Source organism: Carettochelys insculpta, chromosome 2, assembly GCF_033958435.1.
Source record: "Carettochelys insculpta isolate YL-2023 chromosome 2, ASM3395843v1, whole genome shotgun sequence".
NCBI classification, from domain to species: domain Eukaryota; kingdom Metazoa; phylum Chordata; order Testudines; family Carettochelyidae; genus Carettochelys; species Carettochelys insculpta.
Window position 1 is genome coordinate 92,512,716 of NC_134138.1, and position 144,179 is coordinate 92,656,894.

General features: G+C 44.3%; 2 protein-coding genes across 9 annotated transcripts in view; one reads left to right on the forward strand and one right to left on the reverse strand.

Moving 5' to 3' along the window:
• Positions 1-1,546: 1,546 nt before the first annotated feature.
• Positions 1,547-69,393, forward strand: EMILIN2 (elastin microfibril interfacer 2). 3 transcript variants are annotated; one of them, XM_074987363.1, is made up of 8 exons: positions 1,547-1,804; positions 2,129-2,251; positions 29,075-29,250; positions 33,726-35,645; positions 52,884-53,273; positions 54,674-54,712; positions 67,880-68,014; positions 68,993-69,393. In XM_074987363.1, exons 1-8 carry the CDS (start codon positions 1,683-1,685, stop codon positions 69,328-69,330), a joined length of 3,243 nt encoding a protein of 1,080 aa, XP_074843464.1. In that variant the 5' UTR covers positions 1,547-1,682; the 3' UTR covers positions 69,331-69,393. The 3 variants fall into 3 exon arrangements, with proteins under 3 accessions (XP_074843464.1, XP_074843465.1, XP_074843466.1); XM_074987364.1 differs by having other exon boundaries at positions 33,729-35,645; XM_074987365.1 differs by lacking the exons at positions 67,880-68,014; positions 68,993-69,393 and adding an exon at positions 55,546-56,444.
• Positions 69,394-74,573: 5,180 nt separating this feature from the next.
• LPIN2 (lipin 2) overlaps positions 74,574-144,179 on the reverse strand; it is an 86,492-nt gene continuing 16,886 nt past the window's right edge. For 2 of the 6 annotated variants that reach the window (XM_074987368.1, XM_074987367.1), the window contains exons 2-20: positions 135,353-135,553; positions 131,223-131,318; positions 127,003-127,298; positions 109,485-109,592; positions 103,234-103,357; positions 99,359-99,686; positions 98,973-99,072; positions 92,396-92,583; positions 90,949-91,042; positions 90,598-90,667; positions 90,394-90,483; positions 88,956-89,038; positions 87,203-87,347; positions 85,132-85,280; positions 84,521-84,607; positions 81,645-81,797; positions 80,264-80,378; positions 78,872-78,975; positions 74,574-78,574 (exon numbers count right to left, since the gene is read on the reverse strand). In XM_074987368.1, coding sequence (XP_074843469.1) covers positions 78,430-78,574; positions 78,872-78,975; positions 80,264-80,378; positions 81,645-81,797; positions 84,521-84,607; positions 85,132-85,280; positions 87,203-87,347; positions 88,956-89,038; positions 90,394-90,483; positions 90,598-90,667; positions 90,949-91,042; positions 92,396-92,583; positions 98,973-99,072; positions 99,359-99,686; positions 103,234-103,357; positions 109,485-109,592; positions 127,003-127,298; positions 131,223-131,318; positions 135,353-135,544 — 2,667 coding nt within the window. In that variant the 5' untranslated portion in view covers positions 135,545-135,553 and the 3' untranslated portion in view covers positions 74,574-78,429. Of the gene's footprint in view, positions 78,575-78,871; positions 78,976-80,263; positions 80,379-81,644; positions 81,798-81,833; positions 84,287-84,520; positions 84,608-85,131; positions 85,281-87,202; positions 87,348-88,955; positions 89,039-90,393; positions 90,484-90,597; positions 90,668-90,948; positions 91,043-92,395; positions 92,584-98,972; positions 99,073-99,358; positions 99,687-103,233; positions 103,358-109,484; positions 109,593-127,002; positions 127,299-131,222; positions 131,319-135,352; positions 135,554-144,179 lie in introns of those variants that run through there. The other 4 variants (XM_074987369.1, XM_074987372.1, XM_074987371.1 and 1 more) reach the window with 4 other exon arrangements.

Sequence of the window (144,179 nt, forward strand, 5' to 3'; positions counted from 1 at the left end):
CCCTGGATTGTCCTTCTTTCCTTTTTTAAAGGCGGGCACTACGTTTGCCTTCTTCCAGTCACCCGATATCTCCCCCAATCTCCAAGAGTCTTCAAGAATAATGGCCAAAGGTTGAGCAATGACCTCTGCCAATTCCCTCAGTACCGTGGGGTGCATTAAATCCAGACCCATGGACTTGTGCACATCTTGTTTTTCTAGACAGCTCAGAACTTGTTTCTTCCCCACAGATGGCTGCCCTCCACCATCAGTATCAATACTTGGGAAAACCTTGCTCAAGACCGTCTTCTGTGGAGAACAGTAGTCCGTGATGAGGTGGTGCAAGTTGACAGGTCCCCCTGCAGTGCAGATGAGGACAGTCAGAGAAGAAGAAAAGAGCCTCAGAAACTGCCTTGTGTTCCTCCAACAGCTACCAACACCTGCTTCTTCTGTGATAAGATCTGTGGCTCCAGAATTGGGCTGGTCAGCCACCCACAGACTCACAAATAGGATGGCGACATGAAAGCCTCCTACTCGTTATTAAGTGACTGCCAAGGAGGAAAAATAATCATTTTGCATGGAGCAGTTTCTTTATTATTTATTGGTATGTGATGCCGACAGACCCAAGTTGCCAGCCCCAGCAATAGAACCTGAAAGAATAGGGGCTAAAGCCCTGCACTCTACCACATGAGCTAAAGGCCAGCTGGATGTCGGCCAAGTCTGTAGAGCAGAGACTTCACTCACCCCAGATGAGGTCTCAGTGCCTCTGGGTACTACAGTTACTATTTTAAAAGCAGTGATTGCAAAAGCCTTCACTCTTGCTGTTTGCATAACTGTGGAGGTGAAGGTAGGCCTGAGTGAAGGGGAGGTGGGAGTGGGCATGTGCCTGATGCGAGGCCCATGTTAGCAAATATCTGAAATTGCACCCCTGTGCCTCCTCTAGGGGATTAGAAGACAGAGGTCTCCTGCCAAAGGCTCAGGTCAACAGAGGGTGGCCTGGCTCCAAGGGTCTGGCCCTGGCCATCTATGGCAGGGGTACACAAAGTGGGGTGTCAGAACCCCTCTGGGGGCATGATATTTCTTGAGGGGGTGCAGCAGGATTGGCTGCTGGGTCTCAGGCTCATCCATCTTATTAAAAATGTCAGAATCTGTTACCGTTTTCATGTCCGTGTATTCACATGGCTATACCTTTAATAGCAGTTACAGGCCCCAGCCTCATTTTCTTACACACCCTGAAAGGCTTTTTTCCCACTGGGTTGGACTACACTAGCCAGGTTAGGGCTCTGCTACTTGTAGGGAGGAAAAGTGAGCCCTGATGTAAAAAGTTTGCTCCCCCTGTCTATGGGCCGGTGTGTGTGTGGATACAAAGGGAAGTAATCAACCCCCGCCCTTCTCGCGCCGGCTGGGGAGAGAAGGGGTTGCCTCGCCTGGGTTTGGGCAGAGGGGGTGAAGGAAGCGCGGGGTGGGAGGCTGGGGGGCCGCTTGCGTGGGTGAGGGCTCTGAGGAGCAGAGGGCAGGGGCGGGAGGAGACCAAAGGCAGCCGGCCAGAGAGGGAAGGGCGGGACACAGCAGGGCTAGGGCGGGGGCGGCTTCTCTGCACGGCGCTTTCAGCTCCGCTCCAGGGTGTTCCTAGCAGCCCGGGCTGCTCCGCGCAGCTGGGCCCTTCAGCCCCAGTCTCGCCTGCGTCGTCGTCGTCGGTGGCGGCAATGGGGCAGCCGAGACCCTTCGCGCCCCTGCGCTGGGCACTGGCGCTGCTCTTGGCGCTGGGCGCCTGGCTCAGCGGGGCCACCCCGCACTTGCGGTACAACCGTCCGGGCACCAGGAGCAAGTAAGTGCCTCTCCCGGGCTGCTGGTGGCCCCCTGCTGGCCCGGGGGCTGCCCCGAGCGGGTCTGGCCGGGAAGCCCCGCTAGGGGTGGGCGAGGCAGAGCGCGGCGCTGGAAATGGCTGCGCGCACTTTGCTGAGGGCGCAGGGTCAGTGGCTCGCAGAACTGCCCCGAGGCTGGTGCGTGCCCGGGGCCGCGGAGGGGTTTCATGCGCCGCCCCCTCCCCAGCGGGCTTGGCCCCTGCCTGGGGCTTTTGCTCTGCCCTGGACGTGCCACGGGCGTAATCACCGGCTTTAGCGTTTGTCCCGCGTCTTGTCCCCCCGCGCAGGAACTGGTGCGCCCACATCGTGACCAAGAACGTGAGCTGCTCCGTGCTGGATGGAACCGAGCGCTTCGTCCAGGCGCAGTACAGATGTGCCTGGAACCAGTTTCCCTGCCCGCCGACCCCCGTGTAAGTAAAGCTTCTGGGTGGGGAAACCCCTAGGTCATCGCCAAGGCATTCCCACAGCCCTTCTCAGGCTGTCCCCTCCCGCGCGCCCCAGAGCTCGGGCTGTCCCCGGGACCGGACAAGGCAGGGATGTCTTTTGAAAGTGTGAGCGTGGGCAGCGGGGGGAGGAGGGGCTGGTATGGTAGGACAACATGTATAATTCTCTAGCCTCTGAGAGCTGGGCCATAGTGAATCAGGAACAAAGCCTTTTTTATTACAAACATAAGGCAGCTGAAACAAATTAGAGCCACTGGGGTTTTTTTGCTGTGAGGATCACGCAATATGTTAGTTGTAGGTTGCTAGAAACAAATCAAGGAAATTATCTGCATGACTCAACTGTCCATTGGTAATGGATTTGGTGCTGCTGACATTCTGGTGTTATCTACTTGGGGCAAATACGCATTTTGTATTTCTACTTTGGTGGAAACTGAGTGCAAGCGTCTGCTGAGAGGAGAGAAATACACCTGGGTCAAGAATCGTGGACGCACTCCAGCTGCTTCATTGCACTCCAGTGGGACAAAGCAATCCCTGACTTTATGTCTGTTTTGCATTGCTGGAACAGTGTACTGGTGAACGTGGGCCAATGTGTTTACAACGTGTAGATTCTTCAATTGTTCAGCATAGGGAGGAGTCGGTGCAAAATTGGGAGTGGGGTGGTGTTGTCGCTTTTTCTTATTTTAATAAACCTGACACATGATACACTAGGACATGTTTCTGTAGTACACATTTTACATTAGTTAAAGCATTGTGGTCCCACGGACAAGGCATGGGAGTAGGACTTGAGAGGCTACAGTTCTATTCATAGAGCTGCCACTGACATGTTTTGTGACTGTGGAGAATCACTTTACAGTACTTCAATTTCCATATCTGTTAAAATGGTGATAATGGTACTTGTCGTTCTCTGCAAAGGCATTTGAGGTCCACAGACAGTAAGCTCTGTTAGGTCTGATCCAACTCCTGAAGTCAATAGACTCCCACTGACTGTAATGGATGTTGGGTCAGATGCTGAATGAGCTGAATTTTATTGTGATAAATAGAACAGCAGCAGCAGTACAGATTTCTGAGCAGACATAGGCAAGTGAGGTAGGTGTCTAATAGTGCAAGGCAGCAGTGCTGGCATAGTTTTTATGGTGGAAACCATTTCAAGTTGATTAATAACAAAGAGGAAGCCATGCTAGTCTATACACTATCAAAACAAAAAGCAGTCAAGTAGCACTTTAAAGACTAGCAAAATGGCTTATTAGGTGAGCTTTCGTGGGACAGAAAGCTCACCTAATAAACCATTTTGCTAGTCTTTAAAGTGCTACTTGACTGCTTTTTATTTCAAGTTGATGTGTGTGCTGCACCATCCCCTGCACTCCTGCGGTGCAGGGTCCTGAGCAGCTCATACAATTGGCACAGTTTGCACTGCTTTGGTTTACAGCAATGGGATATGCATGTATATGGATATTTACGTATCTTATAGAACTGGAAGGGACCTTGAGAAGTCAAGTCCAGTCAGCTTCACTCACAGCAGGACCTATCACCATTGCTGACAGATTTTTGATTTAATTTAACCTGCCCCAGACCCTTGATATGCCCTCTCAAGGATTGAGCTCAGAACCCTGATTACAAATAGCAATACTCTAACCACTGCATCAGCCCTTCCCAAGCTGAGGGCATTCCTTTATCTCACTGGCTCTTGTGAAAATTAATGTTGCATATTTGGCATTTGTAAGGTCTTTTTGGCACCAAAAAGTTTTTTTTCCCCTGTAACATACTAGCCAATTGAGAGACATAATGGGAGTCTCTCCAAACACAAAGCTGAGTAACCCTTTCTGAGTCAAAACAAAAAATTGGTCCTGTAGCACTTTAAAGACTAACAAATTAGGTTTAGATTTATTAGGTGATGAGCTTTCTTGGGACAGACCCACTTCAGACCTAGAAATTCTGTTAAAGGTAAACTGGCACAATGAGAAAAAAATGAAAACTGATGAATCAGCTACATAGGACAGAGGGGAGGAGGGGCTAAATTACTTACTGCGAGTGTATATTAAGAGAATTGCCTGAGGTCACTATGAATATCAAAGATGGGGAAACTGTCCTTGTAATGTGTAGGGTAATAGCTATCTTGATTGATACCCAGGTATAAAGTACCAGATTTGAGAATTAACTCCAATTCAGATGTCTCCTTTTGTAATCTGGTGTTAGTCTCTTTGTTTTAGGATGCAGGTTTTCAGGTCTTGGATGCTATGGGCTGCTCCACTGAAATGCTTATTGACAGGTTTGTGTGTATTCAGATACCAAATGTCTGATTTGTGTCCATTCGTTCTTTGGAAAAGTGATTGTCCAACTTGTCCAATAGTAGTGCCTCAGGTTATGTGGAGGTTGGGGTACCATGCACCCTCGCATAACTTGAGTTTCACGTAAGTTGGGGGGTGCTTTTCCCCCAGTGGAACACACATTCTTCAGCCAGGGAAGAAGCAGGAGCAGCTGGAGCTCCTTTCGAATGTCAAGTCCTAGGGTGTGGGGGGTGGGGGAACTGGGGAGGGTTAAGCCTCGTGGTGGGTTGGGGCTGTGGGAGGGGGACAGAGGGGTTAAGTCTGGGGTGGGTTGGGGGGCAGCGGGTGGAATTGATCTGGAGCCACCTGGGGGGGAGGTTGAACCAGGGCAGGGGGGGTGTTGAGCCAAAGACATGTGGGAGTAGTGAGCCAGGATATGAGGGTTTGAACCGGGGCTGGGGGGTGGGGGTTGAACCAGGGCTGTACATCAGAGGGGAGTGTTGAACTGGGGCTGAGGGAGGTTTGAGCTGGAGCTGGGCATAGGGCTAGGGGTGAGCCGGAGCCAGGCCGTGGGCGGTGGGGTTTGAACCAGGGGGAGCAGGATATTTACTTGAGCTTAACTCACGTTAATGTGAGTTGAGTGCAACTTGAAATCGTGCAGTTTGAGGGTTTACTGTACGTAGCAGAGGGGCATTGCTGGCACGTGATGCCATATATAACACTGGTTGAGGTACAGGAGTATGAGCCTCTGATCCTGTAACTAACATGGTTAGGTCCAGTGATGCTGTCTCCAGAATAAATATGTGGGCAAAGTTGACAACGGGGTTTGTTTCAAGGAAAAGTTCCAGGATTAGTATTTCTGTGGTATGGCCTGTGGTTGCTAGTGAGAATTTTCCTGAAGTTAGGTAGTTGTCTGTAGGAAATGGCAGGCCTCTCACCCAGAGCTTCTCTGAGTGTAGCATCATGTTCCAGTATAGGTTGTAGATTGTCGATAATATGCTGAAGCGGTTTGAGTTGGGGGCGATAGGTAAGGAGAAGTGTGTTCTGTTATTAACCTTCTTGGGCCTATCTAGAAGTACAATAGACCCCCGACTTACACAGAGGTTGTGTTCTTGTGCAATCCTGCATAAGTAAAATTTTACATAACTTGGTAGCCAGGAAACTGCTGCGCTTGTCTCCTGTGAATGGCAGGCGGCTGAGGGCTTGCCTGAGGGCTTGGCTCTGGGCTGCCTGCTGCTCACAAGAGAGGTGAAGCTGACCTGCACAGCTATCCTGGTCAGTTTCCGAGCTCTCCTGAGTGGTGGGCAGCCCAGAGCCAGGCACCAGCTCCTTGCCACTCAGTCGTGTTAACCCAAGATCCATACAACTTGAGCGCTTGTATCTTGGGGTTCTACTGTAGGTGGTTTCTGGGTATTTGTCTGGCCCTGCCAATCTTTTTTTAACTTCTTCCAGTGAGTAATTGTTTTACAAATGACTGGTAGAAATCTTGCAGTTTTTTTGTCAGTTGGATTGGAGCAGATATGATTCTGTCTAAGGGCTTGACTATAAATGATGGATCGTGATGTGTGTCTGGAATGGAAGCTGGAGGCATGTAGGTAAGTGTAGCAGTCAGTGGGTTTCTGGTATAGAGTGGTATTGCTTTGGCTGTCAGTGATGTGTACAGTGGTTTCCAGGAAGTGGATCTCTCATGTGGAGTGACCAAGGCTGAGATTGATGGTGGGGTGCAGGTTGTTAAAATCTCTCTGGAATTTTTCAAGAGTCTCTTTACCATGGGTCCAAATGATGATATAATTGATGTAGCATAAGTAAAAGAGGGGCAATAGGGGCTGGGAGCTGAGGAAGTGCTGTTCTAAGTCAGCCATAAAATGGTAGCATACTCTGGGGCCATGCAGGTGTCCATAGGAGTGCTGCTAATCTGAAAGTATAAATTGTCCCCAAATCAGAAATAGTTGTGTGTGAGGACAAAGGTACATAGCTCATCAACCAGATTTGCCATAGTAACATCGGGGATTGTGTTCCTAATCACTTGTAGTCCATCTTCATGTGGAATATTGGTGTAGAAAGCATCCACATCCATGGTGGCAAGGGTGGTATTTTCAGAAGAGTTTCAGATGTTATGTAATTTCCTCAGGAAGTCAGAGATAGCTAGGAGTTCTGGTAGTGTAGGGTTTGAGGAGGGAGTCTACACAGCTGGCAGCCAGATAATCCCATAATAAGGGTGCCAATACCTGGAATGATAGGGTGTCCAGGGTTTCCAGGTTTATGGATTTCTGGAATCAAATAGAATAATCCTGGCTGGGGCTCTGAAGGCGTGTCTGTCATATGAATTTGGTCCCAAGTAGAGGCAGGGAGTTCCTTAAGAAGATGATGTAGTTTCTTTTGGTATTCTTCAGTGGGAATAGAGGAAAGAGGTCTTTTCAATGTGTTGGAGAGTTGCCTTGACACCTCTTGTATATAGTCTGACTTACTCAGACCCTTTGTCATCCAGCTTGATTATAATGTCTGAACAATGACAGGCTCCATTGTTCCTGAGTGACAAACCTACTTGAACTTATGCATGGTAAGACAGGTTCCAAAATACTGACTGTGACCTTCTGATAACATTTACTGGAGGTGTCTATTTTTTAGGAAATGAGAGAGATCTTCCTAATTGCAAATCTTTTATTTGAATCTCATCTGACTAGAGTAGATACACAACTTCTGCATAACTAGAGTTGGAACTAAGTTTTAATATCAGGTATCTACCTTGTTTTTCTATACATTCTGATGTATGTTAGTAGGACATCAGTGTGGCTATAAAAACTGTGTTAATATTTATAAATAACTCAAAAGGTAAGTTCTGTAGTATTGGAAGCTTGCTGTGTTCCTGGAATTCCAGAAGGCCTGTTTATTGTTTATGCTGGTCTATTGCTCAGTGTGTGCTTGTTTCCTTAAGGACCTAGAAAAGGAAAGGAACCTACACTGAAGAGTTTGCCATCTATGTCCTTGATCCTGCAAACAGTTAACTTTACCTTTACTCATGTGAGCAATCTCATGGAAACTCAGTGGAACGATCCACGCAAATGTGTTTTCAGGACGTTAACACAGATGAGATAATAGGAAAATAGGAAGAAAGGTTATAACAAATAAGTAAAATCATTGAGGCAAAGTTCAGTGAAATTAGTCTGCATATTTCCTTTATAAATTTACAGACAAGAGGACTAAATAGTGAAGTATATGGGAGATTCCCACAGGTCCAAATTCTGGTCAGGTAGAGTGACTGAGATCTAAATCAGGCATACAGTTTGTTACCCATGTCATAGATATGTGCCTTTTTGTTGTTAATGTTGATCTGTGACAATCACTGGTGACAGAGGACTAGCCGTGTTAGTCTGTTTCAGCAAAAACAAAGAGGAGTCTTGTGGCATCTTGAAGACGAACACATTAGTTCACTTCCATTTGTAATTAATATCCACAATACGTATATTCTCCAACTAGAAGCCTTATCTGGTGTTGCTCGGGTCTTTAGGACAGGGGGCTGATAGGAATAAGAGGATTTCGAAATCTACAGGGTCCTTTCAAGAAGAACCCTCGTGTAGCTGAGCTGCACACAATTGAAATGCAGCACTTTCGAAGTGCCAGGGCCTGCAGCATGCTAATGAGGTGCTGAATATTCATTTCAGCGCCTCATTAGTATCCTCCCATTTGGCCATTAGCATGGCCATTTCGAAGTTTTGGTCAAGTGTGGCCACAGCCATAGTATGTTTAATAAAAGACATTCCAGCTAAACCTCATTCGTATTTTATTTCATTGGGGGTATGCGGGGCAGGGAGACATTCAGGTGTTCCCTTTAGAAAGAAAACAATAGACCAGAGCCTTGATGTAAATTGATATCGCTGGTTGTTACTGACCTTTTTTTTCTGGTATCCATGCTGCTATTTCAGTGGCAGTTTCTTACATATTGGGTACTGTAATGGGATTCAGTCCTGCCTAGAGGGGAGCACTCTGGTTCCAGACCAGCATAGCACTTAAGCACATGATTAAACTTTCAGGTGTTGACAGTCTCATGATAGTCAATAGGACTATAGGTTGCAACTCTCTAATCCTGCACCCTCGGCACCTGACTGGTGCTGAACTAGAGAATTTTCCAGACCATGGGAGGTCGATAGTCTAGTACTTTTCCATCATTATCACTGCTTATTGGTCTCTTAGAAGACATTATGGGGTAAATTACAGCTGAGTGATATCACAGAACACTGAGAGCCAGGGCTGGGGGCTATGGCTGTAAACAAACTTTATGGGACCATGGGAAAATTTGCCACACCCAGGATACTTGGTCATCTGACTAACTGCACTCATGCTGGATTAGGGATGTTGCTGGACAAGAGTGTTCCGGATTAGAGAGGCTCATACTGCACTTGAGTCAAAAGTTTAGTGTATGCTGAAGTGCTATGCTGGATCGCAACCAGAGTACTGTTCTCTGGGCAGGAGCAAGCCAATGGTACAAAACAGTAGGGCCAACAGCCACGACAGGCCCTGGGGCAAGATGTGGGTGGGGGAGGGGGCCGACTCCACACTGTGGAAAAGATGAGGCCTTGGGCAGAAGAGGTGGGGCCAGGGACAGGCAGTCCTTAGTGCTACCAGACCGTGGCATACACCCCTCTCCCCGTGCTCTCAGAGCTGCGCAAGGCACCTGGCACTCCTGTGGGAATTCAAAGGGGCTCATGGCTCCCGGCTGCCACCAGTGTGGCAGTGCTCAGAGCCCCAGACCCCTCTGAGCCATCAGGGTCCAGGGCAATTGTCCCCTTTACCCCTTCTTCCCCCATCAGTCTGCCTGGTGCAATAGTCCTTGAAGGATCAGGGTCTAAGTTTGTCTCTGGCTTTCAGAAATTAACATCACATAAGAAAATATCCTGAAAACCCAGTCATTGTGTTACATACAGTAGGGGGAAAACAGCATTATTTTACATTTCTCCCTAAGTATCAAAAATGGGGTTTTTGTTTTTAAAGGGAGAGTATCTTGGGGGACAGAAATGTCAGTACAGGCTCTTGCTTGCTGACTACATGGACGGTTTAGCATGAGGATGGGAAATTGAAGGCAGTAAGAGAACTTTTAATAACATAATTCAGTTTCTTGGAGGGTTTGTTTAATAATCTTTGCAAGATGGCTGGGTGTGGTGGACTTCCCTTGCTCTGTCTCTCTGAGCCTTATACTATGTATCTGTCTATTCACTAAAACGCTGTCATGGGACAGCCAACACCTGAAAGTTAAGCAGATTGTCTTTTTTTTTCTCTCTGTAAAACTTGGAAAGCAATTTTCATTTGATACATCATTTATAGTTTGTTGCAATAATTCCAGAAACATCATAAATTACCCCTCAATTCACATTTATACAAATATTGCAGTTGTTACTTATGTATGTATTTTGATTATTAGAAAATTGCACTGATTGAAGGCTTGGGACTTCTTGTAGTAAATGCTGGGTCAGTTCCAAAGTAACAATTCTGGTCCAAAGGACCATTGACCAATTTAAGGGCTCATAGGTAATAAATCATGACAACAATAGATGCACATTCTGCACATCAGAAAGGTTGGATATGCCAGGTTTCCTGTAATGTTGAACATTCCTCCATTCCACTTGTGGTCCTCAAGGTATGAGACTTTGTATAATGTTGTGATCACAAATTACCTTTTTTCCTCTTTCTCCCCTTCCCTACCCCCGTCCTACAGTTCTGACTCTGACCTGATTCAAGTATGTGCTGCCTTAAGAAATGTTATCTCCAGAAACAATGCTGTAGTGCATGCTGAAATCTTAGAATCCTCGCTTTTAAAGAGTGCGAAGTATAAGATCTTTCAACACTAGTGCTTCAAGAGAATATTGGTTGTGTTTATGAATTCCACATTCCTCTCCCATATATATATTCTTTACCATTCTGTAGAAGTGTTTTTGTGAGCATTCTTGCCAGAGTATTTATTCATGGTGAGCAAAAACAAAAGAGCTGCAAACACAGATTAAGCAAATTTTTTTTTTTATTTAAGTAAATGTGTTTAGGAAAAAAAAAAGTTAAACTATTTGCACAGTTCTCCTGATATCACGTCAGTTGCAGTGGAAATTATTCACTATCACTAGAATCCTTTCCAGTAAAGATAATCTTCTGATATAATATCATAGCAGCAGTGAGGAAAAACTTCAGTCCTAAATAGCAAGACTAAGTGGCTCTCATCCTCCATGCTTGTGTGCACAAACTTAAAAAAATATGAGATACTATGGACCAAAATGAAATCTTACTGAAGAAGTTATGTGGGGAAGCAGTGAGCAATACAGGACATTCTGTGCCATCCTAACACTAACCTGAGCTATTGGTTTCTCAGCTCTAGAGAAAGGTAGATAATGATAATGACCTAGTCCAGGCAAAGAAAGAGCAATAATTTGGGTTTATGCACTGAGCATTTTGTAGAGAAAAATGCATGCAGCAGCCAGTGGGGATCTACTCTTGCCCAGTGTCTCCTTCCCCAAAATGACTCTGCTGCTGGTAATAGCAGAAATTAAAAATCAAGCAACTTTCGCAGGCCTGGCACACATTCCGGTTCCAGCCCATCTGTAGAACCATCACATGCTCATGCTTTACCTCACCTAAGTTGGCAGGGGTACTCTATCTGGAAGGCATTTCAGTATGGAATTAAATTTATGTCCTTTCTGTTCATTGCTCTGCTTTATCCTCTTTTCTTACATTTCCTTTTTGATTTGTCAGACAGTCACTCCCACTGATGCTTTTCACCTGTTTTCCTGCTGATCAGAATTCTCTGTTCACATGGCTGTCTTGCTCCTATGCTTTGCATCCCTTCCACAACAGTCTTTCTCCTCTCACTTCTTCTGATTTTTCTCTTGCCCTTTTCAGTGTATCTGTCATGAGTACACAACTCCTATCTCCCCATGTTGTAATTGCTCCCCATAGTTCCAGTTCCCAGGAAATTATAAAATGGGCTCTGATTTTTCTCTCATGAAACTTTTACACCACTGACCAACTGAAGGAAGCAGCCATAGCGGAAGCATGTGACTGGAAGTCATGAGATCCAGGTTCTATTCTGAGCTTTTCAATGAACTAGCCGTGTGATTAGGGACATATAATTGACCTATGCTCTGTGAGTTTGTCCTCACTTCAGGTGTAATTCCCAGCTCAAGGGGTGTGTCTACACGGGCACAAATCTTCGAAACGGCCATGCTAATGGCCGTTTCGAAGATTACTAACGAGGCCTCATTAGCATTAGGACACTTTCGAAAGCACGCGGCTCACCGTGGCTACATGGGGGTCCTTTTCAGAAGGACCCTGCACCTTTCGAAATCCCCTTGTCCTGCTCACTGATCGGAATAAGGGGATTTTCGAAAGGACCCCCGTGTAGCTGCGCACTTTCGAAAGCGGCGCTTTTGAAGCGCCATGGCCAGAAGCATCCTAATGCTAATGACGCACTGAATGTTCAGTTCAGCACCTCATTAGTAATCTTCGAAATATGGCTATTTTGAGGATTTGTGCCCACGTAGACACAGCCAGGTTATCTGCACTAACTGTGACTGAGCTAGTGTACTGACATTGAATGAAGCCCCAGTGGTGAGAGGGGCTAGCCACCTTGAGTATGACTCTGTCTGAGATGCTAGAAGAATGTGTGATAATTGCTGGGTAATGAAAATGCTGGTGGGGCTGCACGTACAATATTTTAGGCAGTATAGTACTTTGACTTATTTGCCCCTGTTCTGCCTTATTGCACAGCTCAGAGAAATGGATGAGTTAAATTCCATTGGTGAAATCCTATCCCCATTAAAGTCAATGGCAAAATTCCCACAGGCTTCGAGAAAGCCAGGATTTCAGACAACAAATGATTTCATGGTACTGGTCATTTTCTAAATGCTGTGGATTCTGCAACTAAAAGTGGAATTTAAATGTGTGGTGCTGAGAAAAAGTAAATGTTTTTCTTTTATAGCAGTGCATCATAATCCACCTGCCCTTCCAGGTGAAAAAACCAAAACGTTCTGAAGTGGTATCAGGCTAGCTTCTCAGCTTCAGCTCTGTGTTGTATGCAGGGGCTAGGAGCGGGACTAAAGTAAGTGGGATTCTGTCCTGCCTGTAGCATAGCTGAGGGCGTTCAGAGGTTTCTCTAATTTATGCTAGTTAACCACGCCTCTGTACTGGGCACAGAGTGGGAGGGAGATATGTTAGTCAGCTATGTGTCTTCAAAGGATTCTTCCATGCCAGGGATATCCCCAGCAGGGGATTTATGGGTAGGTTCCACTTCCATTCTGCTGTTCTGGTTGTGCAAAGGGGTCAGAGCAGGCCTGTGAATCGGGACCATGCTGGTAGATTTTGGAGAAGTGCGAATGCTTTTGCTCTCATCCCTGTTTGTGGAACCTTTCCAAGATTACAACCGTCTATTTAGCTTACATTGCAGTGTAATTGTACTGCCTGTGCTGATGGGAGAAGCCTATAGGGGAATGCTTTAACCTCCCTGGACTGTCAATAAAGGATTTAAAAATAGACATCCTTATGTAAAAGGATATTACCATAAGATTACAGAGGGAGACATGTGAGTTGGAATTCGTTTGCAAATTTGACACTTTTAAATCTTATATCAGAGAGGTAGCCATGTTCATCTCTAGCCTCGAGAACAACAAGAAATCTTGTGGCACCTTATAGACTAACATATTTTGGAGCATAAGCTTTTGTGGGCAAAGACTCACTTCATCAGATGCATGAGCGGGGTGCGGGTTTAATTATCTGACACATTGCAAAGGCAATTTCCCCACCTTTTGGCATTTGCAGGAATGGCACACCTCTCACTTAACTTAATTTGCTTCTTCTACTGGTCCTGTTAGTGACAGGTAATTCCCCCATTTTCTTTTCCCTCCCTGACCCCCACTATATAAACCCTGGAATCTAATTGTCTACTCCAAATCTGAGGAAATGGATCTTACCCACGAAAGCTCGTTACCTCATAAATACATTAGTCTTTAAGGTGCTACAGGACTGCTTGTTACTTTTGACCTCCTCTTTCTTCCTTTTGTCTCACCGTGCCAAGTGTTCATAGAAGTACCTGATCATAGCCATAAGATTCAGATACTGGAATTTTGTTTCCGAGGACTTTGCAAGTCCCAGGCCTTGATCTAGTGTTTAAAATTAATGACGCACTTAATTCCAATGTATAGTCTTCTGTTTTTCAGTTTGTTTTCACTTGCTAGAGGGAGATTACTTTAGTTAGCAAGTAACTCCCTCCCATTCCTTCTCACCTCCCTGCCCAGCACACATTCTCTCTTCTGATATATAGATTGAACTTCTCTTGTCTGGCACCCTTGGGACCTGACTGATGCTGAACGAGAGATTATTGTGTAGCACGTTACTAACGCGTTGACTGCTTATTGCGCTCTCAGAAGACATTTGGGGTAAATTACAGCTAAATAATAGCACAGAACACTGAGAGCCAGCACTGGCGTCTATAAACAAACCTTATGGGACTGCAGGACACATGGCCACACACGTGATAAGTGGTTGTCCAGCTAATTAAAGTTGTGCCAGATTGCGGATGTCGTTGTACGAGAGTTCTGGATTAGAGAGGTTCAGCCTGTAGTAATAAGCCTAATAAATAAGTCCAACAATTAGAAGAACAATTCCTTCTGGAATGCATTTAGTTAAAAAATCTTGTTTTTTCTAATATCTGCCAAAACCTGATTATTTTTAAATTGTTTGGTTATTTTTCCTAGTTAATGGCATTATAACACACTGTAGTCTAGATTTACTCCTGATTTTACAGCTTTCTCTTCTTAAACATATATGTTTTCAGCAAGTTATTTTATCTGCCTCTTCACTTGCCCTCAAAAATATTTTTCTGTCTTTGAACTATCTTTGGATTATATGCATGCTTATTTACCAGCATATAGAACAATAAAAAGGTGTATTTTTAGTTTTTAAAAACAAAAATAAACTTGGAATTCTTAGGGAATTTGCGAAGGCGAGGAGAGCTGAAGTGATGGAAGTCACCAAAACTGACATTGGTTGCTCCAAAACTTTAAATCCAACCATCCTAGGAATTCACAAAAGAATTTAAACTGCTTGTAATAAATGCCTTTAGAATAAATTCCTCTTTATTAACACGCTTTAATTTTTTCTAAAATCAAGCTACAAATGCTGTAGAATGATTGAGTTGAATCAAAAGTCATCTTGTCTGGGTGAAATTTTGACTCCATGAAATCAATGGAAAACTTTCATTGACATTGGTGGATCCGAGGTATCTTCTGCCATTTGTAGGTGACACAATCAGGTCTGAATTCTTTGAAAAAGTAATACAAATGTTATACTAGAGTCTGCTCAGAAAGCATGCAAGATGCATCATCCCTGCTGAGCATATTTTCAGTGTTAACATCTGTAACATAGAGAACAAAAAATATTCTGTAGTGTATCAATGAAAATACATGCTTTTAATATTACAGACACTGTTGGGCTCTTGTGCACATTCAAAACTCCCCTTGCTTTATTATTACATGCTCATGGAATGCAAGATAAGTTTTCATATCAATTAGAGAAGATGGACTTATACCTGGTGAGATCATTTATCTATGGAAGATCAGCTAGTACCTATGTACAGTGGGGCCATGACTGAATGCTTTTCAAAATTAATAGGAACTTTTCCAGTTTCCTAGAGTCCTTGGAATAAACAGTCCATAGAAGTTGATGTAAAATATTTGCTGACTCTGCAGCCTCTTCCTCATGATGTAGTGCCGTTTATATTTCCCTAAATGTTGAATGTTAATATGTAGCTATAAACATTTAGTCATATCTTTTCCACCAGTTTGATCTAAATGTTTGACTTATTTTCCTTTAAATATCAGAACTAACTACTTTCTAAGGTGACTAGAAGCACAGTGATGTTCTAATCTCTTATCTGCAACATTAACAAACTAGGAAAGTACAGCTTAGGTGGAGCTATTATTAGGTGGGTACATAACTGGTTGGTTATCCATTCCCAGAGAATAGTTATCAGTGGTTCACTGTCATGATTGAAGAGCATAATGAGTGGCATTTTGCAGGGTCCAGTTCTGGAACTGGTTCTTTTCAGCTTCCCCATCGAAGATTCAGATAGTGGTGAAGAGAGTACGCTTATAAACTTTGCCGATGATACCAACACGGGGGTGGGCAGGGGTAAGGGTGGTTTCAAGTGCTTTGGAGGATAGAATGAAAATTCAAAATGATCTGACCAAATTAGAGAAATGGTCTGCGGTAAATAGGATGAAATTCAATAAGGTCAAATGCAAAACACTCCACTGTGGAAGAAACAACCATTGCACACATACAAAATGGGAAATGGCTTCCTAGGCAGGAATATTGTGGTAAGGGACTTAGGGGGTCATAGTGGACCATAAGCTACTCTGAGATGCATTAGAAGGAGCATTATAAGACCGGATAAGTAATTTTTCTGGTCTGCTTTTCACCAGTTAGGCCTTGTGTCCAGTTCTGAGTGCCACTTTTGGAAAAAGGCCAGAGAAGAGCAACAAAACAATTAATGGTCTTGAAAATGTGACTGACATGAAAGAAGACTGGGAAAAAAGGGGTGGGGGTTGTTACGTCTGAAAAAGAGAAGACTGAGTGGGGACATAACAGTTTTCAAGTATTTAAATGAGGAAGAAAAATTACTCGCCTTAACCTATGAGATTACGACAAGAAGTGATGGGTTTAAATTGCAGCAAAGGGAGATTTAGTTGGACATAAGTAAAAACTTTCTAACTGGCAGGGTGGTTAAACACTGGAATAAATTGTGTGTTGAGGTTGTGTGATCTCCATCACTGGAGATTTTAAAGAACAGTTTAGAGAAACATGTCAGGGGTGGTCTGGATTGCAATTGGTCCTGCAATTGCTACTGGGGACTGGACTTGATGACCTCTAGAGGTCCTTTCCAGTTCTGATTCTGTGAACATCTGGAACTTACAACAAAGATGTATTTTCAGTTTAACATTTTAATAAAAAATTCCCTCGCATCTTTCATAAAGAAGGAGGATGTTTAATAATTACTGCACTTTGCTTTGTGAGGTTTATTTTATTTTGTTCTAAAATGTTTAGATATTAAAACTAGAAGACTGGTGTTTCCATCTTAAATTATTTCTATTCATTTGATGAGACAATAGGGTGATTTGAATCAACAAGTAAAGACGGTAAATGTTAGTTAGCTATATTCATGAGGTAGAAAGGCTCGTTTAAAAAATAATTTGTTGTCCGTGGTATTGGAAAAGATTAAAAAGTGCCTTGAGATCAGTCTTATATTCTTGCTTTTTAGATGAATGTGTCTGTTTGTATTATATAGGTCTCACTTGGCAAAATATGTGACCGTTTTAAGGAGGTTGAAGTCTGCATAAGGTTGTGTAAATCCAGCATATTAACAGATAATAGGTTTTAATTACTACAGAAGAGTTAATTCTTCTCCAGCCTTTGAAACATTTTTGAAAATGTGTGATTATTAACAATTGTTCAAGTACTTGCACATGTTCATTTTACTTACAGCACATGTGCATCCATCTGCTGCAGCCAGAGAACTTTTTCCCATGGCAGCACATGAACTGTCTGCACCTTTTGTGTTGCCAGATGAAGGTATTAAGGGGTGGCTGCTCCAAACTCCCTCCATTCCTGCATACTGACTGTGGTTGGTAGTTGGGGAATGTGTGAACTGCACATTCTGCTCTCTGTGCCCCTCTAGAAAGCTTGCTAGGGAGAATTTGTTGTAAATAGTTTTTATTCAGCAGTAGTTAGCCTCAGAAAACCAGGTATCTATGTCTACACTATGAGATAAATTCAAATTTAAGGCAGTTAGCTTAGTATTACCATGTGACTGTCTTTACTGTGAATACCATATCTCGATTTAGGGGGCATTAATATCGATATCATAATATCGCCAAAACTGGCTGAGTGTAGTGTCAAGTTTGAATGAAAGCTAGTGTGGAAGCGCCACATCTTCAAATCAAATTTATTAGCCTCCAGAGGTGTCCTGTATGTACCCCACAATAACCCGCAGTGCTCCACTCTGGCCTCTTCCCTCTTTGCTGCTCTGCAGGTGCGCAGGAATTAGGTAACAGGAAGAATGTGAATTTCAATTTGGGACCAGGAAGACAGTGGCTGTGGGATTGTGGTAGTACAAGAGCCTGAGAAGTGTCTGTCTTTCTTTGCAATTAGCACTGTGAGCAACTGTACCCATTATGAATAGCCCCAACACAGAAGTCATGTTTCTGTCTCTACCTCTGCAAGCTGAATACTTGGTGGTTTTTTCTGTGCTGCTCGATGCCAGCTGCTGCCCCCCGCACCATGTGAGAACAAGGCAGTTGGCAGGGGTCGTGCTTGTATAAGAGGCCGAGAAACTTCTTTTCAGAAGGTTACATTTGTGCAGGGGCCCCCTTCTTCCTCCCCCACAGGTGCCATGCATTCAGGGTCTTTCCCGTGCCCAGTCACATCATGTGGGTAGCCCCTGACCTAATGAAAGTACATGCCTGTCATCCAGTGCTGACCATACTGCCAGACAGCACCATGTCCTAGCTTGCACGCGATGAGGGCTCCAAGTGTGGGAAAGATTTTCAGGGTCTGGCTGCCACTGGGGAGAACTCCTCAACTGCCCTTCCACCCAATCCCTCCTGACACCCCGCCACAACAAGGAAACTGAGGGGCTGGTTGTTGCTGAGGAGAAGTCTCCCCACAGCAGTTACAAATTGCGGGGCCTGGCTGCCGCCTGGGGGGAATGTTTTAAGTGGCCCTTGAGCCGTGGACCCCACCCCTCACAGCCAAATAAGATTTTTCAGGGACCATGTCAACTGGCCATTCAACCTCCCAAATACCAACCCCCCCACACAATGGCAATGAAATTTGGTGAACCCCATCCCCCATGTAGGCAATGTCTGTGTAGTGAAGAGGGAAGCCAATAATCTTTTTTCATAGACTTTTCTATCGTCTTTGTTCTAACTTTGGATCTCTTCACACAGGGAAGAGTGGGTGGAGGGCCAGTTGAGAAGACACAGATTGCTGGGAGATCCCAGGGCAAAGAAGTTGTATAATGACTTGGGAAGCCAAAAAACGTTTTTCACCAAATCTCTTGTTTTCAAAACCTTTACTATCTACTCTTCAAACTTTTCATTGTCGCAGTATTATTTTCACGGATCAGATGTAATCATGGGAGGGGATGGGACCGTGAGTGAAGAGCCGGTTAAGAAGACACATCCCTTCTGCTTTTTATAAAATCTTTGATAATTCAGTACAGCTACAGTTTTAAAAAGCAAATCAGTTATAGAAGCAAGAGATTTCTGTTAATTTGGTATTTTTGTTGATGCCCTGCTTTTCCTTCCTTCTACATGAAAAATGGATGTTTGCTTACCACGGGAGGGGAATGGGGGCAATGCAACATGGGAACGTGATATCAAATACTGACAATCACTTGTGGGGCACTTTTTTTCCATGCTGCACCAGTGAAAATACACAGAATGCTACAGGGATGAGGGAACTGTGACAGAGGTTCCCACAGTGCAGTGCTGCTGTAGTCGATGTTTGCTGATTGAGTGTGACAGCAGTAAGTCGACTTGTGAGGTACACGTGGGGAGGCAAGGATACGCAAATTCAAATTTATAAAATCCAGCATTACAAAATTGATTTAATAAATTTGAATTTCTCGTAGTGTAGACATAGCTTAAGAAATTTCCTTGCTTTTATGGTGTGTTCTTTCAGATTTTGGGTACAATGCCTAAGGCCGTGAAATTTAAACACTGTACTGGTGCTAACACGTCCGTGCCAATCGGCAGTCCACATCCCAGCTGCTTAAAGTGTTTGACAGAAAGTGCCCTATTTGTAGGGGATTTGAGACTGGGACTAGGAAGTTGAGGGAAGTTTGTGTTTTATTGCTATGGAAGCAGCTTTGAAACTCCCTATTTGTTGCTCCCCATTTTAGGCAGCAGAAAGCATCTTTTTTGAGAGCCAGATTCCCTGTAGATTCTCACAAGAAAACTTCTGGTAGGAGCTCACTGTTATTTCATTCTAGCAATACAGAGTCATTGACTCTGGATCCTTACGTGGTATCTTGTAGACCAGTTTCCATTACTGGAATCTCCAACAGCACTGAGTTAATCTGCAATGCACTATATTGGTACTGATAAAGGCTGAGGCGTATGGTATGCACAGGAATCTTTTTTTCAGTGCTGAACTCGCATGTTATAGGATGCAATCAAGGTACTGATCATTTCTTCCATGCAATTGCTGGTACTGATTTTTTGGCCTCTGTAGATCTAGTATTTTTGGGAACGGAGCCTTTGGTCCCCTCAGGATTTCCTACTCTCTGGATTGTCACCTTGTAGTGGTGAGTGGGCTGGCTTGTTCCAGTGAACCTGAGAGCAATGCCGTAGAGACTCTTTTACTCCCAGCAGGGTGGCCCACGGCAGCAAGGGCAATGGGGAAAATCCAGGTGAAGAACTATCCTAAAAGTCCTCAATGGCAGAACAGGTAGAGGATCTCAAGGGTGATGATACAACGGCTGTGAAGGTGGATGAAGGCTGCAGCAGACAGGAGACTCCCTAGTCATGGATCCCATGCCATTGGATCTGGGCCTTCTGTTCATCAAAGATCGTGTGGTGGCTTCAGTGCAACAGTCCCCCCCACGTTAAAAGAAGTCGCATATAGTTGCCTTCCTCTGCATGCTACTCTCCTAAAGTTAAGTCCGACTGGCAAAAGGCAATGGGAGCAGGACGTGAAATCGGGAAACTTTTAGTCATGGACCAGCACGTAGACAGTGGATGTATGTATCAGTCATTCTGTATCAAGGACCAAGGTGGTAGAAAACTTCTGTGTCAAATTGGGCACAGTCTTGAAAGACACCCAAAGAAGTCAAGATTATTCTCTTGTGGGATTTCAGCGGGAGGGTCGGAAGAGATGTGGACCTGTGGCAGACTATCATGGGGAAAGAAGGCGTTAGCAACAGCAATTCCAGTGACATGCTCCTCTTTACCAAATGTCCAGAACATGAGCTTGTCATCACAAACACCCTCTTCCACTGGAAAAACAAATTTAAGACCTCATGGCAACATCCTCAACTGAAGCGCTGGTTTCAATGTATGTTATTGTCCACACTCCAGATCTACTTGATGTCCTTTTCACATGTGCAGTGACTAGCATCAATGACTGCCGGACCAATCACCACCTTATTTGATCCACAATGGTGATTAGGATTGTCACCAAATGGAGAAGTCAGAGGAAACTGATCTGATGAAAGATCAACATACAAGGCTTGAAGGATCCCGTCAGACTAAGTAACTTCTGTGTAGCGCTTCAAAGGAAGCTGCTGACAGTACACATTGAAGATGTGGAAGAACATTGTTGTCAATTGAAAAATGCCATCACTGGAACTCATGGAGATTTTTTTTTTCTTTCTGGACATATTTGGAAAGGCTCTTTCATTCCAGTAAGGAACTAATACCATCTTGGATTCTGCACATACTTCTCTGTTTTATTTGGTCTCTATTTAAATTTATAGCTACAGTAGAACCTCAGGCTTCTGAAAAGCAGAGTTACATACTGACCATCAATCATGCATCTCATTTAGGACTGGAAGTGCACGGTCAGGCAGTAGCCGAGAGGGGGGAAAAATGTAAATAGACACAGCATAATACTGTATTATACATGAACTTTCTCAAGTTCTTGATGCTCTCTCCAATGGAAAAGCCCCAGGAAATGACAGAATTCCAGCTGAAGTCAAACAAGGCTGTGCTCTGCCCCTTCGTCTCTGATTTACTCCTAAAATGTTGGAGGGCAGGTGAAGTCCCACATGACATGAAGGATGTAAACGTCATCACTCTCTATTAAAACAAAGCCAACAAGGGTGACTGCAACAGCTGCAGAGGCATCTTGTTATTGAGCATCACAGGCAAAGCATTTGTTCATGCTGTTCTCAAATTCTTGCAAAAACTCTCAAATCAAGTCTATCCAGAAATGCAATGTGGCTTCAGGGCTGGCAGGGCGACAATAGACATGATTTTCTCACTTTGACAACTACAGGAAAAATGCAGAGAACAAGAAAAGCCGTTATTCGTAGCATTTGTGGACTTAACAAAGGCATTTGTCACAATTAGTAGATCAGGACTATACAGAGTGTTAACCAAGATTGGCTGCCCACCAACCCTACTCAACCTCATAACATCCTTTTATGAAAACATGAAAGCAGCAGTGCAATATGATGAATCTACATTGGAACTATTTGCAATGAACAGCGGAGTCAAACAAGGGTGTGTTCTTGCCCCTACCCTCTGTGGCATATTCTTCTCAGTTCTACTAAATTGCGCATTTCAAAACTGACGCAGTGATGTATTTCTCCACACAAGATTAGATGGCTCCCTCTCTACAGCCAAAACTAAGGTCAGGAAAGTCCTCATCAGGGAACTCCTCTTCACAGATGATGCAGCTCTCATCACTCATAATGAAGACACACTACAGTCACTGATGAATTCTCTATCCAAAGCCTGCAAGTTGTTTTCCCTTGACATAAGCATGAAGAAAACTGTTGTATTCACTCAAGGTATACCTCAGCGACCCAATGTCATTCTGGATAACAGACCATTAGATGTGGTTCAACAATTCTGCTGACTTGGATCTACTGTCAGCACAAACCTATCCATGGATGAAGAACTGAACAGCAGAATAGGGAAGGTGTCTACGATTTTTTGGCAGACTTACAAAATGAGCATGGGACAGTCCTAAGTTGACAGTGAAAACAAAGATACTAATCTACCAGCCGTGTATATTGAGTATCCTGATACATGGTTCTGAGGCATGGACCACCTACTCAAACCAGGAGAAAAAACTGAACAGCTTCCATCTTCACTTCCTCCACAGAAATAAGAATATCAACTGACAAGATAAAGTTTCAAATGCAGATGTCCTGTCAAGATCTGGCATACCCAGCCTCATAGCGATAGTGGCAGACTGCTGCTGGTAGGCTGCAGGGACCTGATAGATGGCAGATATTCTGGATGGTGGGCTAATGCTTTTCTGTTCCCTGAGTAAGCCCAATTAGGGCAGGCAGCTGGGGCCTCGTCAGGAGTCAGCCACAGGTGAGTCTAATCAGCACCCATGGCCAGCTGAGGCCTCTGGACTTCCTGTGAAAAGCTTCCCCCCAGGTAGCATGTGGGAAGGAGTTGGAAGGTGCACAGGGAGGAAGCCTGGAACAGAGCAGAGCAGGAAGGTACCACAGGGAAGTGGTGGGCAAAATGGCCCCAGGTGAGGTCGCTACATTGGGGCAGGGGCAAGAGCCCCACCAGCTGCCTCTTGTCCTCTCAGGGACCCTCGGCCCAAGTCCAGGGTAGAGGGCGGGTCTGGACTGCCCCCACTCTGCCCCGGATGGCTACCGCCCTGGAGCAGGCAAAGGCCTGCAAGGGGCCTGTTCTACACCCTCATTCTGGACTTGCCCATGGTGAGCATGGCTCGGTAAGTGGAGACCCCTGTCTCTGGGAAGACCTGGGCAGTTAAGGCGCCACCAGGTGTCTCTGAGGCACAACAGGGAACCGCCAGGAAGCGCAGTGACCCCCTGGGGGTCTGACAGGGGAATCTGTCACATGATCCTCAACAACAGAAGACTACGATGGTTTGGTCATGGGAGATGAAAGGGGGTGATGAACCTCTTCCCAAAGAGATGCTCTTTGGTGAACTGTCATGTGGGTTGAGAAAAAGAGGAAGACCAAAGCTAAGATTCAAGAATACATGCAAAAATGCCATGAAAAAATTCAACATCGATCCAAAATCCTGGGAATCTACATCATCAAATCGAAATACTTGGTGACGATTGCTAGGACGGCACATCATCCTTCAATAGTATATGTGCAAGCCACGCAAAAGAACTGTGTCTTAGAAGGAAGAACTCTCAGACTGAAGAGCTGGCAAATAGAATGATGTGGTTATTGCAGTTGACCGTGCAAATCCAATATTGGATGGATGAGCCAGGAGAGAAGCTGCAGACTCAAACACTGCCCATAGATCCTCACCGCTGCTGCTAACAACGTCTCTTGAGAGGAAGAGGGGCCATACACATAAACTACTAAAATGAAAGGATAGCATCATTTTTCTTCTGCATGGTAAATTTTCAAACTGTATTCATGGGCCACAGGTAAATAGGCCAGTTGAGGCACCAAACCCCAGTTGTGAGGTTGGTGTGTGTTTTGAGGGGAGGCAGGGGGCAGCATGTCCCATGCAGATGCCAGGGTGGTGGAGGAGACAGCGTGTGCTATTCAGTTTTTTGGGATCAGCAGTAATCAATCTCTCTGGACTCCCCAGAGTGTAATGTCCCTGGCCATGGGAGGGGAAGGAGCCCAATGCCCATGTTTTTAGAGTCTCTTTCACCTTTCAGTGATGCTATGGCCACCAGGAAAGCTTACTTCAGCTAGAATAGAGGAACTCCAGGCTTTAAGCGTTGGTTCTTCTTGTACAATATTTTACAAAGTTAGAGTTAGTTTGTGTCTGCACACGTCTCACGGAAGTGATGTTGGATTTTTGAATCAGGCTATATATTGAACCATCTTCTTTCCAAAACCTCGCTTTCACATAGATGAGACATTTGTAGGGTGTTGTCCTATTCCCTGGACAGGACTACAGTGTGTAGGGTACCTCCACAATTATTCATCTCCTTCACTGGTAGAGTGGAAGAACAACCTGTCACTTTGCAGAGGAGCTATTCCTGAATGTCTTCCTGCATTGCTCTGTGCTGTGATATTGCTAACAATCCACTATCTCTACAAAAGCACAGGCAGCATTGGCTGCTTTCTTGGGTCACGTAGCCACCAGTGACATTTGCAGTGATCTTTGTTGTCTGTTCATACTTCCATTGCTCATTGTGCTGTCTCAGACTTGAAGAGACAATGCTGAATTTTGGAGATACTGCTGCAGTCAGTGTTCCCTGTAAGCTGAGCGTTTGGGCATCTGCCCAAGAGAAAATCGGGTGCTGCCGAGCTGATTAGCAGAGTGCCCACAACACCCATAGCCAGCAGTGTGTTTTTTTTCCGGTGAGGTGCATCTCCACGTGCCTTGGTGCACATAACAAAGTTTATTTTGCTCATGGATGGAAAAAATGAGTGAATCCTGACTGCAGGACTTGTTTAGGTAGATGCTGATACCCTTCTCCATCTCCAGTTGTTTGTGAATTATATGCAAAGGAATGGATATGTGCAAGCACTTGAAGGAAGAATGGTTATATGTCTATTCAGAAACTTGTTTAAAAAAGATGTGTTGCACGTGTCCGTTCTGTGACCCGCTCCCCTTCTTCTCTATATTAGAGTTTACAGCAAAATTGGCTTTGTGTGAAAGAATTGGGCAGGGTGGAATGCCTCTACTTAAGGCTACGTGGCCAAATGTAACCCTCATGTCTCCTGGGCATGGTGTGCTGTCCCACTGAGACCACTTAGAGAGAAAACAAGGAGTCTGCCCTACAGCCTTAACTAGTAGCCAGCTGTGCGTTACCTCATGCACTAAGCTCCATAGATGCTTGGTTTGATTCTGCCTACAGACTGGGGTCTGTTGACTTTACACCAGGGGTGGGCAAGATACTTTCTGCAGGTTGTAAGCGCCCTGCTTGGGTCTGGCCTGCAGCTATTTATGTCCTGCTGTTGCTGGGATAGTTGGGGCCGGGAGCTGCAGGCTTCTGATACAGCCACAGGAACCCAGGAGATGGGCAAACAGCATGGTACCCATGGAGGCTGGGAGCTGCCAGTTGAGAGCCCTTTAAATCAGCGGTATATACATGGCTCATAGCACACACCCGCCCCCCCAGCTACTGCGCCACTGCCAGGGGTTCCTGCGCCTGTTTCAAGCGGAATGATGGTGAGGTAAGAAATGTGTGGTCCCTGACAGCCTATCAAAATTCTTGGAGTGAAATTCTTCTGACAAAAACTATCGCCCACCTCTGCATTACACACATAGCAATCAATTTAAGGCTTTGCATCTTAAATGTCAAAATAAAAATTGTAAATTGTGGCATACGCTGTTTTTCTGTATATAACCATGTATGTATCAAGTCATGGTATGCATACAGTAATCAATGATTTTCTTATTTGTAGTACAAACGGAGCAGTAAAATCATATGTAAATGCCTGCCTGAATAGGATTTATCTGATTGATTTAATTTTTTTTTTGCACTCCTTTTAAAACTTGTGCTTTTGTCATGTTTTGTTTGTACCTTTTATTTGAGGTGATCTCTTGTTTCGTTCTGAAGGAGGTCACAGGGAAAGTGTGCACAGTGTAAAGTGTCATAGATCTATTAAGAATTGCCAAAGTGCCTGCTAAAAATTCATTACATGTTTTTCTAAGTGAGAGAGATTCTGTGTATGAGAGTTTTTTTTTCCCTTGTATGCCTTTAAATCTGTTTTCCTGAAAGTTTGTTACAAAATCATAACTGGTGGTATTTGGAGTAGATTAACAAAATATCTTAATTTTCAGAAGTGAATTTAGTCCCACAGGGATGGAATAGAACACACATCAAGCTTAGAGTAGTTGAATGTATCAGAGAGGATATGTATTTACTGCCATCTCCTTCACCCAAAATTGAACTAAAGGTCAGAGTTTGCATTCCAACAGGAGATTGTAATGTCCCTCAGTCACTTCCCTAACTCCATCAAAAGGTTCAAAGTAAAAGCACTCTGATACAATGGCATATATAATTGGTTTAATGTTAAAAACAAGTGCAGAGGAACAGGAAAATTGTGGGTGGTCAGGAAGTTGTCTTTTTCATTGTTCCACTTTCCACTACACTAATCTATTAAATGTTTAGATATTTGACCCAGGATGTCTGTACTTTGCATTTGCAAACATAATTTGTTAGGTCTGTTGATGGAAATCGTAACAGAAACGGTGGACTTTTTTGCACCCTGTAGTTTCTGAGTTTGTATTTTCAAGAATCTAAAAATTATTGGAAACTGACTCTGACTCAGTGTGCCCTTAGTTAGAATTTGAAACCTTGATACCCTGACTGATTATTTCATTAACATTTGCTCAGCGGCACATGAAAAATCCTGTGGACTCCTGCATTTTAGATAAAATGACCACAAGTATCAGAGATTCCAGAAGGTGATATTACTCAATATTTTAATTAGCTTGCCTAAAATAATAAGTCCATTAAGGGTTATCTTCACTGTCCCAATAATTGTCACTGTTTCAAGCTAGGGATTGCAGTGAAAGTAATGGGAAAAATTCTTCTTGGTTAGATCTAAGATAAGTGCAAAGGTTAAAATATAGTGTAGTGGAATGTAGAAAGAAATTTGATTAGAAGAGAAGGATTCTTAAATAATCGTTATTTTCCCCATAAGTTTTCTGAGCAGCGTACTAAATTAGAGGGGGAAAGTAAATGGATAACAGATGAAGAATATATGTAAATTATGCCTGTGAAAAAGACACACTTTTAATGAATAGAAGATGTTGGATAAAAATATCTAATTACTAAAGAAAATATTTTTGCAAATGATATGAAAAGCCAGCAAGCATAACAGTTAAAATATTATTTATTTGTGTTAAGGAAATGTTTCCCAACCACCACAAGGTTTAATCTTTTCAGTCTGATGATTGATTTGTCTCATTTAAACATTAACACTCATCCCAGTTTAATGTTAACAATTATTAATAACGTCATACGTATATAGCTTTGCATCAGTTTTGTCTTTGAGGTGCTTGTTCTGTGGTATATTACTTGCTTCCACGTGGTTCTCTTGAGTCCTGTGTCATTATCCTCTCTTCCCTTCAAAAGCATTACTACTCCAGCAGCATCAAAGATGTGAAGTGTGTGTGTATTCTAAGTGTAATAACTTATGGTGGTGCAGCTAAAGGAAGTAGTCACAGACTTTGGTTTTTTTTCCTGATCTCTTACTCTGAAATGGGGGGGGTGTCTGTTGTCCTGCTTTGTTGCTTTAAATACTGTGCAACATAAGCCTGTAAGAAGATAGTCGGGTGTCTGTCAATGTAGTATGGAAAAAAAAGGCAAGATGCCAGGTGTGCTCAAAGGAGTAGGGAAAAACTTGATATTTAGAAATAGCTGGAGACTATCTGATTAAAAATCATAAACGCAGGGTGCTTATGGAATGGACTGGAAATGTAAACATATATATATAAAACAATATAATTTTTTGCATTTAATTTGTTTTCTGGATTTTTCTAAAAAGAAAAGACCTGGTGGGAGGTGGGTAATTAAACTTATAAAAGGAAGATGCTTCATTCTCTGGGGTTTCAAAGCTTTGCTCTCTTGTAAGAGTAATGTGTACAAAACAAGGTAATTACGTAATTTTGAACTATTTGGCTAGAGTACCCTTGAACGTTACCACCAAGGGCACCAGAACCTAGTCAGATTGTGTGAAAATTATCAGGTCAGGTTTTAGGGCATGGTGGGAGCTGAAGGGCTTCATAATGCAGGTAACTTCTGACCTACACATACTACATGTGTGCATTGAAAAAACTGTGTTGTGCATATTCAGTGTGCAGTTTTCATATATTCTTAAGATGGTCCAATAAAACTAATAGTGACTAGAAACAAGGCCCGGCAATACTTCTAAATGAGTAATCTTTCTAGGTCAAGTTGCAACTTTCAAACTTCAGCCACCTTGAGAACAGAAATCAGTCTCTCTTGTGGCTCCCTGACTGGCACATTTACTTAGGTTTTGTTTTGTCTTCAAGATCTTCTACAATTGAACTCCTTCCTACTTCTCTCATCTCCCCCATCCCCAAAATCATTCGAAGCCTTTCGTCTATGTCTTTCATATTTATATTCTATGCCCCCCTTCCAAACTTTTTTTCTTAAGCCACTCACAATGAAAGAAACTCTGACAAGGGTTGTTACAACACAAAATGTTTCTCAGAATTGGCATGTACAGCCAACATACTGCAGAAAAATAACTGTATTATTAGACAAAATAGGGAGCAAAAGTTTTGTGATGAGATTCAGGATGACTCTGATTCAGCAGCCACTCAGTGTTGAAGGATGCAAAAAAAAAAGGCAGGGGGGGAGAAAAGATGTAGTGCAGTGTTAGCATTGGTACTCACCAGCACTCTCAGTACCTTTCCATTCTACTGTACATCAGGTAGTTCATAGTGTAAAAACTTGGATTATACCAGCAGCACATCATGTGAACTCTTAACAGCTGTGTGGGGTGTGCCACTGTATGTATAACTAGTGTCACGTTCCATTGATGAGAAAAATAAATCTTTCTAGCAGTGTTCCCTCTAGTTTTACCTGTCCATGGGCAGAATAAATTTCGTTACGCACACTATAAGGCACATGTGGATGTGTAGCACCAGTAGAAACACGCACTGATGTCTGTGATCATTGTAGGTGCTCTGCCGATTAGCTGGGCAGCACCTGAATTACTCCTGGGAGGCTGCCCAAGTGCTCAGCTTACAGAGAACATTACTTTCTAGGTATTTCTTTTATTAATCATCATTGATTACTGTCCTTTTTGATTCTAGGCCTGTTATAAATGGCTGAATGATTACAGTGACTTTCAAGTACTCTCTCTCTCTGTTTTGGCAGCTACCGTCTGAGTTTCAGACCTCGGTATACAATTGCTTATAAGACAGTAACAGAACTGGAGTGGAGATGTTGTCCGGGTTATAAAGGTGAAGATTGTAGAGAAGGTCCAGCAGAACAACCAAGAACCATTCTCTTTCCCACCGCACCACCACGAACTGCCATGAAGAAAGCCTTGGGTAACTTTTTGTGTGAATATTGGCATTCCTGGTCATGTCTAGTTCTTTCATTTCGTCCTTTGAACTAGAAAAAAAGTGGTTTCTTTTGCACACCAGTGAATGGTTCAGGAACAATATGCAAGATGTGCTGTAGCAGGGGTGAAAGAGCAAAGCAATAACAATGTAGATGCCCAGTGTTTCCTGGGAAATGATGAATGCTTGGGTTAGTGGGCTGATCATAAACCCTTGCTGGTCTTAAACTTGTTTCATGTAACACTTCAAAGATTTGCAGTAGGTTTTCCCTTCTCCCCCCTCCCCACCCCCGAGTGTTGCAGTGAAGATGAGAGTTTGATTAGCACTGCCGTGGAACAAAAAAAGAATAATAGTAATACATGGTCATTTAAAAGTATATACTACTAATGCATAATGCAGACTGAAACTCTCTGGCACGGCACTCTTGTCCGGTAACATCCCTGGTCTGGCAGGACCTCAGATGCTGCTGGACTAGAGAGCACTGGAGAGAGAGCGCTCCAGCTGCGCAGCTGCAGTGGAGCCCAGCCTGATCTGAGGAGCCCCAGGATCAGACCCGAAGCAGGGAGCCGGGACTGGGAACCCCATTGTGGGGAGCTGGCTAAGGCACAGAACCCCATCTGCAGCACCTCAGCAGTGGGGTGCCTGGCCAGGGTGGGGAATCCCTGCTGCTGCAGAGCTGGCCTGGAAGCCTGGCTGGGGCACAGACCCCACTGGCAGCCCCGGAGCAGGGAGCCCATTGCTGGAAGCTCCAGGGTGGAAAGTTGACAAGGGAGCCCAGCTAGGGCACAGAACCTGGCAGCAGCCACGTGGCAGTAGGGAGCCTGGCTGAGGCAGGGAAGCCCTGTAGGCCTGTGGTGGGGAGCCTGGTCGGGGTATGGAGCCCTGCAGGCAGCTCTGCAGCAAGACACTGGATCAGGGAGCTCAGCTGGGACACGGAGGCTTGCTGGCAGCCCCATAGCTAGGAGTCTTGTGAGGAGCCCTGCCTGGCAGCCTGGTGGCAGGAAGCTGGAGTGGAACCCTCCAAGTAGTCTTGAGGGTAGGGAGCTGGCAGTGGCCAGACAGGAGTCAGGACAGCATGCTGGAATGTGCCCCTCCCAAGGCAGTCAGCAAATCCTCCCATTCAGGACCACTCTGGTCCCGAGGGTGCAGGATGAGGGAAATACAACCTGTACCTGCACAGCATTTTACTTGTAAAAGGGCATCCAAACATCACTAATCCTAAAGGGTATATAAATAGTAAACCTCAATTGTTGAGATGAAACCTGTAAGAGTAAATTATATTTTCATAAGACACGGTTCCAGCAGGGTAAATGAAGTTCAGTAACTACAAGTTTGTGACTATCGTCTCGGTTAAGTAGAAGACAGTGAAACAAAAAGCTTCTGCTGGAGGAATTTATTAGAACATTTATCAGCAATTAATACCATGTACAACACTTAATTAGCATTTGTTACGTAGAATGGGTTGGCAGTGAACAGACTGTTATGATTTTAAGTAGTAAATAGATTTATTTTCAGCAGAACACTGCAGATTAGATAACAAGTGATTTTTTTGTGAAAAAGGGCAACAGATGCTGTCAAGTATTTCAGATAGCTAAAGCAATAGTTATCCCCATAGAGTCTTTCTTCACTGACTGATAAAAATGTAATAGTGATCTTGAGTTCCCACATAAAAATAGATCAGTGCATTAGTCACAGTTCTGGTGCATATACAGCTATGGTTTATGGAGAATTAACATTACCCTCTCTGCCAGTCTCAGCTGTGTAAACTCATGGCTTCTTTTCAACATCCTTCAGCTAAATGCCAATTTTAAAACAAACAAGCCTTCCAGCACACTAAAATTCATTTGCCGGCAAATCTGCTTATAACCACCACCATAACATTGCCTCTATACAACTGCTTCATGTCTACCACTGCTGAAATCCTTCCCTTTCACACTTCCCTCTGATCTCACTCTTACAATTAGACCTCCTTTTCCACAGGCTTGCCAAGCCTCCCCTTTCAGGACCCCAGCACATGCAGAATGATGGTGTTAGCATCTTCCCACTCACAAACAAGCACAAACACATCACTCCCATTCTCAGAGATGTTAACTGGCTCTGTTTGTGCCAGGATCTCTTTAAAAATTCTCCTCATTTTTCTTAAGATCTTTTGTGGATTTGTTCCAGGATATCTGACTGATTTGTCTCATTGTGCTTCCCTCCTCACTGCATCACCTATCATTGACGTAGCTCCAGTCTGGTCAGTAGCTGAGCAAAAACCATTTCTTACTCCTCTGACATGTTCCATCCCATTTACTTGTCATATGAAGCATCCTTTTCAGTTCCAAAAGATGCCTTATCTCTTTTCAAATCGCAGTGGAAGGTGCATTTTTTCTCCTTTACCCGTACGTCTTGACTTTTTTTCTTCCTTTTATTTATTTCTGCAATGGTATGATTTAATTCTGTAAAGCGCTTTTCGTATGAAAGAGCCCATGTAACATAAAATACTATATGCTCCCCCTGTTTGCAGTGGTGGTGGTATATCTAGGTTAGTTCTAGGATCTAGGTGAGGTAATCCGTAACCATTGACCTCACCGAGCCTTTAAATTTTTTTGGCCCTCAGACTGCAGAGGTGTTAACAGGCCACTTCAACTTGAATGGTCACTTACAATATCACCGTTACCTGATGGGTATAGCGTCAAGCTTGGATTCAAAAGTTCGATTAAAAGCCACTGTGGAAGTGCCACATATTAAAATCGACTTTATTATCCTCCAGAGGGGTCCTGTATGTAACCCACAATGCCCCTATCAGTGGTCTGCTCTGGCTGCTGCGCTCCAGGTGCGAAGGAATTAGGTAACAGGAAGACTGTGGATTTCAAAGCGGGAGCAGTAAGCCTGTGGCTGTGGGCTCACATTTTGTATGAGAGCCTGAGAAGCGTCTTTCTTTCGTTGCCATTGGCGCTGTGAGCGCATCTACCCATTACAAATAGCCCCATGCAGGGCGTTTGTGGTTCTGTCTCTACACTTGTTTTCTTCTGCGCTGCCTGCCACCAGCCAGTGCCCTGCTGTGCCACCTGGCAACCAGGCTGTTGTGGGGGTTGTGCTTGCATAAGATGCCGAGAAACTTCTTCTCAGGGGTTTACATTTGTGCACGAATACCCCTCCCTCCCCCACAGGCACCACACAGTCGGGTTCTTTCCTGAACTCAGCCACATCACCTGCCTAGCCCCCAACCCAATAAAAGGACATTCCTGCTGTTCAGTGCTGACCAGGCTGCCAGGCAGCACCATGTCCTGGCTTGTGCACATTTAGGGCTCCAAGGGCAGGCAAGATAATCAGGGGCTTGCGGCCGCTGGGGGGGAAGTGTCCCACGTGGCTAATGTACTTGGGGGTGACCACTTCAACTGGCCCCCCATGGCCCTAGCGAGAGACCACTGGGGCTTGCAGCTGGGGGGGGGAAGGTCTGCCCTGGTGGCTAATATAGTCGGAGCGGGGAACCATGTCAACTGTCTCCCCACTTACCCCCCCGTCACAGCCGTAGCGAGGGACTAGTGGTGCTTGCTGCTGCCAGGGGGAAGCCCCCCACTGAACCACGCTCTCCACACCTCTAGAAATAGGCCTCCCCCCACCAACAATATTTTCAGTGCCTTTATGACGCTGGGGTAAGTCTCCCCCAGTAGAAAATAGTGTTGGGTGCTAGCTGCCCCCAGGGGGCAATTGTCTCCATGGCTGATAAGATACTCGGGGCTTTCTGCTGCCCGGGGGGAAGTTCCCCTATGAACCCCTGCCATGCCCCTAGCAGGTAGCCTCTCACCAAGAATCCCTGTGTGCTCAATGTCTGTGTAGCGAGAGGGAAGTCAAAGATCTTCTGTCCTAGACTTTTCTGTCATCTTTCTTCTAACTTTGAGAATACAGTCTGGGTCCCTGTATTATTTTCAGGGATTGGAAGCAATGCTGAGAGCAGGAACACTCATTGGATGGTCAGTTGAGAACACAGACGTTGCACAGAAGCCTTATAGTGCACCGGAAAGCCAAAGACACTCCCCTCAGCAACTCTTTTAAAAAGAAAAAAAAACTTTCCTGTCTTCTCTTTATTCATGCTTTTCAGGGTCCCTGTATTATTTTCAGGGATCAGATGCAATCATGCAAGCGGGGGGACACTCAGTGAATGGCCAGCTGAGAATTCAGCTCCAGAAGCATGACATTTCTGTGAACTGTTTTGCCATCTCTGTGGATGCCCTACTTTTCCTTTATTGTGTATACTAATGTTTGGATATCATGGGTGTACAAAAAAAGGACAGGCATAAAGACCTGTCTGATTTCTAATGCACGATGCAGCCAAAAGACTATTGCGGTCCTTTAGCACGGAGTGAATGAGTAATGACTGAGTTATCAACCACTGACGACAAGGGCCTCCAGCCCTTCTAAACGGTTATCATCAGACATACTTAGATCCAAATTTTGTTTTCATTGTGTTTTTAAAGCAGATTTAGAACCAACAGAAGTGCCCCAGGAATCACCTGAGAAGAAAATTCAATTTCTTGAGGATGAATTGTTTCGACTTACACAGACGGTGCTTGATCTTCAGTCCTCCTTAGCAGGTGTGAATGAAAACCTGAAACTTACTGTCCAAGAAGATGCCAGTAAGATGTTGGTCTCGTGGCTGAACAACCTTCATGATCACCCAGGACCTGATAGTGTTCTGGGTGGTGAAACAGACAGTATTCATCTGCCTGGAATCCTTGGCAATAAAGACCAAAAAGAGCCTTTTACTGATTTTGGAATGGAAGATATACGGGCTGAACTAGCTGAGGTAAAAAATGCCTTGAAGTCAAAAAATGAGAAACTGGAAGAGCTGAATGGGAAAGTGAAAAGCTATGAAGGGCAATTAAAACGACTGCAAGAAGCAGCACATGGACCTACAATAACAATACCGAGTGGTGATATCTATCAAGACTATCTAGATTCTAAATTTGAGGCCCTGAGACAAGAAATGCTGGAAGGATTGGAGAAGAAAATGGCAGATCTGAAAAACTCATGTGAATACAAACTAATGGATATTCAGCAACAATGCGATGACCATGAAACCAGTTGTTCTGAAATAATTCAGCTTATAGAAGAAAAGGAAAACACCCTGAGGAAAGAAGTAAATGAGCTCCAAACTCAGATCAGGGGGTCTGGAAACGAGTCAAACTGCTGCAAGGCTAGCCAGAATGATGACTTTGGTCAGCAGATAAAGAATTTGGATGAGAAAGTTGACAGAATTATAGACGCTCACAGAGTCTTAAATGCCAGAATGGATAATGAAATCATTCACATTTCCACTCCAAATCTAGAAGACATCTTTGGCTCAAGATGGGATGAGTTAGATGCTAGAATCAATGTTACAGAAAGAAATGCAGAAGAACATTGTATTTACATTGAGGAAACTCTCCGGCATGCGATAGCTGCTGAAGTAGATGAGGTCAAAGACTTACTTCATCAAAAGCTACAGGCACTGGAAGACAGGCTGGGTGGTACTATTTTAGAAATTGCCAATGCCACAATCTCAGATGGAATATCAATTAGTTCAGAGTCGGACTTGCACAGTGATTCAGGACTGGGAAACAAACAGTTTGTAGCTGAAGTGTATCTCCTGAGGAACAAACTACAAGCTATTGAACAGCTTTGCTGGCAGAAATGCCAATCTATCCCTGAAAATATGGAAGACCTTCAGAAGAGCATAGAAAATTGTAGTAGCAAATATGAGTACTTGCTTTTGAAAATAGATGACAACTCTGCTCTTTTGAAGTCTTTAAATGGCTCCCTTTATGAAAAATTTAACTCTACTAAGATCAACCAACAGAACATCCAGAAGGATTTGCGTAGATTTCGGTATGGTCTAAACATCATTGATAAAGATGTGAAAAATCTCCAGGATGGCTTGAGCAGCTGCAAGGAGCAACTTTTGGGTGTCAGTTCTACATGTGAAAAGACCCGTCAGGGTGTATTCAAAAAAACAGATGAAATACAGAGAACAGTTGTGAATCATACTTCTTACCCAAATGATGTTTGTTGTAATGAGGTAAAGGAGAGGATGGAACAGCTAAAAGAACAAATCTTTAATGACCTTAGAAAATGTAAAGAAAACACTGATGGTATCCAGGAGGGAGTCTCAGAGGTGGACAGCAGACTGTCCCATATTGAAAAAGTCTGTGGCAAAATGGACTCCGTCTCAGGTAGCCTACAGAGAATAAAAGAAGGTCTGAACAAGCATGTTGCTAGCTTGCGAAACTGCATCAATCAGATGAATGGAACCGTGACATCTCATTCCAAAGACATTTCCGGCCTCAAAAATTCTGTCCAGCAGGTCACCAAAATCACCACTGACCTTCAGGAGTTGATGAAAACTCAGTTTGGGGCATGTAAGTTAGCCTTCCTTTTTTACTGCGCTAGCTTTCTCACCCGAAAAATTTAGAGAGTGGAGCTGAACTAAGTCAGTCCCCTAGTTCAATTCAGCTTAACAAGTGGGAGCGGGGGCAAAACCATGACATTTGTTTTTGTTTTTGTTTTACAAATATGATAATTTTGATTCTGCTTTCCAGAACTACAGGAAAGGTACTTTAATTAGATTTAATTAGCACACATTTTCAAAAACAAACAGTTAGTATATTAGGAAAGATTGCTCTCTAACTTGCACAGTAAAAACAAAGCAGCAGCAGTAAAACAAATGTTTGGTACATTCTTTCCCCCTTAGTGGTGAATTGCAATTGAGCATTTTAGGTAGTGAACATCCATGAAAATTGCCTTAGTTTGTTTTATTATATTCACCTTCCTTGCCTGCCCCATTTTTTAAGTGATGTGAAAGACAAATTAGGGAAATTTAGCTACTCCTAAACATCACACTAAGGTTTCTTAAATTATATTCTGTAGTGGTATAATTCAGTGCTGGTCCATTGACTTATATAGAGCCTTGTTATTTTACACCAGATGAAGATCTAGATAAAGAATTGGATGATGTAGGGTATTACAAAGAAACTGAGTTAACCAAAGGATATTAAGTTCCTGATTTTATTACCATGACTAAAAACAGAGGAAGTTATATTGCGAAAATTGGTATTCTTCAGTTTGTTGCGAAACACTTAGCAATATATTTTTTTGTACTTGATACATATGTGATACATTTGACATTTCAAATGATTTGATTACATGCTAACTTTAAATCAAGCAAAACACTTTAACTAAAGATTCACTGATATTAAGATTTAAAATGTAATTGTTGAACTTTTCTGTGTGTTAGCATCACAGTCTTTTACTGTGAAGTTGTTGTCATGTGAGTATAGGATAATTAAGCAAAGAAGGGGGCTTGTGAATGTTAGATAAGGCATATTTGCATGGAAACAAACCTGTTTCTTTTTTAAATGACAAATGTTTAATTGTCTAAACAGCAATAGATGTGCATTTTGATAAGACCTAAAGACCTTTCTTCTCTAAGTGGTATCTGTGTCCGTACTCCATTCTAAGAGTTCATGTGCTTCAGATCAAATATTTTGTGTAGTAGTGTCTGTTAGGGCAGCACAGGAAACCCCTGCTGCCCTTTGCCTGGCACTGCCCTGCATGTTTTTCCTCAGCAGCCTCAGCACTATCCAAGTTGATCTTACTTCAACTGTATATTTTTCTCCTGTTTTACTGGTTAATGGTAGTTCATTGGCTGGATTGCAGTAATTTTATAAGATAAGAATGTTATTTTAAAATGTTACTTATGCTTTTGGGTAAGCATTGTTTTCCTTTTGTCTGTTTTTCTTCTCTCCTCCAAAGAGCTTAAACACTGGTACCGTGTGTCCTGTTCTCCTGGTTTTAAATGTTGTGTTTCATGCTGGGAGGCTGTCCCAGTCATTGATGAGCTGGCCTTGGGCAATCACATGGAAGGGAATAACAAGTGGGGTTCCAAATGGGTCAGTTTTGGGGCTAGCTCTGTTCAATATCTTCATCAATGATTTAGATAATGGCATAGGGGGTGTGCTTATCAAGTTTGCAGATGATACCAGGCTGGGAGGGGTTACAGTTGCTTTGCAGGATAGGTTCAGAATTCAAAATGATTTCGACAAACTGGAGAAAATAGGATGCAGTTCAATAAAGACAAATGCAAAGAACTTCACTTAGGGAGGAATGAGCAGTTTCACAAAGACAAAAAGGGAAGTGACTCCCTAGGATGGAGAAAGGGAACTAGGAGCCATAGAGGACCACACGCGAAGTGTGAGTCAACAGTGTGGCACAGTTGCCAAAAGAAAAAAAAAAGATTCTGGAAAGCATTAACAGGCAAAACATGAGAAGTAATTCTTCGACTCTACCCTGCACTGATTAGGCCTAAGCTAGAGTACTGTGTCTTGTTCTGAGGCACCAGATTTTGGGAAAGGTGTGAATAAATTGGAGAGGGTCCAGAGAAGAGAAACTAGAAGTCTAGAACAGGGTTTTCTGAAGTGAGGTTCAGGTACCACTGGTGATACTTGAAAGGATTTTAAGGGGTACATGACAGAAAATAAACTATAAAAAATCAGGAGATAAGCACTGAGATGGCACTGTGAGAGGGGGTACACCAATAAGGCCAAAGTCCTGAAAGGGGTATGCAAACGTTTTAAGTTTGGGAAACACTGGTCTAGAAAATATGACTTATGAGAGAAGATTAAATTAATTGGCTTCATTTAGTTTGGAAAAGAGAAGGCTAAGAGGGGAACGTGATAGCAGCTTTCAAGTAGCTAAATGAATGTTGTAAGGAGGAGGGAGAAAAATTATTCTCCTTAGCCTCTGATGGTAGGACAAGAAGCAATGGGCTTAAATTACAGCAACGGAGGCTTAGGTTGGACATTAGGAAACAATTTCTGTCAGGGTGGTTAAGTGCTGGAATAAATTGCCTAACGTGTTTGTAGAATCTCCATAATTGGAGATATTTAAAAACCGGTTGGGTAAATATCTAATAGGGCCAATATAGGTGATACTTGATCTTGCTGTGAGGGCAGGGGACTGGACTTGATGACCTCTTGAGGTCCCTTCCAGCTTCAGTATTCTATGATTCTGTGTTTCCCAAAATGTAATTTCTGTTTGACATTAAAATCAAGAGCCAGAAAAAAGCAGGAACGTAAGGTACATCTTATGATGGAGAGCTTGCTCTTTCTGGCTTCTGACCCTGGTTGGGGAGGCATGCCTTTTCTCCTCCCCACCCCACAAACAGTGGTCTCCAAACAAGTCCACCACTTCAACCTCCTCAGCACAGTACTCCGCTGGAGCACTGAGAAGGAAATCTGTGGAATCCTATCAAAAAGGCTCTAGAAAAATGGTCTTTAAGACCTTTAGACACACTATCTTCAAAGAGAGATTCTCTGGTGCTGACACCTGCTTACGCACCTACCAGTCCCCAGCTTGGTACTGACAATGCTGCAGAGTCATCAGGTACAGGGAGCACAAGGACTCAAGGTTCCTGCTCCAGAAGGTCAGTAGCATCCTGTGGTTGTCTTGGCAGGGAGCAGAAGACCTCTTCTAAATTGTTACCATCAGAGACTACTGGGTACCCAGCCCTTTGGCACGACAGAGGACCAGACCAGTACCTGCTGGCTGTTCATCAGAGCGCATAAGACTTTAGGCACCGATGACTCCCTCTGCCACAATTACTCCTGCCAACCTGCCTCGTCAGTACAAGCCACTGCTTCAGTACCACATGAGTTTTGATTTCTGTGAGAGCTGGTGGTAACAAATGCCAGAGTCCCCTCTTTTTGGCACCAAGCCACTGCTGGCATTCTCATCAGTCTGCCAAATTGGCATCCAGGGCTTCCTTTTCATTGTGGGAAATTTCCTTTCCTGAGATGCCTGTCCCGTGCACCTGGCATGGACACCCTTGGGTGCTGTCTCCACTCCTGCTCTTCGTGTCACCTCATTGGTCATACTGGAAGCAATGGTGGCTTATTGCCAGCAATTCTTCAAGGCCCCTAGTGTTTCTCATCAAGAGAAAAGGTAAGGTCCAAGTCCCAAAAGGTGTGCTGGATGTTTTAAGTTTGGGATAAATTGGTCTAGGCCATCCCTGATAGATGTCTATATAACCTGCTCTTAAATATCTCCCTAGGCAATTTATTCCAGTGTTTAACCACCCTGACAGTTAGGAAGCTTTTCCTTAATGTCCAGCCTAAGCCTCCCTTGCTCTCTTGATCTGGGACGGTGGGTCTGTCCCACAAAAGCCCCTCACCTCGTAAATTGTTAGTCTTTAAAGTGCTGCATGGCTGCTGGTTTGTTGCGTTAGAATACAGACTAACACAGCTACCGCTCGGTTGCTTGCTCCCAAACGTAACGTAAGACATCTTACGCTACATGCTCTTTCTTATCAATTCTACACCTTAGAGCTAAAATTGAAAAGATTGTCTCTAAGCTTTATTAGAGTGCACCTGGCAGCTATTAGTCTTTCATCACATGGTAGAGCTGGGGTGCCCCCTCCCATGTGGCTACAGTACCATCATTGTCTCCTTGCTGCTTCGGGGAGCCCTGAGCCTCGCAGGCTGGATCACAGCAAGTGGCCTGTAAATTCTCCACTCCTGTGGTAGACGTTTTTTCCGTCTTCACTCATCCTAGAACGAGGTGGTTTCTGAAGGGACTGGAGAACCTCTTCCCACAAATCAGATGCCCTACACCAGTACGGGACCTCAATTTGGTGCTCAGATACCTTTATAAAGACTACTTGCTCCCTTTTATTCTGGCCTATGAAAACAGCCTTTCTAGCAGCCATTCCTTCTGTTTGAAAAGTTGAGATGGGGACTCTGATAGGATATTCTCTCCCGCCCTCACCCTTCAGTCTTTTTAAGGACAAGGTCACCTTGTGACCACATCCCAACTTCTTACAAAAGGTGTTGTTAGGCTACCTTTTGAACCAACCTATCATTTAACAGTTTTATACCCCATGCCAGACCTGGATTAAAAAAAAAAAAAAAAAAAAAAAGAGAATTACATACACTCAATCTCAGGAGGGCATTATCCTTTTAGTTAGGCAGCACTAGGCCTCGTAGAAAATCTTCCAGGTAGTTACGCTTCATTGAAGACAGAACTTAAAGGATCTCTGGTTGTCTAGTGATTGGCTACCTGGTTGGATTACTTACAGCTATTGGTCTCCTGAACTTCAACCTCCTTTTGGAATTAAGTCACTCTACAAGATCCCTCTCTACTTTAATAGCCTTTCTTAAGAAGGATCCCATAATGAAAATAATATATGGACACCATATGGTTATTCATGCCTCAGCTGCTGAAGTGAAGTTTGGCTTTATAGTACATTGAATCTTAGAGTTGATGCTGAAGCCCCACCCCTCCATGGCAGGTGTTGCTCAGAAGTCACCTGGAGTGGAGCAGCCTTAGGGAAGCTAATCAGAAAAGAGAAAGTTACTCATGTCTGCGTAGTAACTGGTGCTCTTCAAGACGAATGTGCCTGTGGGTGCTCTGCTACTTGCCCTTCTCTTTGTTCTGGAGTTTACACTACTGCTTAGTAATAGAGAAGGAAGATGGGGAGGATTGCGTGCACAGCTCTGTATGGCCATAGCGCCGGGCCTGAGGCTGAATAGATGCCATTACTTAAAATCTCTGATCTGAGAGGTGGGAGGGCACATGAGTGCCTCAGGTGGAGCACACAACACACATCAAATAACCATAGTTCCTGTGCAAGGTGAGTGATCGTCTCTTCTGAGAAATTTGCACATGAAATCACAAACCCAAATTTCCACTTACTTAAGCAAAGGGGGAAATAAAAGCAAGGAAGATACGTAACTCCAAAGACTTTCCTGGAGTGAATTTCTGGCTTCATTATTGTCAATGGGAGTTTGACTACAGCAGGGTCAGGTTTCACTCCTTGTTCCTAACTCAGTGCCAAATTAGAGCCAACTACCATAGAAATACAAGATAATGATGAATTTCAAAGAGAGTTATATATGCAATCCAAAAATGGACTACATGTGTCCTGAAATAAGCCCCCTTTAGTTCTTCAGTCTCAATGTAGTAATTTTATTAGAAGCCATTTAAAAAGGCATCATTTGGTCAAGGTAGCATAATCTTCTCCTGCTATTAATTCAGTTATCAACCAAGTCTCTTTCTCTTCAGCCAGTGTGATTTCATATCAATAGGTGTGGCCCGAATACTGGGGTCCAGATAGTTTATTGTGTTCAACACTTCCCCCCCCACTAAACCTCTTATAATTCTGTTGTATACAGAAACACCACCATCCTTCACCATTGTTAATATCTCTGTTGCTTTTTTCTTTCATTGAACAATTTACATTTCCCAAAGCATTTAAACAGAGTTTGTATCTATGTTAATACTCCTGAGAGGGCCATGAGCCTGCCTACGGGCTAATCATTGGAATTTAATGAAAGAATAAAGATAAATATTGCTGCCAGCCAGGTGAGCAGGCTTAGCATTCCAGCGTATTTTCACTTACACTGAGTTTCATGGAAGTTTTATTGAAGAGTTGTTAGGTGCTGGCAGATTTTTACGTTGGATATGAATTGGCATCTTCAAAGTCAGTGATTCTTGGACTGACTGATTATATATAAAACACACAATACTTGCACTTGTGGACAAATTCTTGTGCTCAGGTCAAGAAGCTATGCTGAGAATGAAGCAGGTGGTAGAGGAGAGGGAGGAATCTTCCTTCTCAGCCACCAGAACACCTGAAGAACAACTCTGTAGTGCCATAACAAGAAGTCTTGTGGCACCTTATAGACTAACAGATTTTTTGGAGCGTAAGCTGTGGTGGGCAAAGACCTGCTGCATCTGTAGTGCCATGATGTCCAACCAGTTCTGCAGTAGCAGTCAGGGTAGTGGCTGCTCCTGTAGCAAACTAGCCACACTATTCTGAAAATACATCATTGTTCAAGCCAACTAGCCACGCTCCACTGTCCAAAGAGCCACATGTGGCTAACATGTTGGACTCCGTGGCTGTAGTGGCTACTTCAATCCCATGACAAGATTCTCTGATGTGGTGCAACCTGCTTCTCCTCCACTTCACCTCTGCTGCACACAGATGCATGCCTCTAGCTCTATCCACCTACTCCTGGCTCTAGCCGCATCCTATGCATGTCGAAGCTGCATCTGTGGTGCAGAAGGAATCAGGACTTTCCCCTCGCTGAGGGGACGTACTCTTTAGTCTACACAGTGTAAAGCAGACCTCGTAAGAGCTTCATGGGTTATGTTTGTTTAAATCCACTGCAGTATTTTAAAGCATAAAATAAGTTTAAAACATCCCCATTTCCATAGTATAATTCAGTTTCAGAGCACTTTACAGGCGGTCCCTGACTTACAAACACATCGACTTATGACCATTCATACTTATGACCTACCTCCAGCTCACCCCCTCTCCCGCTCACCCCAGCTCATCTCCCCCAGATGGGCGGCCTCCAGCCGCACACCTGGGGCTCCCCTCCAACCCCAATGGATGTGGTTCCAACTCCTGTGCGGCCCCAGATCACTCCCCCCTGCATGGCTGGCCACCCTGCTGAAGCGCCCTGCCCCGATGCACCCCCCATTCAACCCCCTCCAGCTAGCCCCCCCCCAGCTCCGGTTCACCCCATTCAGCCCCCACAATCCCTCACGGCCCCAGTTCACACTCCCTGGCACGTGGGGCTCCAGCTTCAACCTGCATCTGGGGCTTCCAACCTCCCAGCGCTCAGGGCTCTATTTCCAAGCCCCCTACCACCACCCCGGCTCCAACCCCCTGGCTGGGCTCAACCCCTGCCCCAACCCCCTGCAAGCCCCAGCTCAACTGCACCCTCCTACTACCCCTGCCGCCCCAAACCACCCCAGGGTTAACCTGCCCCAACCCCAGCCCTCCCCGACTTACTCGAAATTCAAGGCATGCAAGGGTAGCGTGAAAGGCAACCCTCACATACCTCTAGGAATTACAGTATAAAGGCATTTCCAACTTACTACCAAACCGAGTTACGACCAGCTGTTGGGAACATAACCCATTTGTAAGTCAGGGACTATCTGTGTATGGTCTCCATAAATTGTGCCAGCAGTGATCCTTGAGAAGAGACCGAGGCACTAGCTTTATAGCCAGAGTAGCTCATGCCAAATGTCTGTGGCCTCAAAGACTTCACAAAGCAAATACTTGTGCTCAGAATGATTCCAAATGCAGTGATGCTATCCAACAGAGCAGTCTGAGAAGGTCTTGATGTTTGCAACTCCAAAAACCTTTTGGCGACAGAGGGACTTTTTTGGAAGTGGTTAGGGAACCTTACTCCACTATGTAGTTACCTCTTGTACCATTTTCCTTTAGGGATTAATACTGTTCTTGGAACAGGATGTGTCTATGTGTGTGTGCATCGTTCTACTAAGATCACAAGGATATTCTATAAGAATTCTAAAACATAATCTTGTCAAATTACATGCACTAATTAAGCCAGTGTTTCTCAACCTTTTTTTTTTTTAGGGAAAGTATCCATTTTAAAAAAGTAGATAAGTACCCTCAGATTTCTCTCACGTATCCTTCATAGCGTATCCATGGTTGAGAAACATGGTTCTGAGGTAATTTAAGGTCTTGAAACAAGTGCAATTCAACATTTCCAGATTACTATAGCCTCCTCAGGAGTCGGATTTATTTTGCATACCACCCAATTACACCTCACTTAAAAACTACTTACAAAAACAACCAAAAATATCACAGAAGACTGCTACTGAAAACTTGCTGACTTTCTACCACCTTATCAAATCAATGAAGTGGAATAGAAATATTGTACTTACATTTCAGCATAAGGCATACGAAGCTGTAGAAACAAGTCATTGTCTGAATGAACTTTTAAACTGTACTGAATTTACTAGTGGTTCTTTTTTTTTTTTTTTTTTATTTCCCTGATTGTAAAACTAGGCAAATATCTAGATGACTTGATGTACTGCCTGGAAGACATCGATGCACCCCAAAGGGTACACATACCTCTAGTTGAGAAACACTGAATTAGACAACTAAACTGAGCAAAGGCAAATTAGTCTGAGACCTGGAATATGTCTGCTTTGGCTTGAAGTTTTATTGAGGTATTTTGCAGCCAAGAACATTTAAAATAACTCAGTCCAGACTAATGTTGCAGTGTTATAAGTTGTGTGTATTGTGTTTAAACCATCTATCAAATTGTTTTATTCAGTCCACGAGAACATCCAATGAAATTTTGCCTGTTGCAACTGAACAAAACTGCAGCCTTTGGCTCATTGTAAAGAGGCAGACTAGATAAACAGATCGTCTGCAGCCTTCACACTAATTTTTTATGTCCACAGAGGCAGTGAATTTTACATGCTGCAGTGTGGAGTAGCTATGCATCACATAACTTCCCTATTGGTGCACATAGCAAAATTCATTCTGCACATGGGTGATCATGCGGTGGGGATGGGGCCGAGGGATTGGGAGTGCGGGAGAGGGGTCAGGATTAGGGAGGGAATGAGAATGCGCTTTGGGGATGTAGTATCTGGGGTGGGGCAGGGCATAAGGTGTTTGGGGTGCAAGCTCCCCTGGGAGAGAGGGCTCCCTCCAGTCCTCTCTCTTTCTGCAGCAGCTCTGGCCCAGGTGAGAAGTACCTTTCTACCAGCTCTGGTGAGCCTGGGTTGGGCTTATGGTGTGGTGCCCCTCCACACCAGCCCATGGCAGCCCTGAGTCCCTGGGGGGCTTATTAGGCGGCTGAGCAGGTTAGAAGGAGCCCTGGCCCGCTGTGTCACTTAGAGAAATATTTGTTGTTCATAACCTGAAATGATACTGCACTCTAACCGGGCACTAAAAATCACCTCTTCTTTAGAGGTAGTTTGTTAACATATTGTTGCCGTTTGCTCGTGCAGCCAGAAAAAATGAGGTCTGCAGCCAAAAATGTTTTGGGGATTTTAGTTTGCTTTGGTTACTCTTGCTTCAAAGTGCATTTCCTGTCATACTTTTGTGTGAAGAGTGGGTTCAAACATATGGAGTTAAGAATGGTCTACGATTGCTGTTCTCTATGAAATCTTGGGTATATGTGAATTACTGCACCTAGGGAGGAGTGGTAAAAACTGTTCTGTAAAAATAGCAATAGGAATTCAGGAGCAAACCTCAGTTTGCCCTCTGCAAATTACACTAGGCAGCTTTTGTAACTTGACAATTGTCAAAAACGCGAATTTGGAAATCATAGCTCTTGATCTTATCGGTGGAATCACTGATTCCTTAGTTATTTAGTGTATTTCATCCACTCTCGTTGTTCTTCTCTTCTCAGGGCATCATTAGGGAAATGGAACTGACAGACCTGTCATGACATTGCTAGAAATAGCAGATCTGCAAGAAAGTGCAACCCAAGTTTCATGCTTAGTTGCCCCCCTTCCCTGTCATTGCTCTTTTAAACCTAGGAAGGGAGGGGGTGTTTCAGGTTCTCTTAGCTTAATTTAGACAGGCATCTGAGGTCAGCAAGCTGTGAATGACCAGGAGGGTGCCAGTAAAGAGCAGTAAGAACACAGCTTGTGAAGAGGGTGTCCCTGAGGAGATCCTTATTTAAAGTGTAATAATGATGGAAACTGCTGCTTGCCTTTCCAGCTGCTTTGTAGACAGTGGGAAATACTTCTCTTTTATGTGCTCCTCAACACAATTCAAGCTGATTTCGTCATATTCATTCCTGAGTTTGTATGATAACTTGATTGGAGTTACAGCAGGGAATTTTGCTTTTGCTCTTTGGATTGGTAACACATGTCCAAATCCAAAAATATGCTGGCTTCTTTGTTATCTTTGTCCAGTGATTTTAAAGCACAGTGCCACAATGTGACGCAATTCAGTACATGAGTTCAAAAAGGCATGCAAAAGCTGCTAGAAATGTAAAGTGATGCCTCCCAACTAACACACATACTGATCTACAAAATGGAGTTGGCATATCTGCATATTTTCAAATTATGTGGATAGCCACACTAAACACAAAGAACTAGACCCCAAGTGGTTACAAAAGTGTTTGAATTTTTGGTTGCTTGAGTTGTAAGAACTTGAGGAGGAAAAATAAATACTAACCAGAATATGCGTAGTTGTTTTGCATGTTCCTAACCAAGACTAGAGGCTGAAGAAGAGCTTAACTAAACCAATGAGAGAAGGTAAAGAAGTGAAAAATATATGCCAGCAAGCATCAGAATATACAGCCAGTACGTGTTGTCAACAGCAAATGTGAAGTAACTCTGCTGATTCCAATACGTTTCAGATTTATTCATTTAGGAATAAATTAAACATTTGCAGTTTGTCTTTGCCTTTACAAAAGTCTTCAAAGTATAACTTTTACAATATTTCAATGTCATGATGAAAACAAAAAATTTTAACATGAATCAGTGCAAAGTATATATATATATATATATATATATATATATATATATATATTCATTCTTTAACCCTGTATGCCCTGGATAGAATTACTTAAGTTAATTTTAAGCAGAACTCTGTGCTGCCTAGTTGTTAACTTTATCCTCTCATTGCAGTTGTAGAATTTAATTTCATTCCACAAAATTCAACCAGGAAAGACCAGGAACACCAGCCAGTTACATATCATACCATCCTGTCAACATGCGCAGTGGATTGCATTTCACCTTCATGTTATAATTTAGATGTCCTTATGTACTATGCAACTTACGCACAACAGGTCATATAGCTACAGGCACCTAGAAAAACATCTGTAGTGCAGTTAGCCACCCATGGCTGGCTTTTACCAGCTGACTCACAGGGCTCAGGCTGAGGGGCTATTTAATGGAGGTGTAGGAGTTTGGGCTCAGGCTGCGGCTTGAGGAGTCCAAGAAGTCCTGTGGCACCTTATAGACTAACAAATATTTTGGAGCATAAGCTTTCATGGGCAAAGACCCATTTCATCAGATTCATGAGTGGGGTGGCGGGGGGTTCAGAGGGGTATTTAAAGAGTGGGGTCCCAGTAAGAGGGAGGGCCAGAGCTGACAAGGTCTATTCAGCAAGGTGGAAATGGCCCATTATCAATAGTACATATCAAAAGAGGAAAAAACAAGTCAGATCACACAAGGGGATATGAGCCATTGTCAGAGTCTAATGGGGAGATCTTAACACCGAGAACAGACAAACTGCCTTTGTAAGCTGCGAGCCACTCCCAGTCTCAGTTTAATCCTTGGTTAATGGAGTCAAATTTGCAAATAAATTGCAGCTCAGAGATTTCTCTCTCCATTTGATTTTTGAAGTTTCTTTGTTTCAGGACTGCCACCCTTAAATCTGCTACTGAGTGTCCAGGGAGATTGAAGTGTTTCCCCATAGGCTTCTGTACATTACCGTTCCTGATGTCTGTTTTAAGTCCATTTATTCTTTTACGTAGAGACTGTCCAGTTTGGCCAATGTAAATGTAAACTATCTAAACTCCTACTTTCCACATGGGGCTACAATAGTGGTACCCTTAACTGATGCAGCAAAATTGTCAATCTATCCAACTACACACTCAGCCCAGCAGAAGAATCTGCTCTTTGTCGGGGACTCTCTTTCTGCCCCACCACCCCCACAAACTTGATACAGTTCTGTGGTGATCTGGAAGCCTACTTTCGCCATCTACGACTCAAGGAATACTTCCAACGTGACACAGAACAGTGCACTGACCCGCAGGTACCCTCCCACCTACGGTACCAGAAAAAGAATTCCTCATGGACTCCCCCTGATGGTCAAACTGACAAACTGGACCTGTACATAGAATGCTTCCGCCGGTGTGCACAGGCAGAAATTGTGGAGAAGCAGCATCGCTTACCACATAGCCTCAGCTGTGCAGAATGCAACACCATCAACAGCCTCAGAAACAATCCTGACATTGTCATCCAAAAGGCCAACAAGGGAGGTGCTGTTGTCATTATGAACAGGACAGACTACCAAAAGGAGGCTGCCAGGCAGCTCTCCAATACCACATTCTACAAGCCTCTGTCTGAGGATCCCAGTGAGGAATACACAAAGAAACTACGGCATCTGCTCAAGACCCTCCCTATAAAAACACAGGAACAGATTTACACAGACACACCCCTTGAACCCAAACCAGGTTTATTCTACCTGCTACCCAAGAGCCGCAAACCTGGGAATCCCAGACACCCCATCATCTCAGGCATTGCCACCCTCACCACAGGATTGTCTGGCTATGTGGACTCTCTACTTAGACCCTATGCTACTAGCACCCACAGCTTTCTTCGAGATACACCGACTTCCTCAGGAAACTACAATCCATTGGTAACCTTCCTGAAAGCACCATCCTGGCCACCCTGGACGTAGAGTCCCTTTACACCAACATCCCACATGAAGATGGATTCTAAGCTGTTAGGAACATTATTGCTGATGAGACCGAGGCACAAATGGTGGCAGAACTTTGTGACTTTGTCCTCACCCACAACTATTTCAGATTTGAGGAAAAATTATACCTTCAAATCAGTGGCACTGCTATGGGCACCCGCATGGCGCCACAGGGTGCCAACATTTTTATGGATGACCTGGAACAACACTTTCTCAGTTCTCATCCCCTAGCGCCCCTCCTCTACCTGCGCTACATTGATGACATCTCATCATCCAGACCCATGGGAAGGAGGCTCTTGAAGAGTTCCACCGTGATTTCAACAGTTTCCGCCCCACCATCAACCTTAGCCTGGACCAGTCCACACAAGAGATCCACTTCCTGGACACTACTGTGCAGATAAGCAACGGTCACATAAATACCACCCTATACCGAAAACCCACGGACCGCTATGCTTACCTACACGCCTCCAGCTTCCATCCAGGGCACACTACACAAGCCATTGTTTACAGCCAGGCACTAAGGTACGACCGTATTTGCTCTGATCCATCAGACAGAGACAGACATCTACAAGACCTTTACTAAGCTTTCCTCAAACTACAGTACCCACCTAAGGAAGTGAGGAAATAGATTGACAGAGCCAGACGGGTACCCAGAAGCCACCTGCTACAAGACAGGCCTTGCAAGGAAAACAAGAGAGCACCACTGAACATCACGTACAGCCCCCACTTACGGCCTCTCCAGTGCATCATCAGTGATCTGCAACCCATTCTGAACAATGATCTTTCACTCTCACAGACCTTGGGAGGCAGGCCTGTCCACACCTACAGACAGACCGCCAACCTTAAACAAATCCTCACCAGCCACTACGAATCACAGACCAGTGGCTCTTGGCCTGGAACCAGCCCCTGCAATGGTCCTTGCTGCCAACTCTGCTCACATATCTACACCAGTGACATCATCACAGGACCTAACATCAACCATACCATCAGGGGCTCCTTTACCTGCACATCTACTAATATAATATATGCCATCATGTGCCAGCAATGCCCCACTGCAATTTACATTGGCCAAACTGGACAGTCTCTCTGTAAAAGAATAAATGGCCATAAATCAGACATCAGGAACGGTAATGTACAGAAGCCTATGGGGGAACACTAATCTCCTGGGGCACTCAGTAGCAGATTCAAGGGTGGCAGTCCTGAAACAAAGAAATTTCAAAAATCAAATGGAGAGAGAAGTCTCTGAGCTGCAATTTATTTGCAAATTTGACTCCATTAACCAAGGATTAAACAGAGACTGGGAGGGGCTCGCAGCTTACAAAGGCGGCTTCTCTGCCCTGGGTGTTAAGTTCTCCCCATTAGACTCTGATGGCTCATATCCCTTTGTGTGATCTGACTTGTTTTTTCCTCTTTTGATATGTACTATTGATGATGGGCCATTTCCACCTTGCTGAATAGACCTTGCAGCTCTGGCCCTCCCTTTTACTGAGACCCCACTCTTTAAATATTCCTTTGAACCCCCTCCCACCCCACTCATGCATCTGATGAAGTGGATCTTTGCCCACGAAAGCTTATGCTCCAAAATATCTGTTAGTCTATAAGGTGCCACAAGACGTCTTGTTCTCGAAGCTACAGACTAACACGGCTACCTCTCTGAAGCTTGAGGAGTGGAATTCTTGTACCTTGTGGGGTCTTAGAGCCCTGGCTCCAGCTTAAGCCCAAAGAGAAAATGATAGAATTAGAACTAGAACTGGAAGAGACCTCAAGAGGTCATCAAGTCCAGGCCCCTGCCCCCACGGCAGGACCAAGCACCATCTGTATCATTCCTGTTAGATATTTATCCAACCTGTTCTTAAATATCTCCAATGATGGAGATTCTGCAATAACCCTAGGCAATTTAACCACCCTCACAGCTGGAAGTTTTTTCCTAATGCTCCACCTAAACCTCCGTTGCTGCAATTTAAGCTCGTTGCTTCTTGTCCTGTCATCAGAGGCTAAGGAGAATAATTTTTTCCTTCCTCCTTGTAAACATTCTTTTAGGTTCACTCATCCCTTGCTATATGAGCACAATTGGTTCCTAACTTTCTGCTCATAGTCAGAAACTTGTAAGAGGGACACTAAATTCCTATTAAATTACACGTAGAAGTCTCTGATTAGTTCCTAGGGCTCCTAACTCAGGGAAGGAGAGGCAGCAGGTGGCGCTGGTTTTGAAAGGTAAGTGAACCTTGGGTTGGGGAGGGTTAAAGGCTGGGGGTAGTTTGGGGCAGTGAGCCAGGAGGGAGGGTTAAAATCTAGTGGCGGGTTAGGAGAGGGTTCAGGCTGCTGTGGTTTGGAGCTGGTGCGCGTGGGGGTGAGGCGGCAGGGAGGTCTGGCTGCAGGCCAGTAAGAGGGTCTGGCTGCTGCTGTTTTGGGCTGTGGGGCCATGGGGAGGTGGAGTCAGGTGGCGGGGTCAGGAGGCAGAGGGGTCTGGCTGTGGGCCAGTAAGGGGTTCTGGCTGCCACAGTTTGGGGCCGCAGCACTGGTGGGGGTCAGGCTGCAGGGCTGTGGGGGTTACAGCCAGTGGGGGGGGTCAGGCCACGGGGGTTACAGCCGGCGGTAGGGGGTCTGGCCATGGGGGTACAGGTGGTGGGGAGGGGGCGTCTGGCCTCAGGGGTTACAGGCAGTGGAGGGAGGTCAGGCTGTGGGGCCGCAGGGGGTACAGGCGGCAGCAGGGGGGTCGGGTGAGGGGGTTACAGGTGGCGGGCAGGGTCAGGCTGCAGGTCCGTGGGGGTTACAGGCGGCAGGGCAGGTCTGGCTGTAGGGGGTGTTCAGGCTCCAGGGCTGTGGGGGTTATAGGCGGCAGGGGTGGGGTCTGGCCGTGGGGGTTACAGGCAGCAGAGGTGGTAAGGGGGTTTCGCTGCCACTGTTTAGGGCTGTGGTGGGGTGTCAAGCGGTGGGTGGGGGTCTGGCCATGGGGCCAGCAGGGGTATCAGGCTGCCACGGTTTGGGGCTGCAGGGCCAAGGGGAGGTGGAAGGGTGGTCAGGCTGCGAGGCTAGCAGGGGGTCTGGCTGCAGCAGGTTGGGGCTGTGGGGCTGGTGGGGGGCGTGTCAGACTAGGGAGTTGGAGCCACAGGGAGGGGGCTCATATTAGCGGGGGTGAGTTCACTCATAGAGTGAACTAAAGTAGATAAATGTGTCACTGGTTGAAGTGAGTACTCCTAAATAAAGTACTCATTTAAGGAGGGATGAGTGTATTTTAAAGCTGCTATTATGTCTCCTCTCAGTCTTCTCTTTTTCAAACTAAACAAACCCAACTCTTTTAATCTCTCATAAGTCACATTTTCTAGACCTTTAGCCATTTTAGTTTTTCTTTGCTGGACCCTCTCCAGTTTCTCCCCATCTTTCCTAAAATGTGGGGCCCAGAACTGGACATGCACACTGTAGTTAGCCTGACCTCCAGTCAGTGGTACACGGGCTTTTAATGTCTGTGTAGATATATCCCATACCCTGAGAGACCAAGCAACATGAAATTCAATGACTTTCTGTGGATCTTAGGCTCATAAATAATTTATGATCTGAAAATGTTACCCAATGAGCAATGTTAATTATTATTCTCATCTTGAAGGTCCTTGGTTTTCGGAAGTTAGAGGTTTTTTGCGTAATAACAGTGTTAGAAAGAGAAGGAAATGGAAGCTCAGTTTACACTGACATGCTGTATAGTTCATGGGCCTGATTCTGATCTCACTGATGTGTAAATCAGGAGTAGTTTTACTGAAGTCAAAGAATTTAAACAATTGTAAAATTTGTGTAAATCACTGTAGCTATCCTGTGGTTAATACAAATAGTGGGGAAGCAGCTTGAAATAAACAAGGCAGATTTTCATGGAGAGCAGAGACTGGGAGTCAGATCTTTCGTTCAAGGAAACATTCTCATACCCTTCCTACCTTTTAAATCTGCATAAGAATTAACTTCCTATGCAAATAATATGCACTTACTTTCAGGAAGACATTACATTTCTAAGATTCAGTTAGGACTGAATTTTTATGAATATGTTGTACACTCTGTCAAAAGGGACTTGAACAGCCACACAACTGTAAACTATCTGGCATTGATACTACATAGCAATTGGCTGTCCTTCTGGAAAAATAATTTAACAATGACCCTTCCAAAGGCTGATTATTTTTTTTCCAGTAAATTATAACCCTGGGTCTGCCTTCAGTGTCATAAAGTTTTTAAAGCACTGACTTTTATATTACTGATGTTTTTATATTATTCCAGCTTCAGAAATGAAAGAAACAAAAGCTTGCAGTTTATTTAAAAATGTTTGTTTTGCTTAAGTATACATGTAATGGGTTTTATGAATTTTCTCAGATGGATAATATTTTACTTTCCTCTGTTTACAAATGCTTAGCTGACAAACAGAGAATACCACTGCAGATACCACAAGAAAAATCTCCCCTGCATCCACCACAGCCAAAAATCCCACTTCATCCACCACAACCAGGCATACCGCTGCAGCCGTCCCCTCCAAGAACACCACTGCAGCCATCGCAGCCACGAATAGTAATACAACCACCACCACAAGGAGCCCCTCTGCAGCCATCACAACCCAAAACTCCCTTACAGCCATCATTACCAGGTTCAGCCACTTCACATCTTTTGCCTGGATCAACTGGCATCATCATGGAGACAGGACAGGCTGGTCCACCTGGCATAGTTGTAATGTCAAGAAGCAGACGGCCTAAAGGTGTAGATGGTCAGTATACCAGGCCCATTGCTGAAGGTTATGCTGGAGCACCAGGTAAGAAAACTGAAACATTATCCACTTGATCACTTTATTATAATTGACCCCAAAGCCAGTGTAGCTGGGCTTACATTTGAATAAATTAGAGAACAGGGTTGTCCTGCGGGTGGTCTGCGGGCCAGAATCCGGCCAGCGGAGCCTTTTTAATCCAGCCCACAGAACTGTCTGCCCTGGTGGCTGGGTCACGGGGCCTGTGGCAGAGCCCTGGCTGGGGCATGGAGCCCACGGCAGAGTTCTGATAGCCGGGGCATGGAGCCACCGCCAGCCCCAGAGGCAGAGCCCCAGCTGGGGTCTGAGGCCCGTGGCAGAGCCCTGGTGGCTGGCACGTGGAGTTGCCCAGCATGTGGCTCTTCTGGGTAAATTAATTTGGGGTTTGAAGTGGGGGTTAAGGCTGGGGGTAGGCAGGGGACAGTTTGGGGCTGCTAAGGTTGTGGGTGGTTTGGGGCTGGTGGGGCTCTGGGGCTGGAGGCAGTTTGGGGGCCTTGGGGGGTTCTAAGGGTGGTGGTGGTTTCAAGCTGGGGGTGGGGGGATGGTTTGGGCTGCAGGGGCAGTCTAAGGATGGGGACGGGGCAGTTTGGTGCTGCAAGGGGTTTAAGCCTGGTGTGGGGGGGAGGTTGGAGCTATTTTGTGTTTGGCCCCCGGAACATGTAAAAATTGCTGTGTGGCCCCCAATGAAAAAAGGTTGTACCCCCCGGTACAGAACACGTAGCTCTGCTAAGATTATAGACAAGCAGCATCTTTCATCCATGAGTATGACAAGGGGAGCTGTCCAAGTCCAGTAGTGAGCTTCTCTCTCTCCTTACAAGGTAACATGAATGCTGTCCTTGGTGCCGGGGGCATACTGGAACTGGCTATGATATAAAAGGTGGCAGAACTGGAGTGTGATGCACTTTGCCAGTCCCCTGCAAGATAGGAAGTGATGTTTAACTGGCGCACGATAGAGCTGTTTTGTTAGAGTAGCCTTTGGCTGATTTAGTTTGCATGATGTCTGTTTTGGTCCCAGCAGGCATTCACCAGAGGAGACCTGAAGAAGGCATCAAGCCAACTTTGCCTCTCTGGCCAAAGCTGCACAAAATATAATCTGTCTTAATACAATCTAGGTACAGTTCTCAGCTAGCAAACTGTACTGCTGTGGTAGCTTAAAATAGTCTGATTTGCCACAGTAAACACAACAGAGGGGATGTGTTGTAGGGGGTCCCCTTTGCTATGGCTACTACTGTTTTCTGCAACTTACAAAACAGTCTTACTGGTACAAGTTTCTGCCATATGATGCTGTGCACATGTGGTAGACATGAGTTGCTTTTTGATAAAAAGGAAAATATGGGTAAATCGTTGTGATGTTTAGACTGTGGTGTACTCCTTACTCAACATGTGACGGCATTTGTTTTCATTTGTAGGATACCCAAAATCTTCTCTGCCTTCTGCAGACTCACAAGGTGAGTCAGTTGTTACCTAGGATTTTTTTGCTCTTGTTTCGTAAACAGAAAACTAGTAGGGTGAAACTGAAGCACTTGAAGTGCAAAGGGACAGTTCTAACCCCTAACATTGGAAAGAGACGATCTCCAGGAACGATAGCTTTCTCCCATTCTTTTCCACACTACCGCTCACCTCATGGCTGAGAGGATTTTTGGGGCATGTGGAGTATGAGAAATTAATGGAGAAAGTAGAACTTAATGTATACTCTTTTTTTTTTCTTTCAGTGCAGGGATAGTCACTGCTGAGAGCACTAAGTGAAAGTTATGGGTCATTTTTAGGATTAGCTTTAATTTTAAAGTCACTCTAACACTGTCCTGCCAACCCCAAGTGTTCAAACATAATGAGCCAAGCCTCTAAATATGAGACGTCTGGTGTCATGGAGATGAGGGTAAAATTCAGATTTTAAAAAATAATAATTTGGGTTTTATTATTTGACTTTTAGCTTTTTGAGCCTTTGAAGAGTTAATTCTTTCATACATTTCATACAGCCATCAGGGATTCATAACTTTATATTTTTGTTTTCAAATAATCACATATTCATCTGATTCTAAGCTGGAGCTTTGAAAAAAACCCAAATATCACAAACCTCAGTTTGAAGCGCTAATGTTGATATAATCATCCTCTTGTAAATCAGTACATTGCTTACCTATTTTATTAATCTAGATTATTAAAATTAGGACACTCACAGAAATCCATTGTTTATACACTTTATTCACTTTTATTTCTCTCCTCTTGGACAATGAAAGTTACTGAAACTATTTTCACTTTTGTTTGTATGCGTTTTAATTTACAGGGTCTCAGTACTGCATATCTGGGTTCCAAGCACTAAGTGGGAGCATTTGATATTTCTACTGGCCATAAATTTAGTAAAATCTTATGTTTTACAAAATCTAAATTTGAATTTGATTTGGTTCCTTTAACAAATCTGAAACAATGGCAGTTACAGTACAAAGAAGGAGACCTTACCTAAATGGTGTTACCTTTAATCTGCTTTAAAAATACAATGACATCCCTTCCTAGCTATGAAGCGAGCTGCCCCTCTCCTTGGGTGAAATCCTGGCTCCACTGAAGTCAATGGATTTTAGGTTAATCAAAATTAAAAAGGTAATATAGTTTATCTGAATTGTTGTGCTTTCTGTACATTACTGTACACCAATACTTTTGGATTATAACAAGTTTAAGCCTTTCAATAAATGAACAGAACTTACTTTAATTGGCCTAAATATTACAATCTCTTCCTTGAGATGTTAAAAAATTCTTTCAGTTTATATATAGATAGATTAGCAATTAATATTATTATCCTGTATCCTCCTGCTCTCTCTTCATAGAAAATGGTTAAATTAGATTCTTGTTTGAAGAAATGTCAGTAAAAATGAAACATTAGAATTTTATGGCATCTGAAGACATTTCCTGAGGACTTTGTTTGTTGGGGCTAAGAAAATTGCAGAGACAAGGCAATACACACTGGTGTGGGTATTGATATGAAGACAATTGTAAGCATTCATGCTATAATCCTGAGATTAAAACTAACTAATTAGAAACTTAATGTAGCTTTAGAGAAGAGTTTTTTGGGGAAGTGTGAGGGTGGGAACAGGAAGCAATAGGTTAGGGTTCTGGAAAAGGACAAGAAGTGAAGGAAAAAAGTGTGTATCTTGGTGACAACAAATGCCATGTTAAATGTCTAGACCAATATATTAAAATCATAATCTCGCAATGATTTTTACCTTTGTACCAATATTTTTATTTTATAGACAGCAGTGTTTTCCTTGGCATATGGTTAAACTGTATAGCTGCGTCTACACGTGCCGGCTACTTCGAAGTAGCCGCGCCAACTTCGAAATAGCGCTCGCCACGTCTACACGTGGTGAGCGCTATTTCGAAGTTGACATCAACGTAAGGTGGCGAGACGTCGAAGTCGCTATCCCTATCAGGGGATGGGAATAGCGCCCTCTTCGACGTTGAACGTCGAAGTAGGGCACATGTAGCTGATCCACGTCCCACAACATCGAAAGAGCGGGGTCCGCCATGGCGGCCATCAGCTGAGGGGAGAGAGCGTCTCTCAGCCAGCCCCTGAGCTCTATGGTCGCCGCGTGCAGCGGCCCCTTAAAGCTCCCCGCCCCCTGCCTTCCTGTGCAGGAAGCTGAGAGCGTGTGCAGGCAGCAGCAGTAACATGTGGCCAGCCTGCACGCCTCCCTGCAGCCCCAAGACACACCCCCGCTGCGATGGCCTCCTGCCAGCCCCCCAAGCACCCCCAGGGCACCCCCCCAAGGGGAGCCAGGGCTCCCAGCCTGGCAGCCAGCCCTGGAAGAGGCAGCGGGGCCCCTCCTGGACGGAGGCAGAGATCCAGGACCTGCTGGGGCTCTGGAGCGAGGAGGAGGTGCTCCAGGTAATGGGGAGCAAGAGGCGGAACGCGGATGCATTTGCTCGGCTGGCTGAGGGCCTGGCCTCCCGGGGTCACCCTGCCCACACTCCTGACCATGTCAGGAGTAAGGTCAAGGAGCTGCGGCAGGGTTACGCCTGGGACCGGGATGCGGCCAGCCGATCTGGGGCCGCCCCCGCCACTTGCCCCTTTTACAGGGAGCTCAGGTCCATCCTGGGCCCCCGGCACACCACCTCGGCCGACGAGCCCCAGCAGGCCCTGGAGGCGGAGTCCGCCCCGGGGGCAAGCCCTGCACCCCAGGGCCCCCCCCCCAGGAGCCCACCCCGGGACACCAGAGGAGGAGGAGGGGGAGTCCTCCTCCAGCGACGGGGGGCTCCAAATAATTCTGCCGTCCCAGAGCTCCAGCAGGGCATCCGCCCAGAGGGTGTCCCCCGACCGTGGGAGCGGACCGTCTGGTATGTAACCCCCCCCCAGTGCACATCCCCGGGGTTGAGGGGCGGGGACAACAGACATGACCAGGGCCCTCCACATGCCCAGATGACCATGGCCCCAAGGACAGCAGTGGCATGTCCCTCAGAAGAGTGCATCAGCCCCTGCCCCCCCAGCAGGACAGTGCCATGCCCCATCCCTGGGGATGGGGGGAGTGGGACCTAGGGTCCCCCAAGGTGGGGGGGTGGGACACCCATCAGCAGCAGCAGCATCTCCCGGGGACGGGGATGGGGAACCAGCAGCAGAGGCGGGGACAAGGGCCACAGCTCGGGGGCCACACTAACGGCTGTCTCCACTCTTCTTCCCCGCCTCCCGTGTTCTGCAGCTGCACCATCGGAGGGCCTGGAGAGTGCCGGCGAGGTGTCAGTGGACCCGGACAGCCCACCGGGGCCATTGCTGCAGGCCAGCCCCAGGGCAGGGCTGACGGCAGACCCAGCACCACCAGAGGACGGCGACGGACCCCCAGCTGCTCGCAACCCTCCGGCGGTAGCGGGAGGTGTTGGAGCGGCGGCTGCGGGTGGACGAGCGGCGCCTGCAATTGCAGGAGCGGGCACTGGCCTGGCGCCAGGAGGCATGGGGGTCCTTTACGCACACTTTTGAGCACATAGCGGACTACCTGGCCCCCCATGCCACTCTGCCCGCTCCACCCGCTGCTCCACCTGCCGCTCCACCTACCGTCCCACCGCCGTCCGTCACCCCGGGGCGTTCCGCCGAGGGGGACCTGGGGCCTGCTGACACCCGCCGGCCGTATCTGTCGGTTCCCCCAGCCCCCAGCCAGCCTTGGCCAGGGCTGAGGTCGAAGCGAGGGTCGCCCCCGCCAACCCCAGGCGCTGGACACTAGGGGTTGCGGGGCCCAGGATGAGCCCCCCCTTTGTACATATCCCCATTATTTTGTATATAGTTTGTGTTAGACCCCTGTTCTTTTATGATACCTGCCCCCCATGTAAATAGTTCCCTCCTTTTGTTCCACATATTTATATATATATATATATATATATATATATATATATATATATATATTGTGTTAATATTAAGAGAATTCACTGTTTTTTGGTTTGAAAAACAACAGGTCTATTTTTATTTGCAAGAAAAGTTGGGGGGGTGCTCTAGGGTGCTCTGGTGTGGGTGTGGGGGCAGGGAGTGTTGTGGAGGATGGGGAGGTGCAGTGGGGGGCCTGCCAGTGTTCACCCCGCAGCCTGGTCGAAATGGGCCCACAGGGCCTCCCAGACCCGGATCCACTTGGGGTCCACCTGCCAACTGGGGGCAGCTGCTGGCTGCACGTCAGCCCTGCCAGCCTCCACAGCCCAGCCCTGAAAGAATGCCTCCCCCTTGCTCTTGACCAGGTTGTGGAGTGTGCTGCACGTGCCCACAACCTGGGGGATGTTGGTGGGGCCTGCATCCGGGTGGGTGAGGAGACACCTCCAGCGCCCTTTGAGGCGGCCAAAAGTGCGATCAACCACCTGGCGCGCATGGCTCAGGCGCGTGTTGAGGCGCTCCTGACTGGCTGAGAGATGGCCCGTGTAAGGGTGCATGAGCCAGGGCCGGAGGGGGTACGCCGCGTCTGCGACGATGCAGAGGGGCATGGTGGTGTCCCCCACAGGGATCTCCCGCTGGGGGATGTAGGTCCCCGCCTCCAGCCGGTGGCACAGGCCCGAATTCGTGAACACCCGGGCGTCGTGGGTGCTGCCAGGCCAGCCAACATAAATGTCCAGGAAGCGGCCCCGGCTGTCCACCAAGGCCTGGAGGACCACCGAATGGTAGCCCTTCCTGTTCAGGAAGCGTCCTCCACTGTGCTCTGGAGCTCGGATGGGGATATGGGTCCCATCCAGAGCCCCGAAGCAATTTGGGAAACCCAGGCTGGCAAACCCTGCGATGGCAGCATCCGGGTCTCCAAGCCGCACGAGCCTGTGGAGGAACAGGGCATTGATGGCGCGGATGACCTGCAGGGGAAGGACATGGGAGAGCACCAGTGAGGGGTGTGCGGGGTGTGTCTGGCCCTCCCCCCTCCCGTGGGTCCTCCTACCTCCATGAGGACAGCCCCGACGGTGGCCTTGCCCATGCCAAACTGCTGCCCCAAGGATTGGTAGCTGTCTGGAGTGGCCAGCTTCCAGACAGCGATGCCGAGCCATTTCTCGACGCTGACGGCACGCCGCATGGTGGTGTCCTGGTGCCTCAGTATGGGGGTGAGCCACTGGCAGAGCTGCAGGAATGTCTGCCAGCTCATGCGAAAATTCTGGAGCCAGCAGTCGTTGTCCCACTCACCGAGCACCAGCCACTCCCACCAGTCGGTGCTCGTGGGGTAGCTCCACAGCCGGCGGCGTGTGCGGCGGGGGCGGGGGCCGGAGGACAGTAGGGTCTGGGGCTGCTTTCTCCTCCCCTGGGGGCAGCTCCTCCTCTTCTGTGACTAGAAGGTGATCAGCTGCCTCCTGCATGGCATTGAGCACGGTGAGCACTGCTCCTGCAGGGGCAGCTGAGTGGACGTCTGGCTGCTGCTGCTGCTGGGGGTCTGTGCTGCTTCGCCAAGGCGTGCGTGCCTGTCTCTGCAGACCGCGTGCTGTGCAGGCTGTGTGTGTATTGGAGGGGCCCTTTAAGGGAGCGGCTAGCTGTTGCCCCAGAAGTGCTAGTCCACCCTGTGACCCTGTCTGCAGCTGTTCCTGGCACCCTTATTTCGATGTGGGCCACTTTGGCATGTAGACGCTCCCCTGCAGTGCCTACTTCGATGTGGTGCTGCCCAACGTCGATGTTCAACATCGACGGCACCAGCCCTGGAGGACGTGTAGACGCTACTCATCGAAATAGCTTATTTCGATGTCGCTACATCGAAATAAGCTATTTCGATGTAGGGTTCACGTGTAGACGTAGCTTATGACATATAATGGTGTAATGTGCTTTAAATGTTAAAGATGTTGAAATACAAACACAATGTTTTAATACAAACAATGTTTTAATCTGCCAAGTATTATCTCCACTCAGGAAATACGTTAAATGGAATATAACCCAACAAAGTAGCTCTGTCTACTAGCTAGAGAGGAAGATTTAGTTAAAAGATTTCCTGTGCTAAACCTCTACCTTTTTTCTCAACTGCCCCAGGCGATAAGTATTAAAAACTGAAAATAGTAGGTAGAGACTGAAACTCTCTCGCCTGGCAAAATCTCTCATCCGTGAAGACCATAGATGTTGCTGGATCAGAGTGCTCCAGCTGTGTGGGACCAGAGTGGAGCCCTGCTGGCAACTGCAGGGCAGAGAGCCAGGTCGGGGAGCCTGGCTGGGTTTGTGCAGCCCCACTGTGTGGAGCCTGACCCCCATTGGGACCCCACCCTGCCAGCAGTCCCAGAGCCACAGGGACTCTGGACGGGCCCCACACCTTGCAGTGGGGAGCCAGCTGTGGCACGAAGCCATGGAAGCCTTGCAGCAATGGGGAACCCAGCCAGGGTGTAGGAGCCTGGCAGCCTCATTGGGGAGCCCTGAAGGAGTGTCCACCATCCCCAGCCAGCCTGGGGGGCCTGACCTCCCCTCATCCAGCAAATACCCTCTCTTGTTGCTGGATGAGGGAGATACAACCTGTATTTACATTATATATACATACTTGGTCTGTAACAACCTCCACCTCAAAGCGCCTCACAAATTCAGACCTCAGGTGCACTAATGCAACACTGTAAATACCTTGGTGTAGATCTTCTGCTGATGTTACTGGAGCTACTGATAGTTTATAACAGCTGAGGATGCACCCTGGGTTTATATCTCAAAAGAACATGGAGGTGAACAGGCCCTTCTTGTGTCTGAACGTGTGCTTCCCAAAATAGATTTTTTTTCCAAAGCTGGAACGTCACTTACTAGACTCTCCCACTCAATACTAATTTCTGCTCTGTACAGTTCTGCAAGTATTTTAAGTGCCAAGTTAATGGCTTAGCTCCAGTCCCCTGGACTGGTCTGGTCCCTTCTAGAGTGGTAACTTACTTATATTCTATACAATAGAATTTCATATAACCTCTCCAGTTTAAATTCCCCTGTTGTTCAGTAAAAATAAAAATAGCCGAGAAAATAATTCTTTACACTTGCATAGCAGTTCTTAGCCAAGGTTCTTCACGCATTTTACAGATGTTACTGTGGTAAATCTTACAGTTTGCTTATAAGTAAGGAACTAAATGTTAGCTGTATTTTGCAGAAAAGGGAGCTAACAAAAGGTTAAATGACAAACCAGAGTGGGTCCTCCTAAACTTTTTTTTGCTTAGAACAAATTCGGTTAAATTGGTGTTGAAAGAAAGAGCAGCAGCGGATAAAAAGAGCACATTAGAATTTTGTGGAGTCTGGAGCCATTTTCTTAGAATTTTTGTTCCTTAGGGGCTGAGAAAATTTCAGAGATCGGTCAGGATGAATAGGAGTGGAAATTGATATATCAGAGCTTGTCAGAGGCAAGGACTGAGCTTGTAAAAGTAAGGATCAAGCCAAGAACAGGACTTCGATCTTCTGACTCAGTCCTGTGCCTTAACTGTTGCAGGGCAATGTTACTAACAGACCCAGGGCAGAAACAGAATGACACTGAGTGTGTGTTTGTGTGGGCCAGATTTTAGTGGCAAGTATTAAAAACAAAACAAACCCACTACCCTAACTCACCTCAGGGACAGAGTTGATGTAAATCAATGTACCTTCGTTGATGTCAGTGGAACTACACTACTTTGCACCATCTAATTTCTCTCCCACACTTTTTATGACTAGTCACACGTCACCAGTAAAGTGCAGTAGAGCTGCGTGTTTCATAAATGATCGCACTAGTGTGCTGTGCTCTAACTGCCCTGGCTAAATCCTGCTGGCAACGTCCAAAAGATGCATCATTCACATTGATCTAGCACCTCTCTGGCACTTTTGTCTTGCCAGACAGACGAACCCCTAGACTTATTTAGGAGCAGCTGCAGGGGTGGATCTAATGCTTTGTCTACCCTGCCAATTGAGTGACAAAATTCTGTCATTCACAGGTGTTTAAAAAAGATCCCCCTGAAATATAAAAGTTTTGCCAGGGCAAGTGGCAGTGTAAACGTCTCACTGTCAGGAGGAGCCCTGTACTGTTGACACTGCAAACACTATCCATGGGGGTGGAAGTATTTTGTCAGAAAAAGTGCCGACAAACAGCACTGCCCAATTTTAGCAACATAACTGTATCGCTAAAAGCTGTGTAGGGTAGACAAAGTCTTGTGTAGTCTGACTGATGTGCATCTAATGAAGTGGGGTCCAGCCCATGAAAACTTATGTCCACATAAAAAGTGTTAGTCTTTAAGGAGCCACAGGACTCCTCGTTTTTACAACATGTAACTTCATCTTTCCAGGACCCACTCCAGAAGGAGTAAGTTACATTTCCACAGACTCAGGCTACGTCTACACTATGAGACAAATTCAAATGTAAGGCAGTTAGCTCAATACTACCACATGACTGGCTTCACTGTAAATATCATTAGCTCGATTTAGGGAGCACCAATATTGATATCAAAATCACTGGTACCTACTGGGTGTAGTGTCAGGTTCTGATTTAGAAGTTTAATTAAAGGCCACTATGGAAGTATTAAAATCAAATTTATTATCCTCTTGAGGTGTCCCTTATGTAACCCACAATGCCCCTCAGTGCTCCGCTCTGGCCGCTGCTCTCCAGGTGCACAGGAATTAGGTAATAAGAAACCCATGAATTTGAATTCGGCACCAGGAAGCCTGTGGCTGGGGGTGCAGAGGGGTCATGCTTATGTGAGAGACTGAGTAACTGCTATTAATTCAGCTCTGGTTCTGTCTCTACCTCTGCAAGCTGATTTCTTTTTTCTCCAGTGCTGGCATCAACCCCTGCCCCTCCACACCACATGGCAGCTAGGTTGTTGCGGGGGTTGTGCTTATATGAGAGGCTGAGAAACTTCTTTTCTGTGCTTTACATTTGTGTAGGGGCTCCTCCCCTCCACACACACAGGCCCCACACAGTCATTAGCATGCGGGCGGCCACGGCGCTTCGAAATTGACACGGCTCGCCGCCACGTGGCTCGTCCTGACGGGGCTCCTTTTCAAAAGGACCCCGCCTACTTCAAAGTCCCCTTATTCCTATGAGCAGGAAGTAGGTGGGGTCCTTTCAAAAAGGAGCCCTGTTAGGGTGAGCCGCGCGGCGGCGAGCCGCGTCAATTTCGAAGCGCCATGGCCGCCCGCATGCTAATGAGGCACTGAATATGTATTTCAGTGCTTCATTAGTAAACTTCGAAATGGCCACTTGCATGGCCATTTCAAAGTTTGCGGCTAGTGTAGACATAGCCTAAGAAAAACAAGACAAGAGAGATTTTATTGTGCGTGTTCATGTTGATCTGGTAGTGGAAAATTTGCCTTTGGAGTGGAAGCACAGATCCTGCAAAGAAGCAGTGCATTACCACTGACTGTAGAAGAGAGCAGGGATATCAGCCAGGATGATGAACCAGAGGAAGCTGAGGGAATCAGGCAAGATTGTACTCATTGTAGTTTGTAGGTAGTCTGTTGTGTCCGACAATGATGTCTTGAGCTTGCACAGGCTCATTGGTTGTGGACTCACATGTGGCTGCGGAGTCCAAGCTTTGAACAGCATGTGCATTCACAGTGGGGGTAAGGGAATTGTCCTGGCTCTGTTGGTGCGGTTGCTGCTGTTGCTTTCTTCCTCTCATGAGCATCAATGAGGCATACGCGTCGCTGCTCTTCAAAGTTGTCATACACATGTTGTACGAGAGCACGCCAGCCTGTTCAGTCTTTTGCATGCTGCTCTAGCTGATCTGGTTTTAAACCAGCATGAGCAGTGTTGGCCTTCGTGCAGTCTTTATATCTCTTGCGAGGCCCACCTTGATTCCTTTTGCCCTGGGAGAGTTCATCGTAGAGGAGTTGCTTAGGGATTCTTGACTCCTCCATTTGTATGACGTGCCCTGTCCAGCGAAGCTGGGCTTTCAGAATCACGGCTCCGATGCTTGTGGGTCCTGCTCTGTCCAGGACTTACAGGTTCGTAACTCTGTCCTGTTATCAAACATGCAGTATTGACCTCAGGAGGCGTGTGTGGAAGCGCTCCAGCAGTTTTATGTGTTTTCTGTACAAGGTCCAGATTTCACAACTGTTTGATGATGAGCTGGAGAGCAGACTCCTTGTGTGCCACAAGTGCACAGTCATCAGCAAAAAGGGCTTCAAGGATGAGCCTCTCAAGCGTCTTGGTTTTAGCATTCAGACGACGAAGGTCAAAAAATGACCCATCAAGTCTGTATTTCATGTAGACTCCATAGTCCAGGTCCCTAACTGCCTGGCTGAGGATGCACATGAAAAAGAGGTTGAATAACACTGGGGCCAGCACACACCCTTGCTTCACGCCACTGGATATCTCAAATGGATCCAAGGACTCGCCATTTGAAAGAACAAAGCCAGTCATGTCATCATGGAACAGGTGTATGAGGTTAACAAATCTTCTCAGGCAGCCAAGTTTTGACAGGATAATCCACAGGGCTTCTCTGTTGATGGTGTCAAACGCCTTGGTCAGGTCTATAAAGACAGCCTACAGATCCAAGTTCTGCTCTATGCACTTTTCCTGGACCTAATGAACAGCAAAGATCATGTCAGTGGTGCTGCGGCCTGGGTGAAAACCACACTGTGCCCCTGGCAGGTTCTCCTCTGAGATGTTGGTGATCAGGCGGTTGAGGATGACTCGAGCCAAGATCTTTCCAGCAGTACAGAGAAGGGAGATGCCCCGGTGATTTCCACAGTCAGCTTTGTTGCCCTTGTTCTTGAAGAGTGAGATGATGGTGACATCCTTAAAGTCTTTGGGTGTGTCGTCTTCTTCCCAGATGCTGATTAAGATGTTGTGAAAGGCTTCAAGTGACAGTGGTCCTGCCGCTTTGGAAATTTCAGCAGGGATACCATCCATCCCAGGGACTTTGCCAGAGCTGGTCTGGCTGATTGCCTTTTTGACCTCATCCATTGTAGGGGGCAGGTCAAGACTGTCTGTTTTGGGTTTCTGAGGGATCTGGTCTAGGGCCACAGAGTCAACAATGGAGGGTCTGTTGAAAAGGTTGCTGAAGTGTTCTCTCCACCTATTCTTGCTGCTATTTTTCTCCCTCAGAAGGGTCATGCCATCTGTAGACAGGACAGGTGTAGTACTTGACTTTGAAGGTCCATATATAGCTTTGATAGCACTGAAGAACATCTTGGAGTTCTTGGTGTCAGCGTAGTGTTGGACTTCATCAGCTTTACTCTCCCACCACTCATCTTGCATTTTACAAAGTGCCGTTTGCGCCTGGCTCTGAAGGTGTTTGAAACGATCACGTTTGGAGATTGAGGACTGATCATTTTGCTATAGCAGAAGTGCATTCTGTTTTTCCTCTAAGATCTTCATGATGGCTTCGCAATTTTCATCAAACCAGTCTTGGTGAACTCTCTTTTTCAGTCCTAGTGTTGACTTGGCTGACTCCATTACCGGGGTTTTGAACTTGTCCCACTTTTGTGTTAGGTCTCCAGTCAGAGGTCCATGGGACATCAGCACTTCGTAAAGGCAGGCTGCAAATTTCTCACAATGACCAGTATGTTGCAGCTTCCCAATGTTGAAGGAGGGTCTGACAACCTTGAGCTTCTTGCGGTGCAGTGGTGTGATGTGCAGCATAAGGACTGATCTGACGAGTCTATGATCAGTCCGGCACTCAGCTCCCTGCACGGCTCTGGTGATCTTAACATCTTGAATGTCCTGCCTGCGACTGATGATATAGTCAATCAGGTGCCACTGTTTTGATCTCGGGTGCATCCATGTGATCTTGTATTTATCGGCTAGCCGGAAGAGTGTGTTGGTAATCGTCAGGTTGTTTTCTGCATGCAAGCTCAGCAGAAGGTGGCCATTGGTATTCATGTTACCAACACCATGATGCCCCAGTACACCTTTCCAGTTCCGACAGTCCTTGCTGACCCTGGAGTTGAAGTCACCCAACAGGAGAAGCTTGTCACTAGGGGGAGTTGCTTTCACAAGATGGTCACGGTCCTCACAGAAACTTTCTTTTGTGTTAGAGATGAGAAACCTCCCTTTGAAGAAGAGTATGCTTGGAGGGTTTTATTGAGGCAGGAGCAGCCAGTGGCAGCATGGCTCCCAAAGAAAGGAGCGCAGAAAGCAACATGAAATATCTGGACTGAAATCCTGGCCCCAGTGAAGTCTATGGCAACACTCTTGTGGCACTGTAGGGAAGGGGTGGCCAACCCATGGCTATCGAGCTACGTGCAGCTCTTTGAGCCACTAAATGCAGCTCCTCCTTGGAGCCATGTGCCAGGAGTTCCATCTGTCGCTCTGTACATGCTCCCTGGTGCTTGTTGGGAGAAATGCGTGGCAGCAGTGATTCTGGTGAGTTGCTGGGGTTGAATTAGAGCGGGGTGCAGGGGAGAGGGGGCTTGAGGGGTGACTGGCTCTGAAGGAGGGGAGGGGTATTGGATTAGTGTGTGGAGCTGGGGTTGCTTGACTCTAGAGGAGAGGAGGGGGATTGAGCCATGTATTATATATTTATCAATCTGTCTAGATATATAGGATAGATGGACTTCACTGTATATATATATTTTTTTTTTTTCATATCCGGCAGCCCTGGGACAGGGAGGTTGCAGATCAAATATTCTGGTTAATAGAGAGGTATACCTAGCAATGCATAACGCTAAAGAAAAACAAGGTTAGATATTAAGAAACAAAAATGTATGCTGAGTACTTTATTTCCCAACAGTAGTACTGTAAACTTATCCTGTACTTGCTGCATTTATCTATTTACTTTCACTGGTATGTATGTATGGAGAACATAACTAAAATGTACTTATGGTTAAAATGCTGGTTATTTGAGAGTTCCAGATGACAGAATGCTGGATATGCAAGAGTTTACTCTAATATGTGGCTCTTTGCACTCTATTCACATGAGTTGTTGCACTCTGCCTGGGGCTTTTAGTTCCTAAGTGGTTAGCCACCGCTGTTGTAGGACATTCCCCTTGCAGACCCTTTCTCAAGAGGAGCATGTGTTAAAGAAAACCCTGCTAGGTATACCTAGTTGCCAAGGTCCTATGCTGCTTTTTGGTAGATTGTGCTATGAGAGGAAACATTTTGGGTCTCGATTTTCTATGCTGTGACAACTGGAAAATGACCCAGTGGCACTCATGCCAGTCTCTCTAGAATGACAGTTTGTTAGCTTGCGCCCACTGTTTTCCAACTCTGCCATATGCCTCGAGTAAAAGGCAACAGCTTTATCCTGTCTCTGGATTCTCTTCTTTCCCATTGTAGGACCTACTGCTGCTGCCACCTCTCTGGTGTCTTTTTCAGCTGGTCTTACTCAGAAGCCTTTTCCCAATGACGTGGGCGTGGTCCATTTTAACAAAGTACTTGTGAATGATGGACACTATTATAATCCTAACACAGGTAACAGTCAAAATGGGACATGTGGGAAGCTGGCTGGGCAATATAATGGCATACAGACATTACATTGAGTGCTGCCACCTGCTTGTGCTGGAGAAACAAAACTCTTAGTTCTGTAGTGTAAATCAGTTGTTTTAACCCAGGTGGTTCTGTTATAGGTATTTGATGACCCAACCTTTAAGTGCAAGTATTATGCATTCACAAAGACTGTTACAGGTAATTCAGGTTGCTTAGCAGAGCCTTGCTAAGTTCCCTCTAAGCCTGTGGTGTCCTACATACTAGCCACATGTAGCTAATTGGCCGGTTGAGTGTAGTTACGTGGTTTGAACAATAAACATATTTTCAGCGTAAAGTGGCTAGTTCACTATTGCAAGATGTAGTTGTAAGCTCAGGGTAGTTAACTAATGTGTGAGAACGATGCACTTCAGCTGAGGTAAACTTGCCAAGGTCATCCTATACCTTTGCCTCACCTTGAGCTTAAGCCCCCATGGTTGTGGTGTGCTCCCAGTTTCCCAGCTGTCATCTCCCTTGCTATCTGTGACCTGCACTGCATGTGCCCATTTGCTTCCAAACCCCAACAGTGCTGAGTGTATTATAATGCCTAACTCTCTGGGTGGCTCTAACTCGCTCTCTCTCTCCCTTTTTGCAGCCAAACCTAAGGGTGAAGACCTGACCTCTATACCCAAATTAATTTTTTTTTCTCAATTAACATTGTCAGATTTTTCTGCTGGATGTAGTCTGGGTGTGGTTAGTTTGGGCCTTCTCACTCTCTTACTCCAGCACTTGGGCGCACCTTGTGGAACTATTGTTTTGCACTGGCTAGTGTGTTGGGTGGTGGGAATAAGATCAGGCTAGATAATGAACAAATTCCACACACTCCAATGTCTGGGTAGGAGGAAGGGGATAACTTTGTGGTTTTAAAATGAATTTATTCCTACTGCATTCAAATTTCCACTAGTAAAACCAGCTGTCTCTTTGCAGGCATCTTCACATCTCCCTATGAAGGACGTTATTTGATCACTGCTGTCCTTGCTCCTGAAAGGGATGAGTACGTAGAAGCAGTGCTGTCTGTCGCCAATGCAAGTGTTGCTCAGCTCCACACAGCTGGTTATAGAAGAGAACTACTTGAGTATCACAAACCACGATTAGGGAAACGAACCTGTGGTGGTGCTGGAACGTTCCACCTTGTTCTTCACCTAAAAGCTGGAGATGAAGTAAACATTGTAGTTACTGGAGGGAAACTGGCCTATACAGACTCTGATGAAATGTACTCCACATTTAGCGGTGTTCTTCTGTATCCTTCCATTTTTCATGTCTAGGTTCCCCGTAAAAAGGAGAGAAGGGTAAGATATTCAGAAGGTAATAAAATTTGAAGTCTAATATATTCATTTTACATATTTGATTTGTGTTTGGGCTTATGGTCCACATTTAATTCTCCCCACCCCACCCTCAAGACTTTTTAAATACAGCAGTTATAAAAGGCGTGTTTACCCCAGTTAATTTAACTCCTTCCCTCAAGGCCTAGAAATTGGTGTCAATACATTTGTAGCCAGCCTGCGTAGTTTGTACAGGTTGAACCTCTCATCTGGCAAGATCCGTAATTCACCATGATTTCAGTTAGCTGGGTGATCACTTATCAGGGATGTGACCAAGTTTCCATAGTCCCATAAAGTTTGGTTCCACCCACCAGTCCTGGCTCTGTGTGCTGTGCTGTTACTTAGCTCTAATTTACCCTTAAATGTCTTGTAAGAGCCCAGTAAGCAGTGGCAAGATTGCTAGACAATATTGACCTCCTGTGGTCTGACAAATTCTCATACAGCACCAGTCAGGGCCCCAGGGTGCTGGACAAGAGAAGTTCAATCTGTTGTCTGCTTTGCTCTCATATTACTCCTGAGTAAACAACTTGCCAGCTTCCATTTCACAGTTCTATAATCCCAAACCTGTTCTTTTGAAATCTTGCATAGGATTGATCTGACCTCCACCCACCTGTTGAGTTGTTTAATACAGTAGTGCCTCTAGTTACATGAGGGTTCTGTGCCCAGACACCCTCGCATAAGACAGGGGGCAGCTTTTTTCCCCAGCAGAACAAACGGTCTGCAGCCAGGGGAGCACCTGGAGCTCTTTTTGACAGGTAAGTCCTGGGGTTGGGAGGGGCAGTTGGGGAGGGTTAAGCCTGCAGGGGGAGGAGGGTTGTAGAGTTGAGCCAAAGCCATGGGTGGGGGGTTGAAGGGGATGAGAGAGCTGGAGCAAGAGCTGTGCATGGGGGTTGTAAGCCACACTGGCAGTGGGAGGGAGGGCAGGGATGACCCAGGGTGGGGAAGGGTTGAGCTTGAGCTGTGCTGGGGTGGTGAACTGAGTGGTAGGGGAGGTTGAACCAGGGCCTTGAGATTTTGAGCTGAGCTTGATTTGCATTAATGCAAGCTAACCACAACTCAAAATCAGACATTCTGAGGGTTTACTGTATCTGACAGCCGTTGTTTGGGTCAGCAACTTTCATATAAAAAAATAGCTCAAGAGAATTATAGAGAAGAGTTACTCTGGGCAAAAAGGATATTGTTTGTCTGTTCAAAGGGCAAATTCTGCCTTCAGTTGCAAAATAAATCAATCATCAGATATTCAACTGGAAACTTATGTAAAGGGAAAATTTTACTGACTCAGGTACTTGATGCAAAACCAAGTCACTTTGTGCTGATAAAGGAAGATGAGTAGAATCCTTATTTGAGACATAGCAGCTGGCTAGTGCAGCCAAAGACAATTTTGAGGGGAAAAATACCCCTCACCTGGATCCAGTATGAAGGCTAAGCCCAGCAATAGGAAACTTTTAATTGTTGCCTATGATCTGATTTGTTAGCAAAGATTCATTCAGTGGGAAATGAACAACCTTTAAAATCTATGCTTCCTTGTGCTAATTTTGAGGTTTTACTGGTTAGTCTTCTCCCTGAGGCTAAATATAAACCCACCTATGAAACAGGAAAACTGGCTAGTGTGCTGTCCAATATATAAAGTAAACAAACATTTTCTTTAGTTTTTGTTTTAGTGACCACAATACTTGTGCCAGTAGTGCTAATGTAAAATCCACTCATGGTTGCTTTAGAGTACGTATGTTTTCAGACAGGGCAGGTTTCCCTTTGTGCTGAGATGAAATTAAATTTAGATGCCAGTGTGTACATTTCTCCATGCCTTCACTCAGCTGATGACAAAGTCAATTGTTTTAGCTTGTTAAAGGTGGCAGCATTTTGATCCTGTGTGTGGCTGGAAAAAAAAAATCACAGCTGAGTGGGAACATGCTGTCAGTTTGTAAAAATCTTTAAACTGTAATCTACCTCTGTAGAGTTATTTATAAAAAGTGGTGTATAAATATTTTAACTTAGCTGTTCTGGATTCATCAGTAAAGATTAGTGTCTAAATTCAATTCCATTAGGAGATAAGTGCTCTTTATCCTGTGATGAAGTATGATATTTATCTAGTCAACATGTTACAGCTGAGGTGGTAGCTTTGTAATAAAAGTTCCTTAAAGCCTTCTCATAAACAGAATTCTTAGCTTTTTACTAAAACAAAAGGAGCTCAACTTTCCAGATCAGTGGCTGAGGCTAACAACTCTAGGAGAAACTTTTTAGCTGGTAGTAGAATTCTGAAGTTTTTTCAGAGACTTCTTTTTTTGTATATAATCTCTTCTAGAACTTGAACACAATTCTGAGCCAAAGGTGTTGGCATATTCTTGGCTTCCTGTGAGTAGGATAGCTGCCATTAGGATTTTGTGTAGTGCATAGCAGAATTACTCAGGGGGAGAGCTGTTGCGTCTCAGCCAGTGACAAAAAGCACACAGTGTTTCACAAATGAAGTCTTTCCCAGGAGGCTAGATGATGTTTTCCCTGAAGCTGCAGTGCTGCTTTGAGTATTAGCGTTCTGTATAGCATGCAAGCAGCAACGAAAGGCAGAGAAATGGAGCACACACACCTCATTGCTTTCAAACCATCTCTTTTAGTGTAGATAAGCCATATGGCTTCATTCTCCTTGAGCCAACTATTCTGACAAACTGGTTTCCCCTACCAGCAAAGTAGTAAGGGACTCCTTTTCTAACATTCCTCCCAGAAGACTATGCTTTAAAACGCTGGCTCCAACCTGTGTGTGACCCAAGTGTTATATTGGTGGTTGTCCCAGAAATGACTCATGGAAACAATGAGTTGAGTGCTCAGGGAAACCCAGGTGGCAGGCAAACTTTTTTTTAAAAAGAAGCTTTAGAAAGGGAATCAGCAATAGCTTAGCTAGAGATCAGACAGGAGATAGTTGTGCTGTTGACTTATCCAGAGCAGCACTGTAACATGGAAATATAATAGACTAAAGATCTCATTCATAAATTAATCAAGCTGGTTATGCTCCAATTTAGAAACACTGAGAACAAATGGTGCAAGACAAAGTGCAAATCAATCTTGTGTCATCAAAAGAAAGACCCTGGTGCTCACTCCTATATCAACTCACCTGCAGGGTATGCACCCAACTTAAATCCTTAAAGTTAAGTGAGAATTAAAAAAAAACAGTGTTGTGGTGGTGCAAATACAAAACTTTGCAGGTGTAAAATATGGAAGCAGTTACAGTATTACCACAAATAAGCTGTGAAGAATTTCATAGTAGACAGCCTTCCAGGAAGGCATGCGTCTATAGGCTAATATGCATGTGTATAGACTAATGGCTGGGAAGCAAGTAAGTGGAGGAAAAGTAAAGCCTAAAGTTGCACTCTGACCTCTTTTTAGCCTTACGCGGGGGGGGGGGGTGTAGCACAGCCAGCAGACATGGTGTTTTAATTTATTTTAAACAGACAGCTGTGCCATTCATTTTTAGCATTGCTCTCAGAATTTGTCTGGGTTTTAGACCACCTCTGAGTCACCCAGTTTGAAATATGTTTGGGTTTTGTGGGGGTCTTCAACAAGATGAAGGTTTTAAACCAGCCAGTCAGTTCAAATGGTGCCTCTGATCAGGTGACATCTTCCTCACTGATGTCATTGATGCATGTGCAAAACAGTGTTCCCCACACGAGAGCTGAGGAAATAAACACTGTAGTGCAGCTAGTATGATTCAGAGAAGGTAACCTGATAAACTTCAATGATCGTACAGCCTTGCATAGCCCTGCTTCCCCCCCTCCCGCCCCTGGGAACCTGTGTTCTTCCACAACCAGAAGCACCACAATCTTTCCTTGTGTCAACCACTTCCATTGCCCTCAGTGATGTGAGACATTAGGACTCTGTTAAACTTCACATCCGACAGCAGGCCTATGCAGGCTGAAGTACAGGGTTTGTCATACCAAGACAGGCATTTATCCATTGTCTCTGGCATCCTGCATCTAGTGGGGGAAACAGATTATTTCTCCCCCCTTAGCATAACAGGTGGGTGTAAGAGTGTGAGAGGGAGGCCAGGCAAGGCAGGGGTTAAACAAGGCCTGTTAGCTCCACCCTGGTTCACCTGTGGCCAGTGTCAGGCCTGGACAGGTATAAAGGGAGGGAAGCCAGCTCAGTTCAGCGCTGACCAGCGAAGAGGCAGGAGCTGGCTCTGAGACAGAAGGCCCTAGGCCAAAGCTACCACCCTGTTAGCTGCCAGAGGGTGTGGTCCTGAGGGGAACAGGAAGCCCCCCCCCACCCACAGAAAGCCCTCTCCCACCAAAACAGGGAACTAGATTCTTGGGGCCACACCCCAACCTCAACCTCTACACTCTTGGGTGGAGACTGCAGACCCACCCAACAGGCCCTGGCCAGGGTGCCTATCCCTCCCCAACTTAGTTCAAGGTACACAAGGGTTGACCAGAACGCAACCCTCCCAGGATTACTGCACTATTACCAGGCAGGCAGTGGGTTAAGTAAACAGACTACAGCAGGAGGTGGCACAGTATCTGCTGTAGCAGAGCCCCACCTCCAGCAGTTTTGAGATGGTCTGGGGCCAAGCTATAGAGTGCTTTGCAAGTGGAAACTACATGCTTGATATTTAGGAGTGGGGAAAGTAACACATTTACATTTTGAAAACAAAAGATACAAACTTTTTGTCTAGTGAGTTTCTGTACACAATTCTTTTCCCATGTTAGAAAATTACTCTATTCATGACACTCCATCTGATTCTGTTTTAAAAAAAGTCTGATTAGATAAAAGCAGCAAATTTTTGTGAAATAAAGAGGTGCTGGTACTCAGCCAGCTCCCCACCCCTATCCTCCAGCTGGTGCTGCTGAAGTGCCAGTCCGCAGTACCAGCACACAAAAAAAGCACTGGATAGAAGTACCTCACGGGAAATACCAAGCAACTAGAATGAGTAAACCTCCCTAGTAGAATGATTTGTACTAGTACTCAAGATTACTTTTACCAGTATGTGTAACAACTAAACACAGGTATCAGCAAATTTACATAATTGTTAGCAAACTTTCATGCATTAATAGCAGCCCCGGAATATATTCCAAAGGAATTTTTGCTTTTCTTCCTGATTTTTTAAAATATATGTTTTCACTAGATATCTGATGCAATCTACAACATAAAATTACATAAATTCTTATTTAGTACTTAATTTGCCAAAGAACAAAGAAGAAAACTGTTTAAGATTGTTTATTGTGATAACATTGTTTTGAACATCAATAAACATTGCACCAAAAGTGTGGGTTATTTACCCAAAGACAGTTCAGTCTTACAGACTGCCCTACTGGCATATTCACAGAGTTGACAATTTAACACTAAGTTATTAGTGATTGTGTAGTTTATCAACTATTTCACATGTTCTCAATTTAATAATGAAATAGAAAGCCCTCGAGTTCTCCTGACCTTCACCTTAAAAAGAAAGCTGCATTTTTGTCTGATCTGGAAATAATTAACACTTGTTTTTTAAAAAATGATGCAGCAGAGTTTTATCCTATTCAGCAGGATTTAACATAGGGAACAAAAAAACCACATTAGGCAGAGATGACATTCAAGGGCACCTAAAATTCACTACACTCTAATGATTCACAAGTTGTAATTAAGTTGCTTATTTTCAAACTAATGTTGAGGAGCCTTTAATATAATGTCAAATACATAGTTTTATCCTTTTGGCTTACAATTGGCCAGACCGATTCAGAGTTCATCATTTATATAATCGTTAGTTAAGTGTTAAGACTTGGCCAATTGAAGACTTACGTTCTAGAATACAGTATAATGTCAAGAGGCTAAGACTACATGATCAAGCATCACACCTGCACTTCTGTATTAAAAGCCCCAAATTTTTGAAGTACAAGCTTAAACACATGAAAGTTCAGAAAGAAAAAAATCCCAAAATGTTTCTACATAGTGCCTAACTATGATTTTTAATCACTATAGAACAGGGGCAGTGTCTAATGGGTTTTGTAATTGCAATGTTACTTTCTTATCCCCAGATAAACACTGGCAGTTTATGGTGTCAAACGCTATCCCAATGCAAAGGGGATCTGCATCTCCAAAGAGACTTGTGCACACACATTAAAGCTCTTCTCTTTCACAGAAAGAATTAATTTGTGCTGATCTGAAATAGGCTTAGCACAAACATGGTTTTCAAACCATCTATTTCCACTAAAGGTAAAGGAAGAAGACTAATGTGTAATTCTAATACATCCACTTCATACTGTAATACTGTTGCAGAACCCTCCCGAGATGTCCTTACTAGAATCTGTTTGGAATACTAGACATTTTACCTTTCAGTATGTAAGCAATGGTCTGCTTAGAACACCCACGTTCAGTCTCCAAAATGGATTCTAAAAATAACAAAAACAGTCTGAATAGGGCTCCAAATGCAGTTGGTTTCAAATAAAAGCCCACTGCTTATCAGGAAGACTGAAGAAAACTTTTGCATTGTATCAAAAACTATATAAAATAATGGTAACCACCACAAGCAGAGTGAAAGGGCAGTATATTTATTCAGCAGCTTTTTTGGAAATCTTTAACTGTCAGAATTTGACCCCAAAACTCAACATAATTCAAGTGCTCGTACTAATTTAAGCTGCTCTTGCTTAAAGGAATTATTAGACCCTATTCAGTTTATTTAATATAGGTTTTATGCTGATTTTACCCTGTCCTGCCTTAAAGTGCAAAAAATTCATCACAGCATCTGTCAAACTTAGAAAGAATGAAAACCTAGGTTAAGGACAACTGACCAAGACGGATACAGCCAAAGCCTAAAAACATTTTTGTCTTCTGCCCAATCTGGTGTTTCAGCAGGATGTTTCAAATTTTTCATAAGTGTTTAAATAAATACAAAAAAAACCCCTATTACACCAAGGGCATCAGAGAATGAGCCAAATGTGCTGAAGGGTGAGTACCACTGAAGAACTGATCTATGTGATATAGCGCCTTCTATGGACAGACTTTTTTGGGTGAAGAAAGATTGCTTCATCACTGAAGGGAAAATTTTTCACTTAACGGACTCCATTTCTAGAGCAAAGTATAAAAATTTTGCCCTTTCAAGGACTGGAGCTTATAAGCCTTTGCTCAAAGCAGTGATCTGTAAAATAAGCCACTTTCTGTTCTGAACCCTGTGAAACAATAAGCCAGCCATAGCACTATCCCTTTCTAATAGCATTTCAGTCCAGTACCACTTCCATTAAAAACAAAGACTGCTGACTGAGTAATCCTTATACAACTGTGGCTGCTACAAATACTAACTTACAAAACATCTTCAGACAGTTGTTTGGACGGCATCTTTTCCATGATCCAATCTACTTAACCACTATGTAAATGTTAATCATTTCCACTTAGCCTTGGGGAATGGCTATTAGGGTACCATGAAAGCCATAAGCTTTAATGAAGTTGCCATTTGTTTATATGGCACAGAATGCACAGGTAAGTTTGCACTTATGTAACTTGCTTTTTCCTCTTTCATCCCACTTGTCACAAAAGAGCCAGGTTCCCTTTGTGACTTCAGTGCCTTGTCTATAATTCCAGCTGCTCTGAGCTATTCATTAAAAATATATTTACTTCAAATGAGGTGTTGATCCAAAAATATTCAGTGAATTCATCTTCCAGTTGACTGGAGCTAGCATGTATTGTATTAAGAGCTTCCTACTGAGAATTCTTAGACTGACAAAAGGAAATAAATTGCTTATAAAAGTCTCCCAAACCTATTCTTTTCACTAGAAGCCTAGAAGCAACATCCACACTTTACACATGCACTTCTATGAAGCACAAAACACCATGTCACTCCAGCTTTATACTAGACCCTTTCTAATATGGGTGTGGTAGAAACTAAAAGATAAAGGTTTTCCATTTTAAGAATGTTTGGACACCCAAAGCAGCTTGCCTGAAGTCTTAGTTGGAACTGGGTAGGTATCAGGCCTATGAGGCACTCAGCCTAATACAGTAGTTTACAGGAGCTGGTCTGAAACTAAGGAATGGCTACACAGCAATGCTTGGTCATTTACCTGACAACTCTGTTGGCTTTGTGAGAGAAATCGGATGCTGGGGGACTCACTGCTATACTATACTTCCTTCTGCAACTGAAAACCCTTAACTATTCTGGAAAGGCCTGGAGTAGATTTAATTAAAAAATAAATACATAATTGTTTCCAGTTTCCACTCCCTGGACATCTACTGGTGAACAGGCATATATGCATTTCAGTGCCGGAAAGAAATGCTAACTTGCCACCTATTACAGTATTTTTTCAACTTTCTCTGGGTTGAAAATTGACATGGCAGATGGCAGTTTGGGAATAAAAAAGGCCTTCAAGAATCAAAAGGCATATTGAAACTTCTCAAGGCAGATTTGATTTAAAATGAGGTCATGCAATAATCAAATCACTGTACGCTTAGAAAACATCTGAAGCAGTGAACAAAAAAGTAACTCTGTGCTGCACAAGCACAGTTTCTACCTTGAATATACACTACATTGTACGTGTGACAAAACTATTTACATTTAAAGAGGAACTTTTGTCTTCAGTGTTTGTCAGGTTAATGTTCAAGGTGTTTTCTTTATTTTGGAGCCAGTTGTTTCAGACAGTTGCTCTTTTTAAAAAATGGCCCAATTACCAATTTGAACATCATTCTATAACTGTTAGAACATGGCTAATAGCCTAGTTGGTAGCTTCCATGCACTTTCTGTAGTTTTTTAAAAACACTATTGAGAGTAATATTCAAAGTCTCTATTTCAGTTTTGTGTCTATGGAAAGGCAAAAAAGGCAGCAAAAACTCCATATTTGTATTGTCATCTAGTGTCTCAGTACCGCTGCTATCATATAGGCAGCTCTCAAATACCTTAAAAAGTCAAAGGACAGAGATACAGAAGCTTTGCATTTTGTTTGTGCCAAACCCATAGACAAAGTATGGTCTCAGGTAAGATTCATGGTACCAATGTATAAATTAGCATCTCCAGAAAGACGTTCTCTCTTCACACTGAAACTGAAGGCGAATGACTGGATATGAAATCCCATCTCCAGGTAGCAGAGCTGTTCAGACTAGGTCTTCCATGTTCACCTCAGGGAATGGTTTTCGCCAAAAGCAGAAGGAACTGAATTCTGGGCACAGAAAAGCAGAACTCTGTTCTTTATTAAGAAGCGGGAACACATGTTCCACGAGCTCACTTAACCTGAAATACCTATTTAAAAAAAAAAAATTATTTCACAAATCTAGTCATTATTGTGGCCAAAAAGCAGCTTTAGAAGTGTAATTCCAAAAGGTAGCAGTCAAAAAAGGCAATGTTCTGCCAAAAGCAGTTTTCTACTTTACTTTATTAATTTAAAATATTCTTTCTGAATAAGTTTCAGTAAATATCTGAATCTAAAGTAGGCAGGATTTTTTATACAATTCATTAACATTTTATGTTACGCCCATACCTGAAACTCACCCTTGCCCCGTCCCCCCTTTCTATTTGAAATAATAGAAGTAGCCTTACGAGGACTTGTTTCCCTTTGTCTGTTCCTGGATCAGTTCACCCTTTGGGTTCACTGTAAATATTCTGCAGTCTGGGACTCCCACTTGCGTGTAGGCATATACATCCTGCAGAAAGAATGAACGGTGGAGCAGAAGGAAGTTATTACTCTACTTTTAGATTCCCTTATGTAAGCACTGCTCAAAAGAAAAATAGTTACAGAAAGAACATGAAGATAGATTCAAAAGCAGACAGAAGAAATTGAAATTTGGCTCTTCAAAATTTGAGGGAGACCTACAAAACATCAAACTTGTTTAATAGCTATAAACCTCAAACAGAATAGAAAGGGTTAGATTATACAGCAGCACATAAGATGAACTTCCAGACAGTTTGGGATGTAAGATTTGTTCCCAGGCTTTGTCCCCAAAGAATAATTTTGCTGGGACCCATCCCTTCCTAGCTAATTCAGGGCTCAACACTTAGGTGACTGAAGACAAGACAGGAAAGTGAGAATTGTGTAAAAGAATATTTGTTCACTGAATTGTCACGATATTAATAAAATTTGGCTCTCAGATACCACACTGAATAGCACCAAAAGATGTTATGCTTTTGAAGACCAGATTCTGAGAATGTTTACATGTGAGTAATTTCACTCATATGCCTCAGGGGGTAGGCTTCTTAGTCTTTCAGATGCTGCAGGATGTCTCGTTATTTGAAGTGACAGACTAACACATTTTAGGTCATGAGCTTTCATGGGTAAGACCCAATTCAATCATGTTCAATCACCCTACTGCAATCATCTGAGGAAGTGTGCCTTACCCATGAAAGCTCATGACCTAAAACACTTTAGTCTTTAAGGTACTACAGGACATCTTGTTATTCACTAATATGTGTAGCTGCACCAAAGCAAGTAGAATGTCTTGTAAGTCAAATTATTTCTAAGGCTACATCTACACTTACCTGGAAGGTCGACGGCTGCTATGTGATTTTTGGTACATCAATTGCTTACCAAAAATTGACTTTGCAGCTGTTGACTTCCACAGCTGTCTTCATGGCAGAAGGTGAACAGGAGTGATCCTCCTGTCAACTTTCCTTAATCCTTACGGCTGACAAGGAGTTCTGGGGTCAACGCCGACCCCTGAACACACTGTTTCATGCATGCGTAAAACAGTGCCCCAGAAGATCAAACCTAAGCGGTCAATCTTCCATAGTCAGCGTAGATGCAGCCTAAGTGTCTTTCCGCAACTGGGCTACAAAAAGGAAATGTCATTAGGTGTTTTGCAAATGTAAAAAGGAAATTGAATAGCTTTAATTTATTAAAGTACCTTTAAAAAAAAACCAAAAAAAAAAAAAACCAACCCTTGCTCCCCTTGCTTTACAAATTTGGACCCTTCATTTAGAAAGGTGCAGACTTACATTGGGCCTGTTTCCAAAAGCAGCATAGAAAGGCTGTTTACTCGGCACAAACAAGTTCTTGATATCATTCAAACACTCGATTTTGAACTTTTCAGGCTTCTTTTCTATCACTTCCCTAGAATAAAATTTGAACACAATCACTGAATTCTAAATCACCATTTCAGAGAGATACTTTCCCCAATTCAGCTAATCTTTGCTTTCTCACAATATGTTGTATGACAGAAATCTCCCTGGTACAGATATTGTACCGTTTACTGTATTGTGCCCTTCAAAAACAAAACCCCACCTTTGCAAGACCACTAAAACATAACGTTTTTTTCCTTTACCACAAATTGCACTAAAATGCAGCTTTTGTGCCTGGGCGAGTACATTCTCATTCCACATCAAATTCATAATTATTCTCACAGCCTCTGGCACTTCAGAGGATCATTAGGAAACGTGGCAAATGAGAATGCATAGGAACACATCAGGCCTACTCTTGATTCTGCTGCCACTGAAGACAATGACAGTTTTAGCAGTGACTTGTGGGGACAGAACTGAGGCCCCTGCTAGTCACAATTTATTGTGACAGTTCATTTTTATTTTACTTCCTCTAAAGCTACATTACTGTCACCTTAATTAGTTATCAATGATAAGTCTATTCAAGTTTTTAACAGCTATTATTTCAGATATCTAGATAACAAATCTAGAAGACTGAACCTTTCTGGGTTCTTTATAAACAAGTAATATAATGATTACATTTTTGCCATGATCAGTGTTCCCTTTAATCTTTTTCATTCCATGTGTGGAATAATTTTTATGTGCACCCAGGCATGTGCACCACTAGTAGAAACAAAGAACCTATCATGGAGACTCTGCTTATCAGCTAGGTGTCATCTGAATCTCTCCTGAACACACAGCTTACAGGAAATACTGGTCAAAATGTAGAATTCCTAAGGTTCAAGAACACACAATGTGGTAGTGAAAAGGATGGGGAACTTACATTAACTTGCAAAAGTTCAACTCTTCAGGTCTTGCAGCCACACTTATCTGGACAGAATTTTGTTGATATGTACAGAACCTTATGTTAAGTGTCAGTTACTATGGGAGGGAGAGGAGTGGACAAAAGTATCTTTACCAGTCTGATATTTTACCTGCTATAACAAGTTTTAATAGGTGCACATGAGCACAAATGTTACCTTGCAAATGAAATTCTCCAGAATGAAATGGTTTTGGGGATCATAATAAAATGGTGTCTTCAGTTTGCAAGTGTAAAAAAACCAATGGCATAATGGTAATTCACAAAGCAGCCATTTTGCTCAGCTTCCCAAACCTTTTCTATTTACCATTACCACAGCTTTTTAGAATATATAAATCTGGCAATATAATACCCAGTGCTTACCTATGGAAGGCTGAAAACAAGCTGCTGGGGGACAACAAGAGGGGCCCCCGGGGCAAGATTGTTCCTTTGTCATTCACCCAGTGTAAGTAACCTCTTGTCATATCTGCCATTCCAATGGCACGAGCAGAGCAATACAGAAACTTGTAGCCGTTCCTAAAGAAGAATATTTGGCTTAGTTTATATTCCATCTAAAAAAATTCCCCCCTCCACTGTCAAGATCAACACTGTTTTAATGACAGTGCCTAGAAACATTAATCAGGGTAGTAGCCTCATTGTACATGCACCACGCACAGAAATAGGGGGTTGTCCCTACTACTTCGAAGGCCCTGTAATAATTTAAAGTCTAAAAAAGTAGTACTAGTGAAAGGGAAGGGAGAGCAGGTACTAAGATCACACTGTTATAGGATAGATTTATGCACAACCTGGTAGTTCTGTATAATTGGACTTTTGTAAACGAACTGGCTATATTTAAACTCTCAAGCAATTGCCCTATTGTTACAGCAATTACTGAAACATACGTTAATAGATAAAGACTCCATTTCTACATATTCAAATGTTCTGCTGTTGCTTGGAGGCAAAAATATTTAGGGTAGGTTTTAACTCAACAGTACATTAGCAGTGCTGCAACTGATGCAGCAAAATGTCAGTTGCTGGGAGAGCGCCCTCCAATCAATCATTCTGTGTATTCCACCTCCCCAAGAAACATCAGCGAAGTTGATTGGAAACACTTTCCTGTTGATAACTCAATGTAGCCTCCCCTGCCTGCACGCCCCCCGCCCCACCAGTGTAAGAACATTGGCTTCAGTAGTTAGTCACATAATTGAAGTTGCATAAATTAGACGAATTTACTATCACAGTGTAGATCAGCCCTTAGATATAGTATGTCACGTGAGACTTGCCAAATACTTAAAACTCTTTCATTCAGTAAGTCTCTAGAAACATTCCTGCAGACTTTGCAGAAACATCTATTCCTATGGAAAAAAAACAAAAAACTATACTTGAACATATACATAGGTATATGGGGCACTCAAGAAAGGTATCAGACATACATGTCTTGGTCTTGTTTGTGCAATTGGATGAAAGTACAGTTTTTAAGGACTGATGAAATTAGACCCACAATACCAAGACTGCTGCATTCTGTGTAAGATATTGAAGTACTGAGCAACTCCCATCAACAGTAATGAGCACGAAGAGGCAACATTTGGTCTTCTACACTGTATCTGAGGTCAGCATGAAGGTTATTTGAAAAAATATCCCTAAAAAATTGCTTATCTGGTATTCTCTTCAGGCACAGTACAAAAACACAGCTAAATACTATTCCCAAGACTGCTGGTGAATAGTGGTGCCATCAATGGGTTTTTGAAGAGTTTGTCTCACAAAGGACCAAATCAGGAGAGAAAAAAAGATACACGTAAGCTTACACAGTGGAGAATAACAATTTAAATTATTTAAAAACCATAGAGTCTGACTCTTTTAAAGACCTGAATGCTTTTAAAAATCTATTATGTACAATTGTAATCCAGTATCTTACATGTATAAAAGTATGCAAGTTATAAATAGACGGCAACATACAGGCCAAAATAAACTTACATTTCAAACAACTTTTCTGACATAGCTAAGTACACTTCCATGATTTTTTAAGTATATCAGACACTCACACTACAATCCGAAAAACACTTAAAATTCTACTTCCTAATCAGCACAATAGTTAAGAAAATCTTTAAAACATCTAATATAAAACTACAATTTTTAAAACTAAGGTCTGACCCAATTATTTGGACATAGTAGGCATCCTTCAGTCTGCATAGACTATGGATCGCGCCCTTTAAAGTTTCAATTGAGGACTTCATTTACAGCATCTATTGTGACTATAAAGACCCACACGAGAGTGACAGTCCTTGCTGCATCTCTTGCAGATGTAGTGGGTGTCTGGCAAGTCCTTATTGTGCTTTCTGTGCGCTCGCTTCTCTTCTGCTAGCTGTCTGATCTTCAACTCGCTCTTCTGAAGGCCCTTGTGTAACCCCTGCCTCCATCTGCTGCGGTCATCTGCTAGCTCTTCCCAGCTGTCCAGCTCGATGTCTACCTCTCTGAGGTCTCTCTTGCAGACATCTTTGTAACAACTGGGGGAGTCCAGGAGGTCTTTTGCCAGAGGCTAGCTCACCATACAGGATGTCTTTTGGAATCCTTCCATCATTCATCCTGTGGACATGGCCAAGCCAGCGGAGTCGACGCTGCCTGAGGAGGGTGTGCATGGTTGGGATTCCAGCTTGCTTGAGGATGGCGGTGTTGGTCACTCTGTCCTTCCATGATATTCCAAGGATGCACCTGAGGCAGCGCAAGTGGAACACATTCAGCTCCAAGTCTCACTGCCATAAAGGAGGGTGCTGAGGATGCAGGCTCTGTAGACTTGCATTTTGGTGCGAGTGTACAGCTTGTTGTTATTCCACGCTCTCTTGCTGAGTCTGGACAGAGTTGTGGCCACTTTTCCGATCCTCCTATTTAGCTCAGTGTCCAACGACAGGGTGTCAGTGATGGTGGACCGGAGGTAAACGAACTCGTGGACGACCTCTAACATATAGTTGTCAATGCTGATTGATGGTGATTCAGCAACATCCTGACCGAGTACATTTGTCTTCTTTAGGCTGATTTGGACATACAATAAAAAAAAAATGACCAAGGAAAGTGGAAATGGATGGGCAAAGCACTAGCATATATAGGAGAAAGTTCTGTTAACGTAGAACAATTTAGTGTGTAGCAGGCTACTTTGTCATTTAGATCATGAAAAATGTATCAATCAGACATGCAGTTAACCTGATTAAATGTTAATTTTGTCAGTACTACCAAATACCCAGATGCTTCAAAAGTGAGACACATACTCATTGATGGAATGATAGAGTTTTGCAATGCCTTGGTGGGTCCAGTCCTTGCCAAGCTGTGGGAGAATTTGCCCTAAGGCATCAGACCTAGAAACAAACAACAAAAATCAATGGAATGAAGTAGGTAAGGCAAAATTTTGCATTAAAATACATACCACCAAATTTGTTTTACAAGTATTTGTGGAAGATTCAAAGAATCTCTGCGCAAGATATTCTAGAGATTACATACAAAGCTTTGCAGCTAGTCTGGACTGAGCCATTCATGAGCCCACTATGTAGCAGGAAATCACTACATCTACCTCTCAAGCCAGCTACTAAACTGGAAGAAAAAAAAGCAGGATCTCACTGAAAGCCAATGTTATGTTTATTCTTTTACAATTTTCATAATAGATTACTGTAAACAACAGTACACACTGCAGTCAAAGAACACTGAAGAAAGTACTCAGCAATCTTTTGTTGGGATTCTCTCTGTCAAGTAAATTTGAAGGCCAGTCTGGATTCAAGCTCCCATTGAACCACTACTTATAAGCTCCTCACAGGAGGGTGCTATAAACAGTGAAACACTTCACCCAAAATTTAAATGAAAGCAGAAATAATTTAATGATACTTGCTTCGTTATTGTTCCATCAATATCAGAGATGATGATTTTGTCATTCCAGTTCCAGAGGTATATTGTTCCTGCACAGCGGCAGGTACCTTGATATTGGGTTGTAATACTAAACACAACATCATTTGGGCCATCTCTGAGCTTCAGTTTTGCCTTTAAAATAAACCAAAATTACTAAAAAGTTTTGCATAGTTAAGATTTTATGAATCACAAAGGAGCTACAGGAAATGTTCTGCTACTCATACAATCTTTACTTGTATGATCATGTTAAATATGAATTTGTAAATATGTTTATTGCTTCCTCAAAATAAAGCCATCCCACAAGGATCCAACATGAGCTTGGTGCCCCATCCGGATACAACATCCCACTCCCTGACCAGTGTTCCCTCCAATTTTTTTCATCCATGGACCGAATAAATTTTGGTATGTGCACCACAAGTAGATACACATGCTGCCCACTGTGGGTGGCTGCAAGCACTCTGCTAATCATCTGGGCAACTAACCAAACCCTCAGCTTACGAGAACGCTGCCCCAATCTATCAAGAGACTCAATCCTAGCAATTTCTCAACTGTCTCTCTTTTCGAATAAAGGACGCTAACCTCAATCTCATTTTGGCATTATTTTACATCAACAAGTATCTTATGGTAAAGAGAATTAATTTAAAAAAAAACAAAAAAACAAACAAAAAAAAATTTTTCCTTAAAAAAACCTTGCTGTTTTTTTTACTACTGAGTAAACTTTCACTGATGCAAACAGACAAGATTAGGAAAGACAATTTTTAGACGTTCTAATTATAGCTAAGTAGATGATAAGGAACTAATCATGCAAAGCCACCTGTAATAGCTATGTTTAGAATTCATCACCTCAGCCATCTTTTGTTAATACTAGCATTTGCCTCTTCATCACCTACCGCTGTGTCTAGGCTGTGGAGAACAGTCAGCAAAAGATACGCAAAATGTGCACTGCAACTTGCATATCTTTTACCAACAGTTCTGTCAGGAGAGGCTCTTCTGACATTTGGCCCATATACACGGGGCCAAATATCAGAAACCCTCTCTCATCAAGACATCCTTTCTTTGTGGAATGATGTGTACAAGCGACGTTGACAGAATGCTCCCAACCAGTAGCCCTCTTCTGAGAGATAGGCAGTCAGGATGTTCACTCCATCGAAAAATTTCTATTGACAGTTTTGCCAACAGAAGCCTGCAGTCTAGACCTAGCCCTAGAAAGAAAATGTTTTCTTCTTGTCTACATTAGCAAAAATGGGACCAGAATTCCACTGATAGAGGATTCTGACAGCACTACAGATTCTGTTTTTACTACTGTCTCATCTAATTCTGTTCAGCATAAGCCAAGACTGAATAATAATAAATACGGCAGAGGCCTGACTACATTGTAGCTTCCACTCCTTGGACTGTGATGAAGGGGCATAATTGGTAAGTTACACGTCCTCTCTTTCGCAAATGTGGATGTGGCCTTTATGGAATATTATCATTTCCTGATTACATAAGTCACTCTTCCAAAAAGGGACAAAAATGGATTTAAAATTTTCCGTTGCTCAGAATGAATGGTCAAATATTTTGGACTATTAGTGCATCTAAAATGAGTTGAAATTTAAGAATCAAAGAATTACTCTCAGAATTGGACTGCACTTCTGCAATTGAACAGTTTAAGAATCAATGGCATGGGAATTCTAAGAGGGTGTACAATAAAACACGCAATCTACAAATGTCCTAAAACAGCAGTTTGACCATTTTCTTCAGGGAGGGGAAAAAAAAAAAACAACCAGGAATATACTTTCTAGGTGACTTTTCATCATAACACAGAACTACAAAAAGTCTTTTTAAAAAGACTGCAGTGTTCCTAGCTTGTACAAGAAAGCATGTCCTTCAAATCCAGATGTTTCTTTTCCAAAGCACTAAATATAGGATTCCATGTAAGTGATTCTGGTCCTACTTTTTTTTTTTAAATCAGAATATAAGTTTAATTATTATTGTAGTAAGTGTCGTGAAAAATATGAAAAAAAATAGACCACTATTGTCACAGCTTCTACATATAAAAATGTACCACTTACTATTTGGTCTGAAGACAATCTAAGTGACTTCTTGTAAGAGGTTGTATTCCCATGACTTTGATGTTCCAGTGGGACAGAATCTATTTTTAGGGATTCTTTCAGTTCTTGTGACGCTTCATCACTAGAAGAATCATCCTCTGTTGGCCTAATGGTATAAAAACCAAAAGTAAAACTGTAGAAAGTATTTATGTAATGGTCTAAAACTCCTGCCCTCTCAGGTGTGAGGACCAATTTTAGATAAAGATTTCATCTACTCATCAAGGATCTGACACTGTCCTTGAGACAATTAGTTCTCGAGATGCACAGATTTAATTTAGGGATAGTGTGTGTATTTTTGCCAAAAAATGCCCACACTCTATTAATCTGGCAAAACCACAATTGCAGTGAGAAATTCCACTATGGAGTAGTGAGGCTTCAGGTGGTATGTGTCAAACCAGGGCTAGCATATGCTAATAGAGTGGGGAAGATAAGTCTTGTAATACTCTGGTATTGGTGAAGCCTTGACACCATGCTATTCACGTTTGAACTAGCTCAGATTGGGTAGTTTCAGAATTCAAAAAACCTGCATTACATTTAAGTATCTGAGGTATTCCTGGCACACTTACCTTACCTAAACCTTACTACTCCTAAACCTTACCTCATCTCTTCTTAAAATCTTAGGGAGAGACAAGGGAAACAAAACATTATGGGGACTTACTTTAGCTAGACAGAAAGGCTGGGTCTACACGTATCCCTTCCTTTTGAAAGGGGCATGTTAATGAACAGGTTTGAACAGGTTCAAAATATGCTAATGAGGTGCTGCAATGAATATGCAGCGCCTGATTAGCATAATGGCGGCCGCAGCAATTTCAAAGTGCAGTTTTTTGAATCGCGCACCGCCTATGGAGACAGGACCTTCCAAAAGGACCCCCCCCCAGTTTTCGAAAGTCCTTCTTCCGATCACCAGATAGGAAGAAGGGCTTTCAGAAACTGGGGGGTGGGGTCCTTTTGGAAGGTCCCATCTCCATGGATAGCGTGCGATCCGAAAAGCCGCACTTTTGAATCGCCACGGACGCCATTAGCATATTTCAAACCTGCTCATTGACATGCCCCTTTCAAAAGGAAGGGGCACGCGTAGACTCAGCCGAAGAATTTTTGTTCTGCTTATTGCTAGTTCCCAGCTATGTTTTTGTGTTCCTTAGTCACTACATTCATACTTGTTTGTATATCACAAAAATGGCATATTGCGGAAATCAACAAATGAGCACTAGGGGCTTGTCTACACTACCACCTTCCTTCAAAGGAAGGATGGTAATTAGGGTGTTGGGAGTTTACTAATGAAGTGCTGCGGTGCATATGCAGCACCTCATTAAGCAAATCCCCCCCGCGGCGACTTTGAAGTTTTAAATTTCAAAATACCGGCACACATCTAGCCATGGCTCACCTGCTGGTACTTCAAAGTGCCAGGGCAACTTCGAAGTCCCTTTACTCCTCAAAATTTACTCCTAGTGTAGGCAAGCCCTAGGATTCTACAGTAAGAAACCAACAGACCCCCTTCACCTACATATTCTCATGTGATTTTAGGAGCAGTATATAGGCACTGCAATGCCTCAACAGTTTACTGCCACATAGTTTCTTGTGTTAGGAGATGGCTAAAAGCTATCTGGTTTCATTTAGTAGCTCAGATAAAATGTTTCTTCCCACCTTAAACAGCCAGTAAATTCTTTCAAAATCATAACACTGAGTCTGAAAGTGAATCTTCAGACAAACACACCTGCAATTAGCTTGTTCTTTTGAAGTTGCTTGCAGTTCATTTGTTCTTTGGGCCTCAGATTTTCCCTCCTTTGCCTCTGGTAGCTAAGGAAGCACAAGAATCAAGAACACATCAATATTTTAAGCATCTGCACTAACAAGAATTAATTTAAATTCTGGGCATAAGCAAATACTTATCATATAAACAGTAAATTTGTTACTGTATCTGTATGAGGTACTTAAGCCTTACTCATTTTGGAAGCAACTTTATACTTTTCTTCCTTTCTTAGACCATTTTTCCTCAAAATATTTCATCTTGTAAACAAGGACTCCTCCTCAGACTAGATACTGATTTATGTAAATAATGCTTTACTCAGGCACTTTCTGGTGCACCAAAATGTATAGGACAAAAAAAGAAAAAAAAAAAAGAAAGGATTAAAAAAATCAGTAAAGACTAGTATTTAGTGATCTTGACCTTAGCATCCCATCACAAAAATAAGAATTAAAATTCACATCCTTTTCAGTAGCACTTAAGAGACAGAAATGGATTTGGAGACAAGGAATAGGGTTGGAGACAGCCATCTTTAAAAGTGGACCTCTCCCAACTTAGTGTTGTGGTAGGTGTTTAGGAATGCATAATGGAAATTGGCATGACTACTAACCATTTTGTAACAATCAAGGCTCTCAATCCAACATTTTTTTACAAACATTAAAGTCATTAAAACTAAATTCTAAAAAGTGCTGATCTTAAAGAAATGAATGTTCAAAGTATTGGTAGAAAGCATAAAAATCAAGCTAAAATAGCTAGTCAAAATTAGAGTACTACAATTATATAAAGGGGGAAGACAGACAAAACACTGCCCATTTTTCTATGTCCCTTTTATTTGTGTAGCATTTACAAAAATAAACCACAACTTCTTTGAAAAATAACTTTAAAGACACGTTTTAGTGAGAACAACCTGAAATAAAGGCTACATCTACATGGTTCCACAGTGGGGACCGATGGGATATTAATTGCAGCATGCAGCACAAAACTTCCTCATGTGGATCCTGGCATGAACTAAAAGATATCCAGTATCAAACAGGGTAGTTTTAATTTGTGCTAGCAGCACGCACTCAGTGGAGTTACAAGTAGCACGCTAGCATGTGCTGCAATTTAGGTCCCACCCACCTGCTCCCCCAGTCCAAACTATGAGGCATTTAAACAATCCTTAAAATCCCTCAATCCAAATTTCTGTATTTAGTTTGTAATGTTATTAGTGACATTTTAGTCTCTAAACCTCAAAAGCAGTTTAAATATTTTCACTATATTGATGAATAATTAAACGTGCCATTTTACAGCACTGATCATAAGAGATATAAAATGAGCATATTTTGTCTAATACATTTAAATGCAGAGTTTCACTTCCAATTTTGATTCACATAACTATTAAAAAAATTTAAAAATGGGCTTCAATTACTTGTTTAGCCATGCTGTCCCTCTTGCGCCAGAACCACCATCTTCCAGACTTCTTGGGCATCTTCTCTTTGACCCAAGACTCTACTGTAGCCTGAAAATACTTAGCTTAGTTAATTTGTACATGTACACACAGAGATATTAAAATTATAGTTTGGTATTGGTGCACATACAAGTTGCATTAAAGTGTAAGTTTGTGTTAGTTTACCTTGGGCAAACTTTTCTGGAACACCTGCAAGCTGAGAATCATGGGAGCAGCCAACGTCCAGTTATAGTACCTGATTTAAGGAGACAGTCTCAATGAGAAGCTACAACAAAGACTTGTTGAAAATAAAGTTTGGGTTTTGGTATAGGCTGCTTATAAAATTACGCAACTTTTCTTCAAAGCAGATAGTGTTCCTAATGCACATGTTGTATGAGCAAAAGATCATATACACAAAATGCACATGGAAATGCAAGCTAGAACAGAAACTGAGAGATGTAGTACTTCTAAAAATATATATTATTGGAAAAGGAAAGCTATTGGACATGCAAACATTTTATAACAATGGAAAATTACCTGTTGTAAATCCTTATTACTAGATTAGGATTATCTATGAGTCCTGGATTTTCTGCAAATTCATTGTAAGTAATAATGTGTTCCATGAATTTTTCTGTAATACAAAGACATTTTATCAATTCAGATAAATATTAATTAATTTTGCCTTTTCTGTCTGTCACTGCCTTTAGTAAGTCTTTTGCCTTGTATACAAACTAACAAATCATTTTTGTTGAGCTTTCAAGTACCTTTGCTGACTTCCTAGCATCAGCCAGAAGAGATGCTGAAAATGTTCCACTTCAGAGGTGAAAAAACATGAAAGCTATCATGAATATTTCCTCAACTGCAGAAGGACCTCACTTTCCAGATACCTACACCACCAGCCCCAGTAATGAGAAGTAAGGTAGTATCAGGGGGGAAGTAAAGACTGATCTCCTTTTATTTTTGAAAAGAAAAATTTAAGTGTATCAAATCATGAAGTCTACATACGGACTGACAAGTAACAAATTGTTTTGAGAATGCCAAACGAAGAACACTTTACAGATAACAAGTGGGCTTCTCCTTCAAGTGCATTAACTCTCATGTATGAAGTTTTTTTAAGAACAGCTTTTTATAATTCAAGTCTGATTTGTCTATCTTGTACAAATCACATCTCCAAGTGGTGCATTCAATATGTGCATCAATCTTGGACTTACTTATTTTTATAAAGCTCCCTCTGGCAGATGGAATACTGGAATATTATGACAATACTTCATACTGAATAAAACAGAGACCAGCATTTCAATATTGCATGTTCACAAAATAAGTTACATTTAAGGAGTAAGAAGCAAGTATGGTTAACTTTCAATTTCCACAGAGTGCGATGAATCATGCAGAAAAGTCTAGAGACAAAACCAATTGGACACATCAAGATCAGAATATGAAAACACTTTGAAATGGAAAAACATCCACTTTTAAAGCAGGATGGTTCAAGATTATTGTATTTGCCATTATTCCTCTAGCTGCACAAGAGATTAAAAAGAAGGACATCTATCAAGTAATAGGATAAGAACACAAATTTTAAAGCTTGATACAATAGAGAAACAAGCAGCGCAGAGGAAGCCAGTAACAAATGCAGTCAACATTTCACTTGTGATGCAGCAGAAGAGAAACACCTTTCAGGAAGCAAGGAGTTTCTCTTATTGAGTTTTAGACTGACCCCCATAATACGAATGCACATTGTGTATCCTTTGCAAATATTTGAGCATTTTATACTGTATATATGATTCCACGGGTAGTCAATTTACTCCAAGCATTCAAAATACAAAACACACTTTCAGCTCTCATGCTTCCCTAAATAGTTCAACTAAAAAAAAAAAATTTAGAGTACAATAAGGAAGTCTTCTAAAATAGAGCAGTAACAACCCTAAGTAACTTTGCTAGGCCATACTTAGTCCACATGTCTGGCTTAATCTGACTTCTTACATACCTTTAGAGATCTCCCCATTTTCACTTAGACCTCCACAGACAGAAAGTGTGACATCAGGCAAGTCCATGGCAGAATCAGACATGCACTCCGTGCCACTGTCTGCAGCAGCACTTCCCACTGACTGTGGTGACTGGGAACCAGAAAGGGTATCCGACTCAGTCCACTGTCTTGAACTTGGATCAGAATCACTAAAGGAAAGGAGTTCACATTGTGTGTATGTAATTCTCTTGTAGACACATAGGTATGTATTTTAAGTTACATACAACCACAGTACCATGTGCAGCATGATACTAAACACAACCCCAGCACTACATATTCCTGCATTTCAAATACATTACTACAAAATTAAAGATTTGTTCTACAATCACCAGGTTTTTTTTCCTGGAAAAAGGAAGTCTGAGTCTTTGTGTATCCTGATGTTAACACAAGGTATTTTCTCTCACTGATGTTGCCTTTCATCTCAGGACTGAAATATGAAAGTGGAATGCGATCTGTTCTATCAATATTGATCTATTCTTTATCATAGGAACTTCTTTTGTAATGAGACAGAATCAAAAAAAAAAATCAGGCTCCAATAAAAAAAAAAAAGAGAATATTTGTCCAATGGTCTGGGCACTGAATACAGGTTGAAACTCCCAAATCTGGGACTCTCTCGCATGCAACATCCATGGTCCTGCAGGATTGTGGCACTGATCTTCCAGGATCAGAGTCCAAGTGCTGGGAGGAGGAGGGGCCAGCGAGACCAACAGGAGCCCAGTACACAGCAGCCACAGCTGATCTGGCTGCAAGGCGGGGGCACAGTCAAGCAGCAGCCAGGGAGCAGTGGCCAGGGCTGGGAAGCTGGCAGGGAAGTGGTGGCTCACAGAGGCTCATTGCTGGGGCTGAGTGGGAAACTATGGCACAGGGAAGCCTTGGCTGAGGCTCGGCTGGGAGCCACAGGCAACAGTGAGGAACAGAACCCGGGAGCAGGGGCTGAGGCTGGGGGCAGTGGGGGCGCATGGAGGAGAGGCAAGGCAGAATGGACCTCCTCAGTCCAGAAAAATCTCTGGTCGTAAGGGTGCCGGACCAGGGAGGTTGAACCTGTAGGCATGTAGAACTGAAGATCAGTAATTAATTTTAAAAATAAACTCTTGATAATGCTGAAAAACTGAGAGCCCCAATTCTCCTCCCATTTCTGACAGAAACCAGAAATAACTACACTGGAGTTGTACTTGATGGAGTTACACTGGTAAGAACATAAGAATGCCCATACTGGGTCAGACCAAAGGTCCATCTAACCTAGTGTCTGCTGACAGTGGCCAACACCAGGTGACCTAAAGGGAGTGAACTCAACAGGTAACAATTTCTCTCCTGCCATCCATCTCCAGCTTCTGACAAAGAGGGGCTAGGGACACCATTCCTCACCTGTCCTGGCTAATAGCCATTAATGGACCTAACCTCTATGAATTTATCTAGTTCTTTTTTAAACCATGTTACAGTCCCAGCCTTCACATCATCCTCTGGCAAAGAGTTCCACATGTTGACTGTGTGCTGTGTGAAAAAGAATTTCCTTTTATAGGTTTTAAACCTGCTGCCCATTAATTTCATTGTGTCGTTGTCATCCCCTCCCCCCCCCCCACCCCGAGTCCTTATATTGTGGGAACAAGTAAATAAATTTTCCCTTGTTCTCTTTCTCCACATCACTCATAATTTTCTCTCTCTCTGTCATCTCTCTCCTTGGTCTCCTGTTTTCCCAGCTAAAAAGTCCTAGCTTCTTATCTCTCTTCATATGGGATGGGTCCAAACCCCTAATCATTTTAGATGCCCTTTTCTGAACCTTTTTTAAGGCCAATGTCTTTTTTGAGATGAGGTGACTACATCTGAATGCAGTATTCAAGATGTGGGCATACTATGTTTTCATACAAGGGCAATAAGATACTCTATGGGCTTGTCTACACTAGTCCACTTCTTCGAAGGGGGCATGGTAATCAGCCCAAGTGGGGAAAAGCAATGAGGTGCTGTGATGCATATGCAGCACCTCATTAGGCTAATTCTCGCAGTGGGAACGTCAAAGTTAGCTACTTTGAAATGCCAGCAAGCCGTGTAGCTGCGGGCACTTAGAAGTACCCGCGCAACTTCAAAGTGCCCTTACTCCCAAAACGTTTTGAGAGTAAGGGCACTTCAAAGTTGAAGTGCCTGCAACTACATGACTTGCCGATGCTTTGAAGTAGCTTGAAGTTCCTGCCATGAGAATTAGCCTAGTGAGGTGATGCATATGCATCACAGCACCTCATTGCGACTCCCCACTTGGGCTGATTACCATGTCCCCTTCAAAGAAGGGGGCTAGTGTAGACAAGCCCTATAGGTTTAACTCATGAGAGCAGAATCTTGCTCTTAGAATGGTCAAATGACTGACTGACTGAGGACAAACACACTTGCTCATGATAATATTTAGGAGTGCACTTAAGCGCATGCTTGAATCAGGGCCCTTATTACAGTTGAATTAGAGATGGACACTAACTAAACCATTCCCTGAAGCCTTGAAAATGAGCAAAGATCAACATCATTGTACAAATGGTTCTCTCAAGGACAACTCAATGGAGCTCTTCCTATTCCTTCATTCTTTCCAAAACCAGCCCTCTCCCCAGTGAAGGAGCTCTGTGGTTGGATGGAAACCTTCAGTACCATTCCCAAGAAATGTTGCAGTCCTATTTCTCTCCCTCCCTGCCCGCATCTTCCTGAACTACCTATTAGTGTTCTCTGTAAGCTAAATACTTGAGCCACCACCAAGGAAAGATTCAAATGCTGCTCAGCTGATTAGTAGAGCACCGACAGCCTGCAGCATGTGTTTCTATTGATGGTGCAAATTGCATAAAATTATTTCAAAATACCTTATTCCAAACTTGATGCTGTCCAAGTGGTATCAAATTTTGGAACAAGGGGCTGGAACCAGAATAGCAGTGCTATTTTGGGTGCTGTGAAAAGCCACAGATTTGCTATTTTGGGATTCCTTCGTACAGTAGAACCCTGAGATACACGCACTCAAGTTGCACAAATCTCAGGTTAATGTGACTGAGAGGTGGGGAGCTGGTGCCTGGCTCCAGGCTGCCTGCTACTCAGGGGAGCCAGGAAACCAACCAGTGCAGCAGCACTAGTCAGTTTCCCAGCTCCCAAGCAGCCAGGAACCAGCTCCCCACCACTGACAGGAGCAGCAGCCCGATTCTCTCTGTCCCTGACAGGAGCGGTATCCCTGCTCCTGTCAGGGGTGGGGAGAGGCAGGCTGCTAGTGACAGGAGATGTTTCTCTGTTCTTATCAGGGATAGCAGCCTCCCCGCCCCTGTCAGGGACCACGAGAGTCAGGCTGCCACCACGAACAGGAGTGGTTTTACAGATCCTGTCAGGGGCAGCAGCCTGACTCTTGGCTGCATTCCCAACAGGAGCTGGGAAACTGACTAGTTGTGCTGTGCTGGTCAGTTTCCCTTCTCCTGTGAGCAGCCCAGAGGCAGGCTCTCGGCTGCCTGCCACTCACAAGAGACAGGAAACTGGTCAGTTTTCTGGCTCCTTCGAGTTATGACAAATTTGACTTACAAGGGTGTCAGGGATTTTTAACATCCCCTGGGCATAATCGCCCCGTGGGCCAGGGAATACAAGCCTTTGGCTATGTAAAATCAGTGCAGGCATGTGAGATTCTAAGTTGTCTCAGGCTGCCCTTTGGCAGCATTTCCAATGGTCACTTTTTGTCAGTTGGTTTCCCCGGTAACTTGAACTCATAAACAGGTATTTGAATCAAAGGCCTCTGATTGGGTGACACCTGGAGTTTCTGGAACCTTCTACAGATCAGAGGATCTTGTTGAAAACTGCAGAAATATGATAATCATGTCATGAATGATTCATGTGACTGCTCTATATAAGCAGAGCTCACCGGGGGGGACTCACTCTCACTCACTCACTCCAGTAGGGGGCTGACAGCAGAAAGGTGTAGCTGAACCTCAGAGCTGAATCACTCTTGGTGTGGCTGCACAGCAGCGTCCACCTGACTGAAATCACTTCTGGTGTGGCTGCACAGCAGCGTCCACCTAGCTAAACCACTGAGCGAAATCACTGTTGGTGTGGCTGCTTGGGCAGCATCCACCAGAGCTAAAATCACTGACAGAGCTGCTACACCACCGCTGCATCAGCTGCCCAGAGCACCACCATCACCACCTGAGGTGCAAGATTTCTCACTGACAGCCTCCCAGCAGTGAAGCAGCGCCTGCGCTCCCCAGCTGCGCTCTCCATCCAGCGCCATCAGAGAGCAGCAAGCAGACCCTGTGGCCAAGCCGCTAGGTGGCAAACTGGCCCTCCACTTCGGTGGGGGGTACTGCGTACCTGGCGGCGTAACCCAGGGTCCGCTATCTTGTCTGCGCCACGGCCATCACACTGGCAGCCCCACCATCGTGCCAGCACTAACATCTTCATTGCCGCCATCCTAACTGACTGATCTATCAACCATCGGCTGCTTCATCACCAATAATTACAACTACTCAGATGTGACCACTACCAGATTTGACTTAATTACTTATCTTAATAACGACTACCAGATTTGACCACTCACCTCGATAAAGACTACCGGACTTGTAACCTTTTTACTTAACTTTACATAGGGCCAGGCCTAAAGGCCCAGGCTAGGTTTTCCTTTGTAATATAAATGTAAATATCAGTGTTCATATTAAGTATATTTAATTGTTAGATAGTATTATTAGTATTAATTATTATCTAGGACTGTTAGTACTAAGATAGGTAATTAGCATAGTCAATTAGTATATAAGTAATTAATTAGTATATAGGTAAGTTGCCCTTCTACGGAAGAAGCAAGGGTTAGGTTAGCACCCCGACCCTCGCTACAGTGTGAGGAGTAGCGCCCTCACCCTGCCGCTTCAAATATATATTTGCAGGTAGGGATTAGCACCCCTACCCGCCTGTCTACAGAGATTATAAAGTATTACATGTACATATGTATATAGTACAGTATAGTATAATATTAGTATAGGATAGTATATTATAGTCTAGCTTAATATAGTGTAGTATAGTATAATATAGATAGTTAGATAGGTTTTGTTAACAGATAGTCGTGTACTTAATAAAGATACCAATCTTGTTTGTTCCACACTCTCGTCACACTCTCTCTCTCTCTCCGCCAGCTCCTTCCCTCTGGATGGCCTTAGGTGGGGTCACCTGCATACTTCCGGGGCGGCACTCTCCTAATGCCTTGGGGTGGTAGCAGGGTCTGGTCCGGGTCCTGGGACCCCGGGGTGGGGGGGGAGGTCTCGACCCTCCCTCGGCAGCGACGCATTAATCTGTCGTTCTAGTCCTAACATCGCATCGCGACAAAGGGGTTGCACAAGAATGCAACCTCTGCGTAAGTCCAGGGTCTACTGTATCTCAGAATAATGCCTGCCATGTATAGATAGCCTAACAGTCCTTCTTACAAGTTAATTAATAAAGATACAAAGCTTTATTGTTTGGTGTGGTGGGTAGAAGAGATCGGCCAGGGAGTCCTTGGGACCTTGTACCTGCTGCCTGCAGGCTATGTAAGGGGCAGACCAGCATCCACTGGTGCCCCAGCCCCAGACTCCAGTGGGGGGCCCTATGGCTGGGGCTCTAGCCCTGCACTCAAGTGGGTCCCCTCCCCCTCAGCCTTTTGCTGAGGTGGGGCTTCAGCTCCACGGTGGGGTGGTGCTGCACCAGAGACTCTGGCCCTATATCACGGCTCTGGGGCATGGCTCAGGGCGGTGGCGTGTCAGGGACTCTGGCCACTGCCCCATACTCCTGCCCCCTCTTGTGCTGCATGGGAGAGGATGGTTGGGGTTGGAGCCCCTGGCAGCACACCACTCTAAAAACACATCACATGCCAAGAGTGGCACATGTGCCAGGTGTTGCCAATGCCTGCTACAGAATTTAGATGTTTCTTTTTAAAGGTATTCTTGGAGAGACATACTGGAGAGCAGCATTTCCTGTAAGCTGAGCACTTGGGCAGCCACCCAGGAGAGATTCTGATGCCATCCACATGATTAGCAGAGCACCCACAGCTGGCAGCAACTGTTTCTTTTGGGTGTGCACATCCGCACATGCCTTGGTGCACATAACAAAATGTATTCAGCACGTGGATGGAAAAATTTAGGAGGAGACACTGCTGGAAAGTATCTGAAGAGTTAAAACATTTTAACTACATAGAACAGGAAAAAAGGCTTTAACTCAATTACATACATTACAAGGGAAAACACATTAGCACAAAGATAAATTACTGGAAACAATACTGCTATATAGTTCAAACTTTCCCATTTCAGTTGGGATGAAAATACCACAACAGCATCATTTCACATCATATTTCATTGTCTCTCTTTCTTGCCAAAACCAGAAACAAGAGACGTATACAGAACGAGTTCAACATTGACAGATCATATTATATCCACTATAAATGCTCAGAGACAGGTTTGAATTTGAACAAGGATTGGGTAACTTCTTTTACCTCAGTTGACTCATCTCTACTGCTAAACCTAGCGGATAAATTATTTTGCAATATAAGCCTTGCCATATCAGAAAACTAACTCCAAGCTACCTTTTGGGAAAGTAGAGTGCAGCAACTTCAGGTTCCAACGCCTTCAAGTCATCCAAGTAAATGTCCTGAGGCCCCTGGTGCTGGCTTCGCTTGTGCATCCCTGTTGATTTGTTATGACAATTAGTTTTTTTTTTTTTTTTAAATAAATACATGTATTACATATAGGGTTGTGGAGGCCCAGTTTTCTGGAAACCAAAACAGCAATTTCTGCAGATTGGTTGGCCTATAGTCAGTGAGAATTTTTTTTAATTACATTTTTTTTTTTTTTAGTTAAAAATATTATATTTAAAACCTCAAAATTAAAAGTGTAAATCATAGTTTTTGGAGAACTTCAAATTTCACAGAACACTGGGAATGGAACATTTTTTTAAATACTAAGTGAATACCTTTCTTTTTGGAAGGAGAGTCAATTTTTGAAGGTGGTTTTGCTTCCGAAGGACTATCTGCTAATGGGTGATCAGTATCTAATGTAGATGACTCTTGAGAGGTCTCCAGCACAGGTTCTATGACTGCAGATGCAAGAGTATCTTTAACCTCCAACTGCTTAAACAGAGGGTGAGTTCTTGGCTCAGGTTTCAGTACTGTACAGACAGAATCCTTCATCAAGAAGTCACCTTCAACTTCATCAGAGCCGAGGATGACCCTAAAATGAGTCTTCTCTGATGGAGTAATAGTAGCTGTTCTAGGATGCTCCAGTTTGTCCTTCTTGCTTATCTGGAAAAAAAGGAAAATCTTGTTCTAATGACTACAGCTACAAATGAGGGGAATTTTAAAATGCAAATGAGGCACTGACTTACATCTAGCAACTCATCTGCATAAACTTTTCAGAAGAGATTCTTTCGAAAGAAAGAAAGCAGTGTAGACAGCATGCTTTCGAAAATAAGCCCCATCTTCAAACCCTATTTTGTTTCAGGAAGAAGGTTCTTTCGAAGATGGGGTTTATTTTTTGAAAAAGTCTCATGTACTCTGCCATCTTTCTTTTGAAAGATTTTCTTCCAAAAGAGTTTATGGAAATGAAGCATATGATATATACATCAGTTCCTCATTTACATTTCCAATTTCCCTCATTTGCATTCCTCTTTTGAAAGAGGAATGCAAGTGTAGATGTAGCCATATAGCTTCACGCAATGTCATTCATTTTATTAAGCTATTACATTCAAAGGTGCTTATAGTAATTATGCTCAAGATACAACTTTCAAATAAAAAAAAACTCAAAAAGGCCACTGGATTAAACTTCAACATAACTTTTGGTAACTTCACATGCAGTCTCATTAATAAAGTAGTGGTAATGCCAGCCACACAGGAACTTGCTCACCAGTTCCAGAGAGCATAAAAATATTGCCACATTTCTGTTTTAAGCTTATCCACCATTCAAATTCCTCTTGAAAGCCAACCTCTGCTACGATGCCTATGAGAAACCTTCTGACTGACATGCTTGAAAAGTAAACTGGGAATGTGTGTCCTTCTAATATATGTTTTATACTTGCACTTTTTGTGTCAACACATTGTACATAGGTCGAGGACAGGAGAAGTGACATAACATATCTACATTGTGAACTCAGGTGATGGGTGGTACCTTTTTCTGTTACAAAAGCACATAACACACTGCAGTCCTAATATAAATAGCTTAGCTAAGACACCATTTAGCACAGGGGTCTGCAACTTGCCACTCCAGAGCTGCATGAGGCTCTTTAAGGACTTCTTTGTGGCTCCTGACGTTATAATCGCAAGGTTTAAAAAAAAAAAAAAATTATTATTTTCAATAAACTGTAAACGTCCAAAAGCCCAAAAATGAACTACTCATATCTGAATAGCAAACGATACATGATCTTGAAATGTTGGGTAACTTCCCTTGGCATCCTCCACAGAGAGACACGGTTCAGGAGCAAAAGTCAGGAAGACAGTGGTACAAACACACACATAGGCTATGTCTACGTCTACACTTGGCCCCTTCTTCGAAGGGTGCATGGTAATCAGCCTGATCGGAGAATACTAATGATGTGCTGCGATGAATATGGAGCACTTCACTAAGCTAATTCTCCCCATGGCAACTATGAAGTGTCAAACTTTGAAGGGCCTGCATGCTGTGTAGCCATGGGCACGTCCAAGTGCCCGCAGCTACACAGTCTGCCAGCCCTTCAAAGTCTGACACTTTGTAGTTGCCGCAGGGAGAATTAGCCTAATGAGGTGCTGCATATTCATTCATCACAGCACTTCATTAGTATTCTCTGGTAAGTGTGATTACTATGCCCCCTTTGAAGATGGGGGCAAGTGTAGACATAGCCATAAAGTGTGAGGAAATAGAATATGTAAAAGGTTTTTAAGCATCCTGCAATAAACATGTATTGTAATACAAACCATTGTATGCGCGCTGTTCTTAAAATAGGGGTTACAAAAATTACGGTTTACTGTTATTTATTAAGGTCCATCTTGTATTCACATGCATTGCAGCTCTTGAATTATTGAGTGTTTACCAAATTGGGAAAAAATGGCTCTTCTTGCTGTTTTGGTTGCCAACCCCTGATTTAGCACATAGTAATGAGGAAACATTCAATCTCTTGGTCGCTGATGTGGAATGTATGCATAATTAGCACAACTTGAATTGATAACACTATAATAAAGCAGACTGCATTGAAACAGCTCTCCATTTCTCCCCTTTTAAAAAAGATGGGTCATATCTGAAGAACTGAAGTGAGAAATCTAGACAAGTTTATGACATATTCAAACTATTACCGACTCTTCAAATAAGGACAGATAATTGCTTTAAGTAAAAATGCCTCCTATTAATTTTTAAAAGCAATATTTTAAAACCAATATGCAATATTTATGTATAGCCTTTTCCCAAAAAGCACTGTTGTCTGACTGGGCCTAAGTGACCATCACTGAGGCTCTGCATCAGAACAGCAGTCTGCTCACACAGAGATGAGTATGGATTTAGGGCCCACATTTCGCCATCTCTCCAGGGGGCAGAGAAAGCACTACACTATATTTTCCTGCTTCAGGTTTTGACAACAGTGGATTTACGTCATGGTTTTAACCAGGGGAGGGGCAAGGAGCACTTATGAGAGCGCTGCCTAGGGCAGTGGTTTTCAACCAACCAGAGTGCCATGAGGACTGTCCAAGTGTGCTGTGAAATTTCGTCAATTTCCCCTCACCGCGATACTTTGCAGAGCCACCATGGTGGGAAGATTGATGACCCTATGCCAGCTAGGGCTCGAGCAGCAAGGCTGCCTCAGTTCCAAGATGACATGGGATTATCATTTTCCCCCTCTGGCAGACCTTTGTGGAGTCACTGCAAGGGGAAATGCTGATCCTGCAGGAGGCCATTCATACTAGGAGGCAGCTGAAATGCTTCTTTCTGGCTGAAGCAGGGAATCCCCCCTCCATACCCATCACCCCGCTGTGGCAAGGGGGAGGAAGCCTGTTGGAGCTGAGATGTGGTTTAAGTGCCTCATCCTGGCTCCAGTGGGTTGGCGGGGAGGGGAGCCTGCTCTCTGGAGCTAACCCCTACCTTCCCCCCAGGGTAAGTAATCAAGTAACCAAGTAGTTACTCAATTACTCAACATCCCTTTTGATCCTCATCTAGCTTGTTGCATGCACTCCTATGTGGCAAACCTCTCTAGTAAGACTGAAAAACTATGGTAAATGCAAGCAAAACGCAATGCTCATGAGCAACCAATTTAGCTGAAAAAAAAGTGGGTGTGTCATGGAATTATTTAATTGAAGTGCGCCATGTCACTGAAAAGCCTGGGAACCACTGGCTTAAGGATCTGTAAGTCTAGCAAATCTCTTCACCTGTCCTATCTAGGACTACTCCAAGGTGGGTTTGCAGTTGGTAGCTAAAAGCTTACAATATGAGGGTGAGCAGCCACCAATTCACCTATATTAGAATTTATACCTGATTCCCCTAGAATAAGCCTGGCCCTATCTTTTACAAAAACTATTAGACTTCATCATTGCCATTGCATTTAATGCATCATTTAAAATTTATCTTCTGTTTCTACCATCAAATTAAAGATCTTTAAAGATAATCCTGGCAGGATTTTGTAGACCTGTTTTTATACCTTAATGAAAAGCCTTCCTACCTAGCCACAAGGGGGTGCTGTTTTTCATGTTATTTCTGTTGAGTTCTTCACAATTGCTTAGTTTTCCACCAATAGTCTAATTGGAAATACACTGTTTTAAATCTTAACGAAAACAAAATTCAGTCAGATGAAAAAGTCCCAGACAGTATGTAAGATTAATCTGTTAATAACTTTACCTTTGTAGATTCTGGGAATCCTCCCCATGTCCATTCCATATGGGATTCAGCTCTAAGCAAGCTCTCTGTAGGTTTCACTTCTAGTTCTGAATCGCTTTTAGGACAGGCTGGGTCTGAGAAAGGGCTGCATAACAAACAGAGCAAGCTAAAACATTTAAAATGCATTTGTTGTACAGCTACTTTTCTTCATTTTCTCTAGTTTTACAGAGCCTCAATTATTCAGAAACAAGGCAAGAATCCCAGTTGGGTTTTCAGACAAAGAAATTGGGTTAAAACTAAAATCACATTAAAAGGGGATTATAAATACTGATCACCCTGAACAGATTTCTTCCTTGTTCTTGAAGCGTTCTCAGTATAATCCCCCACAACTTTCAGTTTCTTAAAAAAGATGATTTGGCTTCCATGAGACGTGTACTTCCTCCTGTTAATTTAGGATAATCTGTTTTAAACTCCTATGTTCCAGGCAAGAGACAGCATTGCCCTTTGCAAGGTCAGAAAAATTTCATTCATTACTAAAGTCCTATTATTGTTGCAGGTTAAATGGACGTGGCAGTTATATTCCAATATACAACAGCATGCTGCAATGTACCCCACCCCTCATCAGGGCTGATGGAGGTAGGGGGGACAAAATAAATACAGCATATGATCAAATCATGGGAACAACTGTGTTTACTTTAAAATTATATTTCAGCCTCCTTGCAGTTTTTGAAGACAGAACTATACTCCTCAATAACTGAAAACAGGAGAATGCCTTCTAATTTTTGAAAACTAGACCTTTTCTGACTCACCTCTTCCCTCAAGCCTCCCACACACTGGCTTCTCTCCCCCACACTCCCACTTGCGCAGCACCTGATCCCTTCCACCTCCCTTTCACACCACTTGGGCTTCTTTTGCTCCAAGACAGGAGCTGCAACATACCTGCTGCCAGCCCACAAAGAGCAAGCAAAAGGTGATCTCAGCTGTGCAGATTGGTAGCTTTCTTTCTCTGTCACACTCTCCCCAAGCCTAAAATGACTGGACACAGCCAGATCCCATTAAAAATGTGGCAAATTTAAGAATGCCCTGCCCCTTGAAGTTGCCAGTTTTGACAGATAGAACAATACCCATATTGTAACTAAGGAAAATATAATTGTTATCCTAACTAGCAGAACAACCTTGGGGGGCTGGAATAAGGATTGTTTGAAGTAAACATTTAGTCTTGGGATGTGCACAAGATTTTCTTTTCTTAATAATGCTGACATACTAAAGAAATTTCACTTTTTGCTTGAACATCCATTAACCCATCATGACCTCCTCTAAGACAGTTTAATGTGCTAGTTAAACCTTGGTCTTTGCACCAGGAAGTAGAATAAATTCCACTGACTGATCTTTTATGGTTCACAAGATTATCCTGAGAGTGACAATCATCCAAATATTGAGTCTCCAGCTGTCTGGTCCTGGTTGTAGGCAGTCTCATCAGAAGAGCCCATGCTAAGCCAATCAGGTCCAACAGCAACAGCTTTTTTGTCCAGAAAAGCAGTAGTATCACTGCTGCTCTCTGCTGTGTATCTTTTGCATGGTCTTGGGCAGTAGTGGGGAAAAAAAAGCAACTTCTCAGCCTTGGAAGAAGTCTCTTCACTACCTCAATTCCCTGGTCCTGATATATGGACAGGACACACAGCAGTTTCTTGATGTCCCAGATATAAAAATGTCAATTTCCATCCCACTAAACAGATTAAATATGAGCGAGGATATTTCTCAATGCAGACTCCACTGTGCTTGATCCATCTTCTGTCATGCGAGTCTTGGTCCCCACCCCCCGCCCCATCTTTATTAACAATGCATAAAGAAAACTCATCCATGCAGGACTGGAAGAGGAATGATGCTGTTCTTCCTAAATTATTCGTGAAAATCCTTCAGACCCTTTGACTATCATGACAAGAACAAAGTTTGTTATACATGAAAGGAAGATTGCTCAGCTACTTCAGTGAATCAGTGTACTCCAGCCGATGGATTTGTATTCTCTTTCTGCTACACAGTGCCAGGATTAAATGGAGAAACCTTGTTTACCTCTTATCAGTTAGTTGTACTGCCCTCAGATTTAATTCATATCGTTATAAGTATCAGAGGGGTAGCTGAGTTAGTTTGTATCTTCAACCACAAGTAGTCCTGTGGCATCTTATATTTTGGAGCATAAGCTCTTGTGGACAAAGACCCACTTTGTCAGCTTATGCTCCAAATTATCTGCTAGTCTACAAAGTGCCATGGGAATTCAGGTCGTTTCACGATCAGCACATCGACACTCATCTGACCAAGCCTCCTCCTTTACCCAGGCTTGGGACTGGCATGGAACCCCTAGAGACTTCATGGTGGGGGTTCCATGCCAGTCCCAAGCCTGGATAAAGGAGGAAGGTTGGTCAGATGAGCATTAAAGCACTGATCATGAAACAATATGAATAAAAGCTGATGCCAGTATGACTGACTGATAAAAATGCCGGCTCCAATGTTGCCCAGCTAAACAAGGTCTGTGGCACCAATCGAGCAATTAAGATTGCGTCAATAAGTTGGAGGAAGTAGAAAGAGCAGTGAAATGACAAGAGCAAGAACAACAAGAACCCTGGAAATAAGTTAATGGGAGAGATGATCAAATACAGTGGAGAAAGCATGATTCAGGAAATACACTGACTATGGCTACGTCTACACGTGCCCCAAACTGCGAAATGGCCATGCAAATGGGAATAAGGGGACTTCGAAGTAGGTGGCATCCTTTCGAAAAGGAGCCCCATCTGGACGCGCCGCGCGGCGGCAAGGCGCATCAATTTCGAAGTGCCGCTGCCGCCTGCATGCTAATGAAGCGCTGAATTTGCATGGCCATTTCGAAGTTTGGGGCACGTGTAGACACGGCCTATGTAATGTAACATGGAAAGAAAGGAAGGCACCTAATGACTGGACAAGGTCCATGCTAGTGACAATACACAAGAAAGGAAGTGCACTGGAGTGCAAGAACTACAGAATGATTGCCCTAACAAGTCATCTAGGCCAGATGCTGATGACGATACTGACGGAGACACTGAGATCACAGATAAAAAAACATCTAGCAGACAAGCAAGCAGGATTCAGGAAAGGTAGAAGCACCATACAGCAGATATTGGCATGAAGACTGATTGTGGAGACAGCTTGATGAAAGAGCATCTATGATTGCTTTGTCAATTTTCAGAAGCTTTTGACAGTATAGATCAGAAAGTGACTTAGTGTTGGAGTTGTAAAGAGTGGATAGCAGACTGATACAGTTATTGAAGGGTATCAACGACAATGCAGAGGCAACAGTGAGAATGTGTGTAGAGTGGGGAAGTTGGTTGAGAACAAGCAGAGGTATGAGTCAAGGAGATCTGATATCGCCAAATATCTTCATCATCATCACGCACCTAGAGTGATGGACAAAAAACAAGGAAGAGGTAGAAGGGATATCTGTGCACAGGATGAGAATCAACAACTTGAGGTTTGCGGACGATATAGTTATCATTGAAGAAGATGAAGAAAAGCTTGTGAGAATGGTGAAGGTGCTAAATGAGGAAGTGAAGCAGTATAGAATTATGAACATCAATTAAAAACAAAAACTGTGGTATTTGGAGATAAGGAAATAGAAAGGAAGATCAGTGTAGACAGGATCGAACTAGAGAACATGAAGTTCACATATCTGGGAAGCAACTCAACGTACGATCTATACTGTAAAGAAGACATAGCACAACTAGAATAGCAAAAGCAAGAGAGTTTGAAGGTGACGGATAAGATCTAGAAAAGGTAAAGCAATTCACTTAGGAACAAAGCTAAGTGTCTTGAAAACACGAGTATTCAGCAGCACATTGCACAGGTGCGAGACACGAGAGAACGAAAGATTCTAAGAGAAGGATATTGGCATGCGAAAGAAGTTGTTATAGAAAGATCCTGAGGATAGGATGGATGCAGAAGGTCACCAACGAGTAAGGTGACCATCTGCCCCATATTGGGTGGGATGGTCCTGTATTTAAGATGCCAAAAAGGCATCGTGATTTTTTCCCCCACCCACAAAAGGAACTCATGGTCCCATATTTGCCCTCCACTCTCACCTTGGAGAAACTGGGGGAGCACCAACCGGCTTCCTCAAGGCACCCAGGGAGCACCGGCAGCTCCGGCCTCTTTCCCAGCTACCTGGGGTTTGGAGGAGCCACCCCTCCCCCTATATTGCCCTGTCCAATATTTGGGACAGGGAGATATATGGCCGCCCTACCAACAATGAATTATATAGGAAGATATAGCCAAAAAAGAACCTACTGCAGAAGGTTATACAATGAAAGTTATAGCTATTCGGGTGCACCTGCAGAATCAAGACCCTGGTATTCGGCATAATGGACAGTTCAAATAAGAGAGAGACACCCCACAGAAAATGGGTAGATATAGTGGATTCTGTAGACTAGCTCTGCACCAAACTAAGCCGTTCTGCACTGGACAGGGAAAGATGAAAGGAAGTAGCGAAGGAGGCATCGGACACTAATGGGCACTAAGCCCATGATTATTTTTGATAATGGCGACCTTGTTTATCATACTGTACTGCTCCAACCTGAAGCAGTTGATGAAGATGTCTTTGGCATTTCCATATCTTTGCTGGAAAGATGTAATGGGACAAAGCTGTCTTTGCGATTTTTGCACAGCTCCACAGAGTAACACTGCTCTGACTGCATCCAGCAAACTTCATATTGGCCAAAGCCATAGACAGCCATCTACTAAGAAATTGTAAAAGCCTGACAACTGGTGGGGGGGCGGGCGGGAGGGTGAATCTAACTTCAGACAAGTCTGGTTGTTAATCCTGCAGTTAGCAATGAGGGCAACTACTGACCTTGCCTCAAAAACCTGCAGTTTTGTTAGTCATTCACAAAACAGTATTTGTTTTACTTCAAGTACTGTTTTAACTTGCCAAATGAAAAGTATTTCTGTCTAAAGTATCCGATGGGCCAAGACTTGAAATAAATTGTTCCTGTGGGCTTGCCTGTTGGTATCAGGGCAGACAGAAGGGAATGTCAATGGGTAAGGCACTGTGTGCTACCAGTGACCGACAGGCATGATTTTGCCTCCAAGCTGCAAGCAGGCTGAAGTACTCCTTTTAGCAGACGTATGGACCTTGGCATGATGAAGAAACTTAAAAAAAGCAGCACTTACTGTAGGTATCAATATCGTGCCCTGCCTCTGTGATGAACTGTCTACTTCCCTCTTTTGACTGGCAATGATGAGATATTGATAAAGGCTCCTCATATCCTGCACGCAAAAACTGAGCAAGCGGACCCAAGAAATGGCCACTCTCACTACATGCACAGTTTTCACTAAAGGAACTGGAAGAAATTGGAGGCTGGATCCTCTTGACTGTATACTTTAACACTTGAAAAGAGTAAGGTTCCTGCTAATGGTTTTATAAAACAAAAAGAGCGGAAGCTAAGCCCTCCTGCTCCTTCCTGAACACACACAGGAACTAAAAGCTAAAAACACACAGGGTTCCTCACCCACCAAAACTGTTCTCTCATTCAAAGTAGATAGAGGGGCTCATGCATTAGATAGGAGGGATGATTTTATGATTAAGGAACTGTTCAGCCCCCCCAGCTTTACTCCAGACTCCGTGTGATCTTCTGCAAGTTCATTAGTCTGTCTCAGTTCCACAACTGTGAACTGGGAAAAATGGAAAATGTGTTGTGACCATTAGTTCATTAATTCTTTGAGGAGTACAGATAATATATCAATGAACACTTCTTAAGGCTGAAACTCCATAAACCTAGAGATTTTATGTAAATATAACTGGTTGCTCCTTCATTCTCAACAGGAGGGCTGTCTAGCATTTGTAGTCTTGTTTTAAATTAGACATTTAACTCAAATTACTGAAAACATAAGCCTAAACACTTCACAACATTTACTCTGACACACACATTTGTGGCTAGCCTTAGGTTGAGTACTTGGGAATATGTTATTTTATTTCTCCCCAGTGGACTTTAGCAACAGTTTTTGTTCATTTAGAAAGACTGTTGTAACAGTTGTGGGTTTTTTGTTACTATGAACATAAATTTGCATATAAACCGTGCAGTCCTTGGGCCCGTGCTAAGCTGCAAATGCAGTCCTGGAGGTCACATATGTTGGGCAGTCCACTTTAGATAGTTTCATAGGACAGAAGTAGTTATGGAGGCGGTGCATTAGTCCATAACATAAAAGAGTACAAATCACACAGAAAGAGGACACCATGAAAAATAACCTACTTCTCCAAAGGAGACCAGTCTCCATCAGATAAAGGGTAATGATCCTTGGAGTGATAAACCATAGGCTCTTTCTGTTCTTCACTCTTTGGGGAAGAATTTGAGGATCCTCTGTGGAGACAAAAGACATTTTTGTTTTGAGTCCATGACCAGTCTCCACTGACAACGTGCCTAGGAGAACTGAATTATTTATATACCAGAAACCCAAGGTCAAAAAGAGAAAGGAAGAAACTAACAGTTGAAGAATTACTAAAGACAGAGCAGTCGTTCATCACTGGAGGTGCTGCTTTCTTGTCTATACAGCCTTTTTACTTATTTCTGTGCTGCTATCTTTGATAACCATAAAAAATGAGATCCTAACAAGAGTTTTAGTGTCCCCTTCCACTTATTTAGCTAAATAATGTTAATCTAAGAGATCTCACAAAAATATAGTAAGGTTGTGTTTATACTAGAGCATAAAGTCAATTTTAAGGAACTTTGCCATGAAGACAGTCACACTGTGAAATCAAGCTAATACCATTAGGCCAATTATAAGAGGCACAAAGGACAACTCTCTCACACCACCCCTCCAAGGCAGTATAACACCAAGTTTAAATTTAAAAGGTTGAATTAATGCTTGTGTAGGACGCATTACTTTAAATTGCTTTTATTGGCCTCCAGAGGTATCTTAGGGGTATCCACAATAACCCACATGTCCGTTCTGGCCACTTTCACCTTCATTGCTCTCCAAATGCATAGGAAATATATAACAGAAAGCCCAGGAATTTGAATTCATTTTCTTTCTGCCCAGCGTATAGTACACCTCAGGAGCGACTGCATCTAGCCATCACAAGTTTTCAGGATTCTGGTTCTGATCCTGATCAAAGTTCTCAGGGTCACAAAAGAGCCCCAGAATGGAGCTACCAAAAGATCCAGAATCTAATTTCTGTGTAAGGTGATGAATTTGTGCTGAGCAAACTGCAAACCAGAAAAAGAAATGTGGATGTTTAAGGGAAGATTCCCAGGGCTTGATGGAAAAAGGGTACACCAAGGATGCTCAGCAATGCCAGGTCAAAACCAAGGAGCTCAGGCAGAATTATCAGAAGGTGAAAGAAGCCAACAGGCAATCTGGGACATCTCCCAAAACATGTCACTTTTACAAGCAGCATTAAAGCAATTCTTGGGAAGTATCCAACCACAGTCACTGAGAATTAAATGGACTCATCAGGAGACAATGCTTGGCTCTCTGGTGAGAGCGGCAAGGGAGAGGAGACAAAAGCCGATGAGGAGGAAGATGCTGCTAAGTCATGAAATTCAGCAGACAGATGAAGAAGCTGATCCTGCCAGCCAGGATCTCCCCATCACCCTGGAGGCAGTTCCCTCATCAACGCCAGATGCTCCAAACTCCAGCAATACTGGTGAGGGCTCTTCTGGTGCACATACTTTTTAAACCACTACAAATGGGTTGCAGGTGGGGTTAGGTAGCTCTACACATCCACAACCAGGAGCCCCTAACACAGCTTGTTAATATTTCTGGGGATGGAACACTTATCCTTTTTGGAGATCTCCATAAAGATATCAGCCAGGTATTCTTATTTTTCTCATGAGGTTTTTGAAGAGGCCTGATGTATTCCAACTTCCACGACAGCACACCTTGCCTTTCCAAGTCACCAGTTAGTATTCTGGCATTATGACACCACACAGCATTATTGCAAATTTTCTAGCCCTGTCCTCACACAGTATGAGCATATTTTCTTTGTCACTCTGTTATTCTTAGGAAGCTGATGTCTCTTTTCGCAACCTAGAACCAGCACAGGAAATGTTTGTCCTTTTAACATAATCACATTGCTCCATGGCCATTTAAATTTCCCAAGACTGCCCTACCACACCCTGGGGCTGACAGGCTCTCCATGTCCCCAAGCTCCATGTGGCTGGTGCGCTCTCCTGGCCCCCACCCCTCCCACCACACTGCTGGAGGGCTCCCTGGGTTCCCCCCCACAGCTACATGGCTACAAAAGATTTGAGGAGCTGTCTACAAAGTTTTTTTCCGTGCTTTACATTTTACAGCACTGCTCCCTCCACACTCAGCCCACCATGTGGCCAGCAGGCTCAACCTCTCCACCTAACCACACAGCTGCCACGTTGTGCGGACACTGTTTCCAGACACCATCATGTCCAGCTGGGACCTTCCCTGCTTTAAATGGCTTTTTCCCGGCACGGGATTTAGGAGATAGAAAACATTTTTTTTTGAGGCTTTACAATCCACAGGAGTGCTCCCCCCACCACATCATAGTGGGTGGGGGGGGGGCGTGATATCGCACGTTAAATGCAGCAGATTCATTTGGCTGTCTTCTCATTCATAAAGCTATTCTTCAAAGCATCCCTGATTTTTCTTGCATCTGTCTGCAGATTGCTTGTTGCCCTTCCGTCCAGCTGTTCATAAAAACTGCCCAGGGCGTCGGCCTCTGCTACCAGGCTGACATGAAATTTTCCCCCTCTGATTCACAAATGTTATGGAGAATACAACAAGTTCAAACCACGGCAAGGATGTTGGCTTCATAAAGGTACAAACGGGTCAAAAGGCCCTTGAATCTGGCTTTTAAACAGCCAAAGGCACATTCTATACTCGCTCAGCCTGTAGTTGAAGTACTTCTTGCTGTGGGCCAGGGTGCCTGTGTATGGCTTCATGAGCCAAGGGAGCAGAGAGTAAGCAGGCTCACCCAATATCACTATGGGCATCTCCATATCACCAATCTTGATTTTCTGGTCTGGGAAGAAAGTCCCATCCTGGAGCTTTCTGTACATATCTGAATTTCTAAAGATGCATGTGTCATTCACCTTTCCCAACCATCCCACACAGATGTCACTGAAATGACCCTTGTGATCCACTATTGCCTTCAACACCACGAGAAGTACCCCTTGCAAATTACGTACTCTGACGCCAGGCCATCCAGGGCCAGGATGGGCATGTGTGTTCCATCTATTGCCCCACTGCCAGGTAGGAAACCCCATGGCAGCAAAGCTGTCCACTATGTCCTAAGCAAGCGTCAGAGTCACACTCTTTTGCAGCAGATGGGCATTGATTGCCTTGACTACCTGGATCACCATGGCCCCTACTGTCAATCTGCCCATCCTGAACTGATTTGCCACTGACTGGTAGCTGCCAGGCATTGCAAACTTCCACAGACCAATTGCCACTCACTTGTGAGCTGCCAAAGTAGGTCTCATTTTGGTATCACAGTGTTTTAGGGCAGGGAGTTGCACATTAAAGTTCCATGACAGTGACTTTGCACATGCAGAAGTTCAGAAACCACTGCTGACCATCCCAGACCTCCAAAACCATGTGGTCCCACCAGTGTGTGGTGATTTCATGTATTTAGAAACAGTGCTCCACTGCATGCAATGCAGCCAGCAGTCGCAATGTGATCCAAATCAATGTTCGCCTTCCTCTCATCCTCCCACCAGCTTTGTCTAATAAAATACTGCATGACACTTCGGGTAGTGGCCATAACTGCGCAGCGGCTCTAAGCTGTTCAGGATCCATGCTAGCACCATGAACCAGGGGCAGGCGTTGGAAAAAATGGCATGAAATTCCTTGGGCCGTTTGTTTTCTAATGGCGGGGGTGGGCAACTATGCACTTTGGGATGATGACATCTGACACCCACAAGCATTTGTGGTGCATTTTTTCCCATAACACACTGACACAAAACCCCACAATGTAAAGCGGCTGCACTCACTGCAGGACAAGTACCCACAACGCATGGCTCACATGGTCGAACCTAGCAAAGGCAATGGAGACACTATGCCAGCTTTCTGGACATGTGTGGACACACCTTTGACCTCATAAAATCTATTTTTAAGAAGCTGACTTCAATAAATTCAACTTTATCTTGTACAGCAGATGCAGCCCAAGTGATACCATTCTCCACAAATGTGTTGTACAGAAGGCAAAAATTGAAAATGGAGAAAGTTGAAACACAATGATTACAATCCTTACCAAAAGCCTCCAAAAATCAATTCATTTAGACTACTACTACAAAAGGCATGCACTATACTGAGCTGACATATTCTTTGATTACTAGCCTAGTAATAATAAGATCACAAGAATGGCCATACCGGAACAGACCAAAAGGTCCACCTAACCCAATACCCTATTTTGTGACAGTGGCCATACCACATGCCCTAGGAGGGAATGGTCAGAACAAGTAATCAACTATACTTCCAAAATACCAGTGTTGCAATAGGAAGCACTGCATAAGAGCCATATAGGGTTCAGGTATGTTTCTAGACTACCTGCAGTGCCTCAACATCTACACTGCTATTTATACCCATTCTAAGTTGGCATACAATGTCTACAAACTTCTGCAAATGTGGACTTAAATAATCGGCATCCTCAAGAAAAGAGAAGTTACTCACCGTAGTAACGATGGTTCTTCGAGATGTGTCCCCGTGGGTGCTCCACAATAGGTGTCGGGCTCGCCCTGGCACCGCAGATCGGATCTTTCCAGCAGTTTCTGCCAGACTGCGCATGCGCCGGCACGCGCCGCTCCCCTGCACGCTCCCAGCCACGTGCAAGATCCAGTCCCCGCCAGTTCCTTGACCAACCGCCTCGGATGCTCCTGAAAAACACCAAACAGAGATCCGAAGCAGGGAGGATGGGCGGGTGGTGGAGCACCCACGGGGACCCATCTTGAAGAACCATCGTTACTACGGTGAGTAACTTCTATTTCTTCCTCGAGTGTCCCCGTGGGTGCTCCACGATAGGCGACTACCTAGCAGTAACCCAAGAAAGGAGGTGGGTAATTGGGTTATGTGCAGCTTGCCCCCGAAAGGACCGCTGTCGAGAGGCGGGTATCCTCTTGGAATACCCGGTGTAGGGCATAATGCTTGGCGAAGGTGTCATAGGATGACCAGGTCGCCGCTCTGCAAATGTCTTTTACCGCGATGCCCTTGAAAAAGGCTGTTGATGCCGCCATCGCCCGGGTGGAATGAGCCCTAGGCGGGGACAGTAAAGGAGTCTTTCGAAGTTCGTAGCACATCTTTATGCAGGACACAATGTGCTTTGAGATTCTTTGTGAAGAGACCCTCTCCTTTTGATCTGGGAGCGAGAGAGACTAAGAGTCTGTCCGTTTTCCGGAAGCACTTAGTTCTGTCTATGTAGAAGGCCAACGCCCTCCTCACGTCCAGGAGGTGCAGGCGTGCCTCCTTGTTGGAGTTATGAGGCTTCGGGTAAAACGAGGGTAAAACTATAGGTTCGTTAAGATGGAACTCTGAAGAAACTTTCGGAACACAGGCTGGGTGCAGCCGTAAGGTTATCACCTCCTTTGAGAATACCATGCAGGGCGGCGTTGCCATAACTGCTGCGAGCTCACTCACCCTGCGAGCTGACGTGATTGCAAGAAGGAAGGCTGTCTTTATCGTAAGGAGACGGAGGGAAACCGTGGCTAAGGGTTCAAAAGGTGGTCCTGTTAGCGCGCTGAGGACCAGGTCCAAGCTCCACGATGGTGGAAGCAGTTTCCGAGGGGGGTACAGGTTTACCAGCCCCTTCAGGAACCTGGTAACAATAGGATGGGCAAACACTGTGGGCCCTTCGTCTTCATGCCAAAAAGCCGATATAGCGGCGAGATGGACCTTCAACGAGGAGAGGGAGAGCCCGCCTCTCTTGAGGTCCAGTAAGTATTCTAGTATGACAGGTATAGGCACTTCAAGGGGAGCTAAATGCTTGGTGGAACACCATGCAGTGAATCGAGTCCATTTCTGTTTGTAGGTCTTCCTGGTGGAGATCCTTCGGCTACTTTCCAGGACTTGTTGCACTCCATCCGTACATGTACTTTCTAGGGGGCTGAGCCATGGATTAACCATGCTTGTAGGCGCAGGCCTCGGGGGGTGAGGATGCACTATGGACCCCTGGGCCTGCGTGAGCAGGTCCGGCGCTACCGGAAGGGGAAGCGGTGGACGATCCGACATGCGGAGAAGCAAGGGGAACCATTGTTGTCGATCCCATGTGGGGACCACTAGGATCATGCGGGCTCTCTCACTCCTGGCTTTCTGCAGGACCTTGTGGATGAGCACCGTGGGGGGTGAACGCGTAAAGCAGTGGGCCCCCCTTCCACGAAATCGCGAACGCGTCCCCCAGGGACCCCTGCCCCAGTCCTGCCCTTGAGCAGTATTGGGGGCACTTCTTGTTGTGCTGAGTGGCAAACAGGTCTATCTGGGGAAACCCCCATGCCTGAAAAAAAAAATCGGTCGTAGCAGATCAGAGCGGATCTGCCACTCGTGTGTGAGTGTGAAGTGCCTGCTCAGCTGGTCTGCCTTCACATTGTGAGCGCCTGGTAAGTACGAGGCTTTCAACGTTATATTGTTGGCGATGCACCAGTTCCACAGCCGGACTACTTCCGCACATAAGGCACGGGATCGAGCTCCGCCTTGTCGGTTTATATAAAACATGGTGGAGATATTGTCTGTATTGATCCCGACTACCTTGCCTTGTATGTGGTCTGGAAAGTGTTTGCAGGCGTTGAACACCGCTCTGAGCTCCAGAATATTTATATGCAGTGACTGTTCCGTAGGGGACCACAGTCCTTGCATCACCTTTTCGCCAATATGTGCTCCCCACCCTCTGTGGGAGGCGTCGGTGGTGAGAAAAATAGAGATTTGTGGTTGGTGAAAGGGTACCCCTGTTAGCATGTTCTTGGGGTTTACCCACCATTGCAGGGATCTGCACACCTCTGTCATGTGCGACACCACCCTGCAGACGGTATGGGATGCCGGCTTGTAAACGCTCGCCAGCCAATGTTGTAGGTTGCGCATATGCAATCTGGCATTCTATACCACGAACGTTGCCGCTGCCATGTGGCCGAGCAGCTGCAAGCACGTTAAAACTGGCACCGTGGGGCTGTATGTAATGACTTGTACCAGGGAACCGATAGCGCGAAAGCGAGTGTCGGGTAGATAAACTCTTGCTGTGATAGAATTTATGCGTGCCCCTATGAACTCCATGTCCTGTGTGGGGTTGATCTTTGATTTCGCAAGGTTGATGACCAGGCCCAGCAAAGAAAACGTGTTTGCTGTTACACGTATCATCCATAGTACCTCCTCTTTTGAGGCCCCTTTCAGTAGGCAGTCGTCTAGATATGGGAATATAAATACCCCGTCTGTGCAGGTAGGCTGACACCACTGCCAGGGTCTTGGTAAAGACTCTGGGGGCCGAGGAGAGGCCGAACGGCAGAACCTTGTATTGGAAATGTTCTTTGCCGACCATAAACTGGAGAGAACGTCTGTGAGCCGGGTGGATCGTTATATGAAAATACGCATCTTGTAAGTCGAGGGCTGCAAACCAATCTCCATCGTCCAGTGCCATGAGTATAGAGGTGACTGTGATCATCCGAAAAGAAAGGTTACTCACCGTAGTAACGGTGGTTCTTCGAGATGTGTCCCCGTGGGTGCTCCACATTAGGTGTCGGGCTCGCCCGGCGCCGCAGATCGGATCTTCCAAGCAGTTTCTGCCGGACCGCGCATGCGCCGGTGCGCGCCGCTCCCCCGCGCGCTCCCGGCCATGTGCGCGATCCGGTCCCCGCCAGTTCCTTGACCAACCGCCTCGGATGCTCCTGCAAAACACTAAACAGAGATCCGGAGCGGGGAGGATGGGCGGGTAGTGGAGCACCCACGGGGACACATCTCGAAGAACCACCGTTACTACGGTGAGTAACCTTTCTTTCTTCTTCGAGTGTCCCCGTGGGTGCTCCACATTAGGTGACTACCCAGCAGTAACCCAAGATAGGAGGTGGGTAATCGGATTATGTGCAGCTTGTCCCCGAGAGGACCGCTGCCAAGAGACGGGTATCCTCTTGGAATACCCTGTGAAGGGCGTAATGTTTGGCGAAGGTGTCACAGGATGACCAGGTCGCCACTCTGCAAATGTCTTTTAGCGCAACGCCCTTGAAAAAAGGCTGTTGATGCTGCCACCGCCCTAGTGGAATGAGCCCTGGGCGTGGCCAGTAAAGGAGTCTTTTTGAGTTTGTAGCACATTTTTATGCAAGATACGATGTGCTTAGAGATTCTCTGCGAAGAGAGACATTCTCCTTTTGATTTGGGAGCGATAGAGACTAGGGAGCCTATCCGTTCTCCGGAAGGACTTGGTCCTGTCCATACAGAAAGCTAGCGCCTGCTCACGTCCAGGAGGTGTAGGCGCACCTCTTTGTTAGAGTTATGAGGCTTTGGATAAACAAGGGTAAACAATAGGTTCGTTAGTATGAAACTCAGAAAGAAACTTTAGGAACAAAGGCTGGATGCAGCCGTATGGTTACCGCCTCCTTGGAAAAACAGCGCAGGGCGGCGTTGCCATAACTGCCTCAAGCTCGCTCACCCTGCGAGCTGACGTGATTGCGAGAAGAAAGGTCGTCTTCATCATAAGGAGGCGGAGGGAAACCGTGGCCAAAGGCTCAAACGGTGGTCCCCTTTTCGCATTAAGCACCAGGTCCGAGTTCCACAGAGGTGGAAGCGGTTTCTGAGGGGGGTATAGGCTTACCAGCCCTTTGAAGAACCTGGTAACCATGGGATGGGCGAACACCGTGTGCCCTTCCTCTTCGTGTCTCAACACCAAAATGGCGGCCAGGTGGACCTGAAACGAGGATAGCGAGAGTCCTCCTCTCTTGAGGTCCAGTAAATACTCTAATATCACAGCCGTAGGCACCGAAAGGGGGCTAGCTGTTTGGTAGAACACCATGCCGTAAAGCGAGTCCATTTCTGCTTGAAGGTGTTCCTGGTGGAAGTCCTCCTGCTACTTTCTAGGACTTGCTGCACTTCCTCCGTACATGTGCTCTCTAGGGAGCTGAGCCATGGATTAACCACGTTTGTAGTCGCAGGCTTTGGGGGTGTGGATGCACTATGGACCCCTGGGCTTGCGTGAGCAGATCCCGCGCCCCTGGAGGGGACATCGGTGGCCGGTCCGACATGCGCAGGAATAGGGGGAACCATTGCTGTCGATCCCACGTTGGGACTATCGGGATCATTCAGGTTCCTTCCCTCCTGGCTTTCTGCAACACTTTGTGGATGAGCACTGTGGGAGGGAAAGCGTAAAGCAGGGGGCCCCTCCATGAGATCGCGAAGGCATCCCTCAGGGACCCCCGTCCCAGTCCTGCCCTGGAGCAGAATCATGGGCACTTCTTGTTGTGCTGAGTAGCAAACAGGGTCTATCTGGGGAAAAACCCCATGCGTGGAAAAATCGGTTGCAGCAGATCGGGACGGATCTGCCACTCGTGCGTGAGTGCGAAACGCCTGCTCAGCTGGTCTGCCTTCACATTGCGAGCGCCTGGTAAGTACGAGGCTTTCAAGGTTACATTGTTGGCGATGCAGCAGTTCCACAACCGGACTGCTTCTACACATAAGGCACGGGACCGAGCTCCTCCTTGCCGATTTATATAAAACATGGTGGAGGTATCGTCTGTACTGATCCCGACTACCTTGCCTTTCAGTTGGTCTCGAAAGTGTCTGCAGGCGTTGAACACTGCTTTGAGCTCCAGTATATTTGTGTGCAGTGACTGCTCCATAGAGGACCACAGCCCTTGCGTCACCTCTTCGCCCATGTGTGCTCCCCACCCTATGAGGGGGGCATCTGTAGTAAGAAAAACCAATACGTGTGGTTGGTGGAAGGGTACCCTTGTTAGCAGGTTCTCGGGGTTTACCCACCATTGCAGGGATTTGCGCACCTCCGTTGTGGGCGACGCCATCCTGTGAACAGTGTGTGCTGCCGGTTTGTATACGCTCGCCAGCCAATGCTGCATGCTGCGCATGTGTAACCTGGCGTTCTGTTCTACGAAACGTTGCTGCTGCCATGTGGCCCAGCGGCTGTAAGCACGTCAGAACCGGCACCATAGGGCTGAAGGTGAAGCCTTGCGCGAGGGAGCCGATGGCCCGAAAGCGAGTCTCTGGTAGATACGCCCTCGCTGTAATAGAATTTATGCGTGCCCCTACGAACTCTATGTCCTGTGTGGGGTCTGTCTTTGATTTTGTCAGATTGATAAGCAGGCCGAGCGAAGAGAACGTGCCTGCTGTGACACATATTATGCGTAGTACCTCCTCCTTTGAGGCCCCTTTGAGTAGGCAGTCATTCAGATACTGGAATATAAATACCCCCTGTCTGTGCAGGTAGGCTGACACCACTGCCAAGGTCTTGGTGAAGACTCTGGGGGCTGAGGAGAGCCCAAACGGTAGGACCTTGTAAGTCGAGGGCTGCGAACCAATCTCCATCGTCTAGTGCCGTAAGGATGGAGGCGTTTGTGATCATCCGAAAACGTTGCTTGCGCAGGTACCGGTGAGGCCTCGAAAATCTAAGATGGACCTCCCCGTGAGGAAGTACCTCGAGTAGAACCCTCTCCCTTGCAGTTGCTCCGGCACTCTTTCCACTGCCCCTACGAGCATGAGATGGTCTACCTCCTGCTTGAGCCTCGCTACATGGGAGGTCTCCTGGAGGTGGGGCCCCGGGTGGAGGTCATGGCGGTGGGAGCAACTGGGAGGGGATGGCGTACCCCGTGGCTATGATCTCCAGCACCCATGTGTCTGTGGTGATCCTTTGCCACTGGTTATAAAATGGTCGGATGATGGCCTTGAGCACTGGTTTCGTGCCCTCTGGAAGCGAGTCCATGAGGGAGGTCAACCTAATGTGGTTGTTGAAATTATGGTTCGCTAGATGCGCTGCGTAATTTGCCATTGGCAACAGTAGCGTGGAGGAGGAGTAGACCTTTCTGCCCAACAGCTCTAACTTTTTGGCATGTTTGTTTATTCCCCCATGTTGCGACGACTCCACCACCAAAGAATTTGGTTGTGGGTGGCTGAACAGGAACTCCATGCCCTTCGTGGGCACGAAGTATTTTTTTTTTTTTTTTTTTGCTCTTTTGTGGACAGGCGGAATAGTCGCAGGAGTCTGCCATATCATAGTGGCAGACTCCAAGATTGCGTCATCAGCGGTATTGCTATTTTGGAGGAGGCTGGAGGTCTCAGATTTTTGAGGAGCTTATGGTGTTGCTCTTGCACCTTTGCTGTCTGGAAGCCTTGCGTGAAGGCCACCCTCGTAAAACAGCTCTTGGAACTGTTTGAGATCGTCCGGAGGATGGACGCCCCCCGGGGCCGTAGCCTCATCCGGGGAGGAAAGCGAGGAACCGCTGGGGTACGTCTCTCTGGACCCTTCCGGTTCCTGCTGATGATGGTACACCCTCTCACTAGAGGTGTGCGAGGAAAAATCTCGGGGTTCCATAACCAGTCCCCCCTGAGATGCTTAAGTCTCTGTCCCCGGTCACAATTGCCCTCGGGGGTACGAGATCGTTCGTAGGGATCTTTCCCTAGTAGATTGCCGATGGTGTCTATGCCCTGCGTGGTAGGGGCGACCACGGCAGTATAAGCACTGGTCTTGGGAAGGTGACCTAGACCACTCCCTTGGTGCATACCCTTTGCATCTGGGGGAGGGAGACCGTCGAGACCCTGGAGAGAGCGACTTTGCCTAATAGTCCAGCGGTTCAAATCCCAGGAAGGGTGGAGGTGGTCCCAGCCAGGGTGAGGCTGGTTGCAGAAATGGAGAAGGGGGCTCCGGGTAGGCCAAGGGGGGGGGACGACCCCTGCCTTCTAGTTGGAGTCTGCAACATAGCGGAGGGCAGTGAGAAAGCAACTACACAGCCCTGTGCGGAGAGGGGCTGCAATGCCTCCTCTTGTGTGCAGTCTTCCCCCTCCCTTGAGGAGGTAACTCCGCCCCTGACATACAGGGGATCCCGGCCCCGTCCGCACCGAGCTCGGCACACTCGAAGTCGGTGCCGCATGTGCGGTGTCCTTCGGTGCCGGCAGGCTGCGTGCCTGCGCGCTCTGCACCGCCGGTTTTCCGGGGGTCGGTGGTACCGGCGCTTGTTTAGCCGCCGCCCTGCCTGCGGTGCGGGGCGGCTGGCTGATTATCGAAGGGTGAGCCGCTTGCACGTGGCTCTCCGTGCCGCCGCCGATCAGCTGTTGCTGCGGCTGGGGGCTGCTCGCTCCTCCCGTCCCACTCGTTGTTGCTGCCGGCAGGGATCGGGCTGGGGGGCATACAGGGCATTCCGGCGTCCGCACCGAGCTCGGCACGCTCAAGGGCGGTGCCGCACGTGCGGTGTCCTCCAGTGCCGGCAGGCTACGTGCCTGCGCGCTCTGCACCGCCGGTTCCCCAGGGGTCGGTGCCGCTGCCCGCGGTGCCGCTGGTACCAGCGCTTGTTTAGCCGCCGCCCTGCCTGCGGTGCGGGGCGGCTGGCTGATTATCGGAGGCTGAGCTGCTTCCACGTGGCTCTCCGTGCCGCCGCCGATCAGCTGTTGCTGCGGCTGGGGGCTGCTCGCTCCTCCCGTCCCGCTCGCTGTTGCTGCCGGCAGGGATCGGGCTGGGGAGCATACAGGGGATTCCGGCCCCGTCCGCACCGAGCTCGGCACGCTCGAGGGCGATGCCGCATGTGCGGTGTCCTCCGGTGCCGGCAGGCTGCGTGCCTGCGCGCTCTGCACCGCCGGTTCCCCGGGGGTCGGTGCCGCTGCCTGCGGTGCCGCCGGTACTGGCGTTTGCTTAGCCGCCGCCCTGCCTGCGGTGCGGGGCGGCTGGCTGAGTATTGGAGGCTGAGCCGTTTCCACGTGGCTCTCCGTGCCGCTGCCGATCAGCTGTTGCTGCGGCTGGGGGCTGCTTGCTCCTCCCGTCCCGCTCGCTGTTGCTGCCGGCAGGGATCGGGCTGGAGATACTTTCCTCCGTTTCTGCGCTGATGGAGTGAGGGAGGCAGCTTTCCTTTTAAGGGCCCCGGAGGGTCCCTCCTGCTGCGGTCGCTCCGGCGCTTCTGGCTGGAGGGCCTTATCAAGAAGCAGCATTTTTTTTTTTTTTTTTTTTTTTTTTTTTTTTAAAGCCTGAAGAGGACATTGTTGGTGAGTCTTTGAGTTTTTAAGTGGGTACTTAGCACCTTCTTTGTGCCATTTTCCCCGTCCGATGGCCTGCCTTAGCAGGAGGGCTGATAGCCCTAGCTCCTGGCCTCCGGCGCTTGTTACTGCGACTGGCTGAGCTGTCCCTCTCCTAGCTTGTTCGTTGTTGTTTTTTTTTTTTTGTTTTTTTTTTTTACAAAATAACAACCGGCTAGCTTATAGTAGCCTAAGTGCCTGAAAAAAACTTTAAGAAAAAACAGATAAAGTCGTTGAATACACTACTTGGCCTTAGCCTAGTTGGATTCCGTTTGCAGCCGACAGCGGTTAAGAGGAACTGGCGGGGACCGGATCGCGCACATGGCCGGGAGCGCGCGGGGGAGCGGCGCGCACCGGCGCATGCGCGGTCCGGCAGAAACTGCTTGGAAGATCCGATCTGCGGCGCCGGGCGAGCCCGACACCTAATGTGGAGCACCCACGGGGACACTCGAAGAAGAAGCATTGTTTGCGCAAGTACCGGTTGAGGCCTCGAAGATCTAAGATGGGCCTCCAGCCTCCTGTTTTCTTCTCTGTGAGGAAGTATTGTGAATAAAACCCTTTCCCTTGAAGTCGCTCCGGCACTCTTTCGACCGCCCCTATAAGCATCAGGTGGTCCACCTCGTGCTTGAGTTTCGCCTCATGGGAGGCATCCCTGAGATGAGGCCTGGGTGGAGGTCTTGGCGGTGGGAGCAACTGAAAGGGAATCACGTAACCCGTGGCTATTATCTCCAGTACCCACTTGTCTGTGGTGATCTTTTGCCATCGTGAGTGAAACGGTTGGAGGCGATGATGGAACATTAATTGTGGATGACATTATGTGATGGTAGTAATAGTGCAGCCCTCGACCTGTCCGTCAAACTTGTTGCCTTTGGGCCTGCCCCGAGGATGCACGGCCTTGTTGGGAACGTCGCCTGGGAGTTCTATACTGTTGTTGCTGTTGATGCCGCCCTTGGTCGTAGCCCCGTTGGTACTGAGCACGCTGAGGTTGGTACAGGTATCGCCGTTGTTGAGGGTAATACTTTTTCTTTCTGTATGGAGGGGTATAAATAACCAGTGTTCTGAGTGTGGCTCTTGAGTCTTTACTGGAATGAAGGACCGAATTAGTTGACTCTGCAAACAACTTCTGCATGTCAAAAGGGAGAGATCGACAATTTTTGCCTGCAGATCCCTCGGGATACCCGATGTCTGGAGCAAGGATTCCCTGCGCATGACCACTGCCGTAGCCATTGAGCTTGCCGCCGTGTCCGCTACGTCCAGGGCGATCTGGATCCCCATCCTTGAGGCTGCATAGCCCTCTTGCATGATGGCCTTCAGCACCGGCTTCTTATCTTCTGGAAGCGAATCCATGAGAGAAGTAAGCCTGGAGTAATTGTCGAAATTGTGGTGCGCTAGATCTGCTGCATAATTAGCCACTCTCAGCAGCAGGGTGGAGAAGGAGTATACCTTTCTGCCAAATAGCTCTAGCTTCTTGGCATCTCTGTCTGTTCCCCCCACTTTGTACTGGGAAGTCTTCAATCTCTGCTGAGACGATTCTACCACCAGAGAATTTGGTTGTGGGTGACTAAACAGAAACTCCATGCCCTTCGCCGGGACGAAGTATCTCTTATCCGCCCTCTTGTTTATAGGTGGAGCGGAAGCCGGGTCTGCCATATGGTAGTAGCAGACTCCATGATTGCTTCATCGAGCGGGATAGCGATTTTGGATGAGGCCGGAGGCCTCAGGTTTTTGAGGAGCTTGTGGTGCTTCTCCTGCACCTCTGCTGTTTGGATGCCTTGCGTGAAAGCCACCCTCTTAAACAGCTCCTGAAACTGTTTGAGGTCGTCCGGGGGGGCAACATCCCCGGGGACCATAGCCTCGTCAGGGGAGGACAAGGAGGAACCACGAGGGCAGACCTCCCTTGAACTCTCAGGGTCCTGCTGCTGGTGGTACACCCTCTCACTAGAGGCTTGCGAGGGAAAATCCCAGGGTTCCAGAATCAGCTCCCCTTGCGACAGCTGTGTTTCCGTCCCCGTCCGTGAGTGCCCGCGGGGGTACTGGGCGGTCGAGGGGGACCTGCCCCTGGGTGTATGCCTGTGGTGTCTATGCCCGGCGTGATAAGGACAACCGTGGCAGCACAGGCACGGTTCCTGGGATGGAGACCTGGACCACTCTTGAGATGTATACCCCCGATGTCTGGGGGAGCGAGATCGTCTGGACGATTGAGACAACGGTGAAACTGGTTTATGGTAGTACTCCAGAGAGTAAAATCCCAGAAAAGGCGAGGGTGGCCCGAGCCATGGTGAGGCTGGTTGGAGGAACGGGAAGGAGGCTCTGGGTAGGCTGGGGGAGACCCATGTCTCCTGGTTGGTGTACCCAGCATAAGGGGAGGACTTGTTGAGAGCAGCCCTGCAGCCCTGTCCAGAGAAGGGCTGCGGTGCCGCGTTTTCGCTGCTGCCTTTCCCCTCCCCTGCGGGGCTGGCTCCGCCCCTCCCCGTGCCGGGGATCTCGGCCCCGCTGTCGGCGCCGCGCTCGGCATGCTCACCTGCGGTGCAACGCGGGTGGTCTCCTCCGGTGCCTGCAGGCTACGTGCCTATTGGCCTTGCACCGTTGGTGCCGCAGGGGTCTGTGCCGCTTGCGGCGGTGCCGCCGGTTCCGGCGCTTGCCTGGCCACCGCTCTGAATGCACGGGCCGACTGTTTAGTAATCGGAGGCTCAGCCTCTGCCACGTGCACTGCTGCGCTGCCACTCGCTTGTGGCTGCGGCTGGGGGCTATAAGCTACACCCGTCCCGCTCGCTGTGACCGCCGGCAGGGATCGGGCTGGAGAGAGCTTCCTCCATTTTTGCACTGAGGGGGTGAGGGACACCGCCTTCCTTTTATGGAGCCCTGTGGGTCCCTCCGGTTGAGGCCTCTCCGGCACGTCTGGCTGGAGGGCCTTATCAAACAGCAGCATTGTCAGCCGCATTTCTCTGTCCTTTCTGGCTCTGGCTGTGAGCTTTGCACAGAAGGAGCATTTCTGGGTAACGTGTGATTCCCCCAGGCATCTGATACATTGACTGTGCCCATCAGAGGCCGGCATAGCTTCGCTGCAGGACTCACACTTCTTGAATCCTGAAGAGGACATTGCGGTGAGTCTTTGAGCTGTTAATAGGGTATTTAGCACCTTCTCTGTGCCTGTTCCCCTCTCACGGACTCCGGCCTGCCACAGCAGGAAGCCTACTGGCCTTCACGTCCCGGGGGTGCCTCCGCTCCTCCTCTCGTTTCTAAGATTTTCTGCTTATATATATATTATTTTTTTTTTTTTTTTTTTTTTGCAATAAAGAAACAAACAATTTAACTAAGAACTCTGAAAGAGAACTCTAAAACTCTGGAAAAAAAAAAACCCTCTAAATACGCTGACTCTGGCTGCAGCCTGAGCGGATTCCGTCTGCAGCCGATGGCGGTTAAGAAGGAACTGGCGGGGACTGGATCACGCACGTGGCCGGAAGCGCGCAGGGGAGTGGCGTGTGCCGGCGCATGCGCGGTCCGGCAAAAACTGCTGGAAAGATCCGATCTGCGGCGCCGGGGCAAGCCCGACACCCATTGTGGAGCACCCACGGGGACACTCGAGGAAGAATTACTGTTAGCTTGTTACATCCATAATATAAAAGGATAGGATAAAAATAAAAATGTTTAATTTTTATGGGCTTTAAACAAGTACACAGCTCCAGTCATTTTTATATTCCCGATGTAAAAGTTAATTATACTGAATTTTACTGCTGGTGATAGCTTATCCATTTCAATATATCGGAAGGAGCAAGTTCTTTTTATTTAGCAATAATCCAAAAGGATCTGCAAGCACTTCAAAATGAGAATCTGTTCTGAGTTATAGAAACTGATTTTGGGGAAGTCTAATTAATATGTACTAGGGGATACTTTTTTAAAACTAGTGAATTTATTTTGGAGGGGTTTAGGTACACTACAAGTACCCTGGCACCATTCAGAGATGAGAAACAGATATTTGAATGGCATACATTATTGTGGCAGTATCTTGCACACCACCACCTGCTTACTGTAACTATATTATTCCAGATGTGCTTATCATGGAAAAACAGCAGGTGCCTCCTAGTTAAAAATGCATCACTGTAAAGCCAAATTCTGATGCTCTTCAAAGGGGTCTTGAAAGATGGCTGCTTTCTCCACTAGAACCAGTATATTTACATGTATGTAAGTCATCAAGTCAGGACCATTTTTGAAGTGTTCAATAAAGTACCATGCACATTTACATTATGTAAGTGTTCTCTGTAGTGTGTTACCTTCCTGAGCAGCAATACAGTCCCACAGGACTGAATGCTAAGAACATGAACAATCTTGATGGAAGACAGTAGTTTAAAAAACAAGATTTGGCATTTGCTCTGAGATTCAAAATTACTCAGTTGTGAAAGATTCTCAAGAGTGCTGAAAGAAGTCAAGATTACAAATATTGCTTTGTGTTTTAAGGAAAGAACTCTTGGATTTCCACACACTAATTTACTGACCCCATGCTGATTCCTTAAATATGCTGGTACCTTAAGTAAGAGGAAAGATTAATACACAAACTTAGTGACACTAAATGAAACTATTTGGTATGTATTTAAACAAGCCTACCTCAGATGCTGAACACCTCTCTCATCATCAGAGCTTATTTCAAAAATCTCTTCAATTCCAGAAGAGGAGATTTGATCCTCTTTCTTACTATCTTGTTTGTATTTCTTTCTTCTCCGCTTTTTCTTCTTTACAGACCCTGAGGTGAATATAGTCTCCATTTCAGTGGTGTAGGTAACATCGGAGCTCTGACATTCCCTTTCATTTTCACCTGACTTCAGCAAGTGATCTTCAATCTCTTTAAAGAATTGACCCTCAGTGGGAATTGGGGAGGTTGCCAAATATGCAGGAACTTTTTCCTAATCAAAACAAGGGGAATAAATAAGCAGAAACATTTAATATGCACACAAACAGAATAAAATATTAAATAAACGTGGGAGTTATGCGGGGAGGGAGAGGAGCAGCTCTGAGGATTGACAAATATGACCAAGCAGTACTGACAGCTGGATGCCATACTAAAATTAATTTAAGTACCTTTGAGATCCAATGTACTAAACACAAAATGTATATATTGTGGGCAGGGATTGTAAACTCTTGGTGAAGGCGTGGCTGGGATAGGACGTGAAGCCTGAGAATTAATGGCTATAGCGAAAAATATGCCAGGTAAGTATGAAGTGGGTGTACTCAAGAGACCAAGGAGCGGGAATCCAGTTGCAGTTACCCTGAAACTTGCCACTGACCACCCCCATTATTTTTCTATAAAATGCCCAGTATGGTTTTGGCACTACTGTCACATGATTATTAATAAGTGTTCATTAGAAAGACAGGGTGGGTAAAGTAATGTATCTTTTATTGGAACAACTTCTCCTGGAAAGAGAGAGAAGCTTTCAAGTTTACACAGCTCACCCAGCACTTCTCTATAATATCCAGACACCAACATAGCTACAAAACTGCATACAGTAAGTTCTCATGTCAGTAAATCATGTTAGTAGGATGCTTTTGGGATCCGCTAACTTAAGAGCACGTTGATTGTGTCAGTTCTAGTATCTATTTTAATAAAATTAGATATTACTAAAGCATTAGTCCACATCTGGGAAGAGGATATACAGGCTGAACCTCTCTAGTTCAGCGCCCTTGGGACCTACAGGATGTTGAAAGAGAATCTGTTGGACCATGGGAGGTCAATATTGTCTAGCAGCATTAACAATTTCACTCCTTACTGGGCTCTCAGTTGACATCTGGGGTAAATTACAGCTAACTTACAGCACAGAACACTGAGAGCCAGGACTGGAGATGGATCAAACTTTATGGGATCATGAAAAACTTGGCCACACATGATAAGGTTCATAAAGCTAACTAAGATCTTGTTGGATTACAGATGATGTTGGACAAGACAGTGCCAGACTACAGAGGTTCGACCTGTACAAAGTACATCAGATTACAATGATGCATCTAGTATTTTGTTGATAGCTGTACTGCACCTTGACAAAAGCAGGCACACCTGGACAAATTATAAATAATAATAGTACGCTGCTTTGAGATTGAAGGCAGGAGAGTGAAAAAACAAAGAAAGTTGTCAAATGCCTTATTTAAAAGAAAATAAGCATTCAAGTCACATTACATTATTTCTAAAAGCAGAAATCTCAATTAAGATCCAAAACAACTTCAAATCCACTTCCAAGATGAGCATTTTACAATGAAATAGGAAAAGGTTCAATAGCCTTTCCTGCTATGATACTTCTTTCAAATAACTAAATGGTTCTGTGACCAGACTACACAACCTTCAGGGTACCTTGAACTTTAGCCATATACTGTATACGCTCGTGAAGAATTAGTAATCTGGAAAGGAGCTATCCTATTAAGGGGCTGAAGCGTCCAGAGGCTGGCTTATTGTACAAGAAAACTGTTGGTGAGACAGAATGAACAGCTGAAACTAAGGACATATAAAATATTTCAGTTACACAGGGGACTCAAAACCACGAATCCTCAACTCCATTCTCTGCTCTGCAACTTCTTTTCCTGTTGCCTTCCTATGCACCTGTACACACCTATAGTTACCTGGAACACTGTTATACATAACTAGGATAGGCAGCAGTGTATTAACTATTGTTTTATAACTTGGATTTAGTTTCTATTGAGTGCACAGCTGCGTTAAAACTTACGTTCCAGACATTGAGGAAGTGGTTATTGGTTTAACTTTTGACTGATCAGTTCCTATCACTGGTTGGTTTCCTCTCTGCCTCTGTCTGCAAAAGACCTGCTTTCAATTTTGTACTTAGCCACATTATATGCTATGTTAAGAATACAAAAATGGCAATACTAGACTAGATCAATGTCCATTTACCTTCTGACAGTGAACAACACAAGGTGCACGAGAGGGAATGGAGAGACCACTCCCAGCTTCTGGCAACGAGAGGCTAGGCACAATCAGAACACAGGATCATAGGCAGACTTCTGCTCTAGCCAGGAACTAATCAACCCCCTCAGCTCTGCTTCCATTTTACCCTTTCCGTAAAGAATTCTAAGAGATTGGTGAAGTATGATTTCTCTCTACTAAAGGCATGTTGAGTTTTCTCCAACAAAATGTGTTTATTTATGTATCAGATAATAAGTCTGTTCCTTATTATAGGTTTTAACCAATTTGCCTACAACTAAAGTTAGGCTTGCAAGCCTGTAATTCCCAGGACTTTCTCTGGATCCACTTTAACTATCCTTCCATCATCTGGTACAGAAGCTCATTTAGAACAATAGGTTACATGCCATAGTTAATAGTTCTGCAATTGCATATTTGAGCTCCTTCAGAACTCTTGGGTAAATATCATCTCGTCCTGGTGACTTATTACTGTTTAATTTGTTCCAAAACCTCCTTTTTGATATCTCAGTTTGGAACAGTCACCTAAAAAGACTAGCTTGGGAATGGGAATCTCCCTCATTGACTGAGGCAAAGAATTCATTTACATTTTTCTGAATTGGCCTTCTCCTGGACTTTGATTATTTAGTGACCCTCCTGATCATTTGGCAGGCTTCCTACTTTCGGAGGTACTTAATTTTGTGCTGTTGGTTTCTAAAAATCAGTATCCAAGTCTCCATTCTCTTCTAGATGTTACGGTTCTTCTCCACAGGTTATTATTTTGGGTACTAATAATGATGATACTGGTTTTCTCCTGTCACTGTGAACGATGTACAGCCACTTTGCTTCTAGAATATGGCTTTTATTTCATCAAAAGCATGAACTGCTATTCTTCACAGGACCACTAAGCACCTAGTTCATTTTTAAAGATTCACAAGTTTTGTGACTTTGCATAGTCATTGATAATGTTAAGGGCCAAAAAAGTGTTTGATATTCTTCCTCTTTCATCTAAAAATACCAATGCCTTTGACCCATCAAAGACCCTGACCAAGATGCCAGAAGATTTATGACTCACAAAATATCAACTTAAACCCGCTTTGACATAACACAAATAATACATTTTGCTATGAATATGAAATACCGAAGAAAATAAGACCTTGTCTATAGAAGGGAAGTTAGTGCAAAGTGCAGGTAGGGTATAAATTTAAAGCGGAATAGCTATTTTGCATGGAGTCCTGTTCTGCACTGAGTGCCTTTTTGTTGATTAGATTAAATCACTTTATAATCAGTAGCTATTCTGTATTAGCTAAGCCAGACTTCCTCCGTTCCTCCTAAATAAACTTTAAATGTTCTTTAAGGCAACAGCTTTGTGTGCATCAAGATTTGGAAAAGCCTACAATCTCAAGAGGGATTGGGGTGGGGTGGGGTGGGGGAGAGGAGAAAGAGATATTAAGTCACTACAATGACTGCCTAGTCTTGGAAGCCAACAAAAAAAAAAAAAAAAAGGAGAAAAGAAACTGAATCCTTCAAACCACACTGATACTGAGGTTAGTAACATAAGTAACTTGGAATACTTGTATTGAGTAGTTAATATTCACTGCCCAGTCTGTACAGTAAACAAGTCACCCTAAAGTTAATATAATAGACTACTGGGCTAAACAAAAAGGGTGAAAAGTGCAACAAACCTGAAAAACAAGATGTGCTGAGAAGCATTTATTATTTCCCTGCCACCAGTAACTAAGACGTGGTATTTTATTGAACTATTGTAAACAAATGCTGCTAATTATGAATCAGCAACAAAAACAACAGATCAGTCACAAAAATGCTGCATTTTAAACACTGAGAATATGAAACACAACACCAGTAACAGGATACAATTAACTAAACAATATACTCAAAGTACTCTTCATATACCCCATAACACAACACTTACATATTCTTCTTCAGTTTCCTGTACAAAGAAAGCTTCTCCATTGTCACCTAGCTTCATATGAAGATCCACTGCCTCTCCATTAATTTCTATATCGATCTGTGGGAGCAAAGAACTTAATATATAAGATGTTCTATTAAAAAAAAGGTATTAGCTTAAGACTGATTCCTTGAGTATTGCTTTTTATATTAATGCTTCCATTTCACTCCAGCTAGGTCTACACTAACCCCTTCCTTTTGGAAGGGGGATGGTAATGACGGAGTTTAGAAGTTGCTAATGAGGTGCTGACATGAATTTTCAGTGCCTCATAAGCATAATGGCAGCCATGCATGATTCCAAAGTGCGGCTTTTGGAATGCACACCACCCACGTAGATGGGGCCTTTCAAAAGGACCTCCGGACTTCGAAAGCCTTTTCTTCCTAAAACCAAATAGCATCTTCCGAACTCCCTCATTACCATGTCCCTGCCAAAAGAAAGGGGCAAGTATAGACATAGCCCTCTGTGATCACTATACCAACTCCAGGTTTCTCCCAAGATTGTTGTCCTACCTCCCTATTTTTGGTCTCCTGCCCCACAAAAAGAATTAGAGCTTTTTATGAAACAGACTGAGGTTACTGAGAATAGCCATATGCTTAGCCAGCAACATGCTTAAAATATCTTATTTAAAATTTTGCTCCTTGGGCTCCAGTTAAGAGTATATGACCTGAGGACTGGCCCCAAGAGCATCTGTGTGCGACCACCACAGAAGCCAAGTCTGCTGCGTCCAGGGCAGCCCACAGAGAAGCTCCGGCTCCTGACTCGTTCAACAGAGCAGAAAGCAGAAGAATGGCCATACTGGATCAGACCAAAGGTCCATCCAGGCCAGTATCCTGTCTGCTGCTAGTGGCCAATACCAGGTGCCCCAGAAGGAGTGGGCCAAAAAGGTACCAGTCAAACACTCTCTCCCGTCATCCATCTCCAGCTTCTGACAAACAGAGGCTAGGGACACCATTCCTTACCTAGCCTGGCTAATAGTCATTAATGGACCTAACCTCCATGAATTTATCTACCTCTTTTTTAAACCATGTTTTAGTCCTAGCCTTCACAGCCTAATCTGGCAAGGAGTTCCACAGGTTGACTGTGTGCTGTGTGAAGAACTTCCTTTTATACGTTTTCAACCTGCTGCTCATTAATTTCATTTGGCGTCCTCTAGTTCTGGGCTACGTCTACACTAGCCCAAATTTCAAAATGGCCATGAAAATGGCCATTCCAAAGTTTACTACTGAAGCACTGAAATACATATTCAACGCCTCATTAGAATGCCGGCAGCCACAGCACTTCGAAACTGAAGCGGCTTGTCCAGATGGGGGTCCTTTTGAAAGGCCCCAGCAACTTCGAAATCCCCTTATGCCTATCTGCTGGATGAGCCATGCGGCAGCAAGCCACATCAATTTTGAAGTGCCGCGGCTGCCGGCATCCTAATGAGGTGCTGAATATGTATTTCAGCACTTCATTAGTAAAACTTCGAAATGGCCATTTGCATGGCCTTTTCGAAGTTTTGGGCTAGTATAGACGTAGCCCTAATGTTATGGAAACAAGTAAATAATTTCCCCTTGTTCACTTTCTCCGCACCACTCAATTTTGTGTACCTCTTTTGTATTCCCCTTTTGTCTTCTCTTTTCTAAGCTGAAAAGTCCTAGTCTCTAACCTCTTTCATATGGGATCCATTCCATATCCCTAATTATTTTAGTTGCCTTTTTGAACCTTTTCTAATGCCAATATATCTTGTATGAGGTGAGGAGACCACATCCGTACAGAATTCGAGATGTAGGCATACAGTGGTTTTATATATGGGCAATAAGATATGCTCAGTCTTATTCTCTATCCCTCCTCACCCCCTTTTTTAAAAAATTATTCCTAACATCCGTTTTGCCTTTTTGACTGCCACTGCACACTGTGTGGATGTTTTCAGAGAACTATCCACAATGACGCCAAGATCTCTTTCCTGATGAGTACTAGCTAAATTAGTCCCCATCATAATGTACATATAGCTGGGTTCCCCCCCGCCCCCCGCATGTGCATTGCTTTACATTTATCCACATTAAATGTCATTTGCCATTTTGTTTCCCAATCCCTCAGTTTTGTGACATCCTTTTGAAATTCTTCAGAGTCTGCTTTGGTCTTAACTATCTTGAGTAGTTTAGTGTCATCCACAAACTACTGCCTCACAGTTTAACCCTTTCTCCAGATCATTTATGAATAAGCTGAACTGGATTGGTCCTAGGACTGACCGTTGGGGACCGCCACTAGTTACCACTCTCCTTTCTGAAAATTTTCCATTATTCCTACCCTCTGTTTCCTGCCTTTTCACCAGGTCTCAGTCCATTAAAGGATCTTTCCTCTTATCCCATAACAACTTAATTTTCATAACAGCCTTTGGTGAGGTACCTTGTCAAAGGCTTTCTGGAAATCAAAGTATGCTATACCTAAAGGTCCCCATCTTCGCAAACTTGATGTTCGCAAATTCAATTGTCCGCGAGCAGCTGCTTAAGGCCGCCACTTCCCAGGGGTGGGGGGAGCACCAGCGGCCACTGCTTCGCCAGGGCTCTGCCTCCCCCTCCCCAGTATTTGCAAAAATCAACATTCATGAGAGTTCTGAACACAGAATCCTCACGATTGTTGAGCCCCTATTGTACTGGATCCACCTTATCCACATGTTTGTTGATCCCTTCAAAGAACTCTAATAGATTAGTAAGACATGATCTCCCTTTACAGAAACCATGCTGACTTTTGCTCAACAAGTTACATTCTTCTACGTAACTGACAATTTTATTCTTGACTATAGTTTCAACTAATTTGTCCAGTACCGACATTAGACTTACTGGTCTGTAACCGCCAGGATCACCTCTAGAGCTTTTTTTTAAAATATTGTTGTGGCATTAGCTCTCTTCCAGTCACTGAGTACAGAAGCTGATTTAAAAGATAGGTAACAGTTCTGCAATTTTACATCTTAGTTCTTTCAGAACTCTTGGGTGAATGTCATCTGGTCCTGTTGACTTGTTACTATTAAGTATATTAATCTGTTCCAAAACCTCCAATAATGACACCTCAGGTCTTGGGCAGTGTTTATGCTCCTTTCTATTTTCCTCACTAGAATCTGACTTCCACTTTTTAAAAGACGCCTTTTTCCATCTCTCACCGCTTCTTTTACATGATTGTTAAGCCACAGGGGCTCTTTGTTGGGTCTTTTATTATGTTTTTTTTAATTTGGAGTATACATTTAAACTGGGTCTCTATTGTGGTGTCTTTGAAAAGTTTCCATGCAGCTTGCAGGAATTTTAATTCAGTCACCATACCTTTTAATTTCCATTTAACTAAGCTTCTCATTTTTGCATAGTTCCTCTTTCTGAAATTAAATGCCACAGTGTTGGACTGCTGAGATGTTCTTCCCACCACAGGAATGTTAAAATGTTGTTATATTATGGTCACTATTTCCAAGTGGTCCTGTTACAGTTACCTCTTGGACCAGCTCCTACACTTCACCCAGAACTAAATCAAGAATTCCCTCTCCCCTCGTGGATTCCTGTACTAGCTGCTCCAAGAAGCAGTCATTTAAGGAATCAAATTTCACCTCCACTTCTTGTCCTGAAGTGACATGTACCCAGTCTATAGGAGGTAATTGAAATCTCTACTGCTATATTCTTATTAGAGTATGCAATTTCTATCCATAGAAGCTGTGTCCACATGCAAGCATCCCATCAAAATGGTGAAAAAAATCAAAAGATGGCATTCAAAAGTGTAGCTTTCAAAAGGGAGTGACCACACATTAAAAGCAGATCGATGGGCTGCTGCAGTCTTTCAAAAGGGAGGGTCCACACAGCACCAGGCACTCTTTTGAAAAAGGGGAGCAGGAAACGCCACAGACAGGGTCCCAGGGTTGACAAGCCGTTGAGGGGCTGCAGCTAGCCATTACTTTAAAGGGCCCCTCCCTCCACCCCACACAAGCCAAGTGCTGCCCAACTTCCCTAGCCCAGCAGAACCCACTCGTTCCCCAGGATGGAATCCCAGCAGCAGCTCCTGGATGAGGCTGCCCTCATCCAGGATGTGCAGGTGTGGTGGTGGTGGGGATGGTCCATACCATTTGCTATACTTACCACTTTTTCCTTAGAACGCAAAACACCAAGCTTTCCAAAACGAACATGGAAAGGAGAACACTGATATGTACCATCTTGCTGCCGAACCACAATTACATCGATGCATCCTGAAAGAGTGGCCTGGTTAATGCCTTTATATAGCTCTTTCACAGTAACCAGAACTTGTCCTGCAAGCTGTCCCACGTAATTCATAGTCTGAAACTGGGGTGGCGGGGGGGCAGAGGAAAAAATTAAGTCAGATATTTGTACCAAATTCAACCTAACAGTGTCATGTACTTGTCATAGTCTGTTTACTAAAACCCACATGATTGGAACAATTCTTTTTGCGAACACTTATCAAGCTTTGAACTCCTCCCCAAAAGTAGAAAAACTGCATTTTCACACATATCAAAATGAGCCTACCTTAAAGAATTTAAGCTAATCTACAAACAACTACTTTAAAACTATTTTAAAAGTACTTTAAAGACATTCAGACTTCTGATTTATATTGCTTTCATTTTGCAGGCCTAAATTCAAGTCCCACTTAGCTTCCCAATGGAACCCAGTGTGGTTGTTTCACTCTCTGAAGACTGTAATAATAATATTAATGTTGCTTGAAAGCAATTGTTCAGATAACCTTTACTGAAGACAACAATGTTGCAGGGTCAGCACCACAACATATTGGCAGAACTGTATGGAGAGGCTTCTTATACCTCTCCTATGTTTGGCTCTTCCTTCATTTCCACCACACTAATTTAAATCAGCAAAAAGTAAAATAAATAAGACTGTGAAAGTTAGATTTTGATATCCGGCAGCCTCGGGACTGCCTAATATTCCAATATGTCGGACATGAGAGGTTCCAAATGCTCTGGGTGGGATATGGCATGGGGAGCTACTCTGGGCAGCTTGAGCATGGCCATGCCGCATGGGGAGATGCTGTGGGTGGTTCACGGATGGCTGTGCTGCGCAGGGAGCCGCTGTGGGGAAAGCAGAGGAGACTCCGACCACGTGACAAAGCCAGTTAATAGAGAAGTCTGGTTGCTTGAATGCCAGTAAAAAAAGAGTTTACTGTACTTAAATTCAATGATTTACTTGAAAGCAACGTGATGTGAAAGTGAAACAAAACCAAGACAGAGAGATAAGAAGTCTGGGCATCCTCCTGCACAAAAATAATTTCCTCCTGAAGCAGGAGCTGCATGATAATGTTATGTTATGTATTTGCTAGTAATGTCACAACACATACGTGATGACTTCTCCTAATATCTAATATTCAACTTGTCAAAACCATTCCGGACTGCAATCCCTCATTTGCAGCACCAGCCAAGAAACACAATAAGAAAGATTGCTGCCTAAAACAACAGGATGAGCAGCATCATTGTAAAGATGTTTACACATATACATCAATACACCTTGAGTAGAAAAATGTTATATTAGAAGACCAAGCAAGGTACCTGTAAGTGAAAACACAGGTCTGACACTTAAAAATTGCTTTTTGGAGAGAGAAATCTCTGAATCAAAAATCAATGAAGATCAGAGCTACCAACACAGAAGCTTGAAAATCCTATTCACCAGGGACCAGCAGGCAAAATCTTCTGGTGACTGCTCTAGACCTCTACAAAACCCAAGCCTTTATTTAAAATATAGATTCCTACCCCTACAGTTTATGAAGATAGCCTTCTATGCACAAAGGGTGTAAACTGATTCACTATTACCTTCCTAAACCGGCAGAGAACTGCAGCTACTGAACTACTTTCCACAGCTTTCACAAAGTTTCAGCTGAATATAAACAGACTTACTCTGTTTTCACTGCTATCATTCAGAATCCCACTGGCACCAGTATAACTGAAAATGATAAACGGTGGAGTGGGTGAAGTCTTAAAAGAAAGAATTAAAGGGGAGAAGAAAAGAAAAATATCGGACGACATACCAAAAAGCAAGAAAGAGATTCACTATACCTATCACAGGAAAGAAAAAAAAGAAAAGTGAAACTAAAAAAAAGTAGCTAATGTACAAAATGTGCTTAAAATTGTTGCGTAGCAGTCAAATTAATTGCAAATTTATAAATTAATACTAGAAAGCATCCTGGCATTACTTTGAACGACAGGAGGTAAAATTATTGCAGATTAAGAACAGAAAATATACTGAGCCCCCAAGGACACAAAACCCATACCCCCACCCTTTTAAGCAGTAATGTGAAGATGTTTTCATGGGGCATGAAGGTTGCAAAAGTGGTTATACAGTGTATACTAAAAAAATGTATATTAATTACAAATGTATTAAGATGACTACATAATTCTGACACACGTTTACCTCACACCAGAACGAAACAGCCACTGCAATCAAGCACAACAGTGACCAGTTGTGTATGCAATGAGATCTGTACCTTGAACTTGTTGCTACCAGAGAACACACAGCTTCAGTATTTCACCGTTTCTTTAACTCTAGTCTATCACACAAGACTGATTACAATACAAATTTTCCTGGTCCAATATTTTATTCTATTTTCATTAAAATCTATATGAAATCTGCTGCAGATTCAAGGAATGAGATCACTGGTTTTCTCTGAGAACTTAAACAAGAGAGAGAGAGACTATAGTCTGGAAAAATCTTTTCCCAGTTTCTTTTCCAATAAGATTACTTCACTTGTCTGTCAAATCATCTTTGTTATGTTAATCATGCCAGCACAAAGCTTTCAGAAAAAGTCATGCTGCAGGCTAAACCTCTCGTCTGGCACCCTTATGACCTGATCACTGACAGACCAGAGAATTTGCCAGATGACAGGAGGTCAATATTTTCTAGCACATTACCAACATTTCCACTGTTTACTCTTAAAAGATATTTAGAGGTTATATTGCAGCTAAATAACAGCATAGAATACTGACAGCCATGACTGTAAACAAACTTTATGGGACTACGGGAAACTTGGTTGCACCCATGGTAAGTGGTCATCTGGCTAACTAAAATCCTGCTAGACTAAGGAGTTTAACCAGACAAGAGTGTTCATTAGAGAGGTTCAGCCTGTACCAGTAGCATAAATCACACTAATTTAATCTAAATTTGTTATTGCAAAGAAGGTGTCAGTAATAAACCAGTGGTTCTCAAAGCATAGTCCATAACCATTTTGCAGGTGGGCTGTGAGCTCAGGATTTCCCTTCCCTGCCCCAGTGAGAAACCTGCCCTGCACTTAAGCCTTGTGGTTCCCCACTCCCCACCGCATGTTACAGCTGTGTATCTTCTTTTTATGTCCCTGTGGACTAACATGAACAATCTACTATTTAAGGTACTTAGAGATAAACCAAATGCATTTGCGCATCATGGACAGTTGACTGGCAGTCCATGGAAAGGTTTGTGTTGAGTGGTCTGAGCTGTGGCCAAGAAGTTTGAGAACCACTGCTAAACCCCTGCTTTTGGGGATTTAACTCACTACTACAAAAGAGTTTTCCTTAGTCAAATGTGACATAACATCTCTAAATGTTTTTAGATATGAAAGTTTCTTAATGTATATGCTTTCAGAATTATAAAAATGAAACTGAAACTGGGCTTGATTCTTCAATCCATATCAATTTTATGGCAAGATAACAGATGTATAAAGTTGTATTAGATTAATATTGGTTTAATAGACCAAAGACTCTCGAAGGTGGATAGACAACTGGCTAAACTGTAGGGCTCAATGGCTAGTAATCAACTCTATGTTTGTTTGGTGGCCAGTATCAAGGAGAATACTCCAAGGGTCAGTTCTGAGGCTAGTTTTGTTCAACATTTTTATCAATAACCAGGATGGGGGTACGAACTATAGGCTCAGCAAATTTGCAGATGATACTAAAACCTAGATCAGAGTTCTGGTGTCTCCATCTGGTTTACTAATCCAACCTTTTGTTTGACAAATTGTATTGTTTGGGAAATCCAAAATATTACAGGTTAATACATGTTGTAAGGTACAACTATTTTCAAGCAGTGATACAATTCACATTGCACCCATACAAGCTACTCACAGGATGGTTCAGCTACAAAGGGTATAAATCAACCATCATTATGAAAAAAAATCAGGTTCTGAAATGGACGGAGAGCTGTTCTACTGATTTCATACTGTATGTAGTGAAAGGTGCCTTTGAGCTAACACGTTCCTTTCCACTACTGAAGTTTGAGTCTGACACTCTCATCCAGTAACATTCATAATCCAGCATGATTTGAGTTAGCCAGACAGCTACTCATCATGGTTGTGGCTAAGTTTCTCGTGGTCCATAAAGTTTGTTTACAGCTACCAGTCCTGTCTCAGTGCTCTGTGCTGTTATTTACCTCTAATTTATCCCTAAATGTTTTCTACTATCCCAGTAAGCAGTGGAAGCATTAATAATAATGCTAGACAATATTGATCTCCCGTGGTCCAGCAAATTCTCTTTTGGCATTGGTCAGGTCCCAAGGGTGTTAAACTAGATGTACTACATAAAGAAAAAAGGCAAAAGAAAAATCAAGAATGTATTCTTGATTTTCTTGTGTTTAACCCATGATTATGCCCTTGTTAAAAGCAGGTATTTATTCAGTAGGATTTGTTTGACTGGATAGAATTGTTATGTACCCAAAATTTTAGTAGATTTGTTCTTCATATATAATGTTTATTAGTATCCAATCATTTTAACACAGCATTTTGTACATATTTAATTACAAGATCAGCAAACCAAGTACAATTCTAATATTCCAACTCAACACACACTAACGTACTCATACTTCATTAAATTACAATAAATAGTGTGGGGGACTGGTAGCTTGCAAATGTCACTAATTTATAATAATGTTTTTAAATATTTCATTAATTTTTATTTTTACATGCAAACTGAAATATGGCATACAAACATTTCCAAACTAGGTCACGCCATGTTCCTTATAGAAAAAGTTAGAGGTATATCTTACAGAGGAACTAGATCCACCAAGGTATACTTAGAAAAAAAGTGTGTGTTACACACACTCCCCTCTAAACTAAACAATAAAAATTTTAAAGCTGTGTTTTAGCCTTGTATGGAAGAGAAGGTGAAACCAAAACAAGTCTGCTGAAGTTCAAATAAAAGCTTACTGGAATACAGCTAATCAAAAAGATCTTGAAACTAAATGTTTCTCAGACTGATCTATTATTAACTACCTTACTATGAACACAATGAATCCACTACAGGTATAGTAAATAAAGACTTCAGGGACAGAACTCACCAAGATACCAGAAGAGACCTCTTCATGGGTTGTGACAGCATTGTTGTTTAGGTCATCTTCAAAATCATTTTCTGAGAAATACATATCTCACCAGAGAAGCTAACTTGTCACAGTACAGGTAAATAGTGAGCTACAAAACATAACTTTATGCTGTGCCAACTTTTCTTAACATAGAAGTAGGCTTTTACCACAAATAATTTTAATATAGTAAAGACTTGTTCCTCTGCAGTCTTTCCTTCCTGAGAGATGTTCAGTCTACTTCTTCACGTAACGGTACGTTTAAAAAGGAAATGGTTCTTTAGAAAAAGTCACATAGAAAGTCCTTCGCCAATAAGAGCTGTTTGAACTGTCACAGCCCCTTTGCACCATCAGAGATAAGAAGTTACGCGGATATACTCCAGCAGCATGTGTTTGCACTGATAGTGTAATACAAAATCATTTGCCCTAAGTCACATGGCATTAGATGAAACTTCCATGTAACAAACAGGGATTTAGTTAATCATTCTCATGTTTTATCAAACACTACACATTTACAATTTTTGTCATTTTAACTGCCACCAGTAGCATTGTTGTGAGCTCCAGTACAGACCACAGCTTGCTGAAGACACAATCAGATGTCACTAACCTAGTACTCCACCAGCAGCTAAATTAAGGGGAGCGGAAATGAAAAATTTAATTTTAAGGGGTAAAAAGTCCAATTATTCAACCCCACCCTGTCTCTCACAAAAGGGTCTGTACTAGTTTAACTATTTCACTTAGGAAAAAAAAAAGTAAAAAAGCAGTCCTGTAGCACTTTAACAATATAATTTATTTGGTGATGAGTGTTCATGGGACAGACCCACTTCTTCAGATCCGGAATTCATAATCACTTCATAAATTATGTTAAAGTGCTACAAGACTGCTTCTTTAGCTTTTTGTTTTGTGAAGATACAGACTAACATGGCTACCTCTCACATATGTTTAACTAGTAGTAAGTTTTTTTTTTTGTTTTGTTTTTTTAATTTGTTACAATCCCTAGTGTGGATGAACTTCTACTGGTATAAGCAGTAGGGAATAAACTATAAAAGTAAGCTGTACAAATAAGCATTTTTATGCTAGTGCAACTCATGTCCCCTCTAGGATGTTAATACCATTTTAATTACACTTGTATTGTGGTGCTACTACAACTTGTGCATTTGGAGAAGCCCTAAGATCATGACTCAATCACTATTCCAACAAAGGTGAAGAAAAAAATTTACTTTTTCTTCCTGAGTGGGTAAAGTAGAACTACACTTCTAAGTAGTGTCAAAATTATATGACATCACTGAGAAATCCGTTGTATAACAAAGCAATTTTCTCCCTGAAGCCTAGATGATGACCACATGAAGAAAAATATTAATGTTTCATGTAGGTTCATATCTTTCATAAAAAGAGTTTTCAATCTCTATCAACTGCAACTGAAAAGAAAGAGGTTCTAACTACCATCAACGTTACTTTAACTTCAGAATATATATAATTGTTTCTGAGAAGTCCTACATGGAGAACTACCATGGCCATTCTACCCTCCCCTAAAGAGCTCAATACATTAAACTTGGATGAAGGAAAATAAGTTATTGATTTAAGCCAAAAGGCCATGACATTTTTCTCAAGAGAACCTCTAGAATCCACAGTTGAAGCCAAATCTAGGTTTACAGCTTTGAATATAGTCCCTCACTTACAAAACCTACAATGAAACTGGACCAATGGCAGACACGTCTTCTTCTCAGACTTCACTCGTCCTCATATTATAATCCACTCATCTCCCCTCAACCCCCCGCCCCGTGTGGGATTCTGACACGCTCAGGCCCTAAACTATGTTAAATATAAGAGGCCCAATCACATATGTTATTTTTGCTGTGTCAGTCCATCTGTCTGTCCAGGCAAGGTTCTACCTTTCCCCCCCCATCTATCCTCACGACACTGTGCCAGCCCCGGCTGCTGCAGGGCCGGGCCCACACACCCCCAGACAACAGCCACTTATGCACACTATGCTGGCCCCTCCACCACCCAGTGTTGGGCCTGGCCCAACTCCCTGATGGAGCACCCTCCCCCTCTGTGCCAGTCCAAGCCCCTCCTCCTCCTCCTCATCAGCATGAGACCCAGCCCAGCCCAGCCCCCCAATGGAGACACCCCACACACACACACACACACACACACACACACACACACAATACCAGTCCCAGCCCCTTCCCCAACCAGCACAGGGCCCAACCCAGCCCCATTCGAGCTTCTCCCCCAGCCAGCATGGGGCCTGGCCCATACACTTTGGATGTGTATTACAACTGGTTTCTAGTACTTTCTTCCAGCCCAACTTCTGCTTACAAGCAGAGCTGCAACAGGGCCATCTAGTACCATTACACATGAATGTACTGTTTTCACAGAAAGGACATCGAATATTAAACATGAAAGCTTTATTTTCTTATAGGAAAATAAGAGAATATATCTTTTTTACATCATGAATAAGGAAAATTATCTTTTTCATTAGAATTTTGTTAGGGAAATACAAATTATCAGACTACATATAAAAACATATTCACATATGTTTATTCCAAGTAAATTTTTGCTACAAAAAACAGTGAATTAAGTTTGTTTCCTTTTGTCATACTATAAAAATACAGTGAATGATTCCCAACATTGATTGAGGAAAGCCAAACACAAATTTATCCTCCTCAAGACCCACTTACCCAAGTCCATAAGAAGATCATCAATAAACACAATTATGTGAAGCCCAGAAAGTGCATCAAGCAGAAAGTGGCATGAGCATTAAAATATACAACTCTATGCAGGTACATATAGATCAAAAGAACACACACATTAACACTGAAGACTGTGTTCAGAACCTCCGCAAATGTTGATTTTTGTGAATGGTGGGGAACGGCTCAGAGCCCTGGGAAGCAGCGGCCGCTGGTGCTCTGGCCCTGGAGCCCCGGGGGGGAGTCATGGCAACTGCCGGCACTCCCAGCCCCAGAGAAGTGAGGCCACTCACAAATAACTGAAATTGCAAATATGGCACTTGCGAATGTCAAGACCCTACTGTGTATTTGGTGCCTATATTGCATGTTGAGCAAGGATAGCAGTAGTGGAGCCCTACTTGCAAGTGACAAGTGAAGTTCCTTATTGTCAAGTCTGTAGGTCACAGAGCTAAAAGAAGGGGTAAGAAATTTTTTTTTAATATATATTAAATCTTACCTGCATAGTTTCAAATGTGACTCTTCTCTAGTCTACAAACAGCCTACTTCTGTGATTGCTCACAACTTTCCTAATACTTATGACACCTAAATTCTACTAGCAAGAGCCTTGTTAGACAAAACTAGTTAAGCAAGAAAAGACATGGGCACATTTTCAAAGATATTTACTGCAGGTTGGACTTCCTAAAGTTGGTACACTCTGGTCTGGCAACATCCCTCATCCAGCAGGACCAGGGGTGTCACTGGACCAGAGAGCCAAGCAGGAGGGTATAGTCCATGTCACCTGGTAGCCCTTGGTGGGTGGGGCTGCAGCCTGTGCCCCCACATCCCCCCAGAGAGGTGAACCATGGTGGAGCCTGTCTCCCCCCAGCAACCCTGTGAGGACTGGCATCCCCCAGACCCAAAGCTACCTTTCTTCAGCAGCCTCTTACAGCTCTGCAGGA

What these genes read in the sequence shown, in the direction of transcription:
- EMILIN2 (XM_074987363.1), top strand. Translation starts at nt 1,683, where the DNA reads ATGGGGCAGCCGAGACCCTTCGCGCCCCTGCGCTGGGCACTGGCGCTG. An exon ending in CCCTGCCCGCCGACCCCCGT is followed by an intron (nt 2,252 to 29,074) that starts GTAAGTAAAGCT and finishes CTGTTTTGGCAG; the next exon opens with CTACCGTCTGAGTTTCAGAC. An exon ending in GCCTTCTGCAGACTCACAAG is followed by an intron (nt 54,713 to 67,879) that starts GTGAGTCAGTTG and finishes TTCCCATTGTAG; the next exon opens with GACCTACTGCTGCTGCCACC.